Raw genomic sequence first — 144179 nt, 5'->3', positions numbered from 1 at the left:
ATGCAAGTGTCAGTGAAAACTGATCATTCTCACACCCAGCCTGCAATGATCAGTATCTGAAGCCAAAGGAGGAAAAGAAATCTATAGTCACCTCCATTAAGTATTTAACCTTGACTTTGTCCCTATTCAACTGATCTTTAACTATGAATATTAAGGGTAATTTAAAAATTGGAAGGAATAAAGCAAAGACAAAGGAAGGGACAAGGGGAAAAAAGTAAAACAGGTAATCCAAAGAGGACTGCATCTGCTTACATAAAAAATGAAAAATAAAAATAAATTTAAAAAATAATAAAATAAAAGTGGACCTTCTCTGCTTCTCCTCCACCAAGCACAGGGTTAAATAATTTGCAAGGAATGGTGAAGCAAAGAATTTTTGCTTTCTTCCCACATTCTCCACCTTTATGGTCTCCATACTTTCAGCAAGGTTTTTGGTTCATCAAATCCCCTCCTCATCGTCTGTTTAAATGACATTAACTTTTGCCCACTGGGAATAGGACTGATATTATCAACTTACTTAACAAGGACTATGAAATTTGAGACAGACTGTGGGAAAATGTCAGCTCAATGGATAGTACTAGATTTCTGTTTCTCTTTTCTGGGCCAGAATGTCAGAGAGATAAGTCTCTGAATTCACACGGGTTGATTTCCCTGCCCTGGCTGCACACTGCATGGCAGATGGCCGAGGGTGGACTAATGTTCTTTAGTGACTTAAGTGTGGGATGGAACCAAAGCCAACTTATTATCTTCACTTTTTTTTTCTTGATCAGAAAAACAGCCTTGAAACTCATGACCCCATTCTTAAACAGTAAAACATCTTAAAAAACAAAACAAAACACAAAACCTGGGGTCATTTGAAGTAACAAACCAGGGAGAGACCATTCTAGGAGTTTAATCTTCAAGCTGCAAAGATTATTCTAGAAGAGCAAACGCTTTTGATAAATAGGTATTTTCCAGGCAATATTTTTCTTTCCTTGAAAAAGGTTTTCATTTTGTAGTACTATTTGCTATATATATAATATCACATCCTTTGATATATGTTTTATATAGATTGTATATAGAGACATAGGCATTACCAATATATTAGGGACTCCTGGGTGTGTCTCTCCATGATCACCTCTGCCTTCCCTTCAAGGGCAATCACCATCCTGAATTTATCATTCTTTTGTAGTTTTGCTTTCTTATGTGTGAATCACTGAACAGTTTAGTTTTGCTAGCTCTTTAAGTCATGTGAATAAAATCATGAATTGTGCATTGCTTCTTTCACATATTTAAGATTCATCTAGATTGACATTTAAAAAAATTTTTTTTTTCCAGGGACTCAAAATTCATTGTTTATGCACCACACCCTGTGCTCCATACAATACGTGCCCTCCTTAATACCCACCATTGGGCTCACCCAACCCTCCACCCTCCCCTCCTCCGAAACCTTCAGTTTGTTTCACAGCGTCCACAGTCTCTCATGGTTTGTCTCCCCCTCTGATTTCCTCCTACTCACTTCTCCTCTCCATCTCCTAGTGTCCTCCATGTTATCCCTTATGCTCCACAAGTATGCAAAACCATATGATAATTGACTCTCTCTGCTTCACTTATTTCACTCAGCATAATCTCCTCCAGTCCCATCCATGTTGATACAAAAGTTGGGTATTCATCCTTTCTGATGGAGGCATAATACTCCATTGTATATATGGACCATATCTTGTTTATCCATTTGTCCATTGAAGGGCATCTTGGCTCTTTCCACAGTTTGGCGACTGTAGCCATTGCTGCTATGAACATTGGGGTACAGATGGCCCTTCTCACTACATCAGTATCTTTGGGGTAAATACCCAGTAGTGCAATTGCAGAGTCATAGGATAGCTCTATTTTTAATTTTTTAAGGAATCTCAAAAAATTGTTTTTTTGTTTTCCAAAGTGGCTATACCAACTTGCATTCCCACTGACAGTGTAAGAGGGTTCCCCTTTCTCCACATCCTCTCTAACACATGTTGTTTCCTGTCATTAATTTTGGCCATTCTAACTGGTGAAAAGTGGTATCTCAATGTGGTTTTGATTTGAATCTTCCTGATGGCTAGTGATGATGAACATTTTTTTCCATGTGTCTGATAGCCATTTGTATGTCTTCTTTGGAGAAGTGTCTGTTCATGTCTTCTGCACTTTTTTTTTTTTTTTTGACAAGATTATCTGTTCTGTGTGTGTTGAGTTTGAGGAGTCCTTTATGGATCTTGGATATCAGCCCTTTGTAGTGTCATTTGTGCCTATCTTCTCCCATTCTGTGGGCTGCCTCTCTGTTTTGTTGACTGTTTCCTTTGCTGTTTGGCTTTCATTCCTTTACATATACTGCCATAGATTATAATATACCAACTTTATTTTTCTATAGTTGATGACCATTTGAATTTTTTCGGATTCTTGACTCCTCAGAATCATGCTACTGTGGACATTCTTATACATATCTCAAGATGTTCCTGTGCAGAAATTCTTCCAGGATTTCTATCAAGGACTCCTGAATACAAATTCGACTTTTACTGGATAGAGGTAAACTTGTTGCAAAGAGGGTCTACCAATACTCCCACCAGCAGTGAACAAGGTTTCCATTCATCTATATCCTCTCTGACACTTTGGTATCTTTTTTTTTTTTTTGCAAGTTCCAGAAGTGTTAAATGGTATTTGAGTTTTATTTCTTTTTACTGATTACTAATAAAATTAAACATCTTATATGTTTATGAACAAGTCATGTATCCTTTTCTATGAAAAGATGTCTATTATCTACTGTTCAGTAAATTTGTGTTTCACCTCTTGATTAGTAGGACCTCTTTATATAGGTTTTACATATTTATAATACCAATTCTCAGTTTTAGGTTTGTAACATCTAGGTTTTTGTTCATCTTTGTTTACTTTGTGGTATCAAAAGTTATTCATTTTAATGTGATAATTCATCAATTCTATTTATGGCTTACACTTTTGGTGTCTTAAAAACTTTTCTTACTTAAAGGCCATACTGCTAGTATATTGCCTTCTAGAAGTTTTATAGTTTTGCCTTCCACATTGAAAGCTTTAATCCTTGGAATGAATACACTCAGCTTCTCTTTACGGTATTTACCTAATCAGTATGGTTTTCAAAACTAGAAAACTTCGGTACAATACTATTAACTGCAATGCTTGTTAAAATTTCAGTAGCTTCCCCCGCCCGCCCCACCCAACTAATTCTTTTTAATGTTCAAGTATCCAATCCACAATCACACATCTCCTTTGTCTGTGTTCTCCTTCTCCCCTAATCTGTCACTGTTCTTCAGTCGTCTCATACCCTGACAGTTTTGATGAGTACTGGTCAGTTATTTCGTAAGATGTGGGTCAGTTTTCATCTTTCTGGGGTTCTCATGATAATGAGATTATAAATTTTTTTAAGAATATCATAGCTGTGATGTTGTACCCTTCTCAGGTTTTTAATGCCAAGAGATTTAGGTCAACAGCTTAACCATGATCACTTTGGTAAGCGTTTTCCAGATGTGTCCACAGTAATATTTTTCCTTCTGAAAGCTTGGGAGATACTTCGGTCTGTTAGTATACTATTTCTTTTTATACTTTTGCCCGCTGATTTTAGCATTATTGTCTCACAATAATTACTAAGGTCTTTGTCCATATAATGTGCTTATATTTCTATCATTCCTTCTATATTTATCATTTGAATTCCTCCATAAGAAAGGGCTATTCCTTATCCCATTAATAGCAGTATGGACTCATTAATACCTAATCTAAGAGCTGTAGTCAATACTATTAGCAGTTTTGTTCTTCAGCTCGGTCCAGTTTGGGACACTGGAGCCTCTTTCCCGTTAGTTCCTGCACTGTCTTGACATATCCCCATCTTTTTATCTTTTTTATTTTTTATTGTGCCCTCTTGCTACCTTTGCTTTGTAGAAGAGTTTTCAAAAGCCTGATGTCAATCCAATAGTTTTGCCTTTGAAAGCTGAATGTTTTTACCTGAAGGTCTTGACAAGTTTATATTAATTTTTGAAATTTAAAAATTTGATTTATATGTCAAACCTAAAATAACTTATCACATCATCTGAAATAAGGGATATTTCTCTCTTCCTTGTCAATATGTCTTCATTCTCCTTCCTCTTTCTCCATCTGCCACTCTGGTCCTAGCACAGGCTAGAACCACTTTCTTGATTATAGTCCAGTCTCATTCGCTGCAAATAACTTTCTATAACTCCTGGCTCTGCTGTTGGCTCTGCCCTCTGAGTCATCCTTCCTTATCCATAAAAATAGCCCGAGGTCGCAGCAGAGTAGATTTCTAAGCTCCTTTCTGTTGGCATTAAGTTGGAAATTCAAAGTCCTCTCTTCATTTTGTGCTGGCTCTGCCCCCTTCAGTCCAAGCTAGTATAAGCAGCCATTTAACTTAACAATATAAAATGCTAAGACACAGAGCAATAAATTACAAGTATACTAATCACTTATACAAAGAGATAATTAAGAAATAAGCAGTTTTAGACTCATCGGCAGATTTCAGTGAAATGCATAATCTGCTACTTGCCAGTTCTGCTAATGTGGGCTCATGAAAGTTCAGTTTCAGTTCTATCACTCTAAAATGTAGACAAGGGATGTAGAAGGGTAAACATTTAAAATATTTCTGGACCTGCTCTACAGTGAAAACTAAATACGCTTTGGCTATTAGCAGACGGTTGTTATTCCTTTCCACATAGCGTTTATATTCAGCATGGACACATTAACAGAACATCAGCAGCAAGAATTAGGCAAAGAAAAAAAAAAAAAAGAGCTACAAGCTATTTAGCTACTGACCAATTTTTTTTTTCATTTTTATTTTATTTTTTTAAAGAGAGCATGTGTGTGAGGAGAGGGGCAGAGGAAGAGGGAGAGCTACAATCTTAAGCCGGCTTCACACCCAGTGCAAACAGATCTCAGGACCCTGAGATCAAGACCTGAGCAGAAAGCAAGAGTCAGACGCTTAACTGACTGAGCCACTTACGTGCCCCTTGACCAACATTTTTAATATTATTAGTGATAGAATTTGTTATAATTCTATATGTTTCCTTTTTATTATTTTATTATTTTTTATTATTTTTATTCTTTAGGTAAAAGTGGCACCATCTAATGGGGGATACAAAACAAAAAAGGAAAGAAAGAAAAACAAAACACCAAGCAGAAGTTAGGTCTTAGCTTTCTATACTGGCTCCTCCTCTGACCAACAGCTACTTGATAGGAGTAATTCAACTCTCCTGAGGCTTAGTGTCTGGATCTGCAGGACAGGAATCCTCACCCTGTCCAGTTCTCTGCATGGTTACTGTCACTATTCAAACAATGAAGCTGCCAAAAGGAGTTAAGAACCATCATAGGGACACCTGGGTGCCTCAGTCAGTTAAGCATCTGCCTTGGGCTAGGGTCAGGATCCCAGGGTCCTGGGATCGAGCCCCACACTGGACTCCCAGCAGGGAGCCTGTTTCTCCTTTTCCCTTTGCAGCTCCCTCCTCTCTCTGTTTCAAATAAAATATTTAAAAAAAAAAAAAAAACAAAAAAAAACAAAAAAAGGAATAGAGAACCATCACAGAGTCCCTACTGTGCACCACTTGCTTGATCGACATCGTCCCGTTGAGACCTCTCGAAAACACTGAGAAGTATTCTGAGCGACTTACATATAAGGAAACAGACTCAAAAAGTCTAAGTAACGTGTTTGGGGTTACTTGCTAAAAATGGTAGAACCAGATTTGAATTGAGATGGGTCTCCAATCCACACAGTTTGGGACATTGTACTTAGAAAACGACCAACCTCTTGGCATTATGTCCCAGATCACGCTAACCAGGCTGAAAGGTGTCGAAGCAGACAAACTCGCTGAGTGGGAAGCCAGTAGGGCAAAGCCAGTGCTGGGAGGACTATCAGGGAGCCAGACTAGAGGGGTGACAGTAGTGCATTTAGACAGATAAATGTAGGAACTCGAAAGGAAAGGAATGGAATATCTGGATGGCGGGTCATCCATAAGGGACTCGGAGGTGAGGAGGCTTGCTGCCAAAGCAGATAAAGGTGTCTCGGCATAAGGAAATAAGAACCAGAGAGTGGGACCTCTGCCTTGGGTCAGAGATCACAGAGCAGGAAATATTTATCCATTCTGCTCACTTCTGCATTCCCTATGCCTACCAGTGGATGCTCAACACATAATTACTGAACAAAGGTAAGGGTCCAAGAAGACAGAGTTCTAGAAAGTTACGGAGATAGTGAAGCTCAGTTATCAGAACAAAAAGGTCACTTCCGCCTAATTGTAATAAGGACTTATTGCAGAGTCAGTTAATAGATCCTAAAGGAATCTCACTGATGGTTGAAAATGACCTTGGAATTCTGGTAAGGTTTGACCTGCAGGTGGCAATGGACCTCACTACAAGCGACAAAGAACTAAGAAGGCAGGCCGGTGCGCAACCTCATGCCTATACCTTCCCTCGGTTTTTATCTTATATTATTTAATAAATCTGCCCACCTATCCTAACCCCATTCCAGCTGCCTGTAATGCTTTCTACCTGCCACCTCGGTCCCAAATCCGTGAGTGTGGGTTCTGAAAACAGTTTTTCAGATTTCCAGATCCTACTTCTGCAGTTCATCTGGGGAGCAAGACCCTAGTCCTTAATTTCAGCCAGTTCCTTAGAATTCAATTGGTGTTCCTAGGGGCTCAAGTTTCTGGTGGCCCTTTAGTTGAGAATCAGGTTTGAATCTGGGTTTTGTACCTTTTCATACAAAGGATTTCCAACACTGAAAAGGAAATATGGTGATACATCATTACCTCTCCCTGGCAGACAGGAGCTCCTCATTGGGACTGGACCTAAAGGCATTCCTTGGTCTGTGAGAAGAGAAGAGCTTTGCCTCACACAGTCCCATCTTCAATTTTCACTTTCTCCTCTCCATCCTCGCCATGTCATGGCTCTCTCTCTCTCTTCCCCCACCCCCCTCTCCCTAGAGCCCTGCAGGAATGACCATCTTGTTTCATGGCCAGAACGCACTGCTCAGGAGATGCAGGTGATAGTCATCAAGATAAAGACCTATTTCCAGATAGGAGCTCTGGAAAGTTGCTTTTCTTCCAAATCTCTTAATTCAGGATAAGAGAAGGGTCCTACAAACCATTATGAAACTTCAGGCTTTGATTTATAGAAATTACTCTCATCTGTTCCAGTTACTTTAAAAAGGCATATTTGCTATCTCCAAATACTGAGAAAATAGTGGATCAGCTGAGGTGGACAGATGAGTTAACAGTGTTCTGGAAGGAAAGAACAGTTAACCAGCCGCCAGCGCGATGGGGAAAGAACTAGGATTGGGACAGAGAATTTATATTTATTTTTGTTATGATCTGCTCAAAATATCTACTAGTAATAAATTTATCTATCCAACACAAGAGTAAAAGCAAGCATTATCTTCATTTTAACACCTGTTACAGAGTGCAAGTACTCCTAAAATATTTACTGAAGTTGAGTGATCAAATTAATCATCACAACTCCCCCGTATTAGCTCAGAATGTCAGAGCACACAGCAGAACACTTTGTTCACTTTTTAGAATATAACTAAAGGAAACACTAAATAGGTTTTTTGGGGACAACCTAAGAGGCAGCTAGAGGTCATCGGTGAGTTTAGATTTCGATGTAGGACCAGGAAAAAAGCTCTTATCATAACTATATTTTTTCCATAGAGGACATAGACACACTTGCCCTTAGAAAATTACTAAGTATGAAAACATAAACACTAATGAAAACCTCTGGGCTCCTTTTTGGCTCCTAACATATACTCTAGAGTTCACACTATGGTTATCAGGAGAAATCTATGAAAAATAAAGCTGAACAGACCTGCAGATCATCAACTAGCTCAACCTTGTCAGGCAGGGACAAAACCGGAAGTGCCCTGGGACACTGACTGACAGCAGTGAAAACTGAAGAAAACACTGAAAAAACAGTGAAAAATTAATGAGGTCTGTATTCCACCAAGGCCAGTATCAGAGAAAACTGATCTATGTATTTTAGGTTTCAACAAACGGCTATGGTCCAACAGACTTTTTAACCTTTCTGAACTGTTTATACAATCATGATAATGGGCACTGAGGGTCATCTGGAGAGATAACGTTTCAAATTGTACAAATTACGTCCCCGATGTCCTAATATCAAGGTTACTACAGTTCAAAATTATACAGCAGACCACGTAAGGTCATAAGTTAGAGGGAGAAAGTCCAACTGTAGTAAAATTCTTTTATTTTCTAGGGCTTTTTACTATAGACTAAAACTTTAGTAAAATATATTTAAGGTTTGGCATTGGAAATATTTTTAAATGCACATTTTCATATTTAGTGCATTCACATTGATGTATAAGGCATCCAGAACGCTTTTCATCTTGCAAAACTGAAATTCTACTGCTATTCCCATTAAACAACTCCCCATTTCTCCTTCTGCCCTAGCCCCTGACAACTGCCATCCTGTCTCTATTAACTGGACCCCTCCGGGTACTTCCCATAAGTAGAGTCATACAGGTTTGCGACAGTCTTCTTTCACTTAGCATGATGTCCTCGGTGTTCATCCGCATTACACGCGTGTCAATTTCCTTCTTGAGCCTGAACATTCTGTGGTGTATGTACACTACCTTGCTTATCCACTTATCTATAGAGGGACAATTACACTGCTTCCACCTTTTGGTTGTTGTGAATAGTGCTGCTATGAACTAGTCTGTTTTAAAACCCTACATTGCACGGAGCCTCCAGCCCACATTTGTGAAAAAACTGCAACATCAAATCCCTCACATTTCCGCTGAACAGGAAGACTTAACCCCCCAGAAGGGATAGGTCTTCTAAAATAGTAAAGAAAGGCAGAGTTCCAGACTTTATAGTCCATGCTCAGAAATGCCTTTTTTTTTTTTTTTGCTATTTTATGTTTTGTTATTTTAATGATGTCTTCTATCGTATCATCCCAAACCATTCTGTTAGGTCAACATACATTTAACACCTGTCGGTTAGCTCTTACCAGCCTGTGTTCCATGTTCAATTCTAAGGAGAGAGTGCTAACTACATGTTTCTTGAAAAGACGACCATCACCATGACCATTATCACAAATAAGGTTAACAGAATAGGTAGATACAAATGATCTTTTTGAATATAAGGATATACAAGAAGAGAAATAGAATTGAAAAATTTGAGGCATTCAAAGAAGAAATGTAACCATATCCAAACATGGATATGCATATTTCAAAACTCAGATTGCCATAAAACAAGTACTCTTTAATACACTAAGTCACTAGAACAATGGTCGGAGTAGCACAGTTACTGTTCTCTATGCGCAGCCATGAAAAGACCTGGCAGAAACTCAGGGCTCAAGCTTCTACAGGATTCAACAGAGTAGGCCCTGACTGGAACATTCAAATTAGCTTTCAAGGGACGCCAGTTTAATCAATCTCAGCATTTTTTTTTTTTAAGATTTTATTTATTTATTTGAGGGAGAATGAGTGAGAGAGAGCATGAGAAAGGAGGAGGTCAGAGGGAGAAGCAGACTCCCCAAGGAGCTGGGAGCCCGATGCGGGACCCAATCCTGGAAGTCCAGGATCATGACCTGAGCCGAAGACAGTTGCTCAACCAACTGAGCCACCCAGGCGCCCCAATCCCAGCATATTTTTGAGGAGCCTAAAGATTAATAAAAAGGGTAGGAACAACTACTCTTAAGATTTCATTCAAATGATTAGATGTGGAGTCACAAAGCCACTTTCTGAAATGCAGTGTTGGTATTTTCAGAAGGAGAAATCTGACATGGTTATCTTTTGTTCAGGGCTATGGGGATATTTTTCTAAATTGAGGTATAGTTGACATAAGATTACATTTGCTTCACGTGTCCAAGCTAGTGGTAGGACAACTAGGTACAGTATGCCATCCTCTGCACAAGCGTAGTCACCATTGGGGACATACAACACTCTTCCAATACCGTTGACTATTCCCCCTGCCCTACTTTTCATCACTGACTCTTTCGTAACTGGAAGCCTCTACCTCCCACTCCCACCCCATCCAGGGTGCCCATCCCCCTTACCACCCTCTTCTCTGGAGACCACCAGTTTGTTCTCGGTATTTATGGGTCTCTTCAGATTTTTTTTAAGATTCCACATGTAAGCGAAATCTTACGGTATTTGTCCTTATCTGACTGGATTTCACAATTTTCACGTCAGTATAAATGATCAACAGACAAATGTGTGTATAAACCTGAAATCCCAAAAGGTCACCGAAGGAAAGGAAGAGAAACTCTTATTTAGAGAAATTTTGTAATTTGCCCAGGGTCACAGAGCTCCTAAGTAATGATGCAGAGACAAACACTCAGTTCTATCTGAATCTCAAACCCACACCCCTCCCTTACATGATCTTAAAGTTTTAGAAATTTTTCCTCCAGTATTACTGTGGTAGATGGTTACATTTCAAGTAGCTATATTCTTTGCAATAGCTTTTTTTTCCAAATACTTCAAAGTTTCAGCCTATAGAATCAGGAGAATCAAATCATTATGTGCTCAAGAACAAGTGAGAGATTAAACTATATGTCCCAGTTTCTGCGTAGCTTCATAGCTCGAAGTTACTAACTATTCTAGAATGTTGTTGGAGAGCCTTTAGCAAGTTAACCGCTTATTCTATAGAATCAAATAGCGTATGAGTGGACGGGCCAATCATCTCACTGTCTTATCTACATTTAGTGACTAATAGGAATTTGTTGAATAGGTGAGTTATTGAATGCCAAAATATGAATAAATGTTTAAAAAGTAATGAAATGGCACACAATCCACTCTGGGGGTTTCAGAAGAGACAGGAGTCTCATTCTAAGACACATGTTATGATCCAGGAACAGGGGCACCTGGGTGGCTCAGTCACGTAAGCAACTGCCTTTGGCTCAGGCCATGATCCCAGGGTCCTAGGATTGAGTCTCTGCATCAGGCTTCCTGCTCAGTGGGGAGTCTGCCTCTCTCTCTCTCTCTCTCTCTCTCTCTCTTTCCCTCCTTATGCCCCTCCCCCTGCTTGTGCTCTCTCGCTCGCTCACTCACTCTCTCGCTCAAAATAAAATAATTAAAACCTTTAGGGTCCAGAAACAGAAGGTACTTTTCAGATTCAGTAGACCTTTGAAGCACAGAAAATCCAAGAAACAGCCAAGCAAAAATCAGATTCTATCCTTTCGTAGAAATTTAGTTTAGCAGGTTCCCACCCACTGAAAGCTCATGTAACTTTCCCCTTGCATAAATCTTCATGATGGCAGATGTCTGTTATCTTAATCCAACAAATTTCAGGCCAAGCATCAGCCTCCAGATTATTTGAATTGTTCCCAGTTAATCGGCAGGTACTTCTTATACCATTAATACCTCTATTTCCTTAATTCTTAACCTCCTAGTCCCTGAAATCTACTTGTAAACCTCACAAACTAACCCTATATAATGATTTTCTCAAACTAGGGTTGAATGGGTGAAGTACCAGGATGTCCTGTGAGACTTTTTGAACCTATACATTCCTGCCCACATCCTTCTTCCTGTTTTAATGTGCTCCTTATTATAAGACACTTGCAAAAATATCAAGATCATAACATAAGAACTTTGAAGAAGTATATTGCATCCTGGGGCAAGGGACCATTGTGTACAGCTTGAAAAAACCCCCAAGTTTCTTGATACAATAACTTCCTGAAACCTATGCCAGTGGCCCTTGGCTCTTCAATTTTGCTGACCAGGGAAATGTACAAAGTATTCCCACAAGAAAAAACATTCAGAATTAAAGCAGTTTGGAATTTAAGACAATCCTTCAATGCAAAACCTTTAACTCCATGAAAAATTCTCTTTGCTAGAACAAATGAAAACTTTCTCAAGCACATCACACAGGAACCATTTCAACCCATATGGTCTACAATATGTAATTAGCACCTCACTAGTTACAAACCAAGCTTCCTTCCTTCCTGCCACGATCTTCACCAGGCCCAGAGAGAAAGAAGAGGAATTATTATATCCATTTCAAGAATAAGAAAACTCATGCTCTGGGTGAGTCAACGTGCTGCCAGAGGCAACATGATCAGGAAACAGCAGAGTCAAGAGCGGAAACCTAGTCTTTTCTGTGGAGCCCAGAGCTGAGTGTAAGTATTTAGAGACCTCTGTAATGACTTACAATGGATATCTTGTCAACAAAATTCTAAGACTAAATTAGGGTTTGTATTTTGTAGCTCGGAGTTTTTATTTCTTTTCCTCATGAGTGATTTTACTGTATTCTAGAAAGTATCACTCCACAAGACCTTGAAAAAGAAATGTATCCTTCACCACAGAAAGCTTGAGAATCACTGTTGGACTCTAATGTTTCTCCCCAGTTCAGACTAACCCTTACATGGCTATGGGTGAAAATAAGTGTACTAGGAATTCCATATGCCATTTCAAAGTTCTTTAAGGAAAGCAAATATTCCCAAGTTATGAGACTTTTCTAACCATCCTCTAAAAAGGAGAATATAATGCACAAAGAGGAAAAGACTACTCTTTAAAATAACTGAAGGGCCAAGGGCAGAATCTGAAAGTCAAGGATAAATGTTACCATCAAGGAGGCAGGAGGAGTTTGACAATGGCATAGTTCTTTCTTCACGGCACATTAACAAAACCATAGGCCAGCACCGACCTCTCCAGGTATTGCCTGGTGGCCAGAAACTCCCTTAAGTCGCTGAACCTCTCTACTAGAGAGAGAACACCCAGTGCCTTCGTCACCTTGGGTCACTCTATGGGTCAGGAATAAATGGCATTAGAGGCGTCCCTGGAACCCAGCCCAAAATGAATGATGGTGTGATTTGTTTAAAACAATCCCTGTGGCATTTTGTTTGTTTATGTGGGGGGGTTGCAGCACGAGAGGCGCCTGTAATACTTGTATTCAGGTTTGATACAATTTACAGCATTAAAAGATTATTTTTTGAGGCCATAAACTATGTTCTGCAGTCTTTATATAAGGTACCTTGGTCCTTGAACACCAAGGAGTTTTGAAATAGAACTGCTGTGAACATTCTTGTAACGTGAATTATTTCATATTCAGGTTTATTTTCATTGCTTTAATTGTCAGGTAATTACACTTCTTTGTTCCACCCCTAGTCACCCTTTGCCTTCCTTGGTGTTTATACACCCAAATAATTGGAGATGGCTAACAAGGCCTAGCTTTGCTGTCTCTAAGCCCAGGTGAACCTACTTAATTCCTTTACCTCTCCCTCCACCCCCCTCAGTCATCTTCCTGACTTCTCGTCTGAACGTTTTCCAAGAAAATGTCCACATCTTTCCTGGTCTCAGGCTCCCAGAACAAATGTGGTTTTCAGGTGCCATTTCATCAGATCCACTTCCCTACCCTGAGGTAAATCTCTTGAATTCCTCACGTCCCTTTAGTCTTTTCCCCTGTTCCTACACCCAGGGTGGGTCCAAGGTATTTCCCTGCCCAAGGCAAAAGGACTGCTTTCCTTCGGTGCCACGGAATTGGATTCATTTCAGAAAGGTGAACACACTCTCCTCTGCCCTTCCCCCACTTCTGCTTCTGAATCACAGATGTCCTGCTAAATTATCAGGCTACAAGAGGCTGTAAATAAATCCAAGGTTTTTGTAGTATTTGGAAAGTTCACAAGCTCTAGAAGGCGGTCATATGGCATCTGGCAATTCACTTAGTTTCTAAAATCCTCAGCGTCTTCATCTTTATCAGTGAACAATAAGAAAATGCATATAAAAATAAGAAAGTATACATATTATTTTTATCACCTGTGGAATTACATAAAGTAAGACTTTCTGTTTGTTGTAAGTCAGGGTTAAAAAAAAGAATTAGGTAACAAAATGCCTTAGTAAAAGCAAACACCACATAAGGGGAAAATGCTGCTAGTAATTTAGACTTCATGTTTTCTCCCTCAAAAGTCTTCAAAATCATGAAGGAGTGGTTGTTTAGAGAAATACTGAATCAGCTCGAGCTCTATAAGGGCGGACTAACCAGCACACACCTTAGTGTCTGTGTGTTGTCTCTCCCGTTACTAAGAAGGCTTTGTGTATCTGTGAAGCCTCATATACTCAAAAACCACATTACAAAAGCTACCTTTCAGTCAGGGTCCAAAGGGAAAGAAATTTAGAGTGCACAGATTATCAGACTCCTCTAAAAGCTGGCGGCGGGGGCTGGGGGTGGGGGGAAGCTATTTTTTTCTACAGGAAATGTTTAAATAAAGGTGTTTTGAAGCTATAGCTATAGCTTTAAAAAAAAAAAAACAAGACCATTTTACAGAACATACCCAAGGTTGAACAATCTCAGCTTTTTGTTCAAAACTAACAACAGTTTTTCCCACATCTTTTCCAACACATTCTTCGCCACCTTTAAAACTCTCCTTGTTGGGCGTATCAGCCTACTTGCAATTCCTACTTGAAGTTCCTGCACAGCCTTCCACAGGATAAAGACCAAATTCATAAGAAAGGAGAACTCACTCACCGCTCCACTCCCTTGGACCTCTGGAACATAAGGGACGCTGGGCCGGATCCCAGTCTGGGACTGAAGCCCTCGCTTCCCATTTACTGGGTGTGTGATGGCCAACAGTTCTCACTTGTGTCTACCTGCCGTAATTGTCTTGCCCTGAAGATCACCACCCCAATCACTCACCCGGTGATTGATCAGTTAAAGACGCTGAAGGCCTTGACGCTGGCTGAGGCCTTCATCGCAAGTGCGTTATAGTTCCCAGGGCCCAATCCTGCTTCCTTCGTTTTGAACTCCTGCACGCCCCAATACATTTCCTGCCCCGAATCAGTCTCAGATTCTGCTTTCCAAGAGTCTGGTGTGGTCTAAGGAAGCTGACTTGAAGTGGAATTTTAATTATGGATGAGCAGCTGGCCTGCTGGCCATAAGGACCCCCCTCACTGGTAGCGGGGGAGCTCCAAAAGCCGCTCAGAGGATAACAGTGCAAACTTGTTAAAACCCTTACTTATGGCCACCTGAGTCTATGCCCCTGTGGAAGGGGACATGGGAGCTGATACAATACATCAGACACCTGGAATCAACTGATGCTTTGGGGAAAGCCAGTAAAGAGCTGAGAGTAATTAACCACCAATTAAAATATAAGTGTTCAAGCCAGGGGCCTCCTTAAGCAGTATATAAAAATAGTCTTGGCACCGGGGTGGCTCAGTCCGTTAAGGGACCAACTCATGATTTCAGCTCAGATCATGATCTCGTGGTCCTGAGATCAAGTCCTGCCTACAGGCTGGGCGTGGAGCTTGCTTAAGATTCTCTCTATCCCTCTCCCTCTGCCCCTTCACCCCCATCCTAGGCCCATAAGCTCATGTGTGCTTGTTCTCTCCACCTCCCTCTTTCCTTCTTTAAAAAAAAAAAAAAATGACTCTCATCTTTTACAATATGAAGATATGAAAATTTTAGGATTAGACCAAGGACTTAATTCAAGAGTAGCAGAGCTCCAGGAAACGTGGTATTTTCCACCTTGTCCCGTTCACTACTCCAAGGTCAGGGCCCTGATTCAGCAGTAATGGGAACCTAAGATATGGGATGGGGATAGTTGAATTGATCATTAAAAACAAGATCTTGACTCCTCACATCTTCCTAAGTCCACTGGGCCTGCAGAAGTTAGCCCACTCCTCCCTGTTAAAAGCCAGTGATAGACCTCCCTTTCTCAAAAATTAAGAAAATTCTGCCTAACACAGTCACACACCACTCTTGGTCTGCTTCTACCTCCTGGCCACCAGACCCATAGAGCTAAGTCAAAATATACTCCCGCTGAAGAAGTATCGTGTCTGCGAACAAAGAGATTATACTTTAATATTGCTGCAGGACCCCATGATGTACCAGGAGAAACTGGAAGAGTATGGGACCAAGTTCTGAGAATAACTTCATCAGTAGGAGCAGACCATATACCCCGCCAGCTTAGAAAGAGTCTCTGCTCCAGCAGCCCTCTTCTGTGATCCGGAATCTAACATGGCAGCAAGGATCCAGGGAGAACACACGAAGATGTTCCTAGCATAGCTCTTATTAAATGGGTAGAAATGCCAGAGCTATCGTGGTTAATAATGAAGGAATCAAAAGACTTGGAAAGCGGGCATGCTACAGTGGAATGAATAAATGATAAGAATAAGTGAGTAAATGAACAAGCAGTTTAGCTTTCCTTGGTAAGAGACAATCACACACGGCAGCCTGAATCATCTTTCTAAACCTCAAATCTGATCACATCACTTTTCCTCACCACATTCCAAATAAAATTCAGCTCCATTGTTTTTGATTTATTATATATTTCTTAATTTTTTATAATGTGCTCCTGGGAGATACTGGTACTCAAACAGTATCTGCTGAATAAATGAATGGCCATATAAGCGCTCAAGACTCAGCTCTTCCACTGCCTTCTCTTCCAAATGCCTCTCGTTTAAAAGGCCAGATACAATGACCTCACCATTCCCCAAATACAACAGGCCTTCACAGCCTCTGCCTTTGTACAAACTGATCGCTTCTCCTCAAATGCTAGTTCAACATTCTTTCATTTGCTGACCCCACGAATATTGATTGTGTGCCCCATACACACTCACTGCCAACTCTTTATGGCATCCTGAGAAGGCGTTCTAGCCTCTCCCAAGCTGAGTGGTGTTCTCTGGGCCGCGGCACTATAGATGTTCCCCGCTAGAACTCTCCCCTTTGGATTGCTATTTGTCAGCTTCCAGAATCTTCTCTACTTCACTAAGTATCCTCAGAGCAGAGAGACCACTGATTAGCTCCCACCCTGGCAAATAGAAAGGTGGGGGCTGATACTTATTGATTTTGTCTGCCTAGTCTCATTATCAACATTCTTGTAGCAACACCCCTACTTCTTTTGGGGAACTACTGCTCCCCTCTTGCTCCCCACTCTGTGTGGTTCCACCTGGTAATCACAACTGATTAGTCACAGATGTCACACATGCCCTTAGTCACAGATCTCTGGCTAGCAGAGCATCTCCTTGAACATTGTGCTTGGTCCACAGATGGGCAGGTGATTCAAGCCAGATGAATAAAAGTCCTTCTCTTGGGACATTATATATGGACCCTGTGAAGGGAGGAACCCCCTCTTCCCTCCGGGGTCCACTAACTTAAAGTAGCCTGTGGCCATGACCACCTCCTCTCACTATGTGGAGGAAATGCATTTAAAATAGGAAAAATGTGACCAACCAGGAGAGAGAAGCAGAGTGGGGACAGTAGGTCCAACAACACTATTTCAGTTTCTGAAATCCTTGAAGCCAGATATACCCCTAGCATTCAGGTTAATCATCCAAAAAAATTTGAGTGACCACAAATGAAATTAAAAAAAACTTTCAAAATAGTGTTCATTATCAAAACTCAATTCAAACATATTCAACTACGCCATAAATTATCATTGAGCCTCTACTATGTGCTGGGCACTCTTTTAAATGTAGGCTGGCACAAACAAATGCCTCTTTTCATAACAAAATTCCATTTTACTATGCTATTTGAAACTAGTGCTTACATCCAAAAAAGTAAACAAGCCCTTAGAATCTTACTAAATACTTGTTTTGTGGGGTGATAAACCCAACCTTCTTTAAAAAAAAAAAAAATTATTTCTTTATTTAAGCAGGGGGAGGGGCAGAGGGAGAGGGAGAGGGAGAGAGAATCTTCTGCAGACTCCCCACTGAGCAGAGAGCCTGATGAGGCTGGATCTCACCACCCTGAGATCATGACCTGAGCCTAAATCAAAAACGGGACACTTAACTGACTGAGCCACCCAGGGGCCTTCAACCCTCTTTGACTGTATTTATATCCTTAGTTATTGGGGTAATTTCTACTCTAACGTGAAAGCAAATAATATTTTAAAAAATTGGCATAGATATTCAATCAGTAATGTAAAAGTCAGCTGACCAGTACATAAAAATATATAAATTTGGATTAGGAATAAAAATGTATACTGTAAATATTACCCATAAAAACTGAGATTCATTTAATTCTTGGTAAATCTAGAGGTAGATAATAAAAGAATCATATTGCTTTTCAAGGATCTCCTTTCCTTGTTACCCAAACTCACTGACAAGTTTTCCCTAAGAAAGATTAGCATGGAATCAGTGTGCTAGATTTCAAACTTGTGGGGTCAATGTTCCTGTTGTAAACATACAGCCCAAAACTTAACATCCCTAAAGATGTGCAATAGCCCAAACAGAATACGGGATTCCTACCACCTCCCCACTGTAAATCTTGAATGTAGAACTTTGCCATTCAGGGTGTAAATACTTGAGGTATAAAATCTTGTAGAATAACTCAAAACTGTGACATGTGATTTTCTGAAGAGATCAAATGATGTAGCTGGTAGCTTCAAGTGAATCACTTAGCTAGAGCTTTGTATATTTCCTAAATCGATCTATGTATCAGAATCATAGTTTTGTAAAACCATACCTATCTGGGTACTTACCTACTTGTCAGGCAGATTCTGAATCCATGGATCTGAGATAAAGCCTGAGGAACTATCCTTTTTTCAATTTCCAAGATCATTATGATGCAAAGGCAGATGTCAGATCTAGAAAATACCCCAGAACTTCCATAAGAATGAATCTTTCTTTTTCTCTCTCTTATCATGCATACTCAACTTTTTTTAATGTCCATGAAGTGAGATATAAAACTTGAGCTAATATTGAAGAGACTATTATTTTGTATCATGAAGATATACTTAGGAAATGTGACGTATTTCCATATACTAGAACTAGGAAATTGATGAAGATCATAGACCATAACCCTTTCAAATATCAGGCATCTACCACATCTTATAAATTTTAAGATTGCAATGGCAGCTATATGTTTAAATCATTGAATTTTAGAATTCAAATAGTCTTGAGAACTCATTTAGTCCAACTCCCTTATTTTATAGAAGAATAATTAGAGCTTTTGATGTTAGCATATTAACAGATTTCATGGGACAAATGAACTCTAAAATGTATATTTTACTGTAAATTTTTCAAATTTTGCTTTGGTGAGCACAGCCATCTCCCAAGTCACGAAAGCCTTCAAAAAATACTGAAACTGATCCCCTGTAGTCCATCACAACATTGAGTCAGTAAATAAGGAGCTCATTTCATCTTTTAAAAACTTCTCAGTTGGCAGGGGCACCTGGCTCGCTCAGTCAGTGGAACACATGACTCTTGATCTTGGGGTTGTAAGTTGTTTAAGCCCCGTGTTGGCTGTAGAGTTACTTAACAAAAAAACCCTCTCCGTTGGCAACCATGACTCTTCTCTCCGTCTGTTGAAATGGTCAGTTGACCTGATCATTTATAAAACCTCTCATTCAAGTTGAAAACTCTTGATAGATTGTTGTGTTTTGCTCTAAGATGGAGCGTATTCTAAAACAGAGTAGATCATGACAGAGGTTTGTAGCTCAGGTTGGCTTTCAGGAAACATTTAAGCCTTCTTAAATTTGGTTATGAATCTGAGCAGAACATGTAACTTTCTAACCATAACAAAGTGTGTTCAAAAAGAATACTAGTGATTGGTTTTCAAGAGAATTCTATCTCAAGTGAAACCGATATAATATTTTTTGTAGATATACAAATATTGGTTCATTTATATACAGTGCCAGTTTTTATAACATTAACATTAAAGATGCCACAAAATGGTACTAATCCTTAAAAGTTATCTTTAAATATTTAGTGTCTTTCTTTTGGGGCCACCCAGGTGGCTCAGTCGGTTAAGTGTCCAGCTCTTGGTCTGGCTCAAGACTTGTTCTCAGGGTCATGAGTTCAAGTCCCATAGGAGAAAAAAATGTTTAATGCCTATGTAATTGAGAACATTTGTAACCTTATGTGGCTTATAGTATGTCACTATTTTATATAGCAACACTCCAAAGAAAACTGTCAAGCTTAGACTAAATTTGTACAAGGCAAGATTCAGTATGAAACATATCCCAGAACACTTTGGACATTTTTAGCATACATAGGTAGTTGGCCAGAGACAGAATGTTCACAACAGACCTACTCTAAGTCTGTAGGGTCGTGGTCTGGTTATAAAACCTGAAAGTCACATTTAGGTAGCATATGTCATTGGTCAACTATGCTTCAGACTGTGGGAGAAATATTCCTGAATAAGTCAGTGAACTTCTAAATTTGTAATGGAGGGAGAAGACGAACCAGATCTGAAAGGTTCAATTTGAAGGGAGATTGTTTCTCTTACTCATTAATTCATTTATCCAATAATCTTATATTAAGCAAACTAGAAACTTAGATCAGGAACTTTCTGGTAAGAAGTTAATAGGTTAATATAATGTAGTCTTGTCTGTCTGACATTCACTAACATGGAAAAAGAAGAGTTAATAGTTCAGTCTGAAAATTAAGTTAGAGAAAGAAAAAAGGCATTCTCACTAATTGTTCATCCTATAGAAATTATTGAGACAATTATTTAGGAACTGTAGTGAGATTGTCCTCTGAGATTTTCTAAATAAGGAAAATAAATTGCCTTTTGAGTCTAAAGTCAGAAGCAACAAATCCAACAAGTACAAAATCAACAAGGAATAGATTACCCATGTGTGAAAGAGATTAAAAAAAAAAAAAAAACCTTTTAGGTTGGCATGATTCCAGAGGCCATTGAATATATCACAAGCTCTTGATTTTTCAGGCAGTACCTAAGCCAACTGGAACATTTTGGGGGAGTAAATAACTCATCCTGGTTAAGGATAGGGTCAGGTCTGGGGTACCAAACAGGAAGAGATCCCTGAGTATTATTTAATTTTGACAAGAGTAGCTCTTTCCAGGTTCTTTTATTCCCATCAGTTGTCCTAAATGAATTATATATGATATTAATTAATTTCTAACACAAGAGTAGTAGATAAGAGTGTGGAAATTTTTTAAAATAGTGACATAAAATACTCTATATCCCTCCTATCCCTATATCCCTCCTATATCCCTACTAAATAATACATGTTTAGTAATTTTACCCTATCATATCTGAAATTTCAAGAAATAGTAATTTTTTTCTATGTCATCAAGTTTGCTGACTGCCTGAATCATATCAAAAGTAAAAATAGTGTATTAGGGAAAAACAATGCCATGTACTATGCCATATACTTTTCTTTTAAAAGAAAAGAGTGGTTTGGGGGAAAAAAGATCTCAATATCACATTAAGTTTTTTAATCTGGCTCTATTAAAGCAATATTTGGTATTTATGTGAAAATATTTCCAGTTCAGAACTTCTTTTCAACTCCTTTTCCTCAGTCAACAACTTTCTCCTTCCAAAACAGTCTCTAACCTTGCTTAGGCTGTATGATTTGTCTAAGAATGTTCAGCTCTCAAAATCCTGGTATCCCAAACATTCATGTTTGAAAAAAAAAAAAGGCAAAAGACAGAAGAGCTCAATATAACCAGTTTAATTTATTTTTCCCATTTAGAAATGATAACTATTTGAAATTAAAAGGGTTGGTGCTGTATGGAAAAATCCTTGAGCCATATTGCACAGTATAGAAAACACTTAGGACATTTATAATACAACCTTGTGTTACCTTAAAATGCTGCTTTTCTCAAAAGAAAAAAGAAGTTGAAAGAACTCACAGAAAAAGACCTCATCATAATAAGATTAAGAAATGAGTTTTAAAAAAACAAACTATACCTGAGAAGAAATCAAATATTCCACACATATACTTGAGAGTAAAATTTATCTGAGATCTTCCTAAGAAACTGGGCTAAGGTAGGGAACACAATCAACTATGTCAGTCCTTTGAACATGAAAGTGGAAGCACATGAATTTTTTGACTAAAATGGTAAATATTATCAATATATGAGCATTGCGTGGCTCACTAGCTAATGTTCTTGGCAACAGTTTCCCAACTGACACAGAAGTCCTTTTAAGTCACTCTTGCAACTCCTGTTTTCCATAGAACATACCCTGGAGATAAAAATACGGTCATGGTAACAGTATTTTCCAAATCCATCCCAGTTGAGCAAATGCAACCCACTTCAAATTTTTCAACAAGGAAAAAGTCCCCAATATGGGTCTTCTTGGCTATAGTTTCATATTTACCATTTTCTTTCTCGTCTATTCTGTAGTGACAGCTCCTATCACTGCTGAAGCCAAACACGGCAGCTACCTCACTATCATTCACAGAAGTGGCCATCACCAATGGTTGACAAGGAGACTTACATATTGCTAAGACTCATCAACATCCAAGTCAAGTCTTCCTCATATTATAGGTTTGATCTCTATGCTGAGTCCACCATCTTCTCATTCTCCAAAACGGTTGGCACCAGGGGTAATGAATGAATCAATGGATATTTCTGGAAAGTGTTTATTTTCATGTTTATGGAAGCTGTTATTGTATTCCCTTTACCCTAGAAAATGTAGACCAAGTCAGAGGAGAAGATGCTCTATATAAGATCACCAGCCTTCTCTAATTCTGGCCTGTTTTCTGTCAACCAAATGAGAGCATTTTGACCTCTCTTGGGATATTTCTTTCTCAAGAGGATTTAGAGCCCTCATGGAAATAGATTCCCCCAAAGACCTTCCCCACCTATCCTCCAGACATACATGGACTCATCTGAAGCCCTGACATTTCCCCATTTAACTTCCACATAGACTTACTATCATCAACATAAATATTGATCAAGTCAAAGATGTACAGTCATTACCGATGACTGGTAATTCCTGCTTCCCTTATCTCCTATATGCGCTCCTCAGCAAGACATAACAGCATCAGGCACAAATACTTCTTAACTCTGACCCTTTGCCATTTAAATTTCCCTGAGAGCTTCCTGGTTGGTTTTACTGTTCCGGCTCTTGTCCCTGTGCTTTCCATTCCCCATGCATCAGTCAGAGTAATCATTTTATTTATTTTTTTTAAAGATTTTATTTATCTATTTGACAGATCACAAGTAGGTGGAAAGGTAAGCAAAGGGGGGCAGGGAAGCGGGTTCCCCACTGAGCAGAGAGCCTGATTTGGGGCTCAATCCCAGGACCCTGGGATCATGACCAAGCCGAAGGCAGAGGCTTTAACCCACTGAGCCACCCAGGCACCCGCAGAGATATCTTTTTAAAAGTGATCACAGCCTTCCCTGCACTGCAGTGAAAGAGAATCCATACTCATTACCATGGCCTTCAAATCTCCATGTGATCTGGCCCTACCCACCTGCATTGTTTATCTATTGCTGAGTAATGTATTATCCCAAAAACTCAGAGGCTTGAAATAATATTTACTACCTGACAGTTTCTGTAGGTAAAGAACCCAAGAGTAGCTCAGCCAGGTCCTCCGTTTCAGAGCCCTTCCAGGCTGCCTTCCAGGTGACAGAAAGGCTGCAAGTCATCTCAGGGCTCAGTGGGAGAGGGTCCTCTGCACATCCACATGCTTGTTGGCAGGATTCAGTGCATCATGGCCCGTTGGTTTGAGGACCTCCGTTCTTTACTGACTATAGGCCAAACATGCCACCAGTTCCTTACCACATGGGTCTCTCTCTAGGGCAGCTCACAACTTTGCGATTTGTTTCACCAGAGTGAGTCAGAAAAACAGGCAGAGGAAAGGGGAGAGAGAGTGCAAGAAGGAAGTCACAGGTTTTCCCAACCTGGTCTCAGAAGTGGTATTCCATCACCTTTGCCATGTGCTGTTTGTTAGAAGTGAGTCACTCAGTCCAGCCCAGACACAAGGGGAAGGCATTGCACAAGGGTGTGAACACTAGGAAGTAAGTGTCCTTGGGAGTATGTCAGATGCTGCGCACCATACCTGCTCTAACCCCATCTCCCAGGCCCCTCACCTTTGCTCCTCCAGCTCCCGATACACTGGCCTTCGTCCTTTCTTTTGAATATGCTAAGCTCCGCTTTACCTTATCGCCTTGCCCTAGCTGTTCCTCTACCTGGGAATCTTTGTCCTAGACCTACCTGTGACCAGCTCCTTCAACAGTCCATGTCCCTGTTCAGACATTCTGCCTTTCCCTGAACACACCAGCTAAACATATCACCCACCTCTAGTCCCTCTCTATCCCATTACCCTGTTTGATTTTGGGCTTGGGACCAAGTCACCAAAACAGTCACTCCTTCTTTCTGATTCTTTCTAGAGCACTAGAAACAAAACCAATCAAATCAAAACAAGCAACAAGAAAAACACGTAGAGCTGGCCAAATTAACAGGCAGATAGTGGACTGAGTCTCCATAATTATGAAGCATCAAATAAATCAAGAGCAGCCAGAGCCCCGCTTTTATCTGCTCATGGAACTCATATCGACTTATACGGCTCCCACGGGAACTGACTGGACTCATGCAGACACACAGCAAAAAATGAGTGTAGCAAATACATTTTAGGATGTTTCCCTCAAATTAAATATCTGTACAAATTAATAAAGTTAATGGAGCACTAAACTCAAATTTTCCATTCATCCCCAACATACAATCAATTAAACATATACTTAAGAGAAGAAATTTTAAAACGCTTGATTGGGGTGCTGGGTGGCTCAGTGGGTTAGGGCCTCTGCCTTCGGCTCAGTTCATGATCCCAGGGTCCTGGGATCAAGCCCCGCATCAGGCTCTCTGCTCAGTGAGGAGCCTGTTTCCCCCTCTCTCTCTGTCTGCCTCTCTGCCTACTTGTGCTCTCTCTCTCTGTGTCAAATAAATAAATAAAATCTTTAAAAAAAAAAAAAAAAAAAAGCTTGATCCCTGGAACACAGGTGTTGGCCGACATGTTGCCAAAACAGGAACAGTTCCAAGTAAGGGGTGTACACGTCGGAAAAACTGGCCCTTTTAAAACTTAAAGCAGTGAGGAATCCAGAAAGTTTGGTTAACTGTGAGAAGTCCTTCACTTCATGGCAAGTCAGAGCACGCAGAAAAGTGAGAACACTTTCATAAGATTTGCCCAGTGGCTCCTCACAAACTGAAAGGCCTATTTGGCCAGAATCTTTGTACTTCCCAAAACAATGACACAAGTGAGAATGGCACTTGCCCAACATGCATAAAGATGTTTCCATTCCTCAGGGAGTTGACTTCAAAAAGATTCAGGTTTCATTTGCAGAAGTGAAGACAGGATCTATACGAGTAAATAAATATTTGTTTAGGTTGTCCTTTTCGACTGTTGTTATGAGAGAGAGACTTGTTAGGAAATATTAATTTGCTGATTGTCATGGCGTTACCTGAACTGGGTGGCTTGGTATTGCTACTGGAGTCCCAAGGCCACAGCACATCAGACTCATCCTTGGAAATACAGCCCCAGGATTCATTAGCAGGGTTTTCCAAACAGTGCTGGGAAACAGCAAGAACGACTTCAGTTATATTTCTCAGCCCAGTCTCTTGGGACAAAAAACAGACTTGGCATTGCTAGGATTCATTTACCTGCTCTGCTTTTTTCCCCCTAAATATTGGCAGCCCCAAAACTGATGAGTGCCTTCAGGGAACATTTTGACCAACTCTAAAGACCAAAAACCAAAAAAAGAAGAAATTCAAATTTATACTCAAGCAGAAGAATATGCCATACCCTTTGGTAGAAAGGCAAAATATCAATTGGGATTTTTCTAAGTTAGTTTACAAATGTAGCTTAATTGTAATAATCATACACATGGAATATTTTAACTAGATAAACTGAACGGTTTTCTGGTTAATTTAAATAAAAATTTAAAGCTAAGACAGTAAAAAAACTACAAAATTTCTGAAACGACAATGGTCAATGAAAACTAGCCCTCCTTGATATCAAGTCAAATATAAAGCTCCAGTTATTCTAAACAACACGGTTCTGTCTTTGAACATAAAAACAGATCAACAGAATGGAATCGAAATTGCAGAAATAAATGTAAAAGAGCTTAATATTTGATAAGTAATACTTCAAATCAATGGAGAAATAGTGTTTGATAAAACTATTGGATATCACCAGGTAGCAATCAGGGAAAAAAATTTTGGATTCCTTACTTGATAACTTCCATTAAAAGAAATCCCAGTTCAGTATTTACCCTAAAGATACAAATGTAGTGATCCAAAGAGGCACATGCACCCAAATGTTTATAGCAGTAATGTCCACAATAGCCAAACTATGGAAAGAACCTAGATGTCCATCAATAGATGAATGGATAAAGATGTGGTTGGTATATAGATAGATAGATAGATAGATATGTATCTATATATAGATAGGTACTGGTATATAGATATAGGTATCTGTATATAGATAGGTATCTATATATAGATATATCTATCTATATATATCTTCTTTATTTATATATACAGTGGAATATTATGCAGTCATCAAAAGAAATGAAATCTCGCCATTTGCGATAATGTGGATGGAACTAGAGGGTATTATGCTTAGCAAAATAAGTCAGTTGGAGAAAGACAACTATCATATGATCTCTCTGAATGAGGAACTATCATAAGATCTCTCTGATCTCTCTAATATGCAACGTGGGGGGGGTTGGGAGGTAATAAAGAATAAATGAAACAAGATGGGATCGGGAGGGAGACAAACCATAAGAGACTCTTAATCCCACAAAACAAACTGAGCGTTGCCTCGGGGAGGAAGATAGGGAGAGGGTGGTGGGGTTATGGACATTGGGGAGGGTATGTGCTATGGTGAGTGCTGTGAAGTGTGTAAACCTGGCAATTTAGAGACCTGTACCCCTGGGGCTAATAATACATTATATGTTAATTTTAAAAATTTTTTTAATTAAAAAAAAAAGAAATCCCAGTTCAGATTTAAACATGAAATTATTAAGGACATTAGGAAAGAAGTATTGAAAAATTTAAGTAATCTTTGAGCAGGCAAATCTTTCTAATATTTATAAAAGTTGAGAATTAAATTTGATGACATAACAATATTATAAATGTGTGTGTGTGTAATATAAATCAAGTCAAGGTGCCAAACATAAACTGGGAATAATGTTGGTGGTACATGCTTACAATAGGGAATAGTCTCTTTAATACAAGGTGTTGGGAAAACTGAACAGCCACGTACAAAAGAATGAAACTGGACCACTGAGTTACACTATAGACAAAAATTAACTCAAAGTGCATTAAAGACCTGAACCTAAGAACTGAAGCCACCAAATTCCTAGGAGAAAACATAGGCAGTATGCTCCTCCACACAGGTTTTGGTGATGATTTTTCTGACTCTGACACCAAAAGCAAAGCGACAAAAGCAAAAATAAGTAAGTGGGGCCCATCAAACTAAAGAGCTTCTGCACAGAAAAAAAAAAAAGCATCAACAAAATGAAAAGGCAGCCTAGGAAATGGGAGAAGATATTTGCAAATCATACGTCAGATAAGAGGTAAATATCCAAAATTTATAAAGAATTGATATAACTTAATAGGAAAAACAACCTGATTTTAAAATGGGCAGAAGAAAAAGAAAAAAAATGGGTGGAAGATCTGAGTAGACATTTTCCAAAAAGAATACAGATGGCCAATAGGTAAATGAAAAGATGGTCAACCGACTCATCAGCCAGGAAATGCAAATCAAAACCACAATGATATATGACCTCACACCTGTCAGAATGACTATCATCAAAAAGATCAGAAGTAACAAGTGTTGGCAAGAATATGAAGAAAAGGGAACCCTTGTGCACTTTCAGTGAGATTGTAAATTGGAGCAGCCACTCTGAAAAACTTTATAAAGTCTCCTTGAAAAACTAAAAGTAGAGGGGTGCCTGGGTGGCTCAGTGGGTTAAAGCCTCTGCCTTCAGCTCAGGTCATGATCTCGGGGTCCTGGGATCAAGCCCTGCATCGGGCTCTCTGCTCAGTGGGGAGCCTGCTTCCTCCCCTCTCTCTCTGCCACCTCTCTGCCTACTTGTGATCTCTGTCAAATAAATAAATAAAATCTTAAAAAAAAAAAAAAAACCATAGTAGATCTACCATAGGATCCAGCAATTCTGCTTCTGGGTATTTATACCAATTAACCAAAAACAGTAATTCAAAAGATAAATACATCCACATTTATTGCAACATTATTTATAACAGCCAAGATATGGAAGCAACCTAAGGATCCATCAATGGATGAATGGATAAAGAAATCGTGGCATGTATATAATATATACAATGAAATATTCCCCAGCCAAAAAAGAGAATGAAATCTTGCCATTTGGGACAACACAAATGGACCTTGAGAGTGTCACGCTAAGTAAAATAAGTCAGAGAAAAACAAACGTGATCTCACTTACAAGTGAAATCTAAAACAAACAAGTCAAACAAAACAAAACAAAACAAAAAAACAAGCTCATAGATACAGACAAAATTGGTGGTTGCTCGGGGAGGGGAGTGGTTGTGAGAAATAGGTGAGTAGGATATTAAGTATTAAAAAAGAAAGAAAAATAGCATTCTTGGGATAGACTGCATACTCGTAACAAGTAGGGAGATTAAAACACTAGATGTACATATTTATTATGTGATGTAATGTAAAATAGTTTGCAGAAAATGCTTTTGAGACACCATATCTATGGTCGTAAGGAACTCATTTTGGGTCTAATCATTTAAATATAATAAAGAAAAAAGAATTATAGTCAAAGTTACATAAAAATAAAGAAATAAAAATTACTAAAAACAAAATTTTTTAAAACACTATTAAGCTTTACTTTATAGAAACACAATTAGAGACCTTATGGATATAGATGGTTAAACATATGTGTGGTTTACTGAAAATTTACAGCTATTCTGAAAATATTGCCCTATATATATTTGTAAAGAGTAGGGTAAAAGATTTTAATCTGTAGTCTGTCTAGTTAATAATCAGAGAGGTAATATTTACACACACACACACAGCCAAAAACAATAATACTTGCAATTCATATTTTAAAAATATGTAATTATCTAACATCAGGAACTTCCAGATATTGATAAGAAAAGTCCAATAAAAAGTAAGCAAAATTTAGAAACAGCTAAGTCAAGAGTAAATACAAATATCTCTAAAAATATAAAAAGATCTTCCAATGAAGAATGATTTTTTTAAAAAGATTTTATTTATTTATTTGACAACCAGAGATCACAAGTAGGCAGAGAGGCAGGCAGAGAGAGAAGCAGGATTCTTGCTGAGCAGAGACCCCAATGTGGGGCTTGATCCCAGGACCCTGAGACCATGACCTGAGCCAAAGGCAGAGGCTTTAACCCACTAAGCCACCCAGGCGCCCCTGAAGAATGATTTTTAAACACTAATTAAAACTATATGGAAATTCCATTTTTCACCCATCAGATTGGCAAAGTTCAAAAAATCTGGCGAAGTACAATGATGGCAAATACATAACGAACCAGGAATTCTATTGCTGCTCATGGGTGTGTAAATGAATCCAACCTTCATGGTAAGCAATCGGCAGTGTCTACCAAAATTTAAATGCACATATTTATGACCCAGAGATTCTACCTCTAAGAATTTACCCAATGTAAATACTTGGGCTTGTGCAAAATGACGTTTCTTTAAGCTCTTCCCTGGAACATTGTTTATATCAGCAGAAGTTTGGAAACTAACATCAATTGGCATTGCTTAAGTAAGTGGCTGGTCTTCTAAACCCATGGCAGACACTCTTACTTAACTATCCACTGATCATTCTCCAACTTCTATTTGACTATTAGGCCATAGTGTTCTTTTTTTTTTTTTTTTAAGATTTTATTTATTTATCTGAGAGAGAGAGAGCATGAGAGAGGGGAGGGTCAGAGGGCAAAGCAGATTCCCCGCTGAGTGGGGAGCCCGAAGCAGGGCTCCGTCCTGGGACTCCAGTTGCTCAACTAGGCAGTTGCTCAACCATCTGAGCCACCCAGGCGTCCCAGGCCATGGTGTTTTAATCCTGTCACCAACCCCAGGAAATTAGTCTTGAAGAGCCTAAATCAATCATGGTCATTTCATTCTCCTTGGAATACAATAAATTCTCCAGACCACTGTCTCTGAAGGAATCCAGTGGTTGGGGGATGGGGCCAAAAGGAGAGATTTACTTTTCTCAAAATATCCTTTTGAGGGGACCTGGGTGGCTCAGTGGCTAAAACCTCTGCCTTCAGCTCAGGTCATGATCCCAGGGTCCTGGGATCAAGCCCCACATCAGGGGGGTGGTCTCTGCTAAGCAGGGAGCCTGCTTCCTCCTCACTCTGCCAGCCTCTCTGCCTTGTGATCTCTGTCTGTCAAATAAATGAATAAAATCCTTATTTAAAAAAATACCCCTTTGAACTCCTTGGATTTGCAACAAGGACCTGTATGTATGGAAAAAAAAAAAAAACCATAAACTTTGTAAATAACATTCTCCTCCCTTTTTAAATTTTAAAACCTGAGGCCTAAAAATGAAATTCTCACTGACTTTGAAAACTGTAGTAGAAATCCAACCTGAATCTACTGACCTCTAGCTGTAAACCACAGCAAGGCCCAGGCTTTCTGGAAGTGAAGCTTGCTGTCATTTATTTTAATAGCATCTCTCCCCACCCCAGTGAATATATAGAGGCTGATGACTACAAAATTAAGCAAGCAAGTTCAAATTCTGTCTCCACGATCCTTACCAGCTCTGTGACTTTAGTCGGATAATAACTGAACCTCAGTTGATTATCTTCAAACAGCCTAATAATGAAACCTCAAGACTGTGAGAATTCAATTAGTTAAATTAGATAAAGCCCCCAAGCCCTGTGCTGAGCTTTCATGGCTGCTCTAGCGGCTGTTTGTAATGTGCTCACTGAATTAAAGGAGATTTAAGTGAACTTTCAGTTCAATATTTCAGGAATTTTTCAGCATTTCTCAAAATAATCAAAAACACCATATCGGTGGTCATTAAACTAAGATCGGGCTAACTTCTATTAAATTAGCAAACAAAGAGTATTCTAGGCTATGCTTCTCATACTTCCAATTTACGAGAACGTTAGACTCACTGGGCAGGTTTGGGAAGGTTCCCTTGCCTGGGTTCCATCTTTGAAGATTCTGGCTTCATTGGTCTGGGCTGTCATCTGAGCAGCAGAACTTGAGAGGGACTTCTGAGGAGCTCCAGCCTAAGAACCCCTGACCTAGGCTCTTCACTGAATCATCTGCTTTAATTCAGTCATTGTTATTCTCATTATGTTGGTAGAGGTTTTGAAGGTTTATGCATTTCCCCCCAACAGATGAAAAGTTTCATCAGGGCAGAATGTTCTCTTTTCTTTTCTTTTTTCTTTTCTTTTCTTTTCTTTTCTCTTCTCTTCTCTACTATTGTATTCTCTTCTCTTTTCTTCTCTTCTTTTTTTTTTTTCTTTTCTCGTCTTTTCTATTTTACCTCTGTCTTCTATCTTCCCTTTAGACTCACTAAGAACCTAGCTGACTCTCAGTCTTCTCTGGTGATTGATCTGCTCTTAACGGAATACTATGCAGCCAACCAAAAAACACAAAATCTTGCTGTTTGCAACACTGTGGATGGAACTAGAGGGTATTATGATAAGCGATATAAGTCCATCAGAGAAAGACAATTATCATACGATCTCTCTGATATGAAGAATTTGAAAGGCAGGGTGGGGGTCGTGGGGGGTGGGGAGGCAAAAAATGAAACAGGATGGGATTGGGAGGGAGAGAAACCATAAAAGACTCGTAATCTCAGGAAACAAACTGAGGGTTGCTGGAGGGTGGGGGAGAGGGATAGGTTGGCTGAGTATTGGACATTGGGGAGGGTATGTGCTATGGTGAGTGTTGTGAATTGTGTAAGGTTGATGATTCACAGCCTTGTGCCCCTGAAACAAATAATACATTATATGTTAATTTAAAAAAAAATTGAGGGGCGCCTGGGTGGCTCAGTGTGTTAAGATGCTGCCTTCGGCTCAGGTCATGATCTCAGGGTCCTGGGATCGAGTCCCGCATCGGGCTCTCTGCTCAGCCGGGAGCCTGCTTCCATTCCTCTCTCTCTGCCTGCCTCTCTGCCTACTTGTGATCTCTCTCTGTCAAATAAATAAATAAAATCTTAAAAAAAAAAAAAATTGAAAAGTCTGACAGCAGCTAGAGGCCTCCCTCCATCAGGGAGAGTCTTCCTCCTCAGATGGGAAACTTGCTTAATGAGAATGGCAGTCAGGTGTGGCACATGGGCCCCACCGCCATTGCTCCTTCTACAAGTAAATATTTCAGAAACGGGTTCCATTCCCAGTCATAACAGTCATGTTCCCAGTTGCTTTTCTTTTCCTCCCAATTATTTTCAACTTTCACTGGATTAAATTACCACACACACAAAACCATGCCCAGAAGTAGCCAACTCCATTGGTTTTGCTTTCAGATATTTAGGGAAGGAATGTGATATAGCAGAGGAACACTGGATTTGAGGTCAGGACATGGGTTCAAGCCCTGCCCTACCACTTATCGCTGGGGAGTCACTTTGCGCCATAGGCAGACCTTGATTTTCTACTTTATAAGGCCAGTGATGATAATAGAGCATTTTTAGGATAATGAGATCATTTGGGTGAAAAGCACTTCATAAAATATAAAGCCTTTTCCAAATATTAATTATGATTCTGAAAGGAATAAGTGAAAACCCTAAGCAACTGAATATATTGATTGTATTTAACAATTATTTAGCATCCCCCATTTAGAACTGAAAAAATTCCTCTTCGATCTTTCCTTGTTTGCCTAACATCAGATTTCACATCCCTGTCTAAAATTTAACTTGGTTATTTTTATTCCCAACACTGAAATAGAACTAAAATGTGCCATCTAAACTCAAAACAGGTATGTTACTATCGAGATAATCCTTTTCCAATGAACTCTTCAGAAGGAAGACATAATATAAAAGGCAAAGGGAAGGAAGCTGATAGGTACTGCTCCTTCATTCATTCTGCAGGACCGTGTTACTGAGAGCCTGCAGGGGCAGGGGCTGTGGGAGGATTTGTGGTCAAAGTAATGACCAGGACAGACACCGGTGGAGCCCCAGTCTGGTAGGAACACATGTGATAAATGTTACAACTGGGAAAGATGGCGATCATCAGTGGCGTATTCCACAGAGTCAAAGTCTGTAAGAAGAAAGCTTAAAGAATTCACCAGTCCAAACAGAGCTGGGCAGGACTGGTGCCCAGGCATGGAGAACAGGAAGGTCTGGGCGAGAGCGAGCATGGTTCGTTAGAATAACTGAAAGATGTTCAGTGTGGCTGGAATGTATGAGGGAAAGTGGTTGAGAGAAGAGCCTGGGAAGGTAAATATTACTCATAAGCCATGGAAGCCCTGTCAAGGAATTTGGATTTTATCCTAAGAGCACTGGGAAACCATTAAAAGACTTGAAACAGGAAAATGATATAATCAGATCCCTAGGGGTTTCGTTTGTGGGTTTCGCTTGGTTGCAAGGCAGAGCACGCATTTGAGAGGAGAAAGAAGAGGTCAAAGGGACCAGAGGAGAGGGTTTGTGACCCATGTTTGTCTTACATGGTGACAGAGTCTGAGAGACGGAAGGAAGCAGTCTTTGTAAAACTTAAATCCGGAGTCACCTGGGTAACTCAGACTGTTAAGCCTTTAGCTCAGGTCATGACCCCAGGGTCCTGGGATCCAGCCCTGCACTGGGCACCCCGCTGAGCAGGGAGCTTCTGCCCCTCCCCCCCGCTCCTGCTCTCTCTCCCTCTCTTAAATAAATAAAATCTTTAAAAAAATTTTTTTTGAAATCTCAAATCTGATCATGTTACCCCCATGCCTGAAACTCTTGAAACTTTACCCATTGTTCTTAGAATAAAATTTCAAGAACTTCTAACGTGGCTTGAAGGGTGCATTGTGTTCTGGCCTCCTTCCCCTAACACGCTGAACCTCTGTGTTTCTTGTATGTGTTAAGTTCTTTGGACCTGAGGGCCATCCTATACAACATGCCCAGAAACTTCTTACAGATCATGATTGGTTCACTGAGCAATGAATGAGTGGGTGGTTTAGGGAATATGTAGGAAGTCAAATCAACAGGACTTGGAAGGGGGAGGGACATGGAGGATAAAGCAAAGTTTTCTGGCTTGAGTAACTGGTTGGTGTAGGGAACATATGGAAAGGAGACACAGTAGATGTTCCATCTGGTTTATACGGAATTTGAGGTGGCGGCAAGATATCCAGAAGGGGGCGCTAACTAAGCATTCGGATCTAAGTACTTAGCACATGCCAGATTCGGTGCCAGGCACTTTCACGTGTATTAGCTTGTGTAATTAACCAAAGCCAAATGTAGATAAAAAACAATTAACTATATGACCTAATTTTAAAGTAGGCTCTACACTAATTATGTTGATCTGGACTATGAATAGTCTACACCCATTCGTCTGAGGAAATGAGCATTTTATCCTGAAGGAGTTAAAAACTAATGATTGAATCACTTCATTTCCAAAGTATCCCAATGGTATGCTTAGGGGAAGACTTAAAAAACAAAAACAAGCCGAGATGAGATGGTGAGGAATTTTATCCCCATGGAGCAGTTTTAGCCTGTCCTGGTCTTTTGCATGAGTAATGGGGGTGGAGGGGGCAGTTTATTGTAAATAAGCCCAAGAGCAGTAAAGAAGATAATGTCCTACCACTTCCACCTCCAACAACACTCCTCATTCCACATTACCTGCTGCACCAATTTCTGTAAGGGCTTCCCCATCCTACTTTTGGCAAGGTATTAAGAGGCCTATCAAGTATTTCTTCCACCAGAGTTTATATATTTTGTGTCTCTGTGTTGCACGTGAGGTGCACCATTAGCATTCCAGAATATATTGCCACTGCACCCATGGAGCCTTCATACTCTAGTTCCCCAGCAGTGGGACTAAGCTCTTGGCTCGCTAATAGTTTAGAAAAATGCTTCTCAAAGTACAATCTGCAGCCAAGCACACTGGAATCAAGAGCGCTGTTTTCTTAAAATGTAGGCTTGGCCCCTAACCACCCCTCCCCTGCCCCATCTACTAAGTCAGCATTTCTCAAAATGGGGCCCAGGAGTCTTCATTTTTTTTTTAAAAAAGCTGTCCAGGTGTTATTTTTTCAGACTAAAGTTTGAGAATGTGGAAAAACATTTTAAGGATGGTAAGTAATTTTCATTACACGTTTTGCTACCACCAATAGTTACGGAATATCTCTTCCCAGAGAAGCAATATACCAGAACAATAAACACATTAAATAAATAAATTAAAATTTGAATCCTGAAGTAAAAACACCAGACTGTTTGAACACTCTGAATTAGACCCCCTGAAAGAAGGCTTTAAAAGATTTTACCCAACTACTAGAGTAACTGGTGGGGAACAGAGTTGCAAACATTTTACACAGGGCAACTAACTACAGGTAAGCATTCACTAATTACAAAAAATAAGCCAGTTGACGAAGGTACTTAATAATTAAGATGTTACTGAGAGGAGGAAAGATTTATGATACAGAGTAATTTCTAAGTTATAAGGTTTTTGTTACTAGATTATTTTCTGTTTTGTTCATGTGTTTGTTTTTGATTAGCACTTTTCAAAGAAGTCTCCTAAAAGGAATGGCAGAATTGACTTAGTGAATGAAACTCTCAATTATTGCTGACAAGCTTTTATCCAGAGTCTGTATCATTACTCACTGAAAAATCATATGTTTACGTATATACACATATATTTAATGTATACACATATATACAACATACATAGAGATACGTTATATGATACTCAACCCAAATAGGGATATTCCAGGGTGGTTGAGACTCTTTTACTTTCCAAGGCAAATAAGTCCTGTTATTTGGAAGATGCTGAATAAAGGGAGGTAGGAGACGAGATCTTTGCCTAATCTGTATGTCACCAATTTGAAAAACAGAAGAAATGCCATTTTTGTGAACTGGTTTCATTCACAGAGCTGCAATCTTTTTGTTGTTGTTCAGATACTAAAAGGTTCATTTTTAAGTACTTTTCTTTTGCGAAATAAATAGAAAATTCTATTATCCATCAATTAAACATAGGTAAGAAGTAACAGACATTGAACAGAAGAGAGATACATATTATGCATGCAAGGAAAATTAAAACTTGGATGTTGGGGAAGGGAGGCATGTGCTTTGATGTACAAAAGAACCATTGTTCGTGTGGGACAAAACCTTCCCAGTATGGAACAGAGATAAAAAGGAAGGAGTTTCTAGCAGATCAAGGTCAACCGAGATCTATGAATAACATAAATGCTATTAATCTAGTACCGAATGAATCGAGGGAGTTCAGCAGGGTATGGTGATGTGGCAGAGTTCGTGGCAGGAGTGTTTTATGTCACTTTGTATTAGATAATAAGCATATTCATCAGGATCCCTAAATACTCTCCAAACTGGCACAGAAGAAGCTTTAAGGAGCTTGAGAGAACAAATCAAAGAACTTCGATCTGAGGCTCAGCAAGGTAATAGGGATGTTCAAACAGGGCAGCAAGTTTAGATATTCGCAGGCATCTGTACAATCTTACTCTGCAGGAAACAGCGTGAGAAAGGATTTCTTAGTTGGATGGCTAGCCGCTTGTTGTGTATGATGGCGCCTCCCGCATTATGTCCTTGTTTATTAGATGGAAGAGATGCCGACGGTAATACCTTAAAAGACTATATGCCGGAAAACATGGGATTCTTTTCCTCTTACGGCTAATTTAAAACGCCCAATAAGCTGTGTCTCCTTTCTTCAGGGAAACAGTAAAAAAAAATCACTACATAGGTATCATTCTCTTCTTCCAGATTAAGCTACCTGAACCCTCGGGATCCCTTTCATCTAAGTTATACTGAAATACACATTTGTTGAATATATTGAAATACATATTTATATAAAAAATAGACATTTTTTTACATTCCAGACCCGTATCCTTTGAAAGCAAAATATGAGGATTTTGAAAAAAAAAGAAAAGACATAACAAAGGAAGAGATTTGAGAAGAAAACAGAGGACTTGTAACCCGTAATAATGAAGAATTCTTAGAGAAAATAGGAAGAAAGCAAAAGAAAAAGGAGACAGGACAAAATGGAAGTAAAGAATTAATATAAAGATAATTTGTTTTAAAGTAGACTGCAAAGTTACACAGTTTTCACTAATGGATTGCATTTCCACCTACGCACTGAGGCATAGAACTACATAAATACATTGAAAACTCATAAAAAACAAGCACTCTAAAAGATTAGTCCGTGAATAACATCTTATTTTGAATGTAGCTGGCATATGTACTGAGTTCCTACCATCTAGACCCTATCTCAACCTTATTCATTCATTCATTCAACAAATATTAAATGCCTTGAATTAGGCATTGAGGATACTACAGTGAACAAGACATACATAATTATTGCCCTCATCAAATGTCTTGTTTGGTCGATTTTGCTGGTTACAGTGGGTTAACGAGTGTTTTCCAAAAATTCAAGCCTACCCAGAACCTCAGAATGTAGAAATAGGGTCTTGGTAGATGTAACCAAGGATTTGAGATGAAGTCAACCTGGGTTTAGGATGGGCCCTAAATCCAATGTTTGGTGTCCTCATAAGAGGAGCAGACACAGGGAGACACAGAAAGACAGTGATGGGAAGATGGAGGCAGAGGTTGGAGCCGTGTAGAAACAAGCCAGGGAATGTCTAGAATTGCCAGCAACCACCAGCAACCGAGAGAGGGGCGTAGGATGGTTTTCCTTCGGAGCCTCCAGAAGGAACCAACCCTGCTGAAACCTTGATTTCAGACTTTCTGGCCTCCAAAATTATGACAGAATAAATTAATTTGTTTTAAACCATCAAGTCTACTGCCCTTTGTTAGGGCAAACCTGGGAAACCAATACAGCGGAAGACAGAGTGAACGGAAAGATCAGGTCACAGACTAGTCTCTTTTATCACAGCTGTCCCTGAGCATGGCAGTGGCCTGGGGAAACACAGATGTGGATGTCTCTAACAAACTCCTCAGTAAAGGGACCAAAGAATGAGGGTAGGTTTGCTAACAGGGTCACAATTAGAGTCTGAAGAAACTCTGATGCTGTCCAGAATCATCCTATTCATTTTACAGCTGAAGAAACTGATGTGCTCTGTCTTTTGGCTTCCTCTCTCCTTTTCCTCAAGTGGGATGCAGATGGTCCTATCTCAGGCAGGAAATCTGTCTGGCTGACACGCTGAATGAATCAGCTGGGTTCTTGGAGGGATGGGGAGGGAATGTCTTGCCAGCAAGATGGTCACTAGAAAACCCATTTACTGGCCAGTTGTTCTAGAGTACCTACTCTGTAAGTAGGGAGAAGTCAGAAATATGGGAGAAGTCAGAAATAGGAGCTCCTGTCCTTGAGAAACACATACGCAATCCCAAATATGAGACAACACATTTAAACTCTAAGTAAATTCCAACAAGTACCTTTTTGGTTCCCGGTGTTAAAACTAAAGACTCAAAACAAGGAAGAAGAAAAAGAAACTTTAGTACAATTCCCATCAGTGACATTTAAAATAAGGGCAGGACTTTGCTCTCTGGCTTACAGCAGACTAACTTTACTTAGAAAAACCAGACAAGCAGGAACACACACACACACCCCTATTTAACAGTGCTGAAGAACTATGGAAGTAGCTCCTTGAGGGTGAAGATCCTTGAAAGGAGAAAAGTTAATGAAGAGGGTGGGCAGAAAGTGACTGCTGAGGTGCAGAGAAACAGAGCAAAACTTTCAGCAGTCTTATGGAACCAGAGAATCAAAACTGAGAGTTCAGGGGCGCCTGGGTGGCTCAGTGGGTTAAGCCGCTGCCTTTGGCTCAGGTCATGATCTCAGAGTCCTGGGATCGAGTCCCGCATCGGGCTCTCTGCTCAGCAGGGAGCCTGCTTCCTTCTCTCTGCCTGCCTCTCTGCCTGCTTGTGATCTCTCTCTGCCAAATAAATAAATAAAATCTTAAAAACAAACAAACAAACAAACAAACAAAAAAAAAACTGGGAGTTCAGGAGGATCGAGAAACCCAAGATACAAGAAGCCAGGATCCTAGAGAGAAGGGATCCACAGGGAAATACTCCAATGGTCTGAGCCACCTTTCCTCTCGGACAGTTCTCCCTTTGTCTATGGTGCAGGCCACGGGAGAGTGATGCCGATCCAGAAAGCGCTTTCTAAGAGGCTGAAACACTGAGAAGAGCTATTGAGAACCTCACTAGGCTAAGGAGAAAAAATAGAGTTCAGGGTCACCACGGTGGACATGCCCAGGCAAATACTCCAGGGTTTCACTTGAAACTTACTACACCTGAGATGTAAGGGCAAACCCTAAAGAGTCAGGGCCTTACAGACAGACACTCGGGTTCAAATGAGTGTCCCTCCAGTGGGATGAAGGTGACCTGCTCCTCCACTAGCTGCCTTCCGGAAATAAAACAACATCCTCCCTGAAGAAAGAGTATCACCTAGACCTTCCATAATTTTGCCCAAACCTTCCTTGGACGATGATCACACACACCCACAGAGAGAACTACAATTTAAAAATACTAATAGAATCAGACACAGTTGTGATTCAGGTATGGAAATGATCAGATCCAAATTTTAAGGCAAAAGCAGACTTTCCCTGCACACACACACACACACACACACACCCGCAAGAGTTCATCCAGTGTCACAGACAAACTTGTCATGCATCAAACTAGAATGGGACCAGGGTGCCTGGGTGGCTCAGTGGGTTAAAGCCTCTGCCTTCGGCTCAGGTCATGATCCCAGGGTTCTGGGATCGAGCCCTGCATCGGGCTCTCTGCTCAGCAGGGAGCCTGCTTCCTCCTCTCTCTCTCTCTCTGCCTGCTTCTCTGCCTACTTGTGATCTTTCTCTGTCAAATAAATAAAATCTTAAAAAAAAAAAAAAAAAAAAAACTAGAATGGACCTGGCTGGGAATCCTGGTAACTCAGAAAAGGGCTTCTTCTCTGAAGACGCTGTCAGTGTGGAGAGACCTTGAGTCATAGGAGGGAAGTCTGACTGCTGTCCCAGAGGCTCAACCATTAGCCCTTAGTGAGGACCCACATGAGGTCAGTGCCTCCCCAAAACTCCCGCAGGCTTGAATTACTGCACAGTCTTTGAATTTTTCAAGTAAAGCTGAATTCTGTGTGAGGACAGGCCTTAGGATGACCCGGCTTAGTGGTCAGCTGAAGACGGAGCGCCCTGAAAATTACCAGAGAGTTTCCCATGCATTGCCGTGGGGTCAGACTCTGACACAGACTATAGGAAGGGAGAAAATGGAGTTCTGCAAAGATTTAATTAAGATCCCTTTACTTTTATTCACCAGAGTCTAGGGGAGGACATGGAAGAGGAGGCTTGGAGAATTTTAGGCCCCCGTCCCTAACTTTCCCTGCCCCTAACCCTCAATAAGTCACAAACTGAAGAATGAATAAAACTGAGACAAGCCTCCACGTTACTTAATTCAGTGTATTTTTTTGTTTTTTTTTTTTTTCCCTCTCCTTTCTCCTTCCTGAGTTCCCTCCATGGACACTGCATTTTATCCCCTTCCCTTAAGGTACCTTAAAGCTAGGCACGCTCCCCCCACCTTTCCCCTAAGCACTGGCACAGACCTGTACCTGAGGTAACAGCTTCTGGAACTGAGACAGTCAAGCGGAAAGGAAACTGAGGGGGCGCCCGGCTCGCTCCACCAACCGCATGAAGCACGCTCAGGGGGAAGGTAGGGCTGGGGCCTGACATGGGCACACACAGGAGCGAACCATTCTGCCCCCTGTACCAGGACCCATGACAGGCTTTGCTCTGGTCACATCTTCTGTGTGTCCTGGCAAGCAAAACACAAAGGAGAGGGTATTACCCCCTCTCTCTCCCTTCCCATAATTACTTTTAGTGGTGAAGCAGTTAATGCGGTATTCCTGCTCCTGGCTCAGAGTTTTCATTCTTTCTTGGCACCGTTTTATCCCAGGAGACAATAGCAGATTGTTCCTGGGGTTCGCAGAAGGATCCTGTTCCGGCAGGCCAGCTTCCAGTCAACAAGCTTGACAGCCTCCGCGAAGAACGTGCGTGTGCCGTGTTTGAACCTGACTTTCAAGTGTCTTTTCTAAAGACAATCATCCTAATCACAACCTGCAACTGTGTTTGGAACTTGCACAAAACTGAAACCAAAAATACTCCCAAGACAGTGTGAAGGAGAAGCAAAGAAAGAGAGGAGGTCCCAACGAATAGGCCAGGAGTACCGAGCAGGCTACTGAAATCTGGACTCTCTTCACATTACCTGATTAGAAAAAGCCCTTCCCTTCCTCATACCTCTGACCTGGTGAACAGCCTTCAAACAGCTAAATTGGGTAATCTTAACCACAGCCATCACCCCAATGAGGATCTTTCTTGGCAGGAAGGGAAAGTATGTAAGTAAAGCAAAGCAGAGCTCCCTACTCAGGCCTGTGGGTGTGTCCTGAGCCAGCAACTGCCCCCTGGGGCCTCAAGTAACCCCCTACCTCACCACCCGCCCCTGGCCAGTGGCCATTCTACTGAGAGCGGGAGGGAAAGCACCACACAGATCATCTTCAGGAAAGGCTGTCCTGGGGAACAAGAAACCTGAACTTAGAGAAACAATTACCAAGACCTTCATATAGTCACAGTTCATAAAGCACGAAGAATTTTGGCCTAGCATGTCTCAAAAAATGTATGTGAAGAAGACAGATTTTAAAGATAAGGAAGCAAACTCATCGAGATAAAGTGACTTGCCAGAGGTCACAAGGCTAACTAACAACAAAGCTGGCTATTAAAATAAACTTTCTAGGGGAGAGAAGACAAATCTATCATGCAGAAAAATTCCAAATAATTTACTGAAATGCTCTGCCTTCAAGGAGGTGGGACCTCACTCCCGGCTCTTTGAGTGTGGGCTACGCATAGTAACTTCTTCCCAAAGAGTAGTGTGTGGAATGGTGTTCTTCACAATGAAGAACCTAACAAACATAAGATCAGGCAAGTGATCAAGGTCAATACCAACAGCAATGAAGTCATGTTGATAGCACTGACCCTAGATTTGATGTGATGAGAATGGCACTTGACCACAACCGTCTTCCTCCCCCAGACCCATAACCCCAGTGTGATCATGAGAAAAACGATAAACACATTCCAGTTGAGGGACCCTCTACAAACACCTGAACAGTACTCCTCAACGTTTTCCAGATCATCAAATGCAAGGAAAATCTGAGAAATCGTCATTGCCTAAAGAAGCCTAAGGAGACATGATGACTAAATGTAATATGGTATTCTAGGTGGGATGATGGGACAGAGAGAGGACATTCGGTAAAAATTCAGGAAATCTGAATAAATCATGGATTTCAATGAAAATATACCAATACTGTTATAACAATGGTAACAAATGTACCATAGTAATGTAAGATGGTAATAACAGGGACCCAGCTTGCTTTTGCTGGGCATTAGACCCCCAAACACCTCATATACTGCCTGGTATATTGTAGTTACTCTGTAAATATTTGTGGAATGAATGAAACTAGGTTTAAGGGTGTTTAGAACTGGCTTCTCTAAACATACAGATTCAAGCATTCAATCCTAGGTCAGAAAGGATGGTAAAAATATTTAAGTTATCAAAATAGGAACGCAAGATCCCAGAGCCCATGTTCATTGGTAAAGTGTTAATTCAGATGATGGCGTTAAACATGGTCATTTAAGAACAACACGCAGGGGCGCCTGGGTGGCTCAGTGGGTTAAGCCGCTGCCTTCGGCTCAGGTCATGATCTCAGGGTCCTGGGATCATGTCCCGCATCGGGCTCTCTGCGCAGCAGGGAGCCTGCTTCCTCCTCTCTCTCTGCCTGCCTCTCTGCCTACTTGTGATCTCTCTCTGTCAAATAAATAAATAAAATCTTAAAAAAAAAAAAAAAAGAACAACACGCAGACAAGAGCAAAGTTAACAATTATGACCTGGAACTCACATCACAAAGGTGAAGAATAGAAGAGTCAATGAATCCTACGATACAAACAATGTGGGGTCACATGAAAAGTCAGGCTTATCAGTGTGTACTCACAGAAGCACTTTTGGAGCCCACACATTATCTCTTCACTCCTGTGGCTTCTCAGCTTTATTCAAAATATTGTGCACAAGTTGAGATTCCCTACAGAAACAAGACAAAATAATAAAATGATTACAGACTAGAACACAGTCCTATGAGGAAAAGTTTAAAGGTTGAGGAAGTTTAGCCAGCAAAGGGAAGAGCTTATAAGTGACTTGATAATAATCACTTAATATATAGCAAGTTTTTGTAAGGAGAGAACCGAGCACTTGCGTGGCTTGACAGAAAACTAGACAAGAGAAATATGAGCTTAAATTGCCGTGAGCCTTTATCGTCAGAAATGTCCTCTTACAACCCGCATAGATTCAAAATTAGAATGATCAACCATCTGGTCAACACAGCCTACAAGAAAGAAGGGTGGCCCTCAGGAACATCTTTTATATCCTTGTCAATCTAGGATTATATTATCTGACTCAGTCTTCATTCTGCACATAAAAGAAAAGATGGCTACAAGGCTTCCCTCTATCACCAGCCAGACCACAACCTTTGTGTGGGCAAAAACTACATCTATTTTGCTCATGTCTCTCCTAAAGCACCTAACCTTAGTGCCTGGCAGCGAGTGCTCCAGAAATACTTGCCAAGCAAAAAGGTAATAAGTAAATCAACATTGAACCACGAAAAAGATGACCAATTATATTCTGCATTCTTACACTTAAGAGAGTATGAAGTAAAAGAACAAGAACAAAAGAATGCCGCCATCATTGACCTCTACTCAAGCATCTGAAAGAACTTAGATACTCTAAAGAAAAGCCTAGAGAAAGGCATCAACTCAGTGCCTGACACATTATAGACTTTGTAGCAAATGGATTCTCCAAAGATGGCCACATTTGGCATGATCCATCCTACAGGTTCTTCTTATCAAGTAAGACTGACACATTTCCACTGGGGTCTGTTTCCTCTTCTTGAATCTAGGCAGAAATACCTTATGACAGTCCCAGAAGTTGCAAAAATGATGCTGTGCAATTTCTGAGACTGTCATATAAGGAAATATATGGCTTCTGCCTCTTTCTTTCTCTCTTACATAGGATGCCTACCCTTGAAGCCCAGCCACCATATTGGAAAGTCCAGGCCACATGGAGAAGCCAGACGTGGTGACATCAGCATCAAGCACTAGACATGTGAGTGAATGAGCCTTCAGATGATTCCAGTCCCCAGCCTTCGAGTCATCTGCCTGTGGTCCCAGTCAGCATGAAGCCCTCTTGCTTGTGCTATGCCTGAATTTCTGATCCCGCAAAATTGTAAATGGTAATATATGATTAGTATTGATTCAAAACACTAAGTTTGAAGTAATTTACTACACAGTAATAGATAATTGATACTAGTACTTACTTACTAAATGTTAGTTTAATTGGTTTAATTGATATGAATATTCCCAGTTCAGCTACACAAATTTCCTGAATACCTTCTCCTAAATGCCTGGCACAGTATTAGGACCTAGGAACATACACAGTTAATGCCCCCCCCACTAGCTTCCTCTAAGGGGATTAAACACAGAGTATAATATTCATTTCAGAATAATATGATCTATCTTATTTATTATACTAGTAGGTCCTCCCTGACTGAAACTGGTATCCTAAATCAGGAAGCAATTCCCCTGTGCCCTGTGCCCATGGGCACCTATTTACTTGACCTGAAAGGCATGTGGTCTCCAGGCTTTTCTAGTGAGGTGTGGGGAGGGACACGAAGGCAAAGAAGAAGGCAAAGATGACATTTTCCGTGCCCTGAGCGTCCTGAGGAGAAAGGGAGGGATAGAGAATGGAGGCTCATATCTGTTACACAGCCGAGGCCCCATTCTGAGTCTGAGGGAGGAGTAAATTGAGAAGTGGACAGAGTTAAATAACTGAAAGATCCTTCAAGACCCTCAGCAACGGTAGGGCTGTATCAAAGGTGCAGCGGTAAAGCCACGGTAAAGCCACGGTCTACAGGACTTCAGGTATCATGCTATGGTGTTGGTGATTTGTCACTGAATTAATACAAAGCCTAGGTTGGTTGGTTGGTTGGTTTTTACTGAGCTAAGACATAACATAAAATTTACCATTTTAGGGGTGCCTGGATGGCTCTGCTGGTTAAGCATCTAACTCTTGATCTCAGCTCAGGTCTTGATGTCAGGGTCCAGAGTTCAAGCCCCATGTTGGGCTTCATGATGGGTGTGAAGCTTACTTTAATTTTTTTTTTAACCATTTTAGCCGTTTTTAAGTGTAGAGCTCAATGGCATTAAGTACATTCACACTAATGGGCAATGACCACCACCATCCATCTGCAGAGAGGAAACTGCGGACCCATTACACAGTTACGTTCCGTCCCCACTCCCTCAGCCCGCCCCCAACACCCCCACCCACCCACCTACTATTCTACTTTCTGCCTCTACAGAATGGGACTGTTCTAGGTGTTAGTTTTTCAAACTCCAAAGCTTCCAGGTGAAATCGGAAACTGGCCCAGTACAGGGAGTGGCAGGAGACAGGGAAGAAAGTGGCAGGGGCAGACCCTTCCAGACTGCTAGGCGGCAGTTTCCATAAGCAAGGGAGCTGACGTAGGAGTCTTGCCTTCAGCAGCCATAAGGCCAGCCCGGTCCCGCACCTGCCTACCAGAATCTTCAAAGTTTATAAATGCCATAACAGCAGCGTTCAGCCTCATACACTATCTGGATGGTCTAAACACCACATTGCACTCTCAAGGCTGTGCCCTGGAAAACCAACCCCCACCCCCCAACACCCCCCACCCCCAGGACTGTAAGCAAAAGGCACATTCCAAGGAGAGGGGAGGGGTGGGCAACCTCTGATTGCCCAATCCAGATTGGGGACAACCAGAGGTCATATCCCCTCCATGACCTCCACATCCTCCTACCCTGCAGCCCTCCCCACCAACGTTTCCAATCTTACACGCCCCTCCCAGTCTAGAAGTGTGCCCGAGCCCTCAGCAAGGGTTTTTTTTTTTTTTGCCTGGGGGTGGCTCCTTTGGTAGCTGTCTGGCTGCATGGAGGCAGATACCCCAGTAACCATTTAGGACAAGCAAGAGGAAACACAGACTATGATCAGGATTCCCAAAGTAAGAATTTTTGCCATGAAGAGCCCCAGGATCTGGTTTATTAAATCCCCTAGGCTGGGGATCGGATCCTTCAGGGCACTTACTTGTGTCCTTGTGCAATTTAATAAAGATGATTTATTAATCATCTATTTATTTATGATCATACATTAGTATGTGTGAACACAACGATATTCTGTTTGGATAACGGCATAGGTTCCTCCTTGCAAGGCACATAATAAGGATAGATGTTGTGGAGGACAGTTTTTCTCGATAGAGACATTTCAGTGTTCAGTAAAGACTGGCTTTGCCAACTATCATTGAAGGCTTATCGGGCGAATTAATAAGGGCTCCTAGGTGTGGTATAATGTCCTCTACAGAGGGGACAAAGACAGTGGGCAAATGATCATACCAGTAACAAACCGAACGTGCCCATCTGGCCTTGAGAAGAGGAAGGTCAGTGATTTTTGTCGCCATGCGGTGGATTCTCCCCTTTCTCCAGGGACAACCCAGGCTGCAGCAGCTCAGTCAGCCCCATGGAAGCAGGGCCAAACATTTGTGCACTACAATCACTGGGTCCCCTCTGGGGCCACCCGATAAACACCTGGAGGGCATAAGCCATCACGCTGGCCTAGTCGCTATCCCTCAACATGACAGAATGATTACACAGTTCTAGCAGCGTTCATTCCAAATTTCTGGTATAATTGGGTTGGTTCTGTTTTGAGTGATTTTTTCCTGTTCCCAACATCGGGATGCCTGCATGCCCAAATGTCTGGGGTGAGCCCCCAACACCCAGATCTGAGCATAGATACCCATGGCTGTCATGGTGGTATTTTTCAGACCCTTCTGATTAGCCACGTGCTAGGGCTCCTGTAGAGTTCGATTGACAGAAAAAGGCGACCCAGGTCCAGGGTTATGGATAGCGGGTGCCACAGGCCAGGACACGAATTCCTGGATCAGTATCACAAATACATCCAGCAGTGGGATTACGCTAGATGTTGGATTACTTGGATTTATTTTCAGAGGTTCCCTCAATTCCCCTGCATCTACAACCTCTGTTCAAGGTCTCCCAGCAAAATGCTGCAGGGTCAGTCCTTGCTACAGCTGGCTGGGCTTTTGGGTCAGATTTCACAGCCACAAAGATTGGCCGGAGTACCCATGTCATACATCTCCAGCCTCAGCTGGGCCCATAACACTGCCCATTAGTTCTTCCCTCGTCCTACAACTCCATGGCCCACGGTTGCAGTGGCTACTTTAAACCCTTTCCACACCCCCCAGGCCCCCAGACCTCCCTGAGCTCTCTCCTCTCCCCCCACCTCTTACATGCAGGTTCCCTGACCTCCATCATTCACACGGCACCCTCATGACTTCTGCCCTCATCGTTGACTCTGGGACTATCACTGAATGTTTTTCTTTAAGTCATTAGAATGTTTAATTTATGTATGAGCAATAACATCCAGACGGGCTCCACTGTGCCATATGAGCTATTTTTTCTATAACACAACTATTAAAAATGTTCATCCACACACCACTTAAGGTGATTACCATATGGAAGGTTCCTGTAATTGGGAAAACGGGGCTCTGTCAGTGAGAAGATTAAAGGCACCTGCTCAGTCTCACCAAGCTCTCTTGCGACCGTGCCCCTGAGATGCTGCCATCTGGAATCTTCACTCTATCACCTGTTGTCCTACGAGGAAATGCGATCCAGCAGGAGTCTCCTCTCTCCCTTATCCTGACCTCTTCCAGCTCTTCTGGCTCCCCTGGCTCATACTAGGACTTCCTCACCGGCCCCTGCTGGAGTCCCAAGGCTCTTCTTCCCTTACCCACCTCCTCAGACTTAGCGCTCAGCAACATTCACCTGCTTGCGATTTGACATCTGTTTGCTTCTGTCACCTCCTTACCATTGCTCACTGCCTTTTCTCTGTCTAGAATTCTCTCTCTCTGCCTCCCTTATTCATTAAGAAGAAGAAGAAGAAGAAGAAGAAGAAGAAGAAGAAGAAGAAGAAGAAGAAGAAGAAGAAGAAGAAGAAGGGGAAGAAGAAGAAGAAGAAAAAGGAGGAGGAGGAGGAAGAGGAAGAAGAGGAAGAAGAAGAAGAAGAAGAAGAAGAAGAAGAAGAAGAAGAAAGAACTTACGGACCTTAGAGAAGAGATTGCATTTCTCTTTATGATCTCCGATTTGAAATGGACACAGCCTATGTAATTTTGCTCAGTTTACCACAATCCTTCATTCCCAGCCACTGCTCTTCTTGAAGTATCTATTATCAATTTGTCTATATTATTTCCATTCTTGCATCAAAATGCCTTGTGGATTTATAAAATTGGCAAGAACACTATTAAATCCAAAATCTCAGTTCTGAGTAACAGGTAAAAGAAATGTGCAAAAATGTCTTTTGCGACAATATAAAGTCACTCTCAGCAAATGTGACTTATATATTTACAGGCAACACAAATTAAATATTTAAATCCTGTCTTACTGATAAATAAACTGCTAACTTCTTCAAGAGATGGAAAACAATAAAAATATTTAGAAAGCATATTATACTTAATATAATGATCTTTTAATTACCAATGACTATAGAATTACTATATCTAATATAATATATTTTTAAAGATTTTATTTATTTATTTGACAGAGAGAGAGATCACAAGTAGGCAGAGAGGCAGGCAGAGAGAGAGGGGGAAGCAGGCTCCCTGCTGAGCAGACAGCCCGATGTGGGGCTCAATCCCAGGACCCTGAGATCATGACCTGAGCCGAAGGCAGCAGCTTAACCCACCGAGCCAGCCAGGTGCCCCTCTAATATAATATTTTTAATTTGCTCAAATTATTTGGCCAGTGTAATCTGTCCTAGAAGACTTCAAATGGATTAATCCTGTCATAAAAGTTCTTGTTCAAGACAATATTTGCCAAAAAAAAAAAAAAAAAAAAGCTAAAATCTAAACTCAAAGCTGATTTTTAAAATAACTCGACAATGTTTATAAGGAAAGATACTCCTTTATAAAAAAAAAAAACAACTAAGCATCTTAAATATCTTATGAAATCCTTTCCTAAGTTTTCTTTTTCCTAAGTCGCAAAGAACGGGAAATTTAGTCTACCACCTCAGCAAATCTAATAGAATGCCAGCAAATTTCTATGACAACATTAAAGCCCCAGAAATTATAGGGTCTTTCTTTCCTCTCATAGACTCTAGTTTCCACTGTATCCTAGATGATGGTTGGGGAAATCAGGCACATTTCAAATACTGTTCTTTCAGAACCTGCCTGTACAAATATTAATTTTAATGTTGCTCACAGTTTTTCTTGAAAACTGCTAAGCTAGTAGTTAGGAAATGATATTTTATGTTTTAAGATTCTGAATCTAATGATGCCTTATATTTTTTAGTTTTTTCTAACATCATTTGTTTATCTTTGGCTTATCTTACAGCACTTCATCCGCACCATAATCCTATGAGGTAAGCAGGGTTGTGCGGCGGGTGTCCCTTTCCTTTTGTTCCACTTCTTTCCGAGAGAGTGTTGCCTTAGCCTGCATTTGGGGAGGCCGTATGCTTCTGGGGAAGCTGGAGAGTCCCCCATTTTGTCAGTCTCGGCTGTAATAATTATATTGCTCTCGCCAGTGATTGGTTTAAGAATGGCAAAGAGATGCAAAGGAACTTTCTGAGGGGCCTCTGGAGAGGTTTTTTAAAACACACCTGGAGGGAACCTCTCTCTTTTCTTACCTCTGAGTGTTATAGTCACAGAGGAAAAAAGTGAACCCATGAAAGGTTGTTGGGCCCAAGACCCACATGTTAAGGTAATTGAATGGGAGGAGTAAAGAGAAGGGAAAAATACTTATGACCAGTGGACAATATATATAAGATAAACATATATAAAACATATATGAATGTACAATAATCATGGGCTGCCATAGATCCTTTATGATTCAACTAAAACTACAAAGCAATAACATACCTTAACGAAAGAGGGTCTAATGCCAAAAACATAAAAAATTCAGATGAACTATAACCACGTACATGACTGTGAATGACTCTCAGCATGGGTAACAGCCATCTGCAGAAGAATCCACGTAGGATGGCTGCATTTACATAATATTCAAAACCAGCCAAAACTAAAAAAAAACCTTTTTGTTATAAATACGAAGAAAAGCTATAAAGAAAAGCAAAAAGATCAAGGGCACCTGGAAGGCTCAGTGGGTTAAGCCTCTGCCTTCGGCTCAGGTCATGATCTCGGGGTCCTGGGATGGAGCCCCGCATCGGGCTCTCTGCTCAGCAGGGAGCCTGCTTCCCCCTCTCTCTCTGCCTGCCTCTCTGCCTACTTGTGATCTCTCTCTGTGTCAAGTGAATAAATAAAATCTTTAAAAAAAAAAAAAGCAAGAAAATGATAAACACAAGTTCAGAAGTTCCCTTGTGGTGCATGTAAAAGGACAGGACCAAGGAGTGTCCACAAGGCCTTCAAGGGCATTGGGATTATCCTGTTCTCAAGAGGGGAGTTGGGTGTTCATGTGTTCATGTTACTGTTGTTATTTATGCATTACAGCTTATAGGTATTCCTGCACAGTATTCAATATGTAATTCTAAAAAAAAACTATTTACAAAGAAAAGGAAATGTTGTCAAGTAACCAGTTAGGACACTTGCAAACACTGGACTATTTTTATTTGGAGAACAGAGTTACTATGACTCTTTGAGAAGTGTAAGGCCTCCTACACTAATCTGACGTGGTGGGATCAGATCCTGGGTCAAAGCAACTCGGAGTTTTTTGCTCATGTCTGGACATGTGAGGTGAACAGGCTTCTAGTGTGAGGTTTCGTGTTTGCTTAGACATCAGGCTGTGTTTACTACTGTAGCTGCTGGTTGTCAGAGGCTAAAATTCCTTCTACCATCATTATTTTTGTCTTCCGTTGTCTTTGGGTTTCCCTAGACTGTCCTTCTTACATCGGTTTTGAGGTTTACTGTCCTTTCTGTTATAATCCCTGGATTACATCAGGAGTGCAGTTTGTGTGGCGGTAATGTGTGGGGAGAAGGGAAGGGTTCCATTAGTCTTGTGACTAGGTCTCAGTCTGTGGTGAACCTGTGCCACGGGATGTCATCTTCACAAGAGCTTCTCAACTTCCTTCCTGCCTAGTGAAACAGGAAGGCTGGGGACGCCTGTGTGGCTCAATCAGTTGGGCATCTGTCTTTGGCTTGGGTCATGATCCCAGGGTCCTGGGATCAAGTCCTGCATCAGGCTCCCTGCTCAGTGGGGAGTGGGCTTCTGCCTGTCCTGCTCCCCCTGCTTGTGTGCTTTTTCCCTTTCTCTCTTTTTTGGAAGGAAGGAAGGGAAGGAGGAAGAAGGAAAAGAAAAAGAAAGATACAGGAAGGCTGGGGAAGGTACAGTTGTGTGTTCCCTTGCCCCTAAGTCAGGTGGGCTCTGGTCAACAATTTCCCTATAATTCTCTGGGCAGATTTCAAAATGACTCACCATGTCCTGCCACCAGAAACACAGGATTTTTCTCTGCTCTTCACCCAAAGAATTGGCAGGGGCACTGGGAGATAAAACTAACAAAAGTAGAGCAGACCCTCTAAGACAGAACCCCCTGGAGATTTCAATTCTCCAGCTCATGTACGCTGACTCTCCAGCAACTCATCAATTAGTTGAAGCTTTTCTACCCTGGCCCTGCCTCCTGCACCCTTTAAACTATGATTTTCTGTATTCACCTGTCTCTCCAGTGCTTGAGGCAACATCTTACCTGGTGAACTCCATCACCTGAGAGATCTAAGTGCCGTTCTTGATTTCGGTTTCTTCAGCTTTTTCTTGTTGTGAGGGCAGGAGGGACATGCAAGCTCTTTCCATGTCTGACAGGAAATGGGTAGCTCACAATATACTTTGTAGACTTCTGAATTTTAGAAATAAAACTTTATAAGTAAGACATTTACAGTTTCTTCCCTTCTACCTAAATATACCTAAATATACACTTACAGTCTCCAAGGGAAGAGGCAAAGGAGGCAACATCCAAAGTACTGGGATGGGCTGGGATGAGAGGCTTCCTCCAATGGCCAAGGCATTGGGCCACTGGCCCCCGATGGGTGACTCCGTGGGACAGAACAGGGACCCAAAGAGCACACCTGTGCAAAAGGATATGTTGGGCAGTAAGTGCTCTTCAATACTTGGTATTAATTTCTTAAATACCATTTTACAGAATTGACAGAAACAAGCCCTAAAAGAGTACCTCATTTCACTCTCAAGCAGCAGCTCTAATGTTTTCTTGTAAGGAAAGCACATTGGCAGGTACAAATATCCTCAATAAAAAATAAAAAATTATATTAAAAAAAATAAATAATAAATAAATAAATAAATAAATAAAAACCAAATATCCTCAATAACAGGTTTAAAGGGGCACCTGGCTGGCTCGGTGGGTTAAGCTGCTGCCTTCGGCTCAGGTCATGATCTCAGGGTCCTGGGATCGAGCCCCACATCGGGCTCTCTGCTCAGCAGGGAGCCTGCTTCCCCCTCTCTCTGCCTGCCTCTCTGCCTACTTGTGATATCTCTCTCCCTGTCAAATAAATAAATAAAATCCTTTAAAAAATCAAATAAAATACATTAAAAAAAAAAAAAGAAGAACAGGTTTAAAATGCTGTCAGGAACAGTTTCTCTAAAACGCAAAGACAGGTTTGGGAAATCCTCTTATCAAACAAGAAATATTTTTAGAGACAGATTTTTTCACAACGGTAAAGTGTCCGATCCACTACAAGCACCATAACAATTATAATACTGTATGTCCAGTGACCAGACTTCAAAACGTTATACAAACAAAAACCTGGCATAATTACTGCAGCCCAGCCACTGTGGGGCCACAGGCTGGTTTAAATTTTTGAGAGAAACACAGCCCCATGTTTCCGACAATGCACAAATGACTCATTCAAATTAGTTTCACAACTTCAACACGAGATCACACTCTATTTGTTTCCGTAACACCATATTTTTGTGAAGCTGAGTTGTCAGTGATTGCTGTGATTAAATAAATAAATAAATAAATAAGCAAGCACGACCTGGAAACATCAATTTGGAACAGGAAACAGGGATGGCGGTGTCTAATCTGATCTCAAGGTTCGAGAAGTTCTGTATACCCAACAGGTGCACACATGTCGTTGGTAAGTAATTGTGGTTATCTAAGAACAAACTCAGATAAAAGAACGAAATTATCTTTTTTCTATTTAAAGAAAAAACATCCAGGGACCGGGGCTAAGTTCTGCCGGGATGGCTCAACCACCTTTGGAGGCTGATTTCAGGAAGAACCTTTGTATAGTGTGTATGTGTGTTTTCACATGTTTAAAGGAAGAAGGTCAGGGGGAAAAGGACCAGCATCTGAGGCAAGACCTCCTGATTGCACCCAGGACACTATAGGAGGGCCTTGTTGCCTAAACAGTTTCTAGTAAATATATAAGTAAGTAGGCATTAAGGCACTTTTGGTTTTATAGACCAGAAATTGATCTAGTTAACTTAGGCCAAAATGATGGATTTTAGAGAAGCTGATGAGATCCAAGATTTTCTGAAACCCAAGCTTTCAGGACCCACTCAGGGCTGTTCTAGAAACCCACCCCATGAGTTTACAGGCTGTCAGTTACCAAAAACTCCTAACCCCTGTTTTTAAGTTCTGAATTTTCTGGAACAGAAAATCTGATTGACCCAGCCCGGTCAGTTGTGCACCTTTGGACAAATCAGCTATGTCCATGGGACTGTAGAAATCCAATGGTTGGAATAGCACCTCCACGATCAAAGCGGAAAGCTCTTCTCAAAGAACAGATACAGAAGCAGCTTAATAAGGACCCAGTATTTGGGATACACATTTTTCTGCAAAGGGAGAAAAAGCACAGTTTTAACCTATTGGCTCCTCTGAACCAAAGTCCTCATTTAAACTTAGTTTTATGTTACAATATTTTTTTTTTTTCTCCACAAAGGAAACTACTGTAGCAGCACTGACATTTATGTCATAAGAACGCTGTGGAAACTGAGCGGGATCCCCTTCCAAAGGCATTAAATCTTGACGGAATGAATTTATAAAATGAAAATTTCCCTCCAAGGGTTGATACTTAACCTTTTACATGTGAGTATTTTAAGATACTTCAGTTTATTTGGATGTGTAAGGTTCTGATATAAATTTTTGACCAGGTCTTTATACTAATGACTATGCATTAAATCTCATAGCCGGCAAGTTCAGGTTGGCCAAAAATATTGATTTTTCTATAACTCAACTTACTTTCTTCTTTGAGTCCTCATTTCATAGATGACATAAAATGAATGCTAGTCAAGCAGATTTTCCTTGGCCAATTCAGAATGCTTTTCACATCCCCTTCTATTTCTCCAAGATTGCATCAAAGGCACAGAAAGATCTTTGACATCCAGACATAGGCAACAAGAGACCCAAGCTGGCGTTTCCTGCTGGTCCTCAGGTTGACTGGTCTCTAGTGTGGGGCGTCTGTAGTCCACACACCATGGCCATAGTTTCATCACTCTTGTCTTAACTGTGGAGAGGCATAGGTACGGTAGCCCATTCTGCCTGTTTTTGTGCCCATCCTAGGGACGGGCACCTTGCCTTGACCTCATGACCCGCACCACCATGTAGGAGAAATCTGGAACCTCGCCCCTCTCCAAGGTCCCACCAAGGAAACAAAGCAGAATTCCAATGCCCTCCTGGAACCCTGGGCGTGTGCATGGAGCCCTCCATTCTCTCATACCATCCCCTAATCAAGGCTCTGCTTGTCTTCTCTCTTCTTCCCCCAGATGGCGAGAATCTTGTCTCGTCTTGGTAGGTGGGCTTCCTGGGTCTTTGGAAGAGCTTGCCACACCTCCAGTTTGTGACATGGTATCACACTTCAGTTCTTCAGAGTTCTGATTTTTGACACTAATTTTCTTACAACTCAAAAAACTTTTTTTTTTTTAATGGCTATCCCTGCCATGAATGTTAAATGTGTATTTGGGAATGTGAAACTGAACATAGACTTTTTTTCAAGCCAAACCTCTTATGTGTTGGTCCTTCCATTGCTGTGCTATGAACCACACACTGAGAAGTGTTAGTATCACCTCCCCTGCTGCCTGACTGAGGAGCACATGGTAGGGGTAATAGGAGAGACCCCAAAAAAGGAGCATGGATTAATATTTTAGGCTGTTATCTCCTTGGGTGAAAACATTTCACAATTATTTTTAATGTTTCATTTCAAGATAAGTATGATATTAAAAATATAAGACATTTGGGGCTCGTGGGTGGCTCAGTGATTAAGCCTCTGACTCTTGGCTTAGGCAATGATCTCAGGGTCGTGAGAATGGGCCCCACGCTGGCTCCATACTGGATGTAGACCCTGTTTGGGATTCTCTTTCACTCCTCCTCCTCTGCCCTGCCCACCTCTAAGAAATAAATAAGACATTTTCCTCTAACTTACCCTGAATACGTGAAATAGAACAGTTATGAATGATTATCAACAAATAGAAAACCTATTCATGAAAACCCTCATCGATTTTATTTTCAGTTTAATTTTTACAGGTATTGAGGTTCCTTTGTTGAATGAAAATGTTTCTTAAATAGATTTCCAATGGGACAAATGCACCCAAGGAAGAGCCAAAGCCCCTATTTGACCTGTCCAATTTGCCCTCCCTGCACGATACAAGTCAGCGTGGCAAGGATGCCATGGGCATCCACCAGGACCTGGGCTCTTTCCACTGAAGGAGTGGTTCAGTTTGCTCTGGGAGCTGAACATTCTGACTTGTGTGGGACCAGCCCCACACAGGCTGCCTGCCTCCAGCACTTCGCTGACATCTGCTTCCTCCCTCCGTGCCATTCCTTGGCCTACCAGCTTCTCTTCCTTTATTCTAGTTTCCTGAGCCAGGTGACCTAAGTCAGCTCAGCACATTAGTCCGTCCTTCTATAAAAACCTGAGGGGAAAGAATAGCATCTAGAACTTGTCAACTCATCTCTGCTTGTGGCCCTGCCAAATTTGGGGATGTATTTCGCTTTTGGGCTAAATGCCAACTAATGGTTGAGCCATCCCCAGGCCTCCCTTACTCGTTAGTCTTCTCCTCACATTCTGTCTGTCAGGTAAGACTTTTTGCTGGAAACAGAACACAGGTGGCAGCACAGAAATATGACTCAGCCTACTTGACAGTAGCTTGACCATAAGAGTCCCCGGAGCTGACCAAGCCTGATGTCATACTCCATACAGTTTATAGGCCATGATTTACCATTGCTGGACAATGATCGTCTTTGTTATTTAACTATTATATTATTCACTAATATAATACTATTAGATGATCTTTATTTTATGTATCAGTTCATCATATCAAAGGGTGTCATGAACATCTTTATAAAGGATTATTTATTCACTGAAGTCTTTCTGTGTGAGAAATTCCCATAAATGAGATTATTAAAACTATGACAGACCTTGTGACAACTGTATAAAAATAGATGTTAGGGTAAAACACTGTGAAGACAAAAGAGAACACAGTTTGCTTAAACAATAGCAACAATTATATGGGGTCAAGACATGGGAAAAAATGAGCCAAAATGAAATTGTATCATGACAATGAGATTAGAAGTGATTTTTTTTCCCCCTAAAACTTATAATGTTAACTTTTGCTGGAATTTTTTTAGAAAAACCACTGAAGTCTTCTGATTTTAGGGACACATGAGTTTTTCATTGAAAAAGTATTTATCCTTATTGATTAAAGAGTACATGAAAAAAGAATGTCGTTTCTTCAGAGCATTATAGTTTTTCAAGGACATAATCAGGCTTGTATTGTTTACGTTGTTTACTGGAGTTTCAGTGTTTTAAAAGTATCCAATGAACAATAACAATAACAAAAACAGACTCAAAGTACCCTGTTTGTATTGTCCTGTTCATACAAACATGTACATTTGAGAGCTTGCAATCATGGCTGATCTACTAATTAAACATAATTCAATAAAAATTTTTTCATATCTTAGTCTTCGGTCATTCAGATTTATATTTAATTCACATTTTGTATGTACATTCCAGAGGAAGGACAGAATAAACAGTAAGAAGGAAATCATACTGAGGGTTAAGCTTTGTTTGGACAGGTAAGTAAAATATTTTCTCTATTTGTAAAATCGTCTTAAAAGATGGCTAAGAGCATTAATGCATTCTAGTTGCTTATTTTAAGACTTTATTTATTTGAGAGAGAGACAGAGAAGAGAACACAAGTTGGGGGGAGGGGGGAAAGAAGCGAAGCAGGGAGCCAGACATGGGGCTCGACCCCAGGATCTGGGATCATGACCTGAGCCGAAGGCAGATGCTTAACCAACTGAGCCACCCAAGTGCTACTCTAGTTGCTTACTTTAAGTCAAAATATAAAAGATACCAATCCTGGGACGCCTGGGTGGCTCAGTTGGTTAAGTGTCTGCCTTTGGCTCAGGTCATGATCCCAGTGTCCTGGGATTGAGTCCCACAATGGGCTTCTTGCTCGGCAGGGAGCCTGCTTCTCCCTCTGCCTCTGCCTGCCACTCTGTCTGCCTGTGCTCGCTCTCTCTCCCTCTCTCTCTGACAAATAAATAAATAAAATCTTTAAAAAAAAAAAAAAGAGATACCAATCCTTTCTTATTTTTGTTCCCTGGTATCACCATATGTCACTTTATCCTTCAACAATATATCCTTCAATAAAAAAAAAAAAATGTGTTCTAGCATTTAATAAGAAGCTTTTGTTTTATGGCTAAAAACTTGCACATAGGCTAAAGCAGATAATTTTTCTTTTTTTTATCAAAGTGCCTAACACATCACCCCCTTTTAAAATGCTTTTTTTTTTTCTTTTCCGGCTTTAGTGAGATGTCATTGATGACATTGTAATAGCAGTAGGTGTTCATCATTTCACTCTGAAATCACAGTACAAAAATGCCATAGACTACTATTGTAAGTATTGGTGGTTGTTTTTCCCCCCTTTGGCTGATAAGTGCACTCAGTGTGACATGTGTGATTCCTGCGTTGGTATGGTTCAGCAGGGGAAATACAAGGAAAGGGAAGTTACAAGAGAAAAAGCGACAGAGCCCCCTATCAAGTTGCATTTGCCAATCCGGAAGGGACTTTTGCAAATAGGGCACTCATTAAAAGTTTATATGGTAAATTCAGGAAGGCTGAACCTGAGGAGAGCAAGACTGAAGGTTTTATAGAGAGAGCATTCTGGGTGGGCATAAGCATTGGGCAAAACCCCAAAGTTCACATAAACCATTTCTCTGATACTCATCTAGCCACTTGGTAAGCATTCAGTTATTACTTACCCTTAAGTCAACACGTCTGATCTTTCTCTCCCCCCTTCTTCTCAGGCATTAAAAGGAGACAAACTTGGTTATACAATTAAACAGGTCATTCATTCCTATACCCTTTTAACAGATATGTGAGTGCTAAAGATTGCCAGACCTAGGGGATGGGAGTGGTGCAAAATAAATTATTTAAAGAATTAGCAGTGGTTTTTTCTTCACTTAAGAATGTCAACCCTTTCCATTTTTTGAAAAAATGTTTCAAATTCACCCAGAAATCTGGGGAATAATCAACATCAATATACACGTGAGATGGAAATTTTTAAGATTTTTAAAAGCATTTTTAATTTTTACTGACTTGGGCAACTAAATAGATGATCTACTTACTTAGGAAAACATAAAATACTTCTCCAGTAAAAGCAAAACCATATGCCTACTTCCAAGAACCTTCCTGGCTTTATTTTCCAGATACTTCCAGAAAAAGTCCCCAGTATATAGACCCCATTGTACATCTTGGTGCTTTGGTCTTATAATTCAAGAACACTGCTTCATGGTTCTCTAGATAATCTTGCTCCTTTCCTCCCATTCTCCTTTCTAGCTCTCATCGCAGGGGCTCTATCTTCCACACGTGCAGCCAGCGTCAAGCTCAGGGCACAAGGGCTCCAAGGCTTCACCTGCTTCTGTCTAGTCACTTGGATTTCTCTCCAATCTAAGTTACTCATAGGATCAAATACTTATTTTAACAGTCACATGAGCATTTCTTGACTTTTTTTTTTCCTGATTTAGATTTTAGTAAGTGTACAATTGAAATCCTTGTTATGATGAATGATTTTCAAAGGAAACCTGGACATTTCGTGTTAAGTTATGAGACTCTGGACCTTATTGGAGCCTCTGTTGTAGCTGACTTTCTCTGGCAGGGGAAGAGAGTTGCTGCTTCGTTACTTCCACGCAGGAAAACATCCAGGTCCCTGCTCAGCCCACACTGACACCCAAGGAGCAGCCTCCCCCCCCCCCATTACAGCCGAGGAAGGCAAGGTGTTCCAGCTCCACACACGGTAACACTGAGGTGGCCTTGTTACCACTGGGTGACAAAAGTCTTGCCTCCCACTAGGCTTCCTCTGATCCCCAAGTGCAAGCTCCTTCCTTGGCTTTAGCCCAGTGGAGGGTGGAGTGCCTTGTTTCTGCCTGCCCAGTGTTGAAGTCTAGACTCCGTACTTCATCGGTTGAGGTTGGATAAGAACATGGTTTCCTTCCTGTGGTGTTGGCTACAGCACAGCAACTGCTGTCCAAAAGTTTTTTGTCTTGTTAGGTTGCCCCTTTCCTGGCCTCTTGGGTAGAAAGATCAGAGTTTTGCTGGCGCCTTTCTGTGTCTGCTCCCATTGGAAACTCCAGGTTGCTGACATCTTTGGCTCCATGTCTTGATATACAAGGCAAAAGAAAACTCAGGGAACTCACTCGGGTGTTGTTTCCCAGGTCCTGAGGTCCCTAGAAGAAAGGTCTCTCCATCCTTTTTCTTAGGTCTGTTTTATACAATGTTCAGGGTTGTTAGTTGTACTCAGTGGGAGGAACAAAGTATGTCTACTCCATCTTCCTAGTAGCACGGGTCCTCAGATAAAATCCTTTCATCAGTCTTACTTTACCTAGAACAAAATCTGGAAAAACTATACCATTGTGACAGGACCATAATTTCCCCTCAAACTCTATTTACGCTTAAGGCTGAAAATATAGCTTTCAAATCAGTTTTTACCAAATATGTGAAAGTTCATCCTAGGTTGAGGGATATCTGCATATTCTTAGGGGTGTGCACTATACTAAAGATGTCAATAATTGTCTTCCCATTTCTCCATTTCTGAGCAAGAATCTGCTTCAGATGAAAGCAGGTCTGACCCTGCCCTTCCCCAGAGCCCGATGACACCGTGGGTGAGAACCACAAAAGGACGAAGAGTTTGAGGTTAAGACACAGAGAGACTTCATAAGCTAGTGTCTGTGAAGTTCAAGGTCAGGTCAAGGGCTGAGGCAGGCATTTGGAGATGACTATTATGAGCTAGGCACAAGAAGGACAAACTGAAGAAATCAATCTGTAGAAAGAAAAATAGTAATTAAGCAGACACACAGGGAGAAGGAGACAAGAAAGCCATGGCGTGGGTCCCACAGAAGACTTGTGTGAACGTGATTCTGACTTGAGTCCTACTCGCTATTCAGCACCTTGTTCCAGGTCCTTTTGCCTATAAGCTGCATTTCTCACCCTTAGGTTTTCCGAGTCACCATATCCCTCTATCCTAATAGCTTTCCTGAGTTTTGCAACTCGAGGGTCTGTGTGTGGAGTTTGGGTGAGTTTGGGCCTTTGGTCCTGCTGCTATAACTCTCCACATGGAGCCTGTTTCCTACCACAGCTCCAGAGAGACACTCTGTCACTTATTTACCCCCATAACACAGGTTCCCTTCCTATGCATGTGCCTTCTTCAGGGTCGTGCAACCCTGAAGAAGGCCCCAGATCTCATCTACATGTTTGCCTTCTCTCCTTCCTCTCTTCCTCCTAGCTTTCTGCCGTGTTCCTTTGCTCACTTCCTTCTCTGTTCTTCAACGTAACTGCTGAAATTCAGAAGAACACAATGGGAATACAAAAAAACAAAAGAATCTGCAATGGGCCAACTGTTGCCAACAGGTCATCAAAGGAGACAAGTTAAAGCCAGAAATAACCAAAGCACATTGGGGTGGGGGGGGTAAGCATTTTCTAAAAAAAGGTCCAACAGCTACGGAAGTTCAAACAAGATAGATACCAGCTCAGATTTCTTTTTGCTACATCATGCAACTGCCCACAAGGACATGATAGAACATGTCTGGCATCAATAACCAACTGAAAATAGGCACTGTGGAAGATACTTTTGGGAGTCCTCAATCCAAATGATAGTACAAAAATCATACAACCAAGAAAATAGTTAACTTATTGGAGGGAACAATAGCTTATTTTTAAGAGGATAAATCTAATATTTTCTGAGCCTTCTCTGTACAATCCCAGTGATACCTGTTCAATCCGGCAAAAAGAAAAATCCTCTTTTTTTTACACTGAATATTCCACAGTTGATTTATTCATTCACCTACTGAAGCACATCTTGGTCACTTTCAAGTTTTAGCAATTATGAATAAGCTGCTATAAACATCTGTTTGCAGGTTTTGGTGTGGACATGAGCTTCCAGCTCCTTTAGATAAATACCAAGGAATGTCATTACTGGATTCTGGAGTAAGAGGATGTTTAGCTTAGTAAGAAACTGCCAAACCGTCTTCCAAGGTGACTGTACCATTCTGCTTTCTAACCAGCAATGAATGAGAATTTCTGGTGTTCCACAGCCTTATCAGAATTTGGTGGTGTCAGTGTTTCAGATTTTGACCACGCTAATAGGTCTATAGTGGTATTTCATTGTGGTTTTAATTTGAATTTCCCTGGATGACACAGGATGTGGAATAATTTTCCATATGCTTATTTGCTATCTGTATTATTCTTCTTTGGTAAGATGTCAATCTCTCTTTGGCCTTTTGTTTATTTATTTAGCCTTTTTTTTAAAAATTCAGGTTGTTTGCTCTCTTATTGTTGAATTTTAAGAGTTCCTTATATATTCTGAATTGTAGTCCTTTATCAGGTATGTCTCTTATAAATATGTTATCCCATTCTGTGAACTTGTCTTCTCATTCTCTGGTCTTTCACAGAGAAGAAGTTTTTAGTTTTCATGAAGTTCAGCTCATCAATTATTCCTTTCATGGACTTGGTGTTGTATCTTGGAACAGTCATTATGATATCCAAGTTTTCTTCCGCGTTACCTTTTAAGATTTTTATAGTTTTGCATTTTACTTTTAGGTCTATCACCCATTTTGAGTTACTTCTTGTGAAGAGTGTAAGGTCTTCGTCTAGAATTTTTTTTTTTTTTTTTTTTTTTTTTTTTTTGCATGTGGATGGCTGGTTGTTCCAACACCACTTGTTGAAAAGACTACCTTTGCTCCTCTGTCCAGAGATCAATTGATAGTATTTATTTAGGTCTATTTCTGGGCTCTCGATTCTGTTCCATTGATCTATTGGTCTCTTCTTTCACCAAGACCACACTGATTTTGATTTGATTTCTGTAGCTTTGTAGTAAATCATAAAGTCAGGTCAGGTCAGTTCTCCAACTTTGGTCTTCTCCTTCAATACTGTATTGGCTATTCTGGCTCTTTTGCCTCTTCTTATAAACTTTAGAATCAGACTGTTGACATCCACAAAATAGCTTGCTGGGATTTTTATTGGGATTGCATTAAATCTATAGATCAAATTGGAAAGAACTGACATCTTAACAATATTGAGTCTTCCTGTCTATGAAAATACCCTATCTCTTCATTTGTTTAGTTCTTGAATTTTATTCACCAGGTTTATAATTTTCCTTCATAGATCCTGTTCATATTTTGTTCAATTTATACTTATTTCATTTTGGAGAGGTGTTAATGTGAATAGTATTGTGTTTTTAATTTCAAATTCCACTTGTTCAATGCTGATATAAGAGAAAGCAATTTTTTTATTAACCTTTATCCTTTTATTAACCTTGTATCCCTTTAATAACCTTGTATCCTTTAACCTTGCTATAATTTCTTATCAGTTCCAGGGATTTCTTTGTTCATTCATCTCCACTGTGGAAAAAAAGGCAGTTTTATTTCTTCCTTCCCTATGTATATACCTTTTATTTCCTTTTCTTGCATGACTACATTAGCATGGACTTTGTTGAAAAGAGGTGGTGAAAGGGGAAATCCTTGCTTTGTACCTGGTCTTTGTGGGAAAATTTGGAGTTTTCACCATTAAGGATGATGTTAGCTCTAGGTTTTTGGAAACTATCAAGTTGAGGAATTTCCCCTCTATTTCTAATCTACTCTGAGTGTTATCATGAATGGATGATGAATTTTGCCAAATGTTTTGTCTTCATCTATTGATATATTTATGTGATTCTTCATTTTTAAGTTGTTGATGTAATGGATTACATTAAGTGATTTTTGAATTTTACGCACTGTTGGAATTGATTTGCTAATATTTTGTTGAGGATATTAATGCCTATGGTCACAGAAGATACTGGCCTGTGGTTTTCTTTTCTTATAATGTCTTTGGTATTAGGGTAATGCTGGCCTCATAAAATGAGTTGGGAAGTATTCCTTTGGTTTCTATCTTCTGAAAGAAATTATAGAGAATTGGTACAACTTCTTCTTTAAATGTTTGGTAGAATTCTCCAGTGAACACACCTGGCTTGGTGCTTTCTGTTTTGGGAAGTTATTAATTATTGATTTATTTAATACATATGGGCCTAGTCATATCATCTATTCGTTCTTGTGTGAGATTTGGCGAATTGCGTTTTTTAAGGAATTGGTCTATTTTATGTAGGTCATCAAATTTGAGGATACAGGGCTATTCATTGTATTACTTTATTATCTTTCTAATGTCCTTGGGATTTTTTTTTTTTTAAGATTTTATTTATTTACTAGAGAGACGGAGATCACAAGCAGGCAGAGAGAGAGGAGGAAGCAGGCTCCCTGCTGAGCAGAGAACGTGATGCAGGGCTCCATCCCAGGACTCGGGGATCATGATCTGAGCCGAAGGCAGAGGCTTTAACCCACTGAGCCACCCAGGCGCCCCTGTCCTTGGGATTTTTAATAATGCCTCTCTTTCTTTTCTGATATTAGTAATTTGTGTCCTCTTTTTTTCTTAGCCTGGCTATACGCTTATCAATTTTGTTAATCTTTCCAAAGAACTAGCTTTTGGTTTCATTGATTCTCTGAATTGATTTCCTGTTCCCAGTATCATTGATTTCTGCTTTAATTCTTATTATCTCTTCCATGTACTTTGGGTTTAATTCACTCTTATTTTTCAGTTTCATAAGCTAGAAACTTAAAATTATTGATTTTAGCTCTTTATTCTTTTCTAATATGTGTATTGTCATAAATTTCCCTCTAAGCACTGCTTTCACTATAAATGTGGTAAGTTGTGCTTTCATTTTCATTTAGTTCTAAATACTTAAAATTTTCTCTTGAGATTTTTTATTTGACCTATATGTTTAGAAGTATGTTATTTAAATCTTCCCATTTGGGGACTTTCCACTTATCTTTCTGTTACTCATATCTATTTAGTTCCACTGTGATCTGAGAGCAGACATAGTGTGATTTCTATTCTTTTAAATTGTTAAAGTGTACCCTGTGGCCCAGAAAGTGGTCTGTTTTGGTGAATGGTCCATGTGAGCTTGAGAATAATGTGTGTTCTGTTGTTGGATGAAGTAGTCCTATAGAAGTCAATTATATGCCATTGATCATTGGTGTTGAGTTCAGTATGCCCTTACTGATTTTGTCTGCTGCATCTGTCCAAAACCTTCCTCTAAAAAGACTTCTTAAAAAGAACACTTGTTATGATGTGCACTGGGTGTTATATAAGGGATGAATCACTAAATTCTACTCCAGAAACCAATATTACACCATATGTTAACTACCTAGAATTTAAGTGAAAATTTGAGAATAAAATAAAATAGGCAGCAAATAAAAAAGGCAGCAAATGAATAAATGACTTCAAATATAAGAATTCAGATAGTCTTGCACTTAAGTCTTGAATATCGAAGATGGCTAATGAGCCATCTAGTCAACAGCTAGTCTCATGGGACGTATGTTGTTTCTGATGATCCCAGAAAAGCATTTCTCCTTCCCACCTTAAATATGTAAGCTATAAAACAAAAAAGTGGCACGTGGAGAAATTAAAATATTAACTTCAGGGATACCTGGGTAGCTCAGTTGGTTAAGCATCTGCCTTCGGCTTAGGTCATGACCCCAGGGTCCTGGGATCGCATTCTGCATTGAGCTCCTTGCTCAGTGGGGAGCCTGCTTTTTCCTCTGCCTGCTGCTCTCCCTGTCTCTGGTAAATAAATAAATAATATTTTTAAAAATAAAATAAATTATTCATTTTATTTTATGTCACATAGATTTAATATCTATGCTGATAAAGGTTATCTCCTCTGAGAGCTGCCTCCTGGAATATAGAGAAAAAGGTACATTGTCTCAGATGTTGTACCTGAGATACAATGTATCTGGGATCAGCTCACCTTTAGATGAAACCATAAGTTCTACTGACATTACGGAAGACAAGGCCATCCCAGTAAAAAATCTATGTGGAATATCTATGCTGATAAAACTAGATTTGAGGGCATAGTTTAGTTAAATGAACTCAAGAATTAGGCAGATATACCCTACCCAGCTCGTGTTAGACTTCCTCCCTCGCACAGGGGCAGAGCAGACCTTGCCCTGAAGAACAGAGCACAACTGGAACTCCTGTGAGCTGCTAGCTCCCCAGAGGAAGAAGAGAGTCTGAGCAGAACATACCTAAGTATTTACATTTGAAATTTACCCATCAAATAAATTACTCCCCAGAGGAAGAGCTAATAAAGAGGGAGGTCAGGAGTTACACTAATTACATTTCGTCCACATGGAAGAAACATCAAAGGTGGTGGGGGAATGTCCCCCCATCTTCCAACAGTACAGTACACCTTTTAAAAAAATTTAAAGATTAAAAAACCTCTAGTTCACAAATTGTAAAATATTAGCATTCCTAGAAACATTTTTCCTAGAATCTGAGGACCCAGAAGTTTGCCGGATGTAAACAAATGACTGAAGTTAACACAGAGAATGGAGCTCACATTACAAGCAATTTCTCTTTCAGAATTTTTTATATTTGGCCTTTTCTCTTGACTTCAGACAACGATAAACTAGGTTTGTGTTAGCAAAGAAATGGTAAAGGGGGAGGAGGGGAAAAGGGAGAAAGGGTAGGAGGTAAGGGAGGCAGAAACAAAGAGGAGAGAGGGGAAGAAATAATCACTATGAACAAATAGGTGTACAGAGTCCCGGATCTTTTTTCCTACATTTCTTCTGTGTTCTGCTACACAGAGCTGAGCAATCAATGTCAGAATCTGGAAACTATAGTTCCTTTAACTCTTCTCTGAGAAAATGATTTTTTTCTGGGGAATAGTTTGGAGTGAGAAAATCTGTATTTCTGACTAACATTAAGGGGATGGGCAAAGCAATGCTCAAAGCTCTAATCACTGCAAACACATTTTTAGGGAAGTGTCTGTGCAAGCTTCGCTGGTATGGACGCCAATGAACCTCTGAGTCATTCGTTTTGTACTACACTGAGGGCTGAACTCAGGGCAGGGGAGAGACAGTGAGTGTTTGGGGGCCCGTTAAGCATTAGGGTCTCTACCTAGAAACCTCCTTGGCTCTGAAGAATCAGACTTAGTTTCATTTCTGAAAATACAAACCAGTATCATACATTTGAAAGCTGGATCATTCCAAAACGGAGTGTCCTTTTGCACGTGGGCCGTTCTCATTTGCTGTTTTACCAAGCAGTAATTGGAATATGGCACCCGCTTCCCCTGGCAAAGTTTTGTTGATGGGTAGTGTGGGTGGCATCCAATGATCTTGGGGATAGTGGTTGAATTGTGGCTGCTGACATTTTCACTAAGGCCATTTCTGGAAGCAGTTGTTGGGAAGTTAGTCACCCCATGGGACTCCCAACAGGAGAAAAAAAGAGAATGAAGGCATGAGTAAAGTACATGTAAATCCAGTAAAACCACTGAGTTGATGGACAATCCGCAAACCAAGTACAAGGAGCCTGGATGGTCAGTGACCCCTGTGGGCAGGTAAGTCTTATGACTCTTTTTTCATGTTGGTGGTTTCTGATGACCTGAGCAGCTCTTCTGGGGAAATGGATGGCTTTGGGGAAATGGACGATTATAGCTGTGTATTAGTTTGACTTGTTCTTAAATATCAGTAACAGAAACCTTACTGATAATAACTAAGAAATTATTTTTCTCAGTGAGCAGAAAGTTAAAAGGTAGGCAGGTCCAAGACTCATGCAGTGCTCCGTGATGTCGGCAAAATCAAGGCTCCTCCTTCCTTCCTGCTTTGTTGCCTCAGTGGCACAAGATAGTTGCTTCAGCTCCAGATGTCACCCCTGAGTTCAAGTAAGGAAGAATTGGGGCAGAGAGAAGGAGGGGCTATAAATGTCTGTTGGTTTAGCCAGAGAACAGTGACTGCCACATCCTGGAACACAATTTTGGTCCTGAAACAAGGGAAATTAATTTTAAACCTAGAATCATTTTGGTCTTCCCTAAACCTACCCATCCTGGATAGTCTTGTCAACCCCGACCGCTTTCCTCTGAATAAACCAGTACCAGAGAAATTCTTGCCAAAAATAGACCTATCAGAAGATCAGAAAGCAGGGCTTCTAAATCCCACAAATATCAGATCCCGGACTAGCCCAGTTCTCATAGGCCCAGAAGCCACAAGCCATCCCTCACGTAGAGACTAAAGAATCAAGAAGAAAAGCCCTGGTTTATTACAAACAAAGTGCCTTTCAGGAAGAAGCAGTCATCTCCTCTTACAGCTGCATCCTGGAATGCAGCAAAAAAGGCACATTGTCTCAGACGTTGTACCTGAGATATGATGTACCTGGGATCAGCTCACCTTTAGATGAAACCAGAAGTTCTGCTGACATCATAGAGAACAGGGCCATCCTAGTAAAAAAAACTATGTGGAAAAAGTCTGTAAGAGTATATCATAGTTAACAGTGGTTACTTCCGGAGAGGGAGAAAAAGATTGGAAGATACAAGAGAGAGAGCACGATTTCTTCTATATACTTCTTGTGCCATGTATTTGGAGAAGAGGGTGCCTGCACCTTGTTAACTTCTGAGGTCTGTAGTACCTGCGGTGGCTAAGTGATGGTTCACAGAAACATGCGTAAAACCTAGGGCTTGAGTTTTCAAGCGCCACGCCCACTAAAAGCTGTGTAGTCATGCCAGGCACGGATCCTGGCCTCGAGCAGAAGTGACAAGGCATGAATGCTAATGACCGTGCCACACAGCAGAACATGGTTGGCTAATAGAGAGGAGGCTCCGATGAAGCCCCATGAGAACCGGAAGAACGGTTCCTTCCTTTCGAGAAGGATCGAGAATGGCAGAGCCTCGTGCAAGAGATGGCCAAATATGACAGGTTGGTGATACATTTAAACATACCTGCGCACTTCTCTGTTCTCTTTAAGCTCTAGTTCCGGTGTCACCTCTGCAGTGAAGGGTGTTCAGGTTCTCCCTGAGATCAAGTGTTTGGACCGGGGATTTCTGTCCCCACCTCACATTAGCACATTTTTCTGAGTATAGATCTCCCTCCGTTTGACTCTGAGTTAAATGGCAGAAGGCATTTTAGGTCTCGTGGTGCATCCACAGCCTGGTGGTAGCAGCCATCCCGTCCACCCCTCCAATGGACTGAGCTGTACTGAGTGTTGGGGAGGCGTACGAAGTTGGGTACGATTTAGTATCTGCAACTGAGGACAGTTAGCACCACAGTCAGTAACGATAATGCAGAGTCCTGTGTGCCTCCACAGAAAGAATACACGGGGCCATGAAAACCAAGAGGACTGGGTCAGACTGAGAGGATGAGGGAGAATGGACCTTCCCCAAAGATAGGATATTTAAGCTCATTTTGAAGAAGGTGGAAAAATGAATAGGGTGGGTGGCTGACCTGTGAAGGCAACAGCACCATCCCTTTGGCACTCAAAAAAGAATTTTCTTTAAAGATTTATTTAGTTGAGAGAGAGAGAGAGAGAGAACACAAGCAGGAGGAGTGGGAGAGGGAGAAGCAGGCTTCCTGCTGAGCAGGGAGCATGATGTGAGGCTTGATCCCAGGACCCCAGTATCATGATCTGAGCCAAAGGCAGACACTTAACAACTGAGCCACCCGGGCGTCCCAGGTACTCAAAAATTTTTAATTGACCCCAATTATCAGGGTAGAGTCTAGGAGACCTAATTCCCATCTAAGTATTTCCCTTCCAAGGTAAAAGACATTTTTGAAAATAAATGCAGGATTAAGAACCCACAATAAGAGAAAGCTGATGAGTCCTTGAATTCCTGGAATCAGAAACAACCTGTCTACAAACTGTTTTCTGATCACTTCTCAACCAGGATTTCGGAGCACTGGCTCCCTGAGCAACAGTGGTGCGGCACCAATTACAGGTTTCTCCCGCTCTCTGGAAGTGGGGCATTGCTACGAAACCTTCGCCAGCCAGCCAAAGTGTACAAAGTGAAGAAGCGATTACCACGGATCTATATAAAAGCAATTATCATTAAATTTATTACCATTTATTTCTGAGCATTCCTAGGTCCTCCAAATCATCTCTCTCAGGCTTTTCTGACACCTTAGGACACATCTTGCTAACAAATGCACAAATCAGGTTAAGACACAGATGCTCACAGATGTAGCTCAGAGCTCCGGGGCTCGATGCTTAAGGGTAGGTCAGGGGAAGAAGCTAGGAGTGCCCACTGCCCCTGTAAGAGCTCACAGCAAAACAAACACTGAATGCTATTTTTGCTTTTCACCTTTCTTCATTAAAGCAAAAATCTTCTTTGAATTTCTTCCGGTTCGTGTAAACAAGAACCAATGTAGATTTCTCATGAAAGTGAAGTGGCATACCATGAACTTTCAAAAAGTGGGGGGTACCTGTAAGAAGTAACATCATCCCAATTCAGTGAAGCTCTGAGGGACTGGTTTTGGGGCCTCCACACTTTGGCCTGGAAAGCTCTGCATGAGCTACCCCACCACCAGCTGGTTTTACTGCTTATCAAACAGGCAACTCCCTTCCCCTTTGCATGACTGTGTCCCTTAAAATCAGTTGTCACCTAAGGTACTTTTGCTTTGATTCCACTTGCTGCAGAGAAGATATGAGGAACCAACAGTAGGTCAGCATGATACTATTATAAGCACCCTTCTCAGCCAGTGCAAGGTCCACATCAGGCAAGGGCTGATTTCAAATCAGGGAACACAGTGAGCAAAGCGGTCAGAATGCCTCTTCCTTCTGCATATCTCTCACCTAACTTTCCCAACATACTGCGCTTCCCAACAAACGGGTGAGGAAACTGAGGCTTTGGTTAAGGAAATTGTTTGTGCCTGCATGGAAGTTGACACTGGAGTTCAGGGTTAGTTAGCCTGGCTCCAAAACCCAGTCTTTCTGTTGCATAAAGCTGCTTCTCTTAATAATCCAGAGGTTCCTCAACAAGAGAGGAAGGGAGGTAGGTGCTAGTAGAATGAAGTTACATTTCTTCAGGCAGGAAAAATCAACTATGTGAATATTAATACAATTCTGCTCACTTTACAGGATTACGGAGAAAACAACCAACACTTCTATTCTGTCCCAACACTCCCACACTGCTCTGAGAAGCCTGGTTGTGTGGATAAAGGCCTGAAAACCAGAAATGCTCTATTCAAAGAGGTCATAAAGAATTCAAAAAATGCTCATTAACTCTTTAAGATCTGTTTTATGTGCCTTTTCCCTTTCCCTGAAAGAAGTCTGATACATTGAGCCTAACACTGTACCTCTCCATCAGCGAGGTACAAGGAGATAGCTAGAGAGAGCACACAATGATGAGAAAGAAAAGGAGTGGATTCCTACCAGACCAAAATACCAGAACTTCAAACTTGGGAAGGAAATGTGCCCTTACAGGACAGGTGTATTGCACTGGACCCTCTGTAATGGAAGCTAGAATGTTAATTTCCCTCAAACTTCCAGTTGATTATAAGGCACCATTTTGAATAACAATCCCAGCTCTAAAGAAGAGGTCCTAAGAATCCTTCAATCAAGAGTTCATCCCTGGAGGGGACCCTGAGTGGCTCAGTTATGTGTCCGACTCTTGATTTTGACTTGATTTTGGCTGGGGTCATGATCTCAGGATTGTGGGACTAAGCCCTAAGGGCTCCATGCTGGGCAAAGATAGAGCCTGCTTGGGATTCTCTCTCTCCCTCCGCCCCTACCCTCTCTCTCTAAAACAAATAAAAATAATAAAAATAAGTAAAAAAAAAAAAAATTCATCCCTGGAGATCCCACTGGATTAAGGAAATGTTAAGACTCCCTTTATCTTCTAGAAGTCTGTAACTCTGAATGAACTGATCCTGTTTTCCATAGTCTGCTGGTCATCTTAAAACCCGGATTTAGGAAGTGATAATTCACACTTACTCCATCATCAATGCTTACTAGCAATTAAGGGTTTTTATGTCTTGGGGTGTCTGGCTGGTTCAGTTGGTAGAGCACGCGACTCTTTAATTTTAGGGTCAGGAGTTCAAGCCTCAAGTTGGGCGTGGAGCCTACTTAATTTTAAAAAAAAGTCTTGAGGTCTTATCTCTGAATAAGATGAAAACTAAAAATTTTAGAGTTCAAATCCCATCAATTGCCTAGGCAAACCAAATCACCAACATGCAGCAATTCAGACGGCTGAGAAACTAAGTTTGATGGGAAAGGAATGATAAATTTATTTCCACACTAGGGATTTATGTACAAGTACTGTTCTTGAATCTCTGAAGAGCTCATACTTTCCAACAAGGTTATCTGCTATTTTTCATAATCTGTGTGCAGAGGTTCCTCCAGATTTCATCTAAGCTTTGGTTAAACTACTGTTTTACTTGCTAATTTTGCTATGTTTCTGGTAAAGCTAAAAGAAGTTATGCTGTTAAGGATAACCTATATCCCTTCTTGTGTCGCTGAAGGTAAAATGTTGACCTAAGTAAAACAAACACAAATGGGAGCAGGAGAGTAAGACAGTGACTCTTCTCCCAAGTGTGAGAGATAGAGAAGCCACCTCTAAGTTTCTGAGAACCAGAAGTGTATGATTTTGGCCTTCCATAACCTCAACTGCCGCAAAAGGAATACTCGAGGGGAACCTGGCTGACTCAGTCCATTGAGCGTCTGACTCTTAGTTTCAGCTCAAGTCATGATCTCAGGGTGGTGAGATCGAGCCCGGCACTGGGCTCTGCGCTCAGTGAGGAGTCTGCTTGACATTCTCTCCACCTCTTCTCTGCCCCTCTCCCACTCTCTCTCTGAAATCATCTTTTTTCAAAATGTAATACTCTATTTAGCTACTGGATTTTTTTAATGGTTTTCATGAAAATCAAGTGAGTTTTAAAAGCTCAATCTCTCAAAACAAAAATAGAAGAATGAAAGCTAAGCTGAAAATATCAAGAAAGAAAAAAGTTAAGGATGCCGTGGGTGGCTCTGTCAGTTAAGCATCTGCCTTCGGTTCAGGTCATGATCCCAGGGTCCTGGGATGAGTCCTGCATCGGGCTCCAGGAGCCGGCTTCTCCCTCTGCCTGCTGCTCTCTCTGACAAATAAATAAAATTTGGGGGAAAAAAACAAAGAAAGGTTAAAACAACCAAACATGCTGAGTTCAAAATAAACATTTTTTTAAAACTTTATCATGTATGGAATGAGGTTTTTGATTGTCTTCTAAATAATCTGTAGTTTTTGCATTGTAGGTGTTATGTCCCAAATGAAAATACAAGCCCGTATTACCACTGACATTCTGCAAAGTAGCAATGAACATAAATTTCCACAAGGCTGATTTTTTGGCATGTATTAAACTCCAACCATCTCCTAACGTTCAAATTACTGTGGCAAGTTTAATATTGTTCCATACTCTAACTTAATTCCATGCCAGTTGTTTTCATCTCAAATGAGATCTACCATTTAAACATTTTGTGAGGCTCAGATGGCGATATGTTGTGAATCTAACACTAATTTTCAAAAGGATGCACAGTTTCACATTTCCACATCTATAGAACTTTATTAATAAGCAAAACACATGTCAGCACGTTTTATATATGGGCAAGGACATTCCTATAATAGTAATTGGCACGTTATCATCTAACAGTTGAACTTTATCAAGAAGGAGATTTTAAAAATAATACACTAACATTTCATATGACTATTTGAAGAGTAAACAATTAAAATAACATTTAACAGCAGTTTTAAAATATAAAAGCTCATCGTTTACTGTTTACCATAAGCTGGAAATCATTCCAATACAACTTCTATTTAAAAAGACAAACAAAAAACTACGCATATTCTACAGGCCAGACAAATGGGTTGGCTAGGAAAGGCTGTGACAGTAATTAGCTTCTGACCTAATACTCCAGTTCCTTTTCTCAAAGGGCAGTGGGTTTAGGCAGTCACTTCTCAGTAACAGACAGAGTTATACATAGGGTGATCATGTAATTTATTCTCTAAGTTAGGACACTTTCGAGAGAGGAGGCACTATTTAAGCTGAGAAAACAGAAATAATCAGGGCTGAGGACAAACTGAGGACATACGTCATTCCAGTTAAATAACAGGATCAGATGCACTCTCGTTACTTTTGTGCTTTGGGGGACTACAGACCAGATGAAAAGAAAAATGTTAAATTAAAAAACCCTAATTTTTTTCTCCAGCTGGGCTTTTTGGATTTCACTTTCCCCTGTTGTGGGTGGTTCTGCTAGAGTATTAATGATTATTGTCTTAACAGGTTAAAATTTCTGAACCACCCCAAAGGCATGGGAGATAACTTATAGACTCAAAAGGCTAGAGATTAGTATTTTTTCTATTAAAGAGAAATTTTTATTTTAACCGAGTATAATTAAGATTTGCCTTTTAATTTTAAATTTCTAATTTCAAGCCTCAACACACTATACAGAAAAATGTATTTTTACCTTAAGTTCAGTTGATTTCATGTAAATACATAAAAATGGATTCTCCTAGCCCTAACTAGCTTATTCAAATGTAATAAAAATAATTTAATAAATATCTGCATTAACTTCCAAGCTCCAGGTCATATTCTTTCAAAAATTATTTAGACACCCTATCAAAGATTCTGATTTGCAAACTTTAAGACAGAGTGCAAAGATGGTTTAGCATCCCCCAAACACAACAGCAGCTCTTTTATCCAAGCTCACAGGGAATGAAGAAAGTATGTAGAATTTGATAGGTCTGGAAGAGAACGTTAAAGTTTTAAAAATAGTATTCTATGCCCCTGACTGGATGATGAGATTTAAGGCTACCACTGAATTGTACCAATTATAGGAGATCAGGTAACATGCACACTTGATTTAAGGGGGGGGGGAGAAAAATCAAAACAAAGCGTGAAGTTTTTGATATTGGATCAAAAGTGACACATCCATATTCAGAAACCAAGGATACACACCACAAAAACTAAAATAATAAATTTTGTAAAGTGATGTGATAGCTCATCTAGTAATCTATAATTACCATATATAATAGCTTAATTTTACCTAAAAGTTATCACAAAAATGAAGTATAGGTCGACAGAAACTTAGTATGAGATAGAGAAGAAATCTAGCATGAGACTCCATTTCTTATAAGTACATTCTAATTTTAGCTTCCAAATCAGGCAACTAAATATTTTTTCTTTACCCCCATGCTAGTTTGACTTCAAGGGATACAGAGGTACTTCAATAAACAACAAAAATTCTATGTAAGGAAGGAGAATGAGTGAGAGAAAACAAAAAAATAGGAGGCTCAATTAGCAAAACAAAACTGCATGTTTTATTTATCAAAGACAATGAAATAAATCAGAAAATACAGAGAAATACAAAAGAAGTTATAAAGCATAATTTATTTTTTCAGAAATGGAAAAATGTCCCTGAATAGTTTTAGATGTATCTTTTAGTAGTAGTCAGTATCTAATTATAAAAAAACAACCAATTTTATATGTTCTCTATAGCTGTATTAAATGATTTTTAAGTTTAAAAGATGATGTAATTCCCATCATTTTTAATGTTGGCATTCAAAAACAAAAAGAGAACTGAAAAGAAAACAGATGAGACATAAAATGATTTGCAAAATGTAGTAGCTTGTGACTGTAGATTCCAGTTGTAGTAATGGTCACATACACACATACTCTTGCCACACACACACACACACACACACACCACACTCCCATATTCCACAGACACATTTCTGCAACTTGAAAACAGATTATTTTGCATATCTTAATTCAAGATATGATTTTATGTTAATTCTACAATCATAAAGCAAGAAGCTATTAGTACAAGTTCTGATTTGTTTCATTTAACAAACTAAACATCTAAAGAAAAAATTATTACAATGAAAATTGAAAGATACTTTTATTGGCTTTTTAAAAGACAAATGCAAATGAGAATATCTTATTCAGAAAATTAATTTTCAAAAGTGTCTTAAATGAAATAAATATAATATCTAATACAATCTCTTCCTGCAAGACTCTCTAAGATGGCAATCTTAAAAACCAAGCTTCTCGACTGAGAATCCCTAAACCTGGCATGTTCCTTAAAAAGAAAACAACAAAAAGATGTTCTCTTAAAGGACATGTGGAATACCCATATCTTCTTAAAATCTGTCCTAAAACAAACTATCTTTAACATTCAGATTTTCTCTATATATTAAGTTCACTTAATTTTAAATTAATTGAAAAGATATCCAGACACAGTTTCTAAGAAAACAATGCAGAAAGTAATTTATGCATGGTTATTTACAGAAGGAGTTTGCTAAATAATAATGTAAATATCATGTTCAAAAATCTGACAAAGCTTTTCTATAATCAGCACAGCAGTTTTCAAAAAACTATATAAAGGGCGTTTCATGTGTAGAGTTACTAGATGAATCTAGGAGCCAGAAACTAAAGCATTTGACATGGTTAATAATTTCATTTTTATTACACTAAATGTCAGGTCAGAAGTCAATGGCATTTACATGCTGGAAGACTGTTTCTCACTCACCCCTTTCAATTAGATCAAACACTGATTAACTGGACTTGACTGCTACAACTTTATAGTTTCTTTCAAGTATACGCAAATCTTTTACATGGGCACATACGCAAATGTGCAAAACAAATGAAATTTAAATATTTAAGAGAATGAACAGAAATGGCTTTTAAGCATAAACCATCCTGCCATTCAATTTTGAAGATCTATCTTTTCTTCACTAATTTGTCTTCTGCTTTTAGGAGTCTTCTATCCTATTAAAGTTGTAGGTTTACAGATGATCTGGAAATTTCACATTGGTTTAAGAAAAGAATGTCTGGTCGATGCAGTCTAGGGACAAAGAAAGAATTAGTCTTATAGTATATTAAGTTGCAACTGTCTATATGATAATATAATAAAAAACATTTTATTACAGTATTACATCAAGTCTATAATGTCCTTTTGGTAAAGATAATATAAAACAGAATATATCAGAACATATTCCAAAGTTTAAGCTTCTAAAGGAAAACATCTAGAAAATATTTACATTAAATTTTAGACTCCTGAAAATGCAAGATAATTATACCGAATAAATTATTTTGCCTTTTATCTTACATATTGATACACTCTTACTGTTACTGCTTGCAAAGACATTTTAGTAGTTAAAAAGAAAATGTGACACCTTCCATGTAGAGGTAAAAGAACATTTAAAAGCATACTTTAATATTTTCCAGAAATAAAACTGTACTCTTCAGCAGAAATAACTAAATTAGATTATGTAAAACTCCTATGTTATAAAGTTTAAGCGATCAAATCCCAAACCATACAATTTCTTTACAAAAAGAACAGTTATAGTAAGTTTGAAACATTTTGTACTTGTAGATACATCTAGAAGTTAAGTGTTTTAGCAGACACTTTGCTTACACATTTCAAATACTTTTTTTTTTTTTAAGATTTTTATTTATTTATTTGACAGATCACAAGTAGGCAGAGAGGCAGGCAGAGAGAGAGAGGAGGAAGCAGGCTCCCCGCTGAGCAGAGAGCCCGATGCCGGGCTCGATCCCAGGACCCTGGGATCATGACCTGAGCTGAAGGCAGAGGCTTTAATCCACTGAGCCACCCAGGTGCCCCCACATTTCAAATACTTTAAAAGTTCAAGTCATTTATAGACAGGAAGTATATGGCAAAAATAGTATAGAGGGAGGAGATATTTCTAAGTCATATATCCAGTAAGGAGTTAATATTCAAAATAGTTAAAAAGAACCCACACAACTCAATAACTAAAAAACCAAATTAAAAAATGAAATTAAAAAATGAACAGAGGGGGCACCTGGGTAGCTTAGTGGGTTAAAGCCTCTGCCTTTGGGTCAGGTCATGATCCCAGGGTCCTGGGATTGAGCCCCGCATTAGGCTCTCTGCTTGGGGTGGGGGGAGGGGGTGGTAAGCCTGCCTCTCTGCCTGCTTGTGATCTCTGCCAAATAAATAAATAAAATCTTAAAAAAAAAAAAAATAACAGAGGATCTGAGTAGACCATATTCCAAAGTCATACAGATGGCCATCAAGCACATGAAAAGAAGTTCAACATCTCTAAACATGAGGGAAATGCATATGAAAAACAACAAGATTATCACACCACTTCTGTCAGAATATTCACCTATAAGTAAAAAGATAAGAAACAAATGTTGATGAGGACATAAGGAAATGGGAAACCTTGTAAAGTGTTGCTGGGAAAGTAAATTGAGGTAACCACTCTAGAAAACAGTATGAGGGTTCCTCAAAATATTAAAAATAGAACTATCCTATGGTCCAACAACTCTACTTCTAGCTATCTATCTGAAGAAAATGAAAATACTAATTCAAAAAGATAGATGCACTCCTGTTAACTGCAACATTATTTACAAAAGTCAACATATGGAAAATAACCTAAGTGCCCACCAATAGATGAATGTTTAAATATATAGGGTATGTGTACGTTCCATATATATATATATATATATATATAATCTATGTATGATGTCATACTACTCATATATATGGAATACATATACAGGATGGAATACTACCCAGCCATAAAAAAGATCTTGCCATTTGTGACAATATGGATGGACCTTGAGAATATTATGCTAAGTGAAAGAAGTCAGAGAAAGACAAATATTGCATGATTTCACTTACAAGTTCAATTAACAACAACAACAACAACAAAACAATAATAACATAAAACAACACCTATACTCATAGATACTAAGAACAGAGTGACAGAGTGGTAGCTATCAAAGGGGAAGGAGTTTGGGGATGGGGGGCAAAATGAGTGAAGGGGATCAAGAGCTACAAATTTCTAGTTACAAAACAAGTAAGTCGGGACGCCTGGGTGGCTCAGTCGGTTAAGCGGCTGCCTTCGGCTCAGGTCATGATCCCAGCGTCCTGGGATCGAGTCCCACATCGGGCTCCTTGCTCAGCGGGGAGCCTGCTTCTCTCTCTGCCTCTGCCTGCCATTCTGTCTGCCTGTGCTCGCTCTCTCCCCCACCCTCTCTCTGATAAATAAATGAAATCTTAAAAAAAAAACAAGTAAATCATGGGGACATAAATTACAGCATAGGGAATACAGTCAGTAATACTGTATTTGTATTAACTCTGTATGGTGACAAATGGTAACTAGGCTTATTGCGGTGAGCAGTTCACAAAATACACAAATGTCAAATCACTATGTTGTACACATGAAGCTAATATACTGTATGTTAAGTGTATTTCAATAACAAAAATAGTCTATTATAGAAAATAGAGATACGAGATCTCCTCATGTGCAGAAACTACTAGCGAGCTGCATGCAGTCTCCAGAAACTCACTGGATAACTAGTAAGACAACCTTTGCTCATTTCTTTATTCCCATTTATTCAAGTTGAAGCCTTCATTGTTGATACGAACTGACAGACATTAAGGAAACTATCAGAGTTCCTACTTTCTTCATACAACTTTTATTCTTTGATCCAGTTTTTTTTAAGATCAGTGCATGGAAAATTTCTTTTCAACCACAAATTTTTTTTTTTTAAACCACGTCTGGATTTCTCATTGTTTTATACAAAATCCCCATCCCTTCTGTGTAAGTGCTTTGTTGTATTTTGTATTTTCATCCTTTATATTGTGTGCTAATGGTTACTTATATCCTGTGGTTAATCCTTAAAAAATAAGTTTTGAAAGTCTGACCTAAAGTTTTTTATTCATTATATATTTTAAAAATTAAAATTTATGAAATTCAATTTTAAAAAATCTTAAAAGCTTCACAACTTACTAAATCTTAATTAGTTGATTGTTAACAATATAACAACATATTAAATATGCTAAGCTTAAGTAAACAGTAAGAGTACACATAATATTCATCTGGTGAATATGAATATCTGAAGGGAATAGATTTAATACATTTCTTACCTCTATAATAAGAAGAAATATCTTGTTCTATGAGCAGCTGCCATACTTTCAGACATGTTTCTGACTTTTAGATAATTAACAAATCCTCTGAAGAAAAGCAGCAGGCCTGAAACCGTTAAAATAATACAGCTGCATTATGTTCTTATTCAGAGAGGGCAACAATTTAAAATAGATAATTATAAACAAGATCCACTTGGCTTAAGGAATTTAATCTGTAAAATTCTATTCATTCCATGATATTTTATACTATAATGATAAAATCATGAAAAAATATAATAAAAGTTTACTGCCTTCTCAAATTTTTTCAATTTGTTAAGTCCAGATGTATCTAAACTTAAATAAAAATTAAAGCAAATTCAGTCATGAAAATCCAGAATTACACAAAAATATACATTTATTCCACGATTTCTTAAAATGGCAAAGATACCTAATGCATTTAAGGTGATTTAACTCAGGGAAATCCATTTTTACATGAAACTTTTCAATTAATATAACGACTAAGCAAACTAACACATATTTACTGATATAAGTTATTCAAGAAAGAATATATGCAAGGAATTTGCTAACAATTGTGGGATAAAACCAATAAGCCTGTCTACCAATATCAAGTGCCTGTCATCCGTGAAATCTGTATTTGAAGATATGTGTTATTTAAATAAAAATTTAATTATTAATTCTTATTTTCAAGTAATAAAAAAAGACTAATTTGTAATACAAATTTAGATAAGAGGAATCAGGAAAGAATTGGGAAGCAACTACTCTAGTGATTTCTTAAACAATGTGGGACAGATCTATCTTAGTATTCTCTATAACAGGATTTTTTAAGTAACAACCATTTACATAACAGGTATCCTTAGTAATTAATAAAACAATGCCAGTGAAATTCTTCAAAGCTTCAGATGGAAAATATTAGCAAAGTAAAAAACATTAGCATTAATAGTAAATTCTTTGATACACTTTATAAACATAGAATTCTAAGGGAAACATTTAACAACTTCAGTAAATTTTTAACTAGATAATGGGTGGGGGCAAAACAAAAATAGAAAAACGTAAGATATACATGCATGCAACTTTCCTCATCAAGAGTCTGTCAATTTAAAATGCAAACTCCCAAACTAAATTTGTACCCCAACTCCAAGACAGTAACCAAAGCACTAAAAAAAGAAGCATGGTTATAATAAAGAGAAATGATGGAAGATACACAAATAATGACTTAAGCGAGTGGTATAAATTTCAGCTAAATCTGAGCCCATCTGCTTCCCATATCCTCACTCCTTCCATTTGTGACTCCCACTCTGAATTCCACCCTCATGTTCTTCCAGATGCTGTTCAAAGATAATGGTATTGTGATCCAAATGTAAAAGTATTATTGAAAAATATAAACCAAAATTATTTGTGAAATCCCTACTTTTGTCTATGAAAATTGCTGTTTCTAAGACTATTTTGTCCTGCTCAGGCATTTTCTAAAATAAGCCAGTTCCTATCTAGAAACCAATCATTCAGCAGCTATTGTTTCTCAGTGTTCTACAATGTACTCAACATTCTTCTGGGTATATGTGAGAGGAACATTTTTACCACGGATTAAATTTTCACAATTCCCTAAATGCTAGACTGTGGTTCTGATGTGGAAATGGGGTGGTCCTCTGCATTTCACTGGGCCCTATAGTTGTCCTCCTAACATTCAATCCTTACAATATTTAGAAGCAAATATACTTATTTAATATGCTTAAATACTTAAAAGACTTTTTGTATTTTTTCACTTTTAAGTAAGAAACTCAGTAACAGGCACAAAATTCAGGAGTCAGAACACAATTAACAACACAAAAACTGCCTAAACCCTTTTAAGAATCTGGCTTCCTAACAAAATCATAGAATAATTTCACTATTAATTGTTAAGAGAAAGAATACAGGATCTTTACTGACCTTAACTGACCACTAAGAATTTGTTTTCCTAAAGATCCTAAAGATCCAACACCAGGAATGAACAAAAACTCAATGAGAACACTGCCACCTACTGAAATGCCAATATTTTCTGGTACAATTATGTTACTAAAGAAATGTGGGCTTTTTAAACTTCAGTCAGTAAATAAATCTGAAATGTAGATTAAAGGCATTACGTGATTTTGAGACTAACTTATCATACATCTAAAGTGAAAATCCCTAGAACAAAAATTGGAAATTCATAAAATTCATCAATATTAATAAAAAGACATGCCTTGTAGAAAGAAAACTTAACAGAAGTACTGTGATCACTGGGCATGAAGCCCTTCCTTATGCCTGGCTGATTAATGATTAATGCAGGGTACATTTCAAAAGTATGAAGAATGTTTCAATACTCCAAAAGTAAGAAAATGCATAGAACATCCAATTATCCTACTCTCAAAATATCCTAGGATCAAAGAAATTATGCCATGTATATTTTCCAAAATAAATGCTTAAGACAATTTTTTAAATCATTTCAGGATTTCAAGTTTTGCGATATTCAATTATCATCCAACTACTGATTTTTTAAATTGACAGACTCTGGATTTTCAATCAGAAATCTAGAGGGCAATGTATAATTAATTATCCCAATAGCTGAGATGATATTAAGTATTTGGATATGAGAATTTTACAGTAAAAAAAAATTATTTCCACGTTAAGTTTCAATACAATGTATTTACATCTTACAATCTGGAGAAATATCAAAGTTAAACGAAATGCAAATTCAAAGTTGAAATGCATTAGAAATAAACTTACCAAGTACAAGAAATATCCACCAAAGCCAATACTGTCCATTGAAATATCCAGTAAAATAATCAGAAAACTATGGAGTGAACATAAATATATTAACCATATTTATATACCTAAATTTGAAAATCATAAATCAACCTCAGTTTCAGAACAATTTACTTCAAATCATCTCTTGCACTTAAAACAACACAAAGAGGAAAAAGATGCTTAATGACATACACAATTATTTGAGGAAACAAACTTTAAAATCTTATATATAATAACAAACTTATACAAAATATTTTAGAAACAAAAACCAGTTTCAAAATTGTAAGAAAGGTAAAATCTATATATCTGAATCCAACTTTCTCATTAAAGAGTTCACATGTCAGTTCTTTTTTCATAATCTCTCAAAGCCACAACTACCATCCCAAACACACTACAGCAACCCGCTGCTTTAGATATTAACACCAAAAGCCACATTAGTTTAATCTTATCAGATGGGGATGTTTGCCTGACCTCTAAAAAGAAGAGCTTTTGACCTTCTGTACACCCCCTACTGTTAATCACTGCCAAGAATACCAGGCACATAAAGACCCCCAACTCATTAGAGTCTTTTTATTTTCAAACTAGATGCTCCAGTATTCAGTTCCCAACAGTGAGCTGAGAACAGCTAAATGAACCTTGAAGTGGCATTTCAACAGTTCTTATTAGTGACCATGGTAGACAGTTTTATACTCTCTGTGAAATGAGAATATAAACAGGCAGCTGGAAGGCAGAGTTTGAGGATACTGAACATAGGTATCTTTTCCTTGATTAGCCTCTGGAGGTCATGATTTATTATTTAAAAAAAAAATTTTTTTTTAAGTCAATCTAATTTTCTCCAGTTACTTCAGATAATTAATTCTTCCCTATTACCCTTTAGCACCTAAACAATGTTCCAAATGTTATTTTTTGAAAGTGTTTTATATAACCTAGTCTAAAACTACTATAAATTACTTCGTTTTATTTACTCTGTTTCCATTCATTGACCTCCAAACTGAACCCGATTTAACTAAAAATAACTTTGTCAAATGGAGATTTGCCCTCAAATCTGAAATTAAAAGTACCTCGAACTTTATTTTGGTAACTATTTCCAACTATTAATTGGTAATTTCCACAAAAGTTTAAAAATCCAATAGGTTTGTAATAACTAAAGTACTTATAAATTGTAAATAACAACACTATTTAGGAAGCATATGTACTAACGATTTGTTTTTTTAAAATCTTTTAAGTATTTCTACAGGAAGTATTTACAATTAATAAATGAACCGTAATCTAAATTATTGGCTTAGGGTTTTAGAAATTTCAAAAATTAAAATTTCTAAAGTACCATTATAGATGCAGATCCCTCACACTTCTACGTCTTTAAAATATGTACAAGGGAGAACTAAACAATTGGGGAAATATAGCTGGTAAAATAGGACTGCAATACACATTTTAATCAAGTGACTAATAATTAGAAATAGAAGATTTTCATATAGGCTTTAGAGTGTATAAGAACGAAAAGAAATAAAGAACCAAGGCAATACATTTTTAACTTTCTAATTTTTAAATATATTGTAGAAAATACTTAATAAATAATAATACCTGGCAAGAGGCAACCAAGAAAGTAAGAACATCATTCTTCACCAAAAATATTTACCAAAGCTAGTCTTTATTTACTCCCAAATGAAAAAATAAAATCACTTTCACCTTGAAGTCAAAGAAAGACTCACTATGTAAAATGGTTACCTAAATAAGCTTTTGGGCTCATTACTGAGTGAGCAAAAATGTTTTAAAATACCTATAGTCAGAGGGCTGAGCCAACTTGGGGTTTTTTGATGAGTAAAAATCATGTTGATTGGCCAATCACAGGATGCAAAAATCACACTTTGGAAAATAAAGTTTTCCAAACTGACACTAAGAATTTATCTAATTTTATTTTATTAATATACACCAGTAGTCTATTATTTATTTACATTCTACTTTCAAAAAGGGTTGTTAGTTTTTAACAAAACACATAATCATTTTTAAATAAACAATAAAAAACACCAAACGCCTTAGAAATAATACCAGAATCAGTGAGAGATATTTACAAATAAATCTGAGTGTCAACTCAAAAACAAAAAGAAAAGCTATGATTTATAAATTATAAATTTATAAATTACTTATTGCCTAATAAAACAAAACACCAGGCTTCGAGAAGAAAACCTTTCTCTCAGCACTCCACAGGGCATTTACTGCTTACAGCATTGTAAAGAAGTCAAAGTACAGTGGCACAGAGGCAGGACAGAATTAGAACAGGCAGTGAATTGAGACCAAGCTAGATTCGAATCCATCAAATTCTGGGATAGCAAGCAAGTTACTCAACTTTTTTCAGTCTCAGCTTCATCATCAAGAAAGTGGCTGGACTATTATGAGCATCACTGATACAAGTAGGAGTCAAGAATTTGGTGTTTGTAATGAGTTATGCTCGAAACATAATACATGTTCAATGAAAGACAGCTATTATTATTTGATAAAAAAGATTCTTAAAAATCTTTTTCTTGTATCAGTTCTCAATATACACCAAAGGCATATTAACCTTAATCCAATAGCAGTATTTTTTTTTTAAAGCACATTTTGTGTGTGTTTTTTTTAAAAACTTATTTATTCATTTGTAATCGCTACACATAATGTGAGGCTCAAACTCACAATCCCAACATAGAGAGTCACATGCTCTTCAGACTGAACTGGCCTCGTGCCCCTCAGTAGTGGTATTTTAAAGGGAAATGAAACAGTTCTGATGACCAAACTTGATGCTAATATATACCTCAGAAAACTCTGAGAATCCCCAGTCTTTGAATTTAGGCTTCCCATCTTATCACATCACATTACTTACCAGATAAACAACTGCCTCTCAACTAGGGGTACTATAAGAGAATTAGGCCCTAACACCCTGAAAGCATAGGTTGCATACTATGGACTAGACATTTTTTTTTTTTTAAATGACTCCAAATACACAAACTTATTAAGTTTAGGGGAGTTGAGAAAGCAGTCCTCAAATCATTTTTGTGTTCTGTGACTACGATGAGAGATCCATTTGAATAATAGTTATTATTACTAACATAATATAGTTATAGTTAATAGTAATATTATTACTACTATATAATATTACTATTATAATAGTAATATTATTACTAACATAATAATAACCACTAGACACATCTAGCTTCTTTTGAGGTTTTTCTAGTAATCACTTCTGCAAGGGCAGGGATTGTGTTTTATCTTTGTGTGCTCCCTAACACCTTAACAGATTTATGCTCATGGTGAGAATCCTCCTCATTATTTTTAAAAATGAAATTAGAAAAAGAATCTGTCAGGGAGCTGTTCTTAAACTGGCTCAGATTCTGATCATCTGAAAAGGAGGCAAGTCACAGGTACTACCTAAGAATCACTGGATTAATAACCAAAACCTATAATCTGGTCTGAGCAGCGCCAAGGTCTGGTAAGATTACTAACAGTCTGGGAAGTGGCAGGCTTCAAAACAATGGAAGAAACACATTAAGCCTATAGTTTTTTTTAAAATCAGTGTAATGATCTAGGTGCATAACTGAAGTGCCTGCAGCACTTAAGTAAAGCTAACATTTTAGTATGTGATTCTATCGAAAATTTTAGGAGGATGTGACTTACTCAGTTAGAAATCAATGTTTACATAAATGTGATTTGTAGAAATTTAGCATTTTATCAATTGTACAATAACACTGAGATATGTGGGTTACATTTAAGAAAACTTATTAAAACAATAAATAAAACCACTTTTTCAAGTGACAGTGTTGTGTCGTGTAGTGTTGTGATTTCTGTGGTGTGGGGCCCAACGCAGGGCATGGAGCCCAATGTGGGGCTTGAACTCATGACCCTAGATCAAGACCTGAACTGAGATCAAGAGTTGGATGCTTAACCTACTGAGCCACCTAGGTGCCCCCAAACCACTCTTGATCATTCTCCTAGGCCTTATCCCAAAGAAACCAGGGATAAGGCTTTATAAAAAGAAGCCAGAAAGGGCCTTTGAGAGACAAAGGGAAAGAGCTGGGGGAAGACTACGCTAAGGATACTACCATGGAATGGTTATGGAAAATTATTTTGGGACAAGCTGCTGAGAAGAGAAAAAGAAAAGGACTTAGCATTATCTCCCTACATACCATCTTGTAAGTGATAAGAAACAGACAGAGGGTAAATTCCAGAACAACAGGGAAATAAGAAAGGTGGAGAAGGATCAGAAGGGAAAAAAAACTTCTGAGAGCTACCTAGGAGGTCTTAGTTAACTTTTGAGCTCTTCATGTTAAGAGCTCAAAGGAAAAAGAGCTCTCAAGGAAAAAGATAATTAAATCCTTGAGAATTTCACTAACCAAAAGAAAATGTTCTGTTTTAACGGACAGCAGGCATGCGTGCGCTCTATCACATGAGTCACAGCCCTGGTTTACCAAGCACCTGCATTTGTGCAGCAGCTGGACACGTGCTTCAACAGTATCACCACTAGACCACACAGAAATCCTAACAGGCAGTATCACCAGCTTATTATGAAGAAATGCTCACAACAATTTAAAAACATAGTTAAAACACTGATATAAGTAAGAATCAAACTCAAATTTTTTTACTTCAAAGCTCTTTCCACCTAGTAACAAGCTCTCATGTAATAAAGTTACAGAATGTCCACACCACAGAGATCACTACAGTAATAAGGATAAAAGTTAAAAATATGTCTCAAAATAATTGATCCATATATGTGAAACAAACATTTATGAACCACACAAGAAATTTATAAATTTTAATTTTAGAGACAGAAGTGATAGAGGCTATTAAACACTCACCCTAACAATAAGAATCCATTTGATCAACGAAAGTCCAAATCCACAGATGGCACCATACCTTCCAGCTATGGTATTGGTGATACAGAAGGATAAACAAAATCCAAGCCAGTTGAAAATAAATGCCACTAAAAGCAAGAGAAATAGTTCTTTTAAAGACCACATTTTGGACATAATATTAACAGTACTTCATTGTACAATGGAAATAACAACTCCCTTTCTTTTGACTCTGTACCAATTATGTCTTCTTTATACACTATAGTTTACCTCTTGCAAATATATTAATTATTAACTATAAATTAATAAACAGATAAGCTTGGTTTCTTGTCAGTTTGATCAACAGGAATCAATTCCTTAAAATTTATCACCAATAGGTGAAGCTGCATTTTTAAACCACCGGAAAAAAACAAGTCACAAGGTAGCTCCCATGTGACCCCACCCAAGAATTACAACCTAACCAACCAACCAACCAAACTGGGCTTTTTTTTTAAAAGCAGTATTAAAGATGAGCCAAATAAATTATAAAGTATTTCCAGAAAAGGTACTGTTCATTGCCTCTTCCTCCTATCTGCCTTTCCCCCTTTTCAGGATGCCACCTACCTACAGAGTATTTTAAGGAAGGCTGGACCCCATACTTAACCCCAAAAGGTGGGTCCTGAGTAGTCTGGGAAAATCACAGGAGGCCTAAACTCCCTGTCTTTTTTTTTTTTTTAATAGGACTTCTGAACAGCATTTTTTGGTTCTTAAAAACACATCGAGGAGACAGGGGATGGAATATAGGTTAAGTAACAGTGGCTCTAAATTGATCATTGTTGAAACTGAGTGATACATACACAGAGGTTATTATAGTCTTGCCTAGTTTGAGAATTTCTACAATAAATTTTTTTTATTTTAAACTCCTTATCCACTGGATGTCAGTTTGGATATAACATCTGGAACTGCTACAGGGATTGTGCTATCAGGATGAGGATTAAAAGTGTAACTTCACATGGGTTACGGAGTGAAGAAAATCAAAGAAAAGCAGAGCCCCAGAACTGATACTTACTATGGCTGAGGTCTGCTTGTCTATGGATTTTCTGTTTTGTGAGATAATCTCCTAACTATTTAAAACAGCCAAGTAAGGGTTTTCTGTTACTTGTAACAGAAACCATTCTGACACAGGTCCCTGAGCTATAATCAGAGTGCCTTATCTTCCAAGATATTAACATTATCAAAATAATAATAGTAACAGTAATACAACTGAAGATCAATTTGAGCAGAACTTTGGTCCTGTTCAGTGCCTTTCATTCTCAATATTTCTAACCAACCCTCAGGGAAAAAAAGTAAATTACCTGAAGAAATGCTGATTTTTTCAGAATTATGAAGACAAAGAGGAAACATTTTAGGGTAAGTTTAAATGAAATAGCTATTTCTTCAAAGCAATTCCCCTACTCTGATAATTTCTTCCTTCCTAATGCCTGCTGGGCACAGCTTTCTTGATCATTTATGGTAAGCTATGTTATATAGTACAACAGTCAGGAGAATAAATTTTGAAATAAGAGACTTGTGTTTGAGTCACAGTGTGACATGTATCACTCATGAGACTCGCTGCTGACTTTGTGAGCCACAGATCTGCAGGGCCTGCTTCACAAGTCTGGTAAGGGGATTAAGTGAGATCATGAACCCGGCACTTGGTGACTGCTAAGAAATGTTAACCATTATTACTACCCATACAAAATGATATTTTTAGAGTAGGTTATATCTTTTCTGCAAAAAAAAAAAAAAAAAAAATTTCAGGAGACACTACTGGAGATAAAACTCACTTACATTCTATGTTTTCTTTTTTGTAAATAAACCTAGATACTGACCAGCATCTGGCTATCATCTACATCTGGGCTATCTAATGCCACCAGCCACACTGCTTTTTCCACTTGTTCCAGGAACCCACCCTACCCTACAAAGGGGGCTATTCAAATTTCAATTAATTAAAACTAAATTTAAATTTAAAATTTAGTCCATCAGCCACACTAGCCACTTTTGAAGCACTCAACAGCCACACTGAGCTTTTAACTATCATACTGGACATCAGAGATAGAGACTATCTCCATGGTCATAGAATACAGTATTAGATACAGCTGCCTTACATCTAATTGGTTAATATTTGTATTATCTGTGGAGAAAAACATGCAACTGCTGATCAAAAAATAATGTGATATTTAAAATAATGTACATTAATGAACAGCAGGAGAGATTCCCAAACCAGTGTGCCATATATGTGCTTAGTGACAGGCTGAGAGAGCTCCTCTTTTCCTCCTCAGCAAGCAGATGAGATCTGGGGCAGAGCACAGACAGCCACCAGCCCTGAACACCTTCCTCCTATATTCCAGTATGCTATAAATTTTCTATCATTTTGTAAGCATGTCACGTTGTTAAAACATAGGAAGCACTGATGGAGAAAATACAAAACAGCAAAATATTCCAGAAGTGCATTTTTACCTCTGCGTATGTGTATGTTTAGTTTTGGGGAAAATTAATTCAAACACTGTTTTCCTCAAAGCAGATTTACCAATATCTAATATACATATAATTATACTCACATCAGAAGAAAGATACAAAAGAACAAAAAAGTACCTACCGAGTCATTGTGATAGGAATGCTCTCTGATAGGAATATGGATTCCTAGAAGCTGTGTTCATGTGATATAATGTGTTATGGACCGAACTGTATCTCCTCAAAATTCAGAGACTGAAGCTCTAACCTCTCGTGTGACTGTATTTAGAAACAGGGCCTTCAGGAAGATAATTAAGGTCGTAAAGGTAGAGCCCTAATCCACTAGGACTGGTGTGCTCACAGGAAGAGAAGAGACACCCACATGTAGAGAGCACTCTCTCCACCCACATGTAGAAAAGAGACCATGTGAGGACATGGAATAAGACAGCTGTCCACAAGCCAGGAAGAAAGCCTTCACCAGAAATCAAATTTTCCAGCACTTTGATCTTGGACTTCTAGTCTCCAGAACTGTGAGAAAATAAATTTCCACTGTTTAAACCATCCAGTTGGTGGTATTTGTCATGACAGCTCTAAGAGACTAATACATAACATTATGTATTCTGCACCTGGCTTAAACACTGGGAAAACGGTGAAGCTGGTACCTACTGAAGCACAGATAGCTTCACTTTTTATGCCCCTTGGCCTGTAAGATAGCAAGCAGAGCTGCACAGGTCTTTAAAATATAGAAAGGGCAGAAACATTCAATTCTAAATCCTCTATGACATGCCCGAGTTGGCAAAAAAGAATTTAATAAATGTATGATAAACTTTTAGTGTGTAAAATCCATAAAATTAGGAACAACATAGTAGAGGCAAGCAAACGTATACATGCCTAGAAAAAAAGACAAGAACACTTTTCTCTTAGCTGTACCTCATTCATGCCACGTTTCCCTGGAAACCTAAGACAAATTCGGAAGCTTAAAAGATGTAAGGCATCTATTCCCCACACAGCAAGGCCCAACATGGAATCCAAAGAAGCAAAAGACTTATATAGACTTATATAGCCTATATTCCTTAGAAAAAGTTGCGGTAGCAAGCAGCAGGAAGCAGGGCAATTAACTCAGAAAAGTTGGTGAAAAGAATGCTTAGTGTTACTCCAATTACACTTTCCACATTCACCTTCCCAGTGCACTTCTTTATAAGAAAGTGAGTCAGACAGGTTAACAAGATTTGAAGGAAGGCTTCCCTTCTTTCTAAAAGGTGAATGCTCAAGTAAGGACAGGGAAGGAGAACATTACTACTACCTTAACCTAACAGCAATGTGAAATTTATGACATTCCACATATTTTAACTTAACTGATCCTCACATTAGTCTTTTAAGAGCAAGGTCAAAATTAATTCCACTAACAGGAGACTTAGAACAGTAAAGTACCACATAACTCACAAAGCAAGAGCTATAGGTAAGACAGAAGCATCCAAGTCTTTCACTCTCATAGCCAGTGATCTTTTTATTATACCACCCATCTACAGAAAGAGTGCAGCAGGATAACCTAGAAGGCAGTATTAAATGCTACAGTTTACTCTTTAATAAGACTTTACTTTTAAATTTACAAAAGCCACAAGATACTTATTAATTACAAAGGGGAAAACTTTATAATGAAGCCACCTTAACCTGATGAGAACTGACATCACCATCAACAAGACATAACCAGATCACTGCCTCCTGATATGAGGCACTGAGAAGGGCAGATCATTTCTATGGTATTCTTTAAAAAAAAAAAAAAGAGGGAGAGAGAGAGAAGGGTAGGAGGAGGAGGGAGGAAGAGGGAGAGGGAGGGGGAGGGGGAAGGGGAGAGAAAGAAGGCGGTGGTGGCAAGGAGGAAAGAAGAAATGCATAACCTCAGTCTAATCATGAGGAAATATTAGGTAAATCCAAACTGAGAGACATTGAACAAAACAACTGGCCCATATTCTCCAAAAGAATCAAAGTCATAAGAAACAAAGTAAGACTAACAAACTTTTCAATTAAGAGCAGACTAAGGCCAGACTAGAGAGCAAAATGGCAATGAAATACAATATATAATCCTGGACTATAAAAAGGGCACCAATGGAACAACTGGTAAAAACCAAATAAGGTCTGTAAACTAGTTAGTACTATTTCATAATGTTAATCATTGCACTGACATTACATAAAATGTTAACACTTTAGAAATCCACACGAAAGTTACATGGCAACTATTATTTTTGCAAATTTTTCCTGTTTTAATTTAAGGATACAAAGTTTAAAAAGTTTTACATTTTTAAAAATCTGGTATTTGTTTTGAAAATAAACAAATGAAAATCATAAATGAATATACATATAATACTAACAACGAGCACTGATTTCTTCAATCACAGAAAAATACTCAATACATATAAATGCACCAAGTTTCAAAGACAGTAAATTCCTAGACAAGGAATCAATTTCACTAAACTTAATTCTGAACTGCATACCGGTAAATTTCTCTCTTAACCTCAAGTGATTCCCCTCATTTAAACAATCAGTCATTAAGAAAGACAAGCTAACATTTTTTAGCTTTAAGACATTTCAGCTAAATTATAAGCAATGAGAAGACCAAAACAAATTTTTTCTTATAAACAAAGAAACTTTAATAATTTACAAATATTATATGACTTTCTTAAGGTATAATTACAATTTTTTTAAGATTTTTATTTATTTATTTGAGAGAAAGAGAGAATGTGTGTGTGTGTGCACAAGCTGGGGAAGGACAGAGGGAGAGAAGAAGCAGACTCCCTACTGAGAAGGGAACCTGATGTGATGTGGGCTTGACCCCAGGACCTTGGGATCATGAGCTAACCCAAAAGCTGAGGCTTAACTGACTGAGCGACCCAGGTGCCCTATACTTTTCCCTTTCTGGATTCACTTACCATATACAACATCACCTAAATATAGCTTTATCTGGACAGAACAAGTAATCAATGTACTGTTTTTCAGTATGTGTAATGCCCAGATAACCTCTTTAAGAACTGTAAGTTTCATGACTTGTCCATAGTAGGTGCTCAAAACTGCTTATTAATGAATACAGATGCTCAATATCATCAATCCTTGGGGAAATGCAAATTGAACCACAATGAGCTATTACCACATATCCATTATAACAGCTAAAATTTTAAAAACTGTCAAGACCTCATGCTAATGAGAATCAGAGCAACAGAAACTCACCGCTGGTGGGAATGCAGAGTGGTATAATCACTTTGGTAAGACAGTTTGGCAATTTCTTACAATTCGGAATTCACATTTTAAAACAATATTCTAATTCCTTTTAAAATTACAACAATTTAATATGTCTTTAACTGTGTGTCCCTCGAGTCTAAAAGGAGATAATGGGGGTGCCTGGGATGCTCAGTCAGTAAGATGTCCTGTCTTGTGATTTTGGCTCAGGTTCTTGTCTTAGGGGTTGTGGGATCTAGCCCCATGTGGAGCTCCGTGCTCAGCAGGGAGTCTGCTTAAGATTCTCTCTGTCCCTCTCCTACTAGCCCCTTCCCCATTTATGTTCTCTCTCAAATAAATTGAGACATCTTTAAAAAAATAAAAAGGGAATAATGCCAATTAATTTTTACTATATGTATTACATAAATAATATAAATAATAGCTAACTAATTTTTACCATAACACACGTATATGAAGATTCACACATGGTACAAAAGGCTAAACCTTACAAGAAAAGTTTTCTGAACAGAGTCCATTAAATTTTTAAGCATTAGAGTTCAAGGTCATTTCCACAGATTATCAATTATCCAATGGACTAAATCTTAATTTCTAGCTTTTAACTAACAAATAATTGACTCCCATTCCATTGTCTTAAAAACTTTTAAAAATAATATCAGATACAAGCAGATTACGCATAGATAAGGCATTCTGCTCTGACACTTTAAGGAATTATGAGAAGCAAAAATTATCAAGAATAAAATATATTTCTTTCTTTACATTTTCTGAACATCAACATGCTATTATTTTACCAAATTTATGTGTAAACTTTTTAGGATTACATGTGGTAAGAGACTGAAATGTGGATGATATAAGAGAAAAGGGAAGAATTAAACCATCAAAAAGTTCTGATCTGAAATATTTTTATTGATATTCACTGTAGTTTTATTCATACAACTTATATCACTTGAACTGTTTAAGTTATAAACCATGTTAAAGAAAATGTTTCTGACAAGAAGTATTGGTGAGGATATGGAGAAAAAGTGACCCTCACATGGTGTCAGTGGGAACGCAAACTGGTACAGTCACTGTGGAAAACAGTATGGACGTTCCTCAAAAAGTGAAAAATGGAACTACCCTATAATGAAATAATCACACTACTGGGTATTTACCCCAAGAATAAGAAAACACCAGTTCAGGGGCGCCTGGGTGGCTCAGTGGGTTAAGCCGCTGCCTTCGGCTCAGGTCATGATCTCAGAGTCCTGGGATCGAGTCCCGCATCGGGCTCTCTGCTCAGCGGAGAGCCTGCTTCCCTCTCTCTCTCTCTGCCTGCCTCTCCATCTACTTGTGATTTCTCTCTGTCAAATAAATAAATAAAATCTTTAAAAAGAAAAAAAAAGAAAACACCAGTTCAAAAGAATATATGCACCCCTATGTTTACTCCTTATTTACAATAGCCTAATTATGCAAACAGCCCCTAGGGTTCATTCATAGATGAATGAAGAAGTGTGTAACACCCATACACACAAACACACACACACCACCACCACCACACAAAGTGGTATTATTCAGCCATAAAAAAGAATGAAATCTTGCCGTCTGCAACAACATGGATGGAGCCAGGTAAAATAAATCAGAGAAAGACAAATATACCATACAATTTCACCTGTATGTGGAATTTAAGAAACAAAACAAGCAAAGTCAAAAAAAAAAAAAGGAGCGGGGAGGGGATAAGCCAAGAAACAGACCATAAGAGAACAAACTGATGGTTACCGGAGGGGAGTTGGGAGGGGGGATGGGTGAAATAGGTGAAGGGGACTAAGTACACTTACCGTGCTGAGCACTGAGCAATATGCGAAACTACTGAGTCGCTACACTACATTGTACACCTGAAACTAATACAGCACCATATATTAACTGTACTGAAATTAAATTTAAAAACTTAATAAAATTTTAAAAATAAAACATATTTCTGAACCACAGAAATAGAAAACAGAATCTAAATAATAGCTATTAGATACCTGAAGAAGCATGAAAAACATAACAAGCTGCAATTTGAAGAACAGCCACTAGATGGTAGTGACTACAAGTAAATCTATGCTTATCAAAGCAAATAAGCTCAAACACTAAGCTACAACCTACCAGAAAAAAATATATGAGGAAATGAAGCCTGAAAATAATTTATAATTATGGTGCAGTATTTGTAGAATATGGAGCATAAAAAAAGTTATAAAGACATCACTTAGTAAAAACAGAAAAAGCAGGTAATTTAAATATATGAAATATAAATATGTATTTACATTAATATACCGCCAGAGGTCAAAACTAAAGGCAACTAAGTATGCAGGTTACCAAACATTTGCAATACTGTTTTTATCATCAAAATGTTTTCAAATCTAAAGAAAAGAAAAGGTTAAAAAGAAGATAGTAGAAGTGAAATATAGAAATAGAGAAATAATCACTAAGCTCTGAGTCATATAGATGTTATCAAATCACATTTTTATACCTAAGAAACAGGTATATATGCTACATATAGTACAATAAATTTAAATTTCCTTTTCTAATTAAGATTTTTAAAAGACATAACCATCGAAAGGATTAGTATTTACGCTAATCTTTTTACAAACAAAGTATGTGGGAAGACTGTTACTAATAATAAAGGTTTACCTGTTCAACTAAAACGAAGAACAAAATTAACATTTACTAGACTAATAGTACAAAACAATAGTTATTTGTAGTCAAAGTATTCATTTCCCTTCCATGGTACCTACAGGTACATCATATCTAACTACAAATTTTAACTAAAGAAACAAGATTTAAATACTGTATATATATTAGCTGGTGGCCATGCATAACATTAAATTTGAAGAGAAAAATGTAACTGCTTTCCCACTCACTGACCCACTTCTGAGTGGTTATCTACTTTAGTACTTCAGCAGATGAAATGGAAGAAGGAAAAGAAGCAAGAAAGCCTTTCAAAAAGGAAAATTAATGATTACCCAGACATAAAAAGTAACTCAACTCAAGATACGTATTTTCCTTATTTTCTATTTTTAAAGTACTTTAAATAAGTAATTTCTCACTTTTATTACCAAAATAAATTTTATACTAAAATGAGTTAAATCAACATTCTATGAGTGCTTGATCATTTAACCAGATTGAGGACAGAAATTTATCATATCTAGTGTAATAAATTTACTTCTACAAATACTGAATTTCAAAAACTTAATTTTAGCAATTAAACAATTCAAGTGTCATAATATTACATACTAAGTATACTATCTGCCAATCCCTGTGTTACGAGCTGAAATAAAAGACTGTAACACAGTCTGCCTTCAAAGTATAAAGTCCATTTTACAAATTCAGGTATTTAAGAATTCTGCAACACATTAAAATAATCATACTTCGGTTTCTGATCTTCTAATTCCTTACCACTCCCCCCAAAGAAGATATGTTTGCATTCTTTTGTGTCTCAAATCACACTGTTCCAGCTACCCAGAATATTTCCTTTTCCAACCCTCCTTCATGCTTAAAGACACTCAAATGGAAGTCCTTTGCTCCAAAAGCAAAATTTATAGTTTCATTCTGTATGCTTCTACATCACTGCATGGATATGAAATACTTCTCATGCAAAAACATATTTAGCTGAAACATACTTACATAATTCCACAGAGTCAGCATCTAGCATTATGACCACAATACACAGCTATAAGTATACTAAATACTAGGATTTTTATTGCATCATATGACCACATAGTTCTTTCTCAGGAACAATTTATATTTTAAACAAAGTAAACACACAATAACAGTATTTGCCTTTCTTTACTAGGTTACTTTAAATACACACACAGCTAGTATATGAAAAAAAACAATCTGGAAATGAAAAATCACTTACTGAAAAATGCCAGCATGAAAATCCCATCATTACCCACTCTGAGCTGGTCTGCATCACTAAAGTCATCTCTTGGTTGACACTCTTCCTCCTGAATCTGTAAAACACATAACATTAGAAGAGCCCACTAAAAAACTAATTATAACTTTATTAAGTATAAAGATTAGAACTGAAATAAAATCAGATATTCTCAACTTGTACAGACAAAATGATACAATTAGTACGTCTGGCACAAAGTTGTATTCAAAAACATTAGCAAATAATTTTCATGAGCTCACTTGAAAAGAATAACTTTAAAAGAAAACAAATAAAGATAAAAACTGAACATTAGATTAATGAAAACTTTATCAAGAAAGATGTGACTGACATACTTGCATTGAATGGGAAAGAGGAATTTTCATAATCAGTGGTGGAATCTACACTGGTATGATCTCTATGGCTGGCAATTTGGCAATATTTATCAAAAATATGTAGGGCACCTGGGTGGCTCAGTGGGTTAAAGCCTCTGCCTTCGGCTCAGGTCATGATCTCAGGATCCTGGGATCGAGCCCCACATCGGGCTCTCTGCTCCGCAGGGAGCCTGCTTCCCCTCTCTCTCTGCTGCCTCTCTGCCTACTTGTGATATCTCTCTCTCTGTTCAAATAAATCAATAAAATCTTTAAAAAAAAAATGTACAACCCACAACTATATGGCAAATTAATCTTCAACAATGTAGGAAAGAATATCCAGTGGGAAAAAAACAGTCTCTTTAACAAATGGTGGTGGGAAAACGGGACAGCAACATGCAAAAGAATGAAAGTGGATCACCTTCTTACAGCAATCACAAAATAAAATTCAAAACAGATTAAAGACCTAAATATGAGATAGGAAACCATTAAAATCCTAGAGGAGAACACTGGAAGTAACCTCCTTAACATCAACTGTAACAACTTGTTACTACATGTGTCTCCTGAGGCGAGAGAAACAAAAGCAAAAATAAGTTACTGGGATTTCATCAAAATAAAAAGATTCTGTACAGTGAAGCAAACAATTGAAAAAACTAAAAGGCAACCTATGGAATGGTAAGAGATATTTGCAAATGACTTATCTGATAAAGGGTTAGTATCCAAAACATACAAGAACTTAAAAACTCAACACCCCAAGAATGAATAATGCAATTAAAAAATGAACAGAGGACACGAACAGACATTTTTCAAAGAGGATATCCGATGGCCAACAGATACATGAAAAGATGCCCAACATCATTCATCATCGAGATTTCCTGAAAACTACACTAAATATCACCTCACACCTGTCAGAATGGCTAAAATCAACAACACAAGATGCAATGGGTACTGGCAAGGAACCCTCCTGCAATGTTCGTGAGAACTACTGCAACCACTCTGGAAAACCGTATGGAGGAAGAAGTTAAAAATAAAACTACCCTACAACCCAGCAACTGCTCTCCTAGGTATTTACCCAAAGAATACAACAATACTAATTCAAAAGGGATACATGCGCCTCAATGTTTACACCAGCATTATCTACAATAGCCAAATTATGGAAACCGCCTGAGTGTTCATCAAATGATGAATGAATAAAGATGTGGTATATATATATGGTAAAATATTACTTAGCCATTAAAAAAAAAATGAAATCTTGCCATTTGCAATGACATGGAAGGAGCTAGATAGTATTATGCTAAGCAAAATAAGTCAAAGAAAGACAAATACCACATGATTTCACTCATATGTGGAATTTAAGAAACAAAGCAAATGATCAATAGGGGTTAAAAAGGTGGTGGGGGGGCAAACCAAGAAACAGACTCAACTACAGAGCACAAACTGATGGTTACCAGAGGGGAAGGGGGTTAAAAAAGTGATGGGGATTAAGGAGTGTGCTTGTGAAGAGCACCAGGTTTTGTATATAAATGTTGAATTACTAAGAAGTATACCTGGAATTAATATTGCAGTATATGTTAACTAGAATTTAAATAAAAACTCAAAAAAAAAAAAGAAAAAAATGTACACACCCAATGATTCCAGCTCTTGAAATATACTGTACAAATATACAATATATTCCCACTTACAAGAAATGATGTATTAAAGATAATTCATTGCAGCAATGTTTTTTGGATTTGCTCGCTTTTTTTAGAGAGAGAGAGAATCCTAAGCAGACTCCATGCCTAGTACAGAGCCCGACAGAGCTTGATACATTCCTGAGATGATGACCTGAGCCGGAATCAAGAGTAAGACTCTTTCTTAACAGAGTAAGCCATCCAGGTGCCCTGCAGCAATAATATTAAGAGCAAAGATTAGACACAATCTAAATGCCCATCAATAGTGGGCTCTAGTCAGGAGATAATTCTCTACGAGTCCTTAATATTTCCATACATCTTTGAGGTATACATCTTTGGCCACCCTTCTTTTGTACTATCTTTTCAAGGCTATTTACATTGCAGACAGCTTTGGAAGAGTGTCGTTCCCCAGAAGAGAGATGTGGGCATGTGTAGTGACCATTAGAAAATAATGGGTTTGGGGTGCCTTGATGGCTCAGTCAGTTAAGCATCTGCCTCTTGCTCAGGTCATGATCTCAGGGAGGAGTCTGCTTGAAGAGTCTCTCCCTCTGCCCCTCCTCCCACTCTAGTGCAAATTCGCACTAGTGCACGTGCTCTAATAAATAAATCTTCTTAAAAAAGAGTTCATATCTGTAAATCTATTTAATCATCCCATAATTTGCATGCAATCCTGCACATCAGAAACAGGAAATAGTAGAAAACAGTGTTGTTCCCAAGTCTCCTGGCTACTACCTGTATTCTCCCAATGAGCATGGATTTAAGAAAGGTGAGATTCATTTACAACCAAATACATACTCAAATGCTAATCGGGCCAGTTTTCTATCTGAATCAGGTATAGAAACCCATACTTTTGCCAAAAAGAGGGTGCTGGAGCATTGCATTAGAAACTGATGAATTTAAGAGTCTTTATAAATAAGTCTCTTCTGTTCAATTATATTTTGCTTTCCATGAAATTTTCCACAATCTTCAAAAGCTGGCATTACAATGATATCAGAAGCAGTTGAAAACGGAAAATTTTTCTTCTGGACATGTTCCATTTCAGACTGGGATCATATTACTTTCTAAAAACAAGACACTAGAAATGATGACAATGAAAGGTTGGAGTAGAAATATTTCAGAGTTTTCTCTCCAAAAGGTAAATCACCCTCATGCTTTTCCCAAAGCAGAAAGCAAGACAATGCTTGCTTCTTTCTCTTCAGAGTTCTATAGTGTGGAAGTTAGGGCAGTAGATGTCCCAAGGTCAAGTAGCATCCTTTTAAGGACATTTGCCATTTCCAAGGTCTCCAGGGAGACACTCCCTGAGAAAAGGAGTTATGCTCTTCTCATTCATGGACAGTGCATGCATGCAAATAATGCATGTACAACCATGTATGTGCGAAGCAACCTAAAACTGATTTTGACAGAAACTCCACACTACGGATCTATTCTTTCTCCCTGATTCTCTCCTCCAAGTATCAAAAATCTTTATTGACTGAGTTATATTTTATGCCACTGTCTTAACAAAGACTTACTTTCACCCTCCGAGGGAAATGGCATAAATAATAAATTTGAGGCTTACTGTCCTTACTTACGTGCCCAAAGCTAATTATGTTGACATTTAACTGTGTGTTGGAATATGTGAGTGGGAACAGTCATGGAAAGGGATGTACTGATGAAAAAAACCCATCCAGGAAAAAACGCTCACCTATCAGATAATCTGTTCGCTGGACTCTGGCCTAATGGCAGAAGAAGAATGCTTTACATAGAATCACCTTTCTCTCCTTTTGTCCCTCACCTGATTCTAGTTGTTTGTGTAAAGTGATTTTTTGGTGTCTTTTCTTAAACAACATGGGATGAACCCAGGAATATGAAATATCTCTAAAAAGTCTGAAGCAAGAAAAAAAGGCAACAAACTCTAGCCCTGCTTGCAGCCACACTAAAATGTAAATAATGGGGGCCTGGGTGGCTCAGTCGGTTAAGCATCTGCCTTCAGCTCAGGTCATAATCCCAGGGTCCTGGGATGGAGCCCATCCTCGGGCTCTCTGCTCAGCAGGGAGTCTGCTTCTCCCTCTCTTCCTCTGTGGCCTCTTATCCCCAAGTAAATAAATAAAATCATTTAAAATAAATAAATAAAATGTAAATAACTTCCATCTATTCTCTGACCATAGAACAGCATGGATGTGTCTCACTGGTTCTCCACTCCTGAGACAGTTACTCCTTTTACCAGAACGAGAATATACACGTATTCATCACTGACTCTACTACCAAGACAGTAAGAGAAAGTAGGACATGTGGAATCCTTGACCATCGTTCTAAAATTCTAGGGTGGGATGTGTAAAAGGACACACACACACACACACACACACACACACACAGTGAGCTGACAAACGTAATTTGAAAACTTGTAACTTATTTCTCTGTGATTTTTAACCTAACGCTGAGCTCATTCGTGGAGTTACACCAGACTGGCTCTAATACATACAAATGAGTAGGGAAAAAAGATTACTTATGATTTTAATTAGGGATCACAGAATCTAAACTATATGAGGAGGGAGATAAGGAGTTCAACAGAGAAGAGGTCGATGGGGTGGAGCATCTAGAGTGAACAAGTCAGAGGATGGGGGGGCGGTGAAAGCACATGAAAGGAAAGAAATCAAGACTTGGAAAATGTCCTGGTACAGATAAGGATGAGGAGTCCCACGAATTAGCACATCTTGTGCTACAAAGAAAGATCAGTAGAAACAGAAATAAATAGAAACAGAAATAAGGTAAAGGAATGGATAGGACAGTGCCAATTTCACCAAAAAATAACGACACACATAAATAGGAATAGAGAAGATACTAAATAACAATACGTGCACACTCTCAAACTCAGAGAACTATTTTTAACACTACTAAAGGTACTAAGAATCACTAAAAACGATATTCTCGAAAAGAAGCCATCAGTTGCCTTACTCTCTGGGCTGTCTCTGCTGCTGCGGCTGCCATGGCAGCAGCTTTGGCCTTCTCAGCTTCATCGTATGTAGGAAGGGAGGTAGCGACACTGTAGGGAGGTGGCACAGGATAAAACTCACTGTAAACTTCTGTATCTGAAGAAAGGGATGAAAAAAAGGACAACCATTAAACTACTTCATAAAATGTTTACAGCCAAAAATGTAATTTAATAACTTGCAACAGGCCACTAAAGACTATTACTGCTTTTTGTAGTCCTATTTTATAAGCTACGTAACATAAATTACTACTACAACGTATATGGTAGTTTAGCCCCATATTTACTATAAAGGGAAAAGACTGATAGCTATCACCTACAGGCTGATATACAAAACAAAAATATCAAGAATGGAAATTCTAAAAATCTGCGTACAAGGGAAATGAGAAACTCACCACATATGGGCATCCTCTGTACCCACTGCTATGCTAAAAGAATTTAATTTACTTGCTCATAATCTCATAGCCCAAAAAGCAAAAGTATCAGGAATAACAACATTTACATAGTACTAACCATGTAATATACTACTGCTATATACATTAATCTTAGCAACTCTGAGGTCCAAAGAAGTAATCTGCCCAGTATTGCACAACCATTAAGTAGCAGAACCCAGGGATTTCCTGAATGCCAGTATCTGTTCTGATAACACGTGAGGTTCATTTTTCTACGTCAGTTTTAGAAACTGCCTGAATCTCTTCAGCAAATTCAATATTTATTTTCGCTAAAAACAAAACAAAACAAAAACTGAGTATTTTTAGCTCCTTTTTACTCTTGTCCTCCCTTCCCATTCTTCCCTATATCTATCTAGTTTTTTATGAAGAATTTCTCCCCCTCCCCAACTTTTAAACTATTTTTGAAATATGATCTCCAGAAATATAGCACAGTAGAATAAGTGTAGACTGCTAATTAAAAACAAACAAAAAAAAACCAAAAAAAATCCCACCTGCATTACTTATCACCAAATTGAGCAGTACAAGTAAAATGATACATACAGGTCAATAAACTGATTAGACTTATGCTAGAATCACTGTCATGAAAAACAGGTAAGTTCTCATAGTAGTTCATACTATAATGTCTGACATCACTTCTGTGATTTCCTTATTGTAACTATAGTATTTATACATTTTCTCCATCAGAATTTCTTGCATTTCCAACACAAAAACACACTTCATTCTAGCAATACTTTTCCTATTGTATTGTAATGGATATAGACTTTAAAATAAAATTTTTAAATGCTATCAATAAGAGCGAAGGATCTGAAGCTGGGCAACTTTTATTCCAATGCTAGTAGCAGTATAATACTGAACGTTATCCACCAAAAAGGCATAAGAATCATAAACTCTTAGAAATGACTGGTTATTCAGATGTAAAAACACAACACACAGTCAAGTAAACAGATTTCTTTAGGTCTGAAGACTAAAATAGAAGAAAATTTAAGTGAAAGCAATGGTTATGAATTTTAAGGCACTAACATTAAAATTAGAAATTTAAAAACTGGAACAATGACATACATTATCCAAGAAGAGAGAGATCTTTTAACATTAACAACAGTTATGTGAGTTTTCAAAAAGTTTTAACTCCCACAACAGACAAAAATATCCTATCCAGTAACAGATGAAACTGGGGAAGGAGCACTGTTTTACTACTGCTTTAGTTTTCACTGCTTAATTCCACTTATTTTCTGTCTACCCTTTACGGCAGTGGTTCTCAAGGAGAAAACTTAACATCTGAGGAGCTACAGTCCCAGCTCCTTAAGTTGTATGACCCCAAGCAAATCACTTAAGCACTTTATGAAGCTCTACTTTCTCATCCATAAATCTGAGCCAGCAAGGCTATTACTTGCTATTATATGACAGAATTTAAGAGTATTTAAGAGGACTCTGTAAACTGTAAAGCATTATACAAATGTCAACTATTATTACTGATGCTGCTCAGATCTATAAAACCAGTCAGAAAGTGACCTACTGAAAAACATAAATAATCACTGAAAATTGGTCCTGCCGATGCTTCAAATACAACACTAAGAGAAGCTGAAAATTAGTATCAATGGTTTTCATTAAAGAGACGCAAACTTCTAGAATGACTTTCTTGTGCTCAATTACAGTCATTTTAGTACAGATGTAAAAATAAAATTCTGGGACCAGGAATAACACTGATTATAAGAATAACTGAACACCCAGGTAGGTAGCAGGCTCCACTCATCTTACAAGTGAAAATTATCTAACCTTTAAAAACGGCACGCTTCATTTTCAAAACTATTCTAGAGCAAAGAAAAATGAGAAGCTTCTCAATTCATGCTATGTTGCTTCCACAATATTAATACTAAAATGATAAGGATAGTACATAAAGATCCCATAATAAAACGGCAAAGCTTCTAAAAAATATTAACAAATCTAAATACAGAAGACATTAGAACACAGTGACAATTTATTCTAGGAATACAGAAGTTGACTGGCTTACAGAAATCTATTAATAACATATTTAATTACATAAAAAATTACAGGAGAAAACAAACATACAATTTTGGATATAGTCCCAAAAAGATGACTCCACGGTTTCTGGCCTCCTGGAGCCATTTCCGGAAATAAAGAAGAATGACAAAGGGAATGGTCTGGCATTGGAGGGAAAGACAGTAGGCAGCTGTGACAGCGCTGAAACTTACTCTTCCCACCAAGAGGTCGAGACTAATTCCTCAACCGTCTTGAATAAAGATAAAACTTAGTGACTCACTTCTAACAAACCAAACCTGGCAGATGTGATACTATGTGACTTTTGAAGCAATGCCAAAGCAGGTGATACAGCTTCTCTCTGGCTTTCAAAATGCTTATTCTTGGAACCCAGCCTCCATTCAGTGAGGAAGTGCAGGCCACAATAAGAGGCCACACAGAGGTGTTCTAGCCAACAGTTGCATCTGATGACCTAGCTAAAGCCTGCATCAGCTGCCAAATACGTTCATAAGGAAGCCATTAAGATGACTCGAGCTCCAGGTCACCGAAAGATGATAATCACATGAGATCCTGGGAGAAAATTCCATAACTGAGCCTAGCCCACCACAAAAACCGTAAGAACTAATAAAAATGGTTGATACTGTACTTCATTTGGTTTGTTACACAGCAGTGGCAATGGTGGCCACAACAAAAAAATTACAATTTCAATCTTATCATCTTCCATCATTTAAACACAGATCGGCATCAGCGAAACAACTAATTTTCTATTTTCTTTCTTCAAGACTACCAATAGTTTGGGTTTTTTTGTTTGTTTGTTTAAGGGTAGAAAATTCACTGAACTGTATTCTGGAAACTTGAAGAATAATGAAGAATATTTAGCCCGTTATAAATTTTAGCAAGCACCAATACAACTATTAAATTTTAAGACAAATAAAACTGCTATAAATCAATATAAAAACTGTCATACTGGGACGCCTGGGTGGCTCAGTTGGTTAAGCAGCTGCCTTCGGCTCAGGTCATGATCCCAGCGTCCTGGGATCGAGTCCCACATCGGGCTCCTTGCTCGGCATGGAGCCTGCTTCTCCCTCTGCCTCTGCCTGCCACTGTGTCTGCTTGTGCTTGCACTCTGTATCTCTCTCTCTCTCTCTAACAAATAAATAAAAATCTTAAAAAAAACAACAACAACAAAAAAAAAACTGTCATACTGGGCACTAAATAAGCATAGTGATCAAATAAACATTATATACAAATAAATGGAGTAAGCATCTGCTAATTTATTAGTGAGAATACCTTCATACAGAAGATGATTTTCAGTAACTGCATAATATTATAAATGAAAAAGGTAAATGGTTTGGTCTTTTTACACAACCTTTATGATCTAGATAAAACAACAGTAACCAAAAAAGGCTGGAATGATTTTAAGAGAAATAATGGTATTAATTACAAAATAAGAAATAAGAAAGATGAAAAACTCTAGTGAAGGGTTTTTTAACATTAAAGCATATTTTTATAACAGGTTTAAAAAATGTTTCATAATCAACATATAAAATATTTAGAGATTACTTATAATAGTATACAAAACCATATTTTAAATATTTTTTAATTATATAATGATTAACTTTAAGAAACAAGTGTTCGTGGGGCGCCTGGGTGGCTCAGTGGTTTGGGCTGCTGCCTTCGGCTCGGGTCATGATCTCAGGGTCCTGGGATCGAGCCCCGCATCAGGCTCTCTGCTCCGCAGGAAGCCTGCTTCCCTCTCTCTCTCTCTCTCTCTCTCTCTGCCTGCCTCTCTGCCTACTTGTGATCTCTGTCTGTCAAATAAATAAATAAAATCTTAAAAAAAAAAAAAAAAAAAAAAAGAAAGAAACAAGTGTTGGTGAGGATGTGGAGAATAAGGAACCATCATGCACTGCTGGGGGGAATGAAAACTAGTGCAATATGGAGATTAAAAAAATTAAAAATGGAACTACCCTGGGCCACCTGGGTGGCTCAGACAGTTAAGCATCTGCCTTGGGCTCAGGTCATGATCTCAGGTTCCTGGGATTGAGCCCCACATTGGGCTCCCTGTTCAGGGCGGAGCCTGCTTCCTCCTCTCCCTCTGCTGCTTCCCCTGTGCTTATGCTCTCTTTCCCTTTCAAATAAATAAATAAAATCTTAAAAAAAGAGAGAGAGAGAGACTACTCAATCCAGTAATCACATGACGGGATATTTAACCAAAGAATAGGAAAACATCAATTCGAAAGAATATATGCACCCCTGTATTGACTGTAACATTATTTACAATAGTCAAATTATATAGTGGATAAAGAAGATACACACACACACACACACAATGAAATTATCACTCAGTGTTTTAAAAAAGAATGAAATCTTGACATTTGCAACAACATGGATGGAGCTAGACTGTACAATGCTAACATAAATAAGTTAAAGACAAAATATCAGAGAATTTCACTCATCTGTGGAATTTAAGAAACAAAACAGACACAAATCAAAAAAGAAACTATTAACACAGAGAATAAATAAGATGGTTAACAGAGGGGATGTGAGTAGAGGGATGAGTGAAAAGGAAGGAAATAGAGAGTACATTTATTATCATGAGCACTAAGTAAAATACAGAACTTCTAAATCACTATATATGCCTGGAACTAATGTAACAGGAATATAAGTAAAAAATAAAAAATAAATTGTATGATGATTAACTTAGCATTATTGGGAAAATATAAATTGTGGCCAGAGAAATAAATAAGGGTAGTTCTTTAGAAAGACCAGAAAGGAAAGGATAAAATGAATAGTAGGAAGCAGGAAACACTGCCTTGTGTCCAGGAATTATTACCATGTGTATATGGTCATCTTATGTATACCCTTCACCTCCGTTCACACAAACCACATGTCCACTCACACCTTATTTTGTAACTATGGAGGTAGGTATACACAAACACATATGTGTATATATACACACATACACTTATGCATATATCTATATATCTATAGATAATGTGCATCTATACACATAAATTTATATATATACACATTTATTTATTTCTTACAAAAGGAATATGCCACTCTATTGGAAACAGATTCTAGTAAGCATAAGAAAGTTTACACTTCTATTTTTTTTTGAAAACAACAACATAAGACAAGTAATATCTGAGTTAATATTTTACAAACTATCCTTTGGAAAACGTTTTTTGTAAAAAGAAAAAAAAAAAATCCTTAAACCTAGAAGATGTTAAGAGACTCTATAATTAAATAAAACCATACCAGTTTAAAAAAAAAAAAAAACTGAGTTACTAAAAATATTACTCGCTGTCTCATACTAAAAATAATACCTGAAGTTGTAGGTACTTCCACAGTAATACTACTGTAAGGTGGAGGAGAAGAGTCCGTTTCAAGTACTGATGCTGAAGGAGCAGCCTGAACACTCTGCGGTGCTGCGTCTGAAGTTGATGGCTGCTCTACAGCAGATGACTCAGAATTATCCTCTTCATTGTGAAGCTAAGAGAACAAAGAAAAAAAAACATTAATGTCATTCGGATTATTATTTTTAAAAATTTTAAGGAAATTTTTGAAGATTATTTCAGGCAAAGGATCACCTTTTAGCTAAAAACAAAGTGAAATAACATTTAAAAAGAACAAAACTTTAAAGAAACTAAAGCAGTCATTAAGAAATTTAGATTTTGGTAGTTTCTTTATAATAGAAAAGGAAGTTCAAATTAAGAATTTATAAAGAAAAAAATCATGACTACAAACAGATTCAAATTCATTCAATCTTACAGTAAATATTGACTACAATATATTAATCACTGTGTACTACAAAGAAAAGTAAAGCACTGGGGCGCCTAGGTGGCTCAGTGGGTTAAAGCCTCTGCCTTTGGTTCAGGTCATGATCCCAGGGATCTGGGATGGAGCCCCGCACTGGGCTCTCTGCTAGGCAGGGAGCCTGCTTCCCCCACCCCCTCTGCTTGCCTCTCTACCTACTTGTGATCTGTCAAATAAAATATAAAATCTTGAAAAAAAAGAAAAGCATCTAGTAATTAAACCATCATACCATTTCTATTACACTAGTATCTAGAATAATTGAAAATCTAACCTGAATTAATAAAATGAAATAATAATAAACATTCCAAAAATGTAAAATACTCTAAAGGAGGTATTCTCAAGTACCAAAAGAGTTACTTATAAAGCAAGATGAATCAGTGTGTATACAAAATCCTAGAAGATGTCCTTCAACACAACAAATTTATCAAAAGCTCAGGAAGTGCAAGATAATATGCTGGATCTGCAATCATTTAACTCATTTAATCCTCACAACAAATCCATGAAATAGAGAACGTCATCCCCGTTTGACAGATTAAAATGGGGGTGGGAGCGGAAACAACCTACGAAGTACAGACACCTACAGTAACTTGCCAGACATCAAAACAGCTAGAAAGGGTAAGGCCAAGAATCAAATCCAAGTGGTAGGGTTACAGACTTCTTACTTTATAAGTAATCTTTTAAATGCTCGTTTGTTAGGCGGTGATAATAACTACATGTAGACAACCTAACTGTAGGTCAACCAAAAGCATCAGTACTTTAAAAAGTGGCTCATTAAAAAGGTACTATAATTGATCCTTAGATATACTTGGAAAGAGTTATTATTAAATTTTTAAAAACATTTTTATAAATCCACCAGAATCTTGGTTTGGAGAAATACTACAGGCTTTCAATGTTATTCGATTTTCATATTTTTAACTTATTCTTGTCCTTTAAGAAATTCCATGTTAAAAATAATCCCCCAAATAAATTTTGTCACAGACCAAATCTGTAGACACACAAATATGAGTTTTGTGATGTGGTGGGGGAAAAAAGAAAAAAGAAGAGCATGCAAATTCTTGCTCTGCCTTTTAGGAGCTTTGATAAACCTCTTCTCTGTGCCTCAGTGTCTTCAAGTCTAAGTTCTACATGCAGCCAAAATCCTCACAGACTTATAAAATAATATTTGAAAAGCATCTAGCACTAACACCTAGCACACAGGAAATACTAGTTTCCTCCTTCTTCCCCTTTAATTCAATATGCTTTATAATTTGGTGCTATCAGTTCAATAAATAGTCATTCATTTGCCTATAAATACAAAGTAAAATTTGCTTCACTGCTATTTGCATGTCTTAGTGAGTGATCACACTAGAACAATAGAGTGAGTTCATAAATTTTATTTTACCAGAACTGCCATAAACATATCTAAAATCATTTCTCAAGTTAATAAGACAGGTTTTTTTCCCATAGCACCAAGGTTTAGGTAATAAAATTCCATCACAGAAACTGAGTTGTAAGGTCAAACAATCATAAAGTGAATTTTCTAGAAGGTTTGTATTTACTTGCCACAGTTTTCTGAGTTGGCACTACATGAGCATTCTCCTGACTACCTGTATGCTGTCTCAGTGTCACCAAGCATCTTCCATGTTTCCTGTAACAAAGCACCCAGGAGAATTCCTAACTCAGTCATCTCTGATCATACTTCAAAGAGCAAAAATGTTATATGAGCAAGTTAAGGCAAATAAAAGTAAGGTATAGATATATACTTAGCATTACCAACTAAACAACTAACAGTGATGGTGTCAAAAAAAGGAAACCACTGTTCCATCTCTATCCTTAATGCTGCAAATGTGGATGAACTGTACTAAGGAAAAAGATCCTGTAAGACAAAATTGCTCTCCTCTGGTTCCTCATAGGAAATACTCCCTATGGTAACAAATACATGAATGTGCTCCCCAGAATGACCAACTAATTTTTAAAACCTTTCAAAATGTTTTCAGGGGTGCCTGGTTCAGTTGGTTAAGTGGCTGACTCCTGATTTCAGCTCAAGTCATGATCTCAGGGTCCCGGAGTGGAGTCCTCCCTCCCCACCATTGGGCTCCATGGGGAGAATCTGCTTGTTCTCTCTCTTCCCCCCACCTCGGCCTCTCCCTGTGCTCATGAGCTATCTTCCTAAAATAAATGTTTTTTAAAAATGTATTCAAATAACTGCAATAAAAAGAGTAATTACAGAGGGGCACCTGGGTGGCTCAGTCAGTTAAGTGTCTACCTTCAGCTCAGGTTGTGATCCTGGGTTCTGGGATAAAGCCCCGCTATGGTCTCCCTGCTCACCCGAAGTCTGCTTCTCCCTCTCCCTCTACTCTCCCGTTCATGTTCTCTCTCAAATAAATAAACAAAATCTTTAAAAACAAACCAACACAAAAGAGTAACTACAGATACTTTTACATATAATCTCAGAAGTAAAGCTTTGGAACTTGTAAAACACCCCCTAAATTATTTCAACTGCCCTGTCTCACATTTCACAGTTTCATTTTTACAAAATTATAATATACAGTGAACATTTGCCATATATCAACAGTAAAACCCAATAACTCAGTCAATAATCTCTACCTCTATAACAGAGAACTTCCAAAATTCAACTTTTTAATTTTGATATTTTTGGTGCCTCTATAAATTAACACACTCTGGTTGCCTTTTAACTAAATTCATTCAAAAGTTAAAATCAAACTACATGGCCACCAAATTAATGCCATTTGTGGAAATTTTTCCTTATTCATGCTATCCAATGGTTCTATTTTACATTCTATCAGGATTATCATAAATAGCCCAAAACAAGGGGAGGGGGCAGAGATAAGTGGGGTGGGAACTACATATATACAATACTGAACCAGGCTCTGTCTCCTGTCCACACATCACCTCAAAAGTTATCTTCCTAGCTTGTTATATTTTGGAGCCTTCTGGAAAATACATGGGCAAGAGCATATGAATACTAAAATATGTCTTTAATACAGTGATCAGGGTGATGAAAAGTTGCATATAGAGCCACCATTTTTTAGCATGAAGGATAAAAGGATGACAAGAGGGCGGGCTGTCTTAAATGTGTCTGTAGTTAGTCCTGACTTGATGTATACCAATCACTTTTAACGGTAAGACAACCATAAGCATTATGATTAAATTTGGCTGGAAATCCAGCCTTCCCATGTGTAAACTACAGTTTGGTTTCCTTTAATTGGCAGCTCTCCTTTATTGTAGACTTCAGTCTATCTTAAGATGATAAAAGATTAATAACTATAACCTTTGCTTTTGAGAAGCTAGAGACCTCACTAAATATTTTCTAAATACATCAAAATGACAATGTATGGAGGTACTAAAAAGTGTTGTTCAGCAAGCAGTGTTTGGGAAAAAAAATGTAGGTTGTTTAAAAAAGGGGGGAGGGGCCTGGGTGGCTAAGTGGGTTAAAGCCTCTGCCTTCGGCTCAGGTCATGATGCCGGGGTCCTGGGACCCAGCTCCGCATCGGGCTCTCTGCTCCGCATCTCTGTCTGTCAAATAAATAACTAACTAACCAAATAAATAAATAAATAAATAAATGAATAAATGAATGAATGAATGAATAAATGAATAAATAAATGAATGAATAAATAAATAAATAAATAAATAAGTTTGTGAAGAGGTATTTTGTATACTGTCATATTCTGACTACGCTTAGTACCAAAAGACAAAAACTGGAAAGAAAAGTTCGTAGTTGCAAAAAGTTAAATGTTAACTCCATAAAAGATCTTTAAAATTTTAATTAGATCTTCTCCCCCACACACACTAGATCTTTTAAATTATTAGAACACTAGCTTTTCTTTAAGGCAACAAATACCTTCAGGCAGATTTTGGATGACTCCTTCAAGGCTGCTGTATACCTAGGATGACCACAGAGCTATTTCTCCCAGGACAGTCCTACTTGACACCTATTACTTCAGGGCTCCATTCGATTTAGCATTTTCTCCACCCTTTCCATTCTCAAGAAAATTGAATGGCCAACCTACATAATGGGATTTTTGCCCTTTGTATGATATTAATAGATCACAAAGGCTCCTTTGAACTCTAAGATGATAAGGCTCTAGCAAAAACCTGTGGTAGTCTCTATCATTCTATGTTGCCTTATTTAACACCTGAATTAGAGGAAAAAACAGATTAGAGTTGAAATAAAATCAACTGGTAGAGTCAAGCTACCTATTTTAATCACGCAAGAATGAAGTGAGCTATCCTAACTGTGCTGCTAGGGATAAGGTAATAGCAGGAGCTAAGAAATCCCTGCAGAGAGCCAAGTGATTGAAACCAATATGCTCAGAAGACAGGTTCCCACAAAGCACTGCTGCTTGGCAAATGAAGCTAGATTGTCTACCAATAAAACTAAATTACTGTAGTCCACCTAATGTACATAAACACACTAATAAGTACATTAACACAATTGTCTTAATTTTAGGGATTTTTACACTAAAACTTTGCTGTCTCTGGACATTTTTCCACTAATGAGAGCTAGCTTATGATAAAGCAAAAACATAAACAATGAGGGAAGAAAGTATAAGCAACAAATGAGTATTAATTTAAAAAACAAAACAAAACTGTGCCCAGTTTTCCGTTTCTTCTCTTGAAAGTACAGAATTCTGGTTTGGCTTTATATTTCATATTATAAGCATACTTCTGCAAGTAAAACCTTTCTTCTTAGTATGAAAGAATATCATTAATTCATGCTGTTCCACAAAAAGTACCATGAGCTCCAGATGCTCCACCACCTGAACAATTCTGCAAAAAAAAAAAAAAGTTTAAAACCAAGCCTCATCAGATATTTTATCATGACACAACTAAGCCTTTAAGTAAGGGTTGTTTCATTGGGGGGAGGGGTTCATTTTAAAACTGCTATCACAATGTGTCAACTAAAAAAATAACATGCAAAAGAGTACATACAGTGTAAGTGAAGGTTTAAAATAATAAGAGAGATGTTATTTGTGTAATACACATGTGCAATCAAATTTCTGGAAAGATAAGCAAGAAACAGCAAAGAGCTGCAGGTGAAGAAAGTGACTTCATCATTCTCTACTATTTGAATTTTTTACACTAAGCATAAGTTAATTTGAAATTTTTAACTTTTAATAAACCCAAAATGCAAAAAAATGAAACCTCTAGTTTCTATCTTGGTATATCTCAGAAGCAATGAGGTAATAAAGGTAAGCACTATATTCTATGATAAAAAGCTTTCTCCAACATAAAATATTACATAATATTGTAATAGTTCCCCTAGGTTTATGTATATGCAATTTTCCATTAAAAGTAACAATCTGGAATTGTAGCAAAAAAAAATAGACACTTGAAAAATGTACTAAAGAATATCTGTTTGGTTTTTTTTAAGGAAAAATCAGGAGAGGGGTAATTAATGGGACAACAGAATGATTAAAGAATAGAAGGCAAAATGTATACTGCCAGACTAGACTGTTTCTCTGAGCTTCAGACCTACACATCCACTTATTAGTATTAATTCATTTCTTGAAACATTAAACATAATCACATACCAAAAAAACAACTCTGGGCTATATATGTTCAATTCTTTCCCTTCCATACCACACATTATATGCCTAGCTAACTCATACATTATCATTCAGATCTCATATTAAAATCAATTTCTCACAAAAGCCTTTCCCATCTTCCAAAAGTAGAACAGGACTCTGATGTAATCTTAAAGCATCCTATTCTTTAGAGTACCTATCACGAAAACTATTTATGTAATCATTCATTTACAATCTGTTTTCCCAGCTGCAGTAAGAGTTTTTTACACAATGAAGGTCATATCTGCCTTGCAAAGAATTATCAAAATAAAAGCTCCAAAGTATCTGAAGTCAGCCTTGGTTAAAATTTAAAAATTAATTAAAATTAAAAAGATTTTAATTCTTTTAAGATAGGTCACCAGTCAAACAGTGTAAAATTGGAAGCCTTGAGAGAGAATAACCTTGCTAACCTATGTACTTTGAAGTCTTTAAGAGCTAGTTACTAAGTAGACTAAAGGACAAAAATTGGAGCATATTTACACCCCTAAGACCAGCAAAGAACAAAGAAGCTAAACAGATGGGGTAAAGATTTTATAAAGTTCTATTTTCAAAAGCAGCCACCCTCTGGTTAAATTTCTTTTCATAAGCTAAAGTTGCAATGTAAATAAACTAGACCCTAAGATTTCCTCTTTAAATATGAAGGGTTTGTTTTGGTTTGGTTTTGTTTTTAAGATTTTATTTATTTGACACAGAGAGAGCACAAGCAGGCAGAGTGGTGGGCAGAAGGTGAGGGAGAAGCAGGCTCCCCGGCCGAGCAGAGAGCCTGACGCTGGACTCACCTGAGCAAGGCGGACACTTAACAACTGAGCCACCCAGGCAACTCCAATTTGAAGGGTCCTATAGGGCACCCTCATTAATGCATTCATAGGTCTTTAATTAACAACAAATGTTGTGACCTAATTCTTAAATTGTTACAAATAGTAAGCTTTTTTTTCAAAGTCTATTCAGCTTTCAGGGATCTTACCTAATATTGATTTATTACAAATGTGTCCTACAAGGCTATCTTCTTACCAAAAGGTCATTATGATCTTAACTCAGACTGTTAACAACTTGCCTGACCTCACAGTCCTCAAAAAAAGGAGGGGGCGGGGGACAGATGGAAAGAAAAATATTTAAGCATGCTGGATTGATGCCTTCTCATTACTTCCTTTCATCTAAAGATGTCTGTCTTCAGGTAACTGCTTGTCAGCCTTCACAGACCTTCTCAAAATCTCCTATCTAACAATCTAGCTCACATCAATTTAGTATGAAAGACCATAATATATGCCGCAAATGTCTATACAGTTCATCAGAGGAAGATGTTCAGCCTCATATTTGCAGTTTTATACCAAAATATGTTACAATATTTTAGGTTTCCTTTATAAATGTTGCTCTTTTATCTGGCCACTAACTTGGATTTCTGTCTCTATTCTACTTGACTTGATCAATGCAAGTAACTTTTTGAGATCTGTTAGTGATTATACTATGGTCTTAAGCATCTAGGATATCTGTGGTAGACATGTGATGGGTCTTTCTAAAACCCCTTCCTCCTTCTTTCATTACAGATTCACAGTAATTTAGGTAAGGACCAGACCCTGACTGACTACATCAATCAGGACAATTCTCTCCTTTGGCACAGCAACTGGTTCCCAACCAGCAAGGAGTTCCTTCTGGGCAGGGTGCCTGGATCAAAGGTGGGCAATAAGATAACCTAAGATGATTCACTTAACGGATACCCAAGGTGTTATAAATGGGGGGTAGTAGGGGAGGACTAATGACTAGAAAAAAACAGATGCAGCTGGGAGAGAGATGAGACTCTCATCTTCCTTAACGCAGTTAGGAAACACACTGCACTTTTTATTATTTGTCTAGAGTAACACAGATAGTAATTTCTAAGACAAACCCAACTTCCATTAAATTATTTTTTCTTAGAAACAAAGATGTGGAGCAATTTCAGTGTTTAAGATTTCCTTAAGTGTCTTAGGGCTCATAATTTAGAAACCCCAATGAAAAAGATGTTCCTCTGCATGTTTCAAAAGCAGAAAAAACATTTAATGTTTCAATTGGTAAAACTATTCAAATCCTCAGCTTTCAAAATATTCCAGTGACCTGATTTTTACAAGCTAACATACGTATTAGAATACAATGACAATATATTGCCATTGATATTATGTTAACTTGTAATGAAATGTTTTGTTTCCTTAATCAAATTAAATAAAAAGGCACTGATAGATTTTCTGATTTGCATGCACCAAAATAAGTCAGCAAATGTGGTATTTAATAAAGTTTAAAAAAGCAAAACTGGCTAAAGAGTATGCTTCATAGTAACAAACTGAGATCTCAGACATTAAAAGAGAGTAAAAACATCAAGATACACATTAGACATGAAATAAGACCCTTTCGGCAATCAGAGTCTAAACATCAAAAGCTTTTAAAAGCAAAACTATTTAGGCACAAAAATGAAAAACAAGAACTAGTAAATTCTAATTGCAACCATCTCCTTCCAGGAAACTCTCTCCTGCAAGTTTGTATGTGCTTCAAGATGCCCTGGGGACTTAGGGACCCTTGGTAACTTCTAATTAAATTTGGGGATGTTTCTACCTTTCCAATCAAATCATAACTGTCTGAAATTTAGGAAGTATGCTTTATTCATCCTGGTATCTCCTAAAACAGGTAGCCGAGTTTAGGGCTTCCAGTAAACTTCACTGTTTTCTAAGCCTCCCAGTTTTTCTTTTACCAAAATGGGGAAGGGAGCCTAGGCAACTAACGGATGCACAGAACAACTCAAGATCAAGAATGATCCTCATTTATTATTACAATTTCCTCAGTGCTTTACACATAGTAGAAACCTGAAATATTTATTAAATCGCTCAACTTTATGGGAACTCACGGTAACTTAATAAGCAAGTGTTGGGCCTAAAAGCTTACCACATCAAACCATGTTTGTTTGTTTGTTTGTTTAAGATTTTATTTATTCATTTGACAGAGAGAGATCACAAGTAGGCAGAGAGGCAGGCAGAGAGAGAGAGAGCGAGAGGGAAGCAGGCTCCCTGCTGAGCAGAGAGCCCAATGGGGGCTCCATCCCAGGACCCTGAGATCACGACCTGAGCCTAAGGCAGAGGTTTAACCGCCTGAGCCACCAAGGCGCCCCTTAAACCATATTTAAAACAAAACAAAAACCCTGAATTGTACATCCTAAACAAGAAAATAAATTCCAATCCCACATCATCCAAGTCTTTAGAACAACTACACTAGAATCAGCCCTTCTTACCACAGCTAGGCAAGATAGCCAACAACAAAGAAATACAAAAAAATCACAAGCAGCTATCCTCTCCCACAACAAAAAATCAATGAGTTAGCAAAACTAAGATCACTGAGGTCACTGAATTAGAGATAAACTACCTGAGACTCTGCACCTGTTGATAGGCTGCCAAGGGTCCCTAAGTCCCCAGTGACTTAGAGCACAGAACGGTAACAAACAGTCATACACAGGATTTTTATTCATCAAAAAATAATTTACTACAAAAGAATACAGGTAGAGAACCAAAAATAGGTCATAAAGGGGGTGATGTTTTGATAAAGGCTAGTAGAAATGAATACTCTAGGAAAACAAAAGTTACTGGAGAAAAGAAATAAAACAGTGTTACCATAAGGAATATAAATTATTAAATTATAAAAGAAAATATTCCTAATAATGAAAAAAGCAGAAACTGTCTGTTAAAAAGGATGGAGTTGGGACTCAAACTAGTAAAAGTATGAATTCACTCAAGTGCCCTAAAGAGCAATGTGGCAATTCCTTGTAAGGCTGAAGGAGTGTAGGATGCAACGATTCTACTTCCAGATATTAACACTGGAAAACTCCCACACTTGGACATTAAGATTCATGTACAGGAATGCTCACAGAAGTACTATTTGTAATAGCAAGATACTGAAAACAACTGTCTGCCAGTAGAAAATAAGCATTACTCCACGATTTTCAAATTGGTAGATCAGATCTAAATGAATCTGCTAGATGAATAAAGCAAGCTGGGGAAGTATAAACAGCAAATACAAACACAAATACATATTTTCAATATGTATTTCAATTTTCAAAATGTAACAAATACATTTTCACATAATCTAAAACTAAAGTGTCTATTTTATGTAGCATAAATATCACAAAAATTATATAGATCAGTTTCAAGATAGTGTTCAAGGAAGAAGGGAGAGGCATGAATGTAAGGCTTTAAAATTATCTTCCTTTAAAAAAAAAAAAAAAAAAAAAAAGCAAGGGCTGCCTGGATGGCTCAGTGGGTTAAGCCGCTGCCTTCAGCTCAGGTCATGATCTCAGGGTCCTAGGATCAAGCCTCACGTTGGGCTCTCTGCTCAGTGGGGAGCCTGCTTTCCCAACTCTCTCTCTCTCTGCCTGCCTCTCTGCCTACTTGTGATCTCTGTCAAATAAATAAAATCTTAAAAAAAAAATTTTTTTTAAAGCAAGCAAAAAATGTTCAAAACCTGAAACACATATGCCAAAATCCTATTATTCCCATTTGCCATTATCTCCACAGTGGATATAAAACTACCTTTATATTACTTCCTGTACTTTTCTTTATATTTGAAATGTTCCATAATTTTATTTTTTTTCCATTAAGCAATTTTTTTAAGATTTTTTTTATTTATTTCACAGAGAGAGAGAGAGATCACAAGTAGGCAGAGCGGCAGGCAAAGAGAGAGAGAGGGGAAGAAGCAGGCTCCCTGCGGAGCAGAGAGCCTGATGCTGGGCTAGATCCCAGGACCCTGGGATCATGACCTGAGCTGAAGGCAGAGGCTTTAACCCACTGAGCCACCCAGGCGCCCCAAGCAATTTATTTTTTTATTTTAATTTTTTTTCCAGTGTTCCAAGATTCATTGTTTATGCACCACACCCACTGCTCCCTGCAATACGCGCTCTCCTTAATACTCACTATGCTCACCCAACCCTCCACCCCCCTCCCCTCCAAAATCCTCTGAGTCCACAGTCTCTCATGGTTCCTCTCCCCCTCTGATTTCCCACAACTCACTTCTCTCCAACTTCCAATGTCCTCCATGTTAATGTTTACATTTTTTTAAAAAGTTGAGCTAGCCAAGTTGTCTTCCATGTATAAAGTATTTAAAACGCCCATGACTCCTTGAAAAAAAAAAATTACTTCATAATGAAAACCAGGCAATCAGAAAATGAATCAAAGAAAAAGAAAAGATACGGTGGCTAGCACTGACTCCTCTTAAATACAGAACTAGTGCTAAACATAGAGCTAAAGACTAAATAGCTGCTGGCAAAGAGAAAGGAAACATACACCCTGAAAAAGTAAAAATGTATGCAACATAAAAAACAGGAAACAGGGAAAAGAGATGAGAGAAAGTATTAGTATCACTCACCTCATCTATCACAGCAGGGATTTATTGTCTATTATCTAAAATTAAAATATACTGCTTTTTAAATTACCCTAAGTTCTTACTGGTTTTTGTATTTTTCTTAATTTTCGTGAAATCTTACATAACCTAATGGCTCTGTTAAAAAAACCTTAATCTAGAATTCAACAGTTCTTTACGATATTTTCCCTTGGTATTAAATTCAAACAAAACCATATTTCATGCTGTCATTTTTTAAAACAGCATAAATAGCATTATCCTCTTTTTATAACATTCTATAACCACAAATGAAATCATCCTCACCAAATGCTTACCTAAGTTATTTCTGATTCGTAAGGTATGGATGCCTAGTTTGCTTCTTTCTTTGTACTTAAACTGCCTGTATTTTTAAAAATCAATATACATCACTTATTATAAAAATTAAAAAGGTCATTACAAAAACACACTTATTTTGAGACTACATACTAACTAATCAGAAACTTAAAACAGGATTCTTTATAAAGCTGGTCAACCACAGTACTATGATAATGGAAAACTATAAACAATCTAGTCATCCAAAAGAGTATAAACACACAGTATCAATATAATGGAACACTTTATGGCCATTTAAGATGGTGTTTCTAACAAGATACTTAATTACATAAGGAAATGGTCATGATATTGTATTTAAAAAGTAACAAAATCGTGTGTGTGCTAAATCAAATTATTCTATTTTTAAATTTAAAAAAAGTTACAAAATGACAGCTTAAAAAATGGGCAGCATGAATGCTTGCAAATTGCATTTTTTGTTTGTTTTTTACTTTTCCACTTTTTCTAAGTTCTCTAGAACTCAGATGAAAGTAAGAAGCATTCTCTTCTGTTCTTAATGTAAGACAGTGTGATACATTAAAGATTTCCATCTATGCCTAATGGAGTAAGTTTCTCTAAGTCAGAAAACTGACACTAAAATTTCTTAATGATACTGAAAGAAAAAAATTACCACACACTCTACATCTATTCAATAACCTTTTTTTTTTTTTTTAAAGATTTTATTTATTTATTTGACAGAGAGAAATCACAGGTAAGCAGAGAGGCAGGCAGAGAGAGGAGGAAGCAGGCTTCTCCCGGAGCAGAGAGCCTGATGCGGGGCTCGATCCCAGGACCCTGGGATCATGACCTGAGCCGAAAGCAGAGGCTTTAACCCACTGAGCCACCCAGGCGCCCCTCAATAACCTTTTATAACCATTATCTTTACAAGAAAAGAAAGTTGGGCACATAAACCCTGATATGATCACGTTTGCTATTTTCTATCAATCAGTTAACTGTACTAAATACCAACATGTATCCATTTTAGTGTGATGATTTTCTAATGAAACCCATTTTAAAGGTCAAAATGGCTCATAAGGGCTTTTTCTTTGTCTATTCTCCATCTATTAACAGATTTTTCTTCATGGTGTCCTTTTGCCTTTGCTAATCACATTACATATTCACCTACATAATCTACAAAAAGACATTCTTTTTTCACAGTAATACTATCTAGCCCTTAGTACTGCAATTGTAAGGACTGCACACTAACACTGTCAGCAACATGCCACCAATGTTCCAACTGCTTTATTCAACGACCCAGCTGATAAAGGACTCCCAACTTTCCACAAACAACTCCATGAGAAAATCCTCATTAAGCACCCAGTACAGCAGTACTAAGCTACTGTGGCAGTAACTGTTGTGTTGGTCAGTGTGCTTCCACTACAGCCCTATGTGTAAGTGTAAACAGTACTTCTTCAGCCCAACCCAACTCTTAAGAAATCAGATACTTATAAAATAAGAATCCCATTCACACTGACATACATAAATAAATAAATAAATAAATAAATAGGACAAAAGTAAAATGTCTCCTTATAGAATTCTAAATAAAGGTAGAAGAAATGACAGCATTAGGAAATCACCATTTGACAACCATGATAGTTACAACTATTTTTCAGGCAATAATAACCAATGAACTCTAAAGCCAACGGGTGAAAATTAGGGGGAAAAAATGGACATTTGTAGGGTATACCATAAAACAGCCAATGCAAATCTTTCCATAACATTGTCATGAAAGACTAAAAAGTTTAAAAAAGACTAACAGAGGGGCACCTGGGTGGCTCAGTGGGTTAAGTAAGCCTTCTGCCTTAGGCTCAGGTCATGGTCTTAGGGTCCTGGGATTGAGCAGGGTGCATGCTTCCCCCCTCCTCTCTGCCTACCTTCTCTGCCTACTTGTGATCTCTCTCTATCAAATAAATAAATAAAATCTTAAAAAAAAAAAAAAAGACTAACAGACACAATACACACAGTATTTAATCGAGAACTAAATCCTGATATTGTAAAAAATGTATCTTCTTTCACTCTAAAAGATCTTTGAGAAACTGGTGAACATTGTTCACAGGTTCTATTATTATACCACTATAACTGATTTCAGTAATTTGCACTGTAGTTTACAAAAGAATGACTTTGTTTTTAGAAAACACACACTGAGATGAGATATTTAGATGTAAAGGGACAGCATGTCCGCTATTTACTTTCAAATGTTTCAGAAAAAAACACAGTTATATGTTTGTATGTGTACATACATATAAAGAGATTATCACAGAGCAAATATAATAAAATGTCAACGTTTGAGGAAACTGGATAAATGGTATATAGGAATTCCTTGCAATAGTTTTCCACACTTCTCTTTAAGTCTAAAATTATTTTAAAATTAAAGTTTTAAAATGCTATATAATAAGAAAAAAGAACAATATATTACATAAAAACCAACAGATAAACTTAAACTCTACAATCCAGGTTCTAACAATTTTCAATCCAGTGTTAGAAATCCTGTAGATCGTGAAAAACCTCTACACCTTCCGTCACTGTACAAAATGATTTCTCTATATTTAATCAAAATCTAACTCACCCTAGATGGCATTATATTCCTCAAAGACCTCTCAAAAGTGTTAATCCTCCCACAGCTCCCCTTATTTGGGAACAAGAAGATAAGGAAAGTTTTCTTAGATACTGCCAATTCTAGATCAAGAGGCTCTCGTAAAATTCACACTGTCCATACAGTTTGTCAGACCCACTCGCATCCTGTTACTACTATTTACAAGGGTCACAACCCAATCCCCAGTCAACAAGACTTACAAGCCAGCTCTCTACCCACCCCCAATATCATTCCCCCTGCCCTAAATCCCACTGTATTACAGGATCACTAACTAAACCAACTTAACACCTCAGCTACAAGACAGGAAGTAATAATATTCAGAGTTGACTGGCCCAGAGACTACTTCAGTTCACTACTTTCCTGATCTGATGATATTCATTTATTTCTCTTCTACTAAAAAAGATTTCTACATTTTAGAACTTGGTCACAACCTCCTGGCTTTTACCTCTCTCTCTCCCTTAACTTCCACTAAATCAATTCTTCAGGGCCTCCATTCACTACCACATGTTTCACTTGCTATCATATGTAGTCAGGATTATAAAGTGAAAAACCTGCGTGACACTCACACTCAATTTCCTACTTCCTGTATCCTCTAACTACATCTACCTATTGAATCCAATCTGGAATGAGTCTGACTGCTATACTCCTGGTAGAGAGAGGAAAACAAATGACATGATGGCGCCACTACAAATTTCAATTCTAATCCCAGCAGGGCCATCAGAACTAGCGCTCACCATGGCAGGTGTTTCAGCTCTGCCAATCTCCTATTCCTCACTTTCAACCTTGGAGTTCTCTGTCAAAATCTTTGCTTCCTACTTCACAGAAGAAAACAAGTTTTCATGCAAAAATTCCTTCAACTTCTCTCCCCTGCATCTCTAAATTTAGCATTATGGCACCCATCCTAATGTATACTCTTTGCTCCTAAATGCCAGATAACTGTACAGAGAAGATCCTGCCTCCCAAAGGATCATTTTTGCTTTAAATTATGTCTCTCCTTCCCTTCCCCACTAGTTTCTTTTTCTCTACCCACATGTATATTCTATTCATGCCATACTTAAAAAAGAGAAAAACTGCCATCAGCTAAAAATAAAGGAGTTTTTCCCCCTTGTGCTTTTTGAACTATTTCCATCTCTCCTTTCTTTCCTTCTTCGGTGACAAACATCCTAAAAAAGAGAGAGAGAGAGCGAGGGAGCGCTATTCTTACTCTGTGCACTTTTAATTCTCATTTTCTCCCAATCTATCACCAACTGGCTTTTACTCAAAGAGCTCTTGCTAAGAACACCTACCTCCTAATTGTTAAATCCAAAAGTCTTTTTTTCAGTCCTTCTTGTAAGAAAATCTTTAATACATTCAACACGATTTAGTGTATCTCTAATTGGTTTTTCTTTAGCCTCCAGAGAACTGTTTCCTTCTGGTTTTCCTCCTACCTCTGACGATTCATTTTGTCTCTTTTGTAGGGGTCCTTATTTTACTCTGCTAACTTTAAAGAGACTTAGCTAAAACTGAATCAAGAGCTGTGGAAACTGCGTCTAACACACAGACTGGATTGAAGCTGAAGAGTGTATAATTGGTATGATTTCATTTCATTTGCAAGGGCATAATGCAACTAGCCCCTGTAATAATGTTAAAGTTACTATTACAAGCATTTATTTGTCATTTAAAAAATCAGGGTGGTGTACTGTCTTTCTGATTTTACACTCTCTTAGAAGACTGGGTGGTTGCTAAATGAATAAACTAGAAAAGAAGATAATCTGATGCCAGAAGACAGAAATTCAAGATCTCCACCACCTTCTAGCTGCAAAATCCTGACTGGGTTTTGAGCCTCATCTTCTTTCTGTGAATCATTCATTTCCATTCAGTAGCCAGTTACCCAACAGTTCCTCAACCAACATTTACTAAGGGCCTACTATGTTCTAGATCATACACTGGGTGCAAGAAATGGGTATAAATCCCAACCCATCAATCCCCACTACTTCTAGCTTCTAACAAGTAGGAGCTCTACAGCAAGGGCACAATACAGTGTGAGTAGGGCTGCTACAGAGAGAATAAAGGCAAATAAAAGTCTGCATATTCTATCACGGGTAACCAAAGAGCCAAGACCAGTCAGGACCCACACCTGAAACATCAGTTTTCCCTCAATAAACACAGAGAAGCTACAAACAGAATCCTCACGCAAAACTAAGTATAATAATATAAATTACAGAGAGAAGTTGTTAATGATTCATCCAGGAAGCACAGCAAACGCCAAGATGCCACTGCAGGCAAAAGTTGAAAGACTCAACCATCAGTGTTATATGAAAAAGCAAACCCTCAGAAGTTGGCTAATAAATCTAAATACATAATCTCCATAACTTCCTAATATTCAAAGCCAAACATACAGATGTTCCCCCTCTGTTCCTTTCAAAAAAGTCAGCAATCATGTACTCCTATCCTGACTCACTCAATGTATTTCCTTATTCCTATATATATAATATCATCCTCATAGAGATCACTATAATGTCACATTTCTAAATACTGGTCAATACAGAAACATAATTACACTGAGTTTTTCCACACAACTTGACATGACTGGCATTTTCTAACAAAAATTTACACAAATGAATTCCATTACTATGTTGATTTGCACTAGCAACAAAGATGTACAAGATAAAAAAAATGTTATAACTTGAGCAAAAGTACTTTCCAGAGAGAAAAAAAAAACAAAGCAAAATTACTTTCCAGGAAGAAACTGAGTAGGTGGTTCTCTATGATACTCAAATTCCAACTGTCAGCAAACCTCAGCACACATAATTAAAAAAATTTACCAAATAGTTTTGGAGGAGGGGAAAAACCTGGTAATTTAAATGCTTTACTTCTTAAAAGACCGCATTTTGCTTTAAAGAGAAATCTTTAGTTAGCATAACTAATCACTGATAAAGACTTGAATGTATTTCATTATACGGTAATTCTGCTTTTAACTAGGTCAATGAAAAGCACTGTGTAGGCATATACACAGATAAATGAAATAAAATACTAGCACAAATAGTTCTGAACCTATCCCCAACCACCTGTATTGGGCTAAGAATAAGAAGCATACTAGGTTTAAATAATGAGGGTTGGAATCAATTTTTCTAGTTTCAAATCTAGGCTTCACCACTTACCAACTCGGTGACGTGTCTGGGCTTCAGTTTTATCATCTAAAACAGGAAATACTTACTCATAGGGTTTTTGTAAGGCTTACAAAAATTAACACCAGTAAATACTAAGAATAATGCCTGACAATAAAAACCTCTTAAGCGTTGGTTTAAAAAACAAAGTCGCTTTATAAATACCATCAACTTTAGTCTCTACCATAACCTTCTGAGTATGGTTGAGTATGAGAAGTATGGTGAAACGAACTTGAGCTAACTGAACTGACACACCTAGTTAGAAGCAAAATCAAGATTCGAATACAGGTTATACTGTCTCCAAACTCAGGCTCTTTCTATTTCAAGATGCCTCCAAAACAAACAAACAAACAAACAAAAAAAAAACAAAAAACAAAAAAGTAGTCGTCTACTCTGCCACAATATGACCTTCATGAGTACTTCTAATGCTGAGTGGAGTACACACACACACACACACACACACACTGCACGTATCTTTGAATCCACCTATCTACTGCCCCTCAATGGCACTACTCAAATCCAAGCCATCACTCTCTTTCAGCTCAACTACTACCATAGCTTCCTAACTAAATTGCAGACAATCCTAACTAAATTGGTTGGTTCACCAAGAAATAGCACAACACCAAAGCCCACCAATTAATAAGTCAGTAACACACAAACACAGCTTATAAAATACATATGGGCAGAGAAGGAGGACCCAAATTTAGAGAAAACTTCCAACATGAAAGAAGAGCAAAACAAAAATATTAGGAAGAAAGTTAATGTAGGAAGTAGAAATATTAAAATCTCAAAAATCTACAGTGGGATCTAGTTCCAGCATGGCAGTACAGGCCCCCTACAGTTCAAGCCTCCCACTGATTACAACTATAAACGTAAGACAACACATGAAACAACCCAACTGTCTGAACAATCTGATTGTTTAAAAAAACAGGGATGTGGAGGGAAGTTAAAACTTGAAGAAACAACCTGCAGAAATTCCCCCCACCCCCCACCTTTCTTTTTGCAGCTTGGCTAAGGCAGAACCACAGCTGTGGAAAAGCACCATAGCTTTAGCTACAAAAACCCAATAGAAATCCTGCTATTTCTAGCAAGGGAAGCATGAAATGGAGCCCAACCAGCCAGAAAGTGAAGAGAAATCACTAACTCTGGAATCATGCATGTGTAAGATTGACCCAAAATAGATTACTACAGGCCTAAGGAATTAATATTATACTTGAATATAATTCAAATGCACTGTAGACAGTGTGTGAAACAGTACTTAAAATCTAAAGTTGAGCTGATTGCCTCCAAAACAAAAACATCTATATTCTCCAGAGGAGCACAGCAAAACTCAGAAGATCCTGGATAAAATCCAAAATTACTAGAAATAAAAAATACTAGAAAATATACAACGGTCTCTGAGGAAAAGGCAATCAAGAGAAGCCAACTCCAAGGTGACTCAGATTATAGTTACCAGGCAGGGATTTTAAAGCAGCTATTCTAACTATGTTCCAGGAAGTAAGGCAAAATTGCTGAAATCAATGAAAATGATAGCTCTGTACTAGGCCTAGAAAACAAACAGTACAGATGAAATGGGAAGGGTTCTAAGAACATCTTCAAAGAGCCAAGATGCCCTTCAACAGACAAATGGGTAAAGAAGATATGGTCCCCTTATACACTGAATATTACTCAGCCATCAGAAAGGATGAATACCCAACTTTTGTATCAACATGGATGGGAGTGGAGATTATGCTGAGTGAAATAAGTCAAACAGAAAAAGTCAATTATCATATAGTTTCACTTAATTGTGGAACATAAAGAACAACATGGAGGACATTAGGAGAAGGAAAGGAAAAGTGAATGGCAGGAAATCGGAGGGGGAGACGAAACATGAGAGACTGTGGACTCTGAGAAAAAAATGGAGGGTCTGGGAGGGTTCAGGGGTTGGAGGGATGGTTGAGCCTGGTGGTGGGTATTAAGGAGGGCACATACTGCATGGAGCACTGGGTGTGGTACATAAACAATGAATCTTGGAACACTGAAAAAATAAAAAACAAAATAAAATAAAAGAACATCTTCAAAGAACAAAATAGAGAAACGAATAATTTTTGGCCAAAGAATACAGCTGAAAAGCAAATTCTGAAAAATCACCACAGGATATGCAAAGAATTAACAAAGATACAAAGAAAAATAAAGAAATAAAAATTGGGCAACTCCATTAAAAATTCTAAAAGTTAGAGAAATTACACCACCTGACTCAGTAGTGAACAATATATTGTCATGTCATAAAATATAAATACTAATTACTGATTCAACCAAAAATTAGGTGCCTTTCATACACTCAATCCTCACAATAATTCTATGAAGTAGGTCCTATATCCGTACTATCCTTACTTTATACATGAGGAAGCAATGGCATAGAGAGGTGAAGTAATAGGCCCAGCGTTACATTGCTTTAAGTGAGAAGCCAAAATCTGACCACCAGAGGTGAGACTACAGAGATCACGATCCGGGAGGAAAAAAGGGACATGCAAGGAACAAGGTGGAACTGAGCTCTGAACAACATGGGTTTGAACTGTGTGGGTCCACTTACACACTGCTTGGTTTCTGATACTGTACAGTACTATAACTATATTTTCAGTTTTCTTAATAAGGTTTTCTTTTCTCTAGCTTACTTTATTGTAAGAATACAGTATATAATAGGGTGCCTGGGTGGCTTAGTCAGTTGAGCGGCTGCCTTCGGCTCAGGTCATGATCCCAGGTTCCTGGGATCAAGCTCCACATCGGGCTCTCTGCTTGGCAGAGAGCCTGCTCCTCCCTCTCACTCTGCCTACTTGTGCTCTCCATCTCTATGTCAAATAAATAAAACCTTTAAAAAAAAAAAAAAAGAATACAGTATATAATACATATACAAAATAAGTGATAATTAAATGTTTGTTAATCATTAAGGCTTCTAGTCAACAGTAGGCTAAGTCTTGGGGGAGTCAAGTTATACAAGCATTCTGGGCTGATGAGGGGCGGGGGAAGCAGGCAGCATCCCGAACCCTCACAATGTCGTCCAAGGGTCAACCGTAAGGTTAATAAATCAACAAATAAATGAATATACATATATGTTAAAAACACAGTTAAAGCAGCTTAAAAAGATTGTTTCTTTTTCTTTCCAAGAGAAAGGCTTGGAGGACAAAAGGAGACTCATATTTCTCATTATTTTATATTAATATAGAATATATCTTAATATGAAGCCTTTTAACTTAACTGATACGTTTGCTGGTAATAAAGTAAAATTTGTCCTCCAAGCTTTTCGACTAGTCCCTCCTTCAGTCAATCTTCTCTAAAATGAAAAGGCTGAAGAAAATGATCACTAACTTACATACTTGGAAAGTTTATTTTCCTTCTTTCCATAGGTAGACCAAATAACCTAACCATAGTTAACTATCTTGCAAACATAAGCCATCAGTCAGATGACGAATCAGTAAAAACAGCAGAATTCATCTAAATAATCCCTCAGCACTATCCTAAAAAGAAAATACCTACCCTAACTATGGACACCAAGAACATCACTATATAGGCTAGGCAATACATTGTTGTTGTTTTAATATTAACTCTACAAAACTATTCACTTCATAAATAAGATAATACACCAATACCTCATGCATACCCTTGAAGTCACTGAGAAAGACTCTCATCTATTTCTTCAATAAATATGTAGTATGCACTTATAATTGGCTGTGAGCTATGCTAATAAACAAGAGAAACCTAAGCTCTATTTCCCATTGAGTTGACAAAATACATACCATGGAACAAGAACTATGACAGGGGTACATGCAGGGTACTTGGGTGGCTCAGTTGGTTAAACGCCTGCCATTGGCTCAGGTCATGATCCCACTGAGTCCCAGGATCGAGCCCCACATCAGGATCCTTGCTCAGCAGAGTCTGTTACTCTGCTACTCCTACTCATCCCCCCTCCAGCTAGTGCATGCTCTCTCTCAAATAAGTAAATAAAATCTAAAAAAAGAAGAAAAAAGAAAAGAAAAGAAAGGAATAAGTGCACAGTGTTAAAGAACACACAGAACTCGGTAGTAAAAGGTGGGAAATGAAGGGGGGAGGGAGAGCAAGGGGTGAAAGAAGATTTTCTGGAAAAAAGAACATTTAAACAGATCTGAACAAAGAACAGAAACTAATCCTGGAGAAAGGTGGGAGAAAAGGAAAAAGGGGAATAATATGTTCAAATGCCAAAGGGCCAGAAAGCATGTGTTATAGTGGTGGTTAGAGAGGGGCAGAGCAAGAGAACAAAAGTAATATAGTTCAAAATTTGGCTCATGGGAGCAACTGGGTGACTCAGTTGGTCAAGCGACTATCTTCGGCTCTGGACATGGTCTCAGGGTCCTGGGATCGAGCCCTGCTTTGGGTTGCCTGTTCAGCAAAAAGTATGCTTCTCCCTCTCCCCCCGCAAGTGCTCTCTCTTGAACTCTCTCTCTCAAATAAATAAATAAAAATCTAAAAAATAATAATAATAATAATTGGCTCATGTGCAGGACAATAACAAACCAAGCAGGAAGGAGCTAAGCAGAAGCTCATGTTGTTCTCTAAAGGTTACAAACAAAAACTTAAAAAGGGTCAAAACCCTTCCTTTTTGGGGGGAAATCACACAAAAAGTCATGTTGATAAATGAAAGCTCTAAGTGAGAACATATGTTCTATAAAAACTGTCACTGCTGGATTTCTTCAATCTAACATCTAAAGTCTACAAGTCATAAGCACCTCAAAATTAGTAGAGGTAAAACCACCTCTTTTATTTCCTGACTCTAAGCCTACACGAAACAGCACAATTTCTTTACATAATGTAATAGGTAATTCTAGAGAAACATCATAGACAAACTAAACCAGAGCACATTCCTAAACTTCGAAAATATTAAACAGTTCATGTTCCAACAAATCTTAAAGTAAGCAAGTCAAACCTTTGAGATAATCTGATAGTAAATATTAGACCATTGCAGCATTTCCCAACTTGCATTTAGCATGTCTTTAACAAGAATTTTATCCACACCTTAATTCCAGCTAAGTAATCAAACTCTGGAAGGAACCACAACAACATGGTTGTTAAAACACAGATGCAGGATGGTTTACAATCACATGCTAGTTAGGCTAGTCCTAATTACAAGGATCTTGTCAGTAAATTTACATTTAATAAATGTCAGCAGAATGTATTTCATAGCTATTTAAATTTAAGTCAGGCCTACATATATAAAAAACATTCTAAAGTATTATTAATAGATATACAATGAGACAATGTTTTACAATTTAAGTCTGACATAAAGGAAAGAATAAAAAGAAAACAGTTGATAATCAATATAATATAAAACAGATGAGAAAATCAAAGGAGTACCTACAACTCCACAATCAAAAAAGAGACTAAGCAGGGCCATGCATATGGCTTCACAGGTTATACTAAACTTTAGGGAGTGCCAATCACATACACATATACACACATTCACACACATGGAAAGACTAAGCTGGAAGGTAATTACATTACTGGACTAATTACACTACTGGAAGGTAATTACAAAGGTAATTTACACTAAACTGGAAGGTAATACAGATACACACACCTACTACCACCACCACCACCACCACAACCACCAGCCCAAGTCTTAGTAGCAATGAAAAAACAAGTATAAAAACAGAATAAAATAAGAAAGATTTTGAGTGTACAAAATTGGGTCTTCAGCTAACAACACTCATTCATTCATTCATTCATTCATTCATTTTTAATAAATACTCCTAAATGCCTACCATATGCCAGGTACTGAAAGATACAGCAATAAACTAAAGACAAAAATCCCTGTCCTCATGAAGTTTACACCTGGGGTGAAGGGAAGAGGAAAAATTAAATACACAAAATATTCAGAATATCAGACAGTGATCAGTACTATGGAAAAAACTGAAAGAGCGAGTGGGGTTAGGGAGTACTATGAAAAGAGTATAGTTATTTTATTTATTGTTTTTCTTTTTTTAAAAGATTTTATTTATTTATTTGACAGAGAGAGAGATCACAAGTAGGTAGAGAGGTGGACAGAGAGACAGAGAGGGAAGCAGGCTCCCAACTGGGCAGAGAGCCCGATGTGGGGCTCAATCCCAGGACCCTGAGACCATGATCTGAGCGGAAGACAGAGACTCAACCTACTGAGACACCAAGGACCCCAGGGTATAGTTATTTTAAATAAAATGGTCAAGGGCCTCCATGAGAAGCCCACTTCAACAGAATGAAGATTCTACCAGACACCAGAAGCTCATCTTTGCCATTCTCACAGAAAAATGTTATACTCTATTCCACTACCCATTCATCTCTACCCCAATTCTAGGGGTTCAGCAGGCTTCCTGCTGAAGAGGCTGACTGATTACCAGGTAGAAGTAAGTGATGCAAAACAACCTTAACCACATTCCTAAGGGTTTGCTTCTAGACTGGATGAAATAAAAAGTATGTTAGAAGCATCTGGCAACAGGACCAAGCTTCAGGACTGTTTGAGGTACACTACCATAACACCCATATCAGACATGGGCAAATTACAGCCAGCAAGCCAAATCTAGCCCACTGTTTTTGAGCCACATTAATCTGTTTATGTATTAAGTATGGAGACTTTGGCCTTACAAGAGCAGATCTGAGAAGTTATGGCATAAACCATGTGGCCTGGGAAGACTAAAGTATTTTCTATCTGGCCCTTTACAGAAGTTGGTCTCATCACCACCACCACCCCCACAGTAAGACCACTTTCAGGGCCATCTCATGAGCACATGACCAGTGTAGTCACTAAGAACCCTGCCTCAGGAAGGCCCCATGCTTGGGGTTTAATGCTCTATGGTCACCATCTTAAAATGTTTAATAACTTTACCTCTGAATCTGAGTTTTATAAACCCCACTTGGGACAGCAGAGCATATGCCAGGACTCTTAAGAAGCCGTAAGTCGGGCGCCTGGGTGGCTCAATGGTTAAGCCGCTGCCTTCGGCTCAGGTCATGATCTCAGGGTCCTGGGATCGAGTCCCGCATCGGGCTCTCTGCTCGGCAGGGAGCCTGCTTCCCTCTCTCTCTCTGCCTGCCTCTCCGTCTACTTGTGATTTCTCTCTGTCAAATAAATAAATAAATAAAATTAAAAAAAAAAAAAAAAAAAAAAAGAAGCCGTAAGTCTGCCTCCCCAGGAAAGATCCTCAGTCAGTTGAACCCTCTGGCTCTGGTATAACAAGGCACCGGCCACCCCCATTCCAGGCTGGCATCAACATAACACATCCACAGGCAAACCAGCAAGGTCTCCTCCTCTGGCTGATTCAGGTGTGGAGCAAGTCCTGGCATGGAGGATGCAATCCCTTGGGAGTTGTCCATCTGCTGTGAGTTGAGACAGCAGACCTATGGGAAGGGAAATGGCTTCCCTGCCCCAGGCTACGATTCCATATTTTCATTAGGCCCTGGGACCTGCAAATTATGGAGCTAGACTTCACTGCTTTCACAAAAGAAAAATTATAAGCCACAGGTGTAAATGAAAGTTCCGTTCCTCTACCAAATTCATAAAATTTCTATAGTCTGTCCCATTTCACTCTGAGCCAACCCCCTTCGTCTTGCTCTAGCCACAGTTTTCTTCACATTCTTAAACCAACGAACTAATTTTCACCATAAGCTACTATCATACTTGAAATATACATCAACTAGAAAAGTTCAATCAAGCCTTAGCCTGACTGTCATATTCTTCAAATGGATGAAGTTCTCTGATTATCCTGATTCCAATCAACTGAGGGGTCAAACCAACTGGTGTGACATCTCTAAAGATGGTCACCACCAATTTTTTACCTGCATGTATATGTGTGCCTCTCCTTCACTGAGAGATGGGAGTTTATTTCCTTTCCCTTTGAGTAGGGCCGAACCTATGACTCCTTTAAACTTTAACACAGAGGAGAACTGAAACAATCCAGTTAACAGTACCAACTGAGCTCCCAATTAACAGCATCAACTGCTAGCCAACTGAATAAGTTATCTTGAACCTTCCAAACCGATCAAGCCCCCAAACGGCTGCAGCCCCAGCTCTCATCACATGGAGCAGAAGAACCTCTTTATTGTTCAGAGCCAACCCATGGAATCTTGAAACATAATAAAATGCCTGCAGATGCAGTAGTTTTTTACAAAGCAATATAAAACTAAACAAAATCTGAATGTCAAATCCATCAAGGCTAAGCCTGTTATTTAACTTCTTTATGTCTCATTTTATCCCATCTGCAAAGGGAGGATAAGGATATCACCTATTTCACAGAAGTAGTCTAAGGATTAAATGTACTCATATGTGTAAAGCGCTTAGCAGAGTTCTCAGCGTATTCCTAACATAATGCAAAGTTATTACTGTTCTATTATTGCTACTTTAGTATTGATAAAATGTATTATTTATTCCACAATTGCTTTATTTAAAAAAAAAAAAACCTACCTAGTACTGTCTGAAATTATGCTTACTTATTTATCTGCACCCCCTCCTCCACCAAAGTATGAGCCAAACATTTGGCTATTGTCTTATTCATCAGCACCTAAAACAGAATTTGGCAGACAGAGATACTTCATAAATTTTTATACATTGAAAAAATGAATTTCAGGACCTCTGTTTTATAGTTAATAATGATATCCAAAAACTGTTCCCATACCTTAAGCATAAATCTGACAAGAGGCTCTCAAAACATAAAATAAGCATGTGGTATAAACTACAATGTGGTATTTTCATGACATAAATCCAACACACTTACTTGTTACTGCATGAGTCTTTGGTCATTACTAAATCATGTACTGCTCAAATGTGCCTAAGCAAGGCTAGCATTTGATTCAGCATCAATTAGGTGTGCTAATATAGTATACTCATCTGTACTTTATTTTTTTAATAAAGCTTTAAGCTTTTTAATTCCTGCACAGTTAACATACAGTGTTAACATTACTTTCAGGTGTCTATAATATAGTGATTCGACAATTCTATACGTTACTCAGAGCTCATTATGACAAGTGTACTCTTAAATCCCTTCACCATTTCAACCATCCCCCAACCCACTTCCCTTCTGGTTAACTATCAGTTTATTTTCTATAGTTAAGAATGAGCTTTTTGATTTGTCTCACTCTTTTTTTATTTGTTTTGTTTCTTAAATTTCACATATGAGTGTGAAATCACAAAGTATTTCTTTTTCTCTGACTTATTTGGCTTAGCATTATATTCTCTAGTTCTATCCATGTTATAAATTGTAATATTTCATTCTTTTTATGACTAATGTTCCATTTTTTATAATAAGCATGTAGACACACAAACACACACACACACACACAATCTGCTGTATCTATTTATCTATGGATGGACATTTGAGCTGCTTCCATAATTCTAAATAATGCTGTAATAAGCACGGGGTGCATGTACCTCTCTAAGTCAGTGTTCTTGTATTTTGGGGGTAAATACCCAGTAGTGCAATTACTGAATAATAGAGTTCTATTTTCAACTTTCTGAGGAACCTCCACACTGTTTTCCACAGTGACTGCACCACTTTGCATTCCCAACAAAAGTGCACAATTTTGTATAACTAAAAAAAAAAAAAAAGAACTGCACTCAATCAAATCAGTGACACACTTTCATTTAATATCACTACAAGCAAAGAAATAGCCAGAGAAACTTTAATTTGATCAAAAACAAATTAACCTGGCAACACACAACATAATACTAGTCTTCAAGCTTTGGAAACTTGGTATAAAATAGATTTGAGTATGAAATTCCTCAATTACAGTTTTTATAAGTTTCAAACATATTCTAAAGTTGAGATAAAAATCAGACATTCACAGGAACCCTGTACCCTGAAGCACCTTTGAAATACACCAGGTCTAGAAGGTAGAAAGACACACAAAAACATTTCATTATAACAATTTCTCTAATACTGTGATTTTCAAGTTTTTTCTGCCTTGATGCAGATGAGATACAAGTAACTCACCCTCTCTCCCTTTTCCAATTATAGTTCTGTAGGAGTTTTTACATTTAAGAACAAGCAAACAAACCAGCGTGGTGTGGTACAGAGCTGCAGATGAGAAATAAACATACGTAAAATAAAGAAGTAAAAGAGAATACATCATGGATGAAGAACAAGTATTAAGGAGGTCCTGCCAGAAAAGAGAAGTTAATGCCTAAAAATTAAGAGGAGGAACAGCTAAGATACTGCACTGTACAGGTATGGAAAGGTCCATTCAAGGAACTTGTACGTTGAAAACCAGAAATTTAAGATTTCAAAATTCCAATCAAAATGGCCAAAATTAGAAAGACTGACAACACCAAGATTTGGCAAGTTGGTGGAGCAACCAAAATTTCATACATTGTTGGTACAAGTGTAAAATGTACAACTTGGAAAAAAGTCTGGTGGTGTCTTATAAAAGTAAACGTACACCTATCCTATTACTCAGCAATTCCACCCAAGAGAAATAAATATGTATGTTGATAAAAAGATTTGTACAAAAATATTACTAAAAAATATTTCTACCAGCTTTATCCATAATAGCCAAAAACTGGAAACAAGCCAAATATACATCAACAGAGTATAAATAAACTGAGTATGAATAAACTGTATGAATAAACATACAGATTATGAATAAACTGTAGTGTAGCCATTCAATTTATACAATGAAATACTATTCAGCAATAAAAAGGATGATATACTAATTTAAGCTCTACAAATATGACTCACAGTGCAAAAGACACGGAAGGATGGTCAGATGAAGGGAGAAAGTAGTAAGTAGGCTCTTACAATAGTCGATGTCATAGACAGTATTAACATTTTAAAAGTACAAAACGAGTTCACAAAGAGAAGTCAGAGAATAGTAGAAAGCTTCTTCCTACCAGGAATAAGGAGTTTCAAGGAGAAAGGAAGTTCCCAGTGTCAATGTTACAGAAATCAAGCAAGATGAACACAGAAAAATACCTCTTAGATTAAGCAATGGGCAACACCGATGATGTAAAAGTGGTGTGGTAAGAATATAAGCCAGATAAAGAATACTGATAAATTCAAAGGAAACAAACAGGTGAGGACCAAAGAAATAGAGGTGAGCCAAGAAAGCAAAAATTAGAGAGCAATATAAGAGACTGAAGTATTTCTTTAACATGGAAAACAAAAGTAACGACTCCACCTAAAACTCCCCATCTACTATCTCATCAAGAACGTGTACTATTGAGTAAGGTTGTCTGCCATAGGCCTGACTGTCCCTGCCTGTTTTTGCTGAGTGTGAAAGTCTGCAAAATTTATCTACTTCCTGATACTGAGTGGATTCTTGTAATAAGTCACCTAGGCAACAAAGACGGTCAAGGTTACCACAGCACATAACTATACTCTAAGGGAGAGTATTATGTTTGTTGCTCGCTAAAATGTTTGCTGCTTGCCAAAAAACTGCTGGAGCCTTGGTCCTGAGTTACTCCGTTGGGACCCACTACGTGCATCCATCTAGACTCATCACCTTGATGGGACGTGGGTATAAGGGAAACCTACACAAAAATGCTGACGTTCACGCAGCTTGCTGTGGCATGAGTAATAATGCTAGTGTTTCTGATCTGGGAGTCTCCTGTTTTCTGCTAGCAACAATTAAACATTAACAAAACTAACTTACTAGTCTATAAATATGGTAAAATCACATCTTAAGACTCTGCACAGTACTTGAAATGAGCAACAAAAACTACTTGATATTCATGTTGCTGTGTAAAAAAGACACAAAAGTGGTCACAAACAAAAACTGAAATATATATAACACCTTATATACCTTACGTTACTCATATTATTATTTATCATGTAATGGCCTCTGCCTTATATCTTTTACATATATTACAACATATATATCTTGTACTAATCCTTATGAGGTAGGTACTAATATGATGAAACTGAGGCTTCAAATATTAAGTAAACTAAATAAGCTAAGCACCCACAAGCTGTAAACAGCATAACCTAAATACAAGCCCAGATACCTTTAAAACGTGTTTTTTTAACCATCAATAGTCAATCTTCTTCGCCCCCGATTTATCAAGGACAACTCTAATTCTTCAGATATAAGACTAAAGTACCTAGACCCCTGCAGTATGAAAACTTCATTATGTTCACAGAAAAATTAACATTTTGGAAATGATAATCTTAAAATTTTCTTCAAAATTCCGTGATCAAAATTTAGGAAGAGCTAGGTCAAACAAATCCAAAGGACTGTCTCTACTGCAGAATTCTCATGGTTTTAATATGCAAATATGTTTTAACACACTAATATAGGTCATAAATCTTTTAAGACCATCTATTATCATCATTCTGGAAATCAGTTTGGGAAACTACTGCTACAATCAACAGTGCCAACCTGACTTGTATACAGAATTATCTTTGAAACCTCAGTAGTCAGCTTGGTTCAGGACATAATCCTTTAAAAGAGAGAACATCAAAGTTAGAATGTGGCCTAACAGCTTCAAACCAAAGCAACTACTACATAGTTTGGCAACATTGCTCATTTTCTCCCAAACGAGACTTAATTCCCCATAACACAAGGAAACTATAGGGCATACCTAGCTTTGGCGGAAATTAGAAGGGTAATAATTAAGGTTTTTATAGCTCTACATTGTTACCTACTGCTTTACTTAACAAAATTCAGATCCACATTAACAAGAGAAGGAAGAAAAGACCACAGAAAAACCAGTTTCCACATAAAACCTGTGCATAGGTTAATGGCAGTGAGTCATTCTGACGGTCCTGGGCATCACCACCAGCTTTCCAATACAGAAAGCTAAATTTTAACTCTATCAATTAATGATAAATTAACATCACATACTATCTCACCCCAAAGTGCCTGTCTCCTACTTAGTCATCTCCAAACACAACTACTGAAACTGTTTACTGCTGCTCAATGATCTATTAATCTTTCCAGAGTTTTCAAAAAGACTGAGCTAAAGACAGCAACACAGCAGTTGTGTTCATCACATAAACAAACCAGAGCTGCAGATCTGTCCCTAGACAAAAAGTCTACTAGGCACCAATACAGCTGCTTCTTTGGAATAACTAGATATAGTTATTCATCAGGCCATTCTCAACAAAATCAAGAGTTATACTAGACAAATGAAATAATCATGTAATTACACAGCAACAGGAATTAACATCCAAATTTAAACTACGCTTAGATTCCCAAACACTTTGCCTTACAAAGAAAACAAATCATTATCATACCTACTTAAAAGTGAACAGTAAGTTTAAAAATACAAATTTTTGTCCTCTGCTCTGAAGGAACGCTTCCACCCAAAGTCTATTTCTAAGTCTATGTAGGACACATATCCAATTGAGGGGGGGAAATGCAATAAAATATGATATTGTCATATCATATTGTCATATATGTCATATGTCATATCATATTGTCCACTTATTGTTGTAGAGAAAAGGAAAAAAATATCCTAAAACATTGGTGTTAGTAACTTTTTTTTTTCATGATAATTAAGTCAAGTCCTAACTGAAAGCAAATATGACAATATAACAAATTATTTTAAGGCACAACTATATCAGTTAAAAATGTTGAGTAGTGACTTGTGTATGAGAACATGGTTGATTCTGATAAGCAAAATCCCCAAAGAGAACGACTTCAGATCAGCTAATGCCTTTAAGGGAAAAAACAGGAACAAGAAAGAAAAGAGATTAGAAAAAAGACAATGGAAATAGTATTCAATATTAACCTACTGAATTTTACTTTAGCTAACATCTGCAAAAATAAGAATACCTTTAAAAACAAAAAATAAACTATCAAAACTGTATACACTGACAACTGGAAAATGCCTTCCATACTGGCAGCAATTTTTCCCAAAGCATTCTGAAAATACAAATTTTCACAAAATTCAACACAGATCATTCGAAGATTTACAAGATGTAAAGCACATGAAATGAAAGCATCATGAGCTTTTATCTCAGAAAAATGCAAAATCACATATGTTGGGATTTCATCTTTCAGTAGCCTTCATATTTGTCAAAATACAATTATTAAAAGAAATTCTTAGCTCAAAACTAAGACTCACATGTGCAAATACATACTTAAGAGTGAAATCTGCTCTATATTGGTAAAATTTCACAAACAGTACTATTAATTGCACCATCAATGCTGCATATTAACGTTTTCCTCCTCTTCCTCAGTAGAAAGGTTTAACTTAATTGCCATCTGAAAGTTTATACTGTTAACAGGCTGCCTACTAACAACAACAGAGTCAACTACTGCTGAGTCCATTTGTAAGAGGGTTTACAATAGAAACCTCCAATTCCAGGACCATAATAAACACTAGAGGAAAAACTACGTTTGAAAAATTGACACTGAAAACAGAGGGACACTTTTCACTCATTTGAACAAAAGGCTTATGTGGTTGAATGGAAAACCCTGTATTTAATGAAAAATAATTTTTCAAACAAGATTTCCATTTTTTCTAATAAAACTTGTTTCCTCGCCTACCCCCCCCCCAAAAAAAAGTCGGAATAGGAAAAAACAGTCACTTTTAATAGGAACAAAATGAAGGACAAAATGACAAGGTTAACTAGAGCTGAGACACGAGATCAGCACCATTATTCTCTATAGTGACACAATTTTTTCAACCCATATTTCTCACCGAATCCACTTCCCACCCTACATCGCGCTTCCACCTCCTGCCCCTCTACCCGCTCCATTTATGACGGCGATCATCTTCCCAGCAGATATGTGAACTCAATACCATGTCCAGCAGACAAACCACGGGAAATGTCTCAGATGTGACTGGGCCAGGGAATAAGGAAATGATCGAGAAAGTGAGAAGTAAAACAAATATAAGTTGTAGAAAGCGGGGGACGGAGAGTGTCCTACAGCGAGGTATACTGTGCGGGAGAGGGGTGGGGAGATAGGAGGAGCCTTGGGTCGAGGGGTCTCGAAGGAGTCAGAGGCAAGCTCCAAAAGGAGAGGTGTAAAGAAAAAAAAAAAAGAAGAAGAAGAAAATTAAGTTAGTTTTTAGCCCGAATAAGGGGACTCCCTGGTCCCCGGGTCCAGGGCCGGGCAGGAGGCCGGGGCGGGGGCGCAGGAACTCACCACCTGGTAGCGGCCAGTTCCTGGCTGGTGATGATCCATCCTGCCCGGCTCGGGATCCGGCTTCCGAGCGGGCGAGTCCTCTCGGTGCTCGACCCCCTCGTCCACCCCCGTCGCCGACGTCGTCGCCGCAGCGCCCCTTCCGCCTCTGTTTCTGCCGCCGCGGTTGCCCGGCCGGGCCGCTTCACTTCCTGTCGCTCCCGCAGCAGCCGCGGAAACCTCCGCGTCCGCCACCGCGAGGTGAAGCCCCAGAACGCCGCGCGCGCTACTGAGCATGCTCGGACCGGTTGCGCATGCTCATTGGGTCCTCCGGCGACACATTCGCGTCGCGAGCAGGGTGGGGGGTTGGGCTGGGTGGGAGGAGATGGAAAAGTAAGACAGGTCCGGGGAACTGTTTAGGTTTTCGAGAGTGGGCGGTGGCAAAGCGAACGGAAAAAAAAAAAAAAAAAAAAAAAAAAAAAAATATATATATATATATATATATATATATATATATATATATATATATATATCACCGGCCTTAATGCGTCTTTTCTATTGGACGGGTTTCGCGCAGGCACCGGCGGGCACAGTCACATCATGCAGAGAAAGGGAACGCGTACCCGGCACACCTGAGGACAGGTCACCCATTTACCCAACACGTCTTCTAATCACCCACCCAGCATAGGACAATGCAGGGAGATCCGTCTCTAGGGCGTTCCTATAACGCGCATTCAAAATCATTAGTGAGGTAAGGGATACCTCACTAATGGTAACCCCCTCTTGGTTACAGTATGAGTTTTAAGAATCTAACAGGGACTCTTCAATCATAGCTTTAGTATCTCCCGAAGGAAGGAGGCCTAGAGCGCCCTGGGTTACTAGAGAGCCCTAGGTTACTAGAAGGATACAAAAAAATACTAAGATAGGGCTGTTTGGTCATCATACAACAATAATTTCGAAGGATCTAACAGTAAGGAATCACTTTGTATGCAACATTTTAAGACCATCTCATTGTCTGGTTAACCATACATGACCTACTATGTGTGAGTATCTCCCAAAGGCCACAAAGCATATTTCCCTAGGAAGTAGAAGAATATGATAGGATAAAGTATCTTTTAACCCAAAGACCAGCTTTCTATGCCCTGAAAACTATGATCCCACATAATCTGGCCCAGCTATCTCTTTTACTTTACTTCATGGAAGGCCACTAAATGAGCCTGATCAGCTAGTTAAAGTAGCAAAAATATAATAAAGACAGAAACTCATTGAGAGATCATCACCAAAAAAATTTAAGCCCTCTTGACAATTTTATTCAAAGCATCGGCCAGTTCTTCCTGTTTTTACCATCCTGGCACATTAGTGGTAGAGAGCATGAATAGGCTAACAATAAAAAGAGGCAATAATATCATACTTAAATGTCTTTAAACTTGTTTTCTTTTGATCTAAGTTCATCTTTTTCATATCTGAAGACGATGAAATAGGACATTGTATTGTATTATTGTACAAGAGGTCACCCTCACAATTTCACCCCAAATGATATCATCTTTCATGGTCAAAACAGCAGACGGTGTCAGCAAAATGAAATTAGATTCCTGCATCACTTATGGCCAATACTTTTCCTTTAGAACTTAATTTTATGTGTGCTTGTGTTTTCATTAATCATTTATATGTCTATTTGTTGTTTCTGAAATACACTACTGCTCAGGGCAGAGGCTATTTTTTTTTTATGCCTAACACACCCGGAATAATACTGAGAACTGAGAACATAATGGTAAAAGCTAAAGACCTGACACAAAAGTCAACATCCTGAATCCTGTCAGGGTAGCAGATTCTTTCAATTTTACCCTCCTCACAAGTTCTGTGAACATTTTGCTAATCTAGAGAGCAAAGGACAGAAATCAATGGAAAAGCACTTTTTCAGTGAAGAAGAGGAAGAGGACAAAGAAGTAGAATAACTAATGGATATTGAACCCTTCCCAAGCCAGGGGCTGTATTATATCATTTTATAATTATATAAATGTTATATCATTTTATCCTCACAACATCTCCATGACGTAAGCACGACTATAATTCCTGTTTAATAAATTAGGTAAGACATCAAGAGGTTCAGGAAGTTGTCAAAAGCCAAATCACTATCATGTGGTCACAGACTCCAGAGTCACCTCCATATTAAGCACTATGCTATAATATGCCCTCAAAAAAAAAAAAAAGTGGATTCTTTAAATCCACCTTCTTGATCTATATGAAATAAATAATTTTTTCCTCATCATCCCCCAAAACGCTACTCTGAGCTCCTTTTACCTATTGCACAACTAAGCCAGTGGGACCTGTAATAGGCCATCGCAAGTGGAGGCCCTGCACGGTCCCATAAGAGTACTTATTTGGGATGAAACAGGAATAACAATATTCTTATCATTTTAGAGGATTTAAGCAAAATCCCATATATTCAATCCCTGGTCTTTCCATGGTGACAACTCCAGTTACCTAAGGAATTGGTGGTAGTGTGCCTCTTTATAAACTACTTCAAGTGGAAAGTTCGAATTTTAATACACTTTTCGCCTAATCAATTTTCACCTCCAAATACACAGCCAACTATAATTTCATGAGTGCCACATTGCAGTCCTGGGGCAGACATGGAGATAAATTGCCAAGATTCCCCATCCAGAAAACGCTCTGACCAGTTGCAAGGAGTGTGATTAACCAACAACCTCCAACTGTTAGCTATGTCAGGGTTTCCTTCAGTTTTCAACCTGAGATGTTTGTTATTTACAGTGTGGCATCTGGTCATTGAGTGGTGTGGTACAGGTTGAATCACTTTTGCCTGGCACTGACCCTTTTAAGGGGCTATCTTTGCTTCAGAATGCCCTGCTAAACTGGCAGAGCCTTTGTTAGCTCTGCAGTGTGTTGTAATGAGTCTCCCTGCTCGGTCCTTTTTCCTTTCACAGATGTTAACTCCCCAATAAATCTCTTGCACTCATAACTTCATATCTGCATTTGCTTCCTGGAGAACCCAAACTAGACAAGTGGCAAAATGTAAAGTGATAAAAAAAACATTGTCAATATCAAAATTGTGTGAAATGACTACAAAGGTCCTTTCACATAATTGATGTTTCACCTCCAAAATAACCCCCGGTACCCACCCCCATCATTACCATTTTCTCATGTGAACATAATGTCTTCCCACTAAGAATAACTTTTTTTCTAAAAGATTTTATTTATTTGACAGAGAGAGATCCAATAGACAGAGAGGCAGGCAAAGAGAAAGGGGGGTGCGGGGAGCAGGCTCCCTGCTGAGCAGAGAGCCCAATGCGGGACTCGATTCCAGGACTCTGAGATCATGACCTGAACCGAAGGCAGAGGTTTAACACACTGAGCCACCCAGGCACTCCAAAAATAACTTTGATGCTTTCTGAAGAGTGATGCTTTCAAGTCTCAGGAACCCCTTCTCCTGGGAGATACTTTCTCACTGGAATCCCTCCTATCTTCCCAGAAGCAGTCTCATTCTTGCCAGAGGTAAACTGATTTCTTACACCCTCCATAGTCTCCTCTTGGTTCAAACGGGGTATGCTAAACTGCATATACATGTGCCAAGATTGTTTGTTGATATTCCCACCAATTAAAGAGCAGTGGACAGACATCCTATTGCCTGCAGATGGCTTTCCACACAGGCCTAAATCACAGGTAGGCAAGTGCTCCAAATTTTCCTTACTTTTTCAGTGATTTTTAGTGTTTTATCACTTCCCATACAACACAGAACATACAGCATAGAACATGTAACGTAGAACTACTCCTCAAGTAGTTGCTGATGGTTAAGTGTGACCATAGGTCCTAATAGATAATTGTATTTGGAATATAAATGATTTTGCATAATTACCTAGAGAATGATTGAAAGAGATAAAATTGCATTCTGTGAAGATTTCTATCTCTACATAATAAAAATTCACTAGCCATTGTTTTCTGTACACTATATTCTACACTGGTTTTAGAAAACACAAGAAAATCATTGCCACTTTGGTAAATGAAAATAAGCATAATTACTACCCCAACGTTTCATGTCTGTTACCATGTATATGGATCTTTTAAGCAGTTTGGAGGCTTGGACCTCAATTTAGTTTCACATAGTGTTCCTTATTTAACTGTTTCTGAAATTCCTGTCATCTGTTCAGCTCTGTAATTTTAGAGAGAAGATCTAAGTGAGCAATTTGACAATCAGGTATCTACTTCCTTTTCCTCTGTTTATTCTCATACACTATGTTGGAAGAACCTAAAATACAGCTAATGTTTTTTTATCAATCAGGGTTCAACCTAAGAAAAAGAACCAGTAGACATACATATTAAGAGATTTATTGCAAGGAATTGGCTTACACTATTGTGAGGTCTAGCTAAGCCTCCAAAATCCATAGTACAGGCCACTGGAACTCTAGAAGAATTCTAGAGGCTGCTGTCTACAGACAGAATTTCTTCTCCCTCAGAGAAGCCTCAGTTCTGCTCTCAACCTTTCAACAGATTAAATCAAGTCCACCCAGATTATACAAGATAATCTCCTTCACTTGAAGTCAACAATTTTGGACTTTGATCATCATTATCTGGAAGCTACCCTCACAACAACGCCTAGATTAGGGTTTGAGTGAGTAATTGGAGTATAGCCTAACCAAGTTGACACAGAAAAC

At 38.3% G+C, this 144179-nt stretch overlaps 1 protein-coding gene across 1 annotated transcript; it reads right to left on the bottom strand.

Moving 5' to 3' along the window:
- Positions 1-72625: 72625 nt before the first annotated feature.
- NDFIP2 (Nedd4 family interacting protein 2) lies at positions 72626-139821 on the bottom strand. The gene is made up of 8 exons (XM_082700892.1): positions 139534-139821; positions 106956-107121; positions 101143-101276; positions 96156-96249; positions 86588-86712; positions 81744-81810; positions 79005-79110; positions 72626-75932 (listed from the first exon to the last, which is right to left on the bottom strand). The coding sequence occupies exons 1-7, from the start codon at positions 139804-139806 to the stop codon at positions 79007-79009; spliced, it is 963 nt and encodes a 320-aa protein (XP_082557018.1). The 5' UTR covers positions 139807-139821; the 3' UTR covers positions 72626-75932; positions 79005-79006.
- Between the last annotated feature and the right edge of the window lie 4358 nt (positions 139822-144179).

Source organism: Mustela nivalis (genome assembly GCF_964662115.1).
Source record: "Mustela nivalis genome assembly, chromosome: 15".
In the NCBI taxonomy this organism is placed as follows: Eukaryota; Metazoa; Chordata; class Mammalia; order Carnivora; family Mustelidae; genus Mustela; species Mustela nivalis.
Note: the sequence above shows the minus strand (reverse complement) of the source record. Positions and strands in the feature narration are given on the sequence as shown.

Excerpts from the sequence above, each read along its gene's own strand:
- NDFIP2 (XM_082700892.1), bottom strand. The coding sequence starts at position 139,806 with ATGCTCAGTAGCGCGCGCGGCGTTCTGGGGCTTCACCTCGCGGTGGCG. Across the intron at positions 86,713-96,155 it reads TTTCATGCTGGCATTTTTCA|TGGCATTTATTTTCAACTGG; the intron begins GTAAGTGATTTT and ends TCTTGCTTTTAG. Across the intron at positions 79,111-81,743 it reads GTGGATATTTCTTGTACTTG|GCCTGCTGCTTTTCTTCAGA; the intron begins GTAAGTTTATTT and ends TAACGGTTTCAG.